Raw genomic sequence first — 121896 nt, forward strand, 5'->3', positions numbered from 1 at the left:
CTAAAATTTGACCCACACTGCTTGCATGCAAGCCGCGGTACCCAGGAAAAAAGTTGTGTTGAATTCGCCCAAACTTGCGCGAAACGTGTTCGGTTTTCACTCGCATTTTTCACCCCTTTCCGTAAGTCCCCGCGCTTTGGTGTCTTCAGAGCTTTTGTTCGTCTCGACGAGACGCGTCTTTTCTTCTTTGACACCAACTCTCCAGGACCTTCAGAAAGGGTCGAAAAATCGACCCAAAGTTTTGGGGTGATCGAGTTAGAAACGCCAAATGACTCGTTATACCCCCTAGAACAATCCCCTAGAACATCATACCCACCTCAGAAGTCGTTTTCCTACCTAAAAATGCACCCCCAGAAGTTACCCCAAAAAGTCCGAAAAACCCCCGGAAAATGATCGCCTCACTAAAATTTGACCCACACTGCTTGCATGCAAGCCGCGGTACCCAGGAAAAAAGTTGTGTTGAATTCGCCCAAACTTGCGCGAAACGTGTTCGGTTTTCACTCGCATTTTTCACCCCTTTCCGTAAGTCCCCGCGCTTTGGTGTCTTCAGAGCTTTTGTTCGTCTCGACGAGACGCGTCTTTTCTTCTTTGACACCAACTCTCCAGGACCTTCAGAAAGGGTCGAAAAATCGACCCAAAGTTTTGGGGTGATCGAGTTAGAAACGCCAAATGACTCGTTATACCCCCTAGAACAATCCCCTAGAACATCATACCCACCTCAGAAGTCGTTTTCCTACCTAAAAATGCACCCCCAGAAGTTACCCCAAAAAGTCCGAAAAACCCCCGGAAAATGATCGCCTCACTAAAATTTGACCCACACTGCTTGCATGCAAGCCGCGGTACCCAGGAAAAAAGTTGTGTTGAATTCGCCCAAACTTGCGCGAAACGTGTTCGGTTTTCACTCGCATTTTTCACCCCTTTCCGTAAGTCCCCGCGCTTTGGTGTCTTCAGAGCTTTTGTTCGTCTCGACGAGACGCGTCTTTTCTTCTTTGACACCAACTCTCCAGGACCTTCAGAAAGGGTCGAAAAATCGACCCAAAGTTTTGGGGTGATCGAGTTAGAAACGCCAAATGACTCGTTATACCCCCTAGAACAATCCCCTAGAACATCATACCCACCTCAGAAGTCGTTTTCCTACCTAAAAATGCACCCCCAGAAGTTACCCCAAAAAGTCCGAAAAACCCCCGGAAAATGATCGCCTCACTAAAATTTGACCCACACTGCTTGCATGCAAGCCGCGGTACCCAGGAAAAAAGTTGTGTTGAATTCGCCCAAACTTGCGCGAAACGTGTTCGGTTTTCACTCGCATTTTTCACCCCTTTCCGTAAGTCCCCGCGCTTTGGTGTCTTCAGAGCTTTTGTTCGTCTCGACGAGACGCGTCTTTTCTTCTTTGACACCAACTCTCCAGGACCTTCAGAAAGGGTCGAAAAATCGACCCAAAGTTTTGGGGTGATCGAGTTAGAAACGCCAAATGACTCGTTATACCCCCTAGAACAATCCCCTAGAACATCATACCCACCTCAGAAGTCGTTTTCCTACCTAAAAATGCACCCCCAGAAGTTACCCCAAAAAGTCCGAAAAACCCCCGGAAAATGATCGCCTCACTAAAATTTGACCCACACTGCTTGCATGCAAGCCGCGGTACCCAGGAAAAAAGTTGTGTTGAATTCGCCCAAACTTGCGCGAAACGTGTTCGGTTTTCACTCGCATTTTTCACCCCTTTCCGTAAGTCCCCGCGCTTTGGTGTCTTCAGAGCTTTTGTTCGTCTCGACGAGACGCGTCTTTTCTTCTTTGACACCAACTCTCCAGGACCTTCAGAAAGGGTCGAAAAATCGACCCAAAGTTTTGGGGTGATCGAGTTAGAAACGCCAAATGACTCGTTATACCCCCTAGAACAATCCCCTAGAACATCATACCCACCTCAGAAGTCGTTTTCCTACCTAAAAATGCACCCCCAGAAGTTACCCCAAAAAGTCCGAAAAACCCCCGGAAAATGATCGCCTCACTAAAATTTGACCCACACTGCTTGCATGCAAGCCGCGGTACCCAGGAAAAAAGTTGTGTTGAATTCGCCCAAACTTGCGCGAAACGTGTTCGGTTTTCACTCGCATTTTTCACCCCTTTCCGTAAGTCCCCGCGCTTTGGTGTCTTCAGAGCTTTTGTTCGTCTCGACGAGACGCGTCTTTTCTTCTTTGACACCAACTCTCCAGGACCTTCAGAAAGGGTCGAAAAATCGACCCAAAGTTTTGGGGTGATCGAGTTAGAAACGCCAAATGACTCGTTATACCCCCTAGAACAATCCCCTAGAACATCATACCCACCTCAGAAGTCGTTTTCCTACCTAAAAATGCACCCCCAGAAGTTACCCCAAAAAGTCCGAAAAACCCCCGGAAAATGATCGCCTCACTAAAATTTGACCCACACTGCTTGCATGCAAGCCGCGGTACCCAGGAAAAAAGTTGTGTTGAATTCGCCCAAACTTGCGCGAAACGTGTTCGGTTTTCACTCGCATTTTTCACCCCTTTCCGTAAGTCCCCGCGCTTTGGTGTCTTCAGAGCTTTTGTTCGTCTCGACGAGACGCGTCTTTTCTTCTTTGACACCAACTCTCCAGGACCTTCAGAACACCCCGAAAAATCGACCCAAAGTTTTGGGGTGATCGAGTTAGAAACGCCAAATGACTCGTTATACCCCCTAGAACAATCCCCTAGAACATCATACCCACCTCAGAAGTCGTTTTCCTACCTAAAAATGCACCCCCAGAAGTTACCCCAAAAAGTCCGAAAAACCCCCGGAAAATGATCGCCTCACTAAAATTTGACCCACACTGCTTGCATGCAAGCCGCGGTACCCAGGAAAAAATGTGTTGAATTCGCCCAAACTTGCGCGAAACGTGTTCGGTTTTCACTCGCATTTTTCACCCCTTTCCGTAAGTCCCCGCGCTTTGGTGTCTTCAGAGCTTTTGTTCGTCTCGACGAGACGCGTCTTTTCTTCTTTGACACCAACTCTCCAGGACCTTCAGAAAGGGTCGAAAAATCGACCCAAAGTTTTGGGGTGATCGAGTTAGAAACGCCAAATGACTCGTTATACCCCCTAGAACAATCCCCTAGAACATCATACCCACCTCAGAAGTCGTTTTCCTACCTAAAAATGCACCCCCAAAAGTTACCCCAAAAAGTCCGAAAAACCCCCGGAAAATGATCGCCTCACTAAAATTTGACCCACACTGCTTGCATGCAAGCCGCGGTACCCAGGAAAAAATGTGTTGAATTCGCCCAAACTTGCGCGAAACGTGTTCGGTTTTCACTCGCATTTTTCACCCCTTTCCGTAAGTCCCCGCGCTTTGGTGTCTTCAGAGCTTTTGTTCGTCTCGACGAGACGCGTCTTTTCTTCTTTGACACCAACTCTCCAGGACCTTCAGAAAGGGTCGAAAAATCGACCCAAAGTTTTGGGGTGATCGAGTTAGAAACGCCAAATGACTCGTTATACCCCCTAGAACAATCCCCTAGAACATCATACCCACCTCAGAAGTCGTTTTCCTACCTAAAAATGCACCCCCAGAAGTTACCCCAAAAAGTCCGAAAAACCCCCGGAAAATGATCGCCTCACTAAAATTTGACCCACACTGCTTGCATGCAAGCCGCGGTACCCAGGAAAAAATGTGTTGAATTCGCCCAAACTTGCGCGAAACGTGTTCGGTTTTCACTCGCATTTTTCACCCCTTTCCGTAAGTCCCCGCGCTTTGGTGTCTTCAGAGCTTTTGTTCGTCTCGACGAGACGCGTCTTTTCTTCTTTGACACCAACTCTCCAGGACCTTCAGAAAGGGTCGAAAAATCGACCCAAAGTTTTGGGGTGATCGAGTTAGAAACGCCAAATGACTCGTTATACCCCCTAGAACAATCCCCTAGAACATCATACCCACCTCAGAAGTCGTTTTCCTACCTAAAAATGCACCCCCAGAAGTTACCCCAAAAAGTCCGAAAAACCCCCGGAAAATGATCGCCTCACTAAAATTTGACCCACACTGCTTGCATGCAAGCCGCGGTACCCAGGAAAAAATGTGTTGAATTCGCCCAAACTTGCGCGAAACGTGTTCGGTTTTCACTCGCATTTTTCACCCCTTTCCGTAAGTCCCCGCGCTTTGGTGTCTTCAGAGCTTTTGTTCGTCTCGACGAGACGCGTCTTTTCTTCTTTGACACCAACTCTCCAGGACCTTCAGAACACCCCGAAAAATCGACCCAAAGTTTTGGGGTGATCGAGATAGAAACGCCAAATGACTCGTTATACCCCCTAGAACAATCCCCTAGAACATCATACCCACCTCAGAAGTCGTTTTCCTACCTAAAAATGCACCCCCAGAAGTTACCCCAAAAAGTCCGAAAAACCCCCGGAAAATGATCGCCTCACTAAAATTTGACCCACACTGCTTGCATGCAAGCCGCGGTACCCAGGAAAAAATGTGTTGAATTCGCCCAAACTTGCGCGAAACGTGTTCGGTTTTCACTCCCATTTTTCACCCCTTTCCGTAAGTCCCCGCGCTTTGGTGTCTTCAGAGCTTTTGTTCGTCTCGACGAGACGCGTCTTTTCTTCTTTGACACCAACTCTCCAGGACCTTCAGAACACCCCGAAAAATCGACCCAAAGTTTTGGGGTGATCGAGATAGAAACGCCAAATGACTCGTTATACCCCCTAGAACAATCCCCTAGAACATCATACCCACCTCAGAAGTCGTTTTCCTACCTAAAAATGCACCCCCAAAAGTTACCCCAAAAAGTCCGAAAAACCCCCGGAAAATGATCGCCTCACTAAAATTTGACCCACACTGCTTGCATGCAAGCCGCGGTACCCAGGAAAAAATGTGTTGAATTCGCCCAAACTTGCGCGAAACGTGTTCGGTTTTCACTCGCATTTTTCACCCCTTTCCGTAAGTCCCCGCGCTTTGGTGTCTTCAGAGCTTTTGTTCGTCTCGACGAGACGCGTCTTTTCTTCTTTGACACCAACTCTCCAGGACCTTCAGAAAGGGTCGAAAAATCGACCCAAAGTTTTGGGGTGATCGAGTTAGAAACGCCAAATGACTCGTTATACCCCCTAGAACAATCCCCTAGAACATCATACCCACCTCAGAAGTCGTTTTCCTACCTAAAAATGCACCCCCAGAAGTTACCCCAAAAAGTCCGAAAAACCCCCGGAAAATGATCGCCTCACTAAAATTTGACCCACACTGCTTGCATGCAAGCCGCGGTACCCAGGAAAAAATGTGTTGAATTCGCCCAAACTTGCGCGAAACGTGTTCGGTTTTCACTCGCATTTTTCACCCCTTTCCGTAAGTCCCCGCGCTTTGGTGTCTTCAGAGCTTTTGTTCGTCTCGACGAGACGCGTCTTTTCTTCTTTGACACCAACTCTCCAGGACCTTCAGAAAGGGTCGAAAAATCGACCCAAAGTTTTGGGGTGATCGAGTTAGAAACGCCAAATGACTCGTTATACCCCCTAGAACAATCCCCTAGAACATCATACCCACCTCAGAAGTCGTTTTCCTACCTAAAAATGCACCCCCAGAAGTTACCCCAAAAAGTCCGAAAAACCCCCGGAAAATGATCGCCTCACTAAAATTTGACCCACACTGCTTGCATGCAAGCCGCGGTACCCAGGAAAAAAGTTGTGTTGAATTCGCCCAAACTTGCGCGAAACGTGTTCGGTTTTCACTCGCATTTTTCACCCCTTTCCGTAAGTCCCCGCGCTTTGGTGTCTTCAGAGCTTTTGTTCGTCTCGACGAGACGCGTCTTTTCTTCTTTGACACCAACTCTCCAGGACCTTCAGAAAGGGTCGAAAAATCGACCCAAAGTTTTGGGGTGATCGAGTTAGAAACGCCAAATGACTCGTTATACCCCTAGAACAATCCCCTAGAACATCATACCCACCTCAGAAGTCGTTTTCCTACCTAAAAATGCACCCCCAGAAGTTACCCCAAAAAGTCCGAAAAACCCCCGGAAAATGATCGCCTCACTAAAATTTGACCCACACTGCTTGCATGCAAGCCGCGGTACCCAGGAAAAAAGTTGTGTTGAATTCGCCCAAACTTGCGCGAAACGTGTTCGGTTTTCACTCGCATTTTTCACCCCTTTCCGTAAGTCCCCGCGCTTTGGTGTCTTCAGAGCTTTTGTTCGTCTCGACGAGACGCGTCTTTTCTTCTTTGACACCAACTCTCCAGGACCTTCAGAAAGGGTCGAAAAATCGACCCAAAGTTTTGGGGTGATCGAGTTAGAAACGCCAAATGACTCGTTATACCCCCTAGAACAATCCCCTAGAACATCATACCCACCTCAGAAGTCGTTTTCCTACCTAAAAATGCACCCCCAGAAGTTACCCCAAAAAGTCCGAAAAACCCCCGGAAAATGATCGCCTCACTAAAATTTGACCCACACTGCTTGCATGCAAGCCGCGGTACCCAGGAAAAAAGTTGTGTTGAATTCGCCCAAACTTGCGCGAAACGTGTTCGGTTTTCACTCGCATTTTTCACCCCTTTCCGTAAGTCCCCGCGCTTTGGTGTCTTCAGAGCTTTTGTTCGTCTCGACGAGACGCGTCTTTTCTTCTTTGACACCAACTCTCCAGGACCTTCAGAAAGGGTCGAAAAATCGACCCAAAGTTTTGGGGTGATCGAGTTAGAAACGCCAAATGACTCGTTATACCCCCTAGAACAATCCCCTAGAACATCATACCCACCTCAGAAGTCGTTTTCCTACCTAAAAATGCACCCCCAGAAGTTACCCCAAAAAGTCCGAAAAACCCCCGGAAAATGATCGCCTCACTAAAATTTGACCCACACTGCTTGCATGCAAGCCGCGGTACCCAGGAAAAAATGTGTTGAATTCGCCCAAACTTGCGCGAAACGTGTTCGGTTTTCACTCGCATTTTTCACCCCTTTCCGTAAGTCCCCGCGCTTTGGTGTCTTCAGAGCTTTTGTTCGTCTCGACGAGACGCGTCTTTTCTTCTTTGACACCAACTCTCCAGGACCTTCAGAAAGGGTCGAAAAATCGACCCAAAGTTTTGGGGTGATCGAGTTAGAAACGCCAAATGACTCGTTATACCCCCTAGAACAATCCCCTAGAACATCATACCCACCTCAGAAGTCGTTTTCCTACCTAAAAATGCACCCCCAGAAGTTACCCCAAAAAGTCCGAAAAACCCCCGGAAAATGATCGCCTCACTAAAATTTGACCCACACTGCTTGCATGCAAGCCGCGGTACCCAGGAAAAAATGTGTTGAATTCGCCCAAACTTGCGCGAAACGTGTTCGGTTTTCACTCGCATTTTTCACCCCTTTCCGTAAGTCCCCGCGCTTTGGTGTCTTCAGAGCTTTTGTTCGTCTCGACGAGACGCGTCTTTTCTTCTTTGACACCAACTCTCCAGGACCTTCAGAACACCCCGAAAAATCGACCCAAAGTTTTGGGGTGATCGAGATAGAAACGCCAAATGACTCGTTATACCCCCTAGAACAATCCCCTAGAACATCATACCCACCTCAGAAGTCGTTTTCCTACCTAAAAATGCACCCCCAGAAGTTACCCCAAAAAGTCCGAAAAACCCCCGGAAAATGATCGCCTCACTAAAATTTGACCCACACTGCTTGCATGCAAGCCGCGGTACCCAGGAAAAAATGTGTTGAATTCGCCCAAACTTGCGCGAAACGTGTTCGGTTTTCACTCCCATTTTTCACCCCTTTCCGTAAGTCCCCGCGCTTTGGTGTCTTCAGAGCTTTTGTTCGTCTCGACGAGACGCGTCTTTTCTTCTTTGACACCAACTCTCCAGGACCTTCAGAACACCCCGAAAAATCGACCCAAAGTTTTGGGGTGATCGAGATAGAAACGCCAAATGACTCGTTATACCCCCTAGAACAATCCCCTAGAACATCATACCCACCTCAGAAGTCGTTTTCCTACCTAAAAATGCACCCCCAGAAGTTACCCCAAAAAGTCCGAAAAACCCCCGGAAAATGATCGCCTCACTAAAATTTGACCCACACTGCTTGCATGCAAGCCGCGGTACCCAGGAAAAAATGTGTTGAATTCGCCCAAACTTGCGCGAAACGTGTTCGGTTTTCACTCCCATTTTTCACCCCTTTCCGTAAGTCCCCGCGCTTTGGTGTCTTCAGAGCTTTTGTTCGTCTCGACGAGACGCGTCTTTTCTTCTTTGACACCAACTCTCCAGGACCTTCAGAACACCCCGAAAAATCGACCCAAAGTTTTGGGGTGATCGAGATAGAAACGCCAAATGACTCGTTATACCCCCTAGAACAATCCCCTAGAACATCATACCCACCTCAGAAGTCGTTTTCCTACCTAAAAATGCACCCCCAAAAGTTACCCCAAAAAGTCCGAAAAACCCCCGGAAAATGATCGCCTCACTAAAATTTGACACACACTGCTTGCATGCAAGCTGCCGCACCCAGGAAAAAATGTGTTGAATTCGCCCAAACTTGCGCGAAACGTGTTCGGTTTTCACTCCCATTTTTCACCCCTTTCCGTAAGTCCCCGCGCTTTGGTGTCTTCAGAGCTTTTGTTCGTCTCGACGAGACGCGTCTTTTCTTCTTTGACACCAACTCTCCAGGACCTTCAGAACACCCCGAAAAATCGACCCAAAGTTTTGGGGTGATCGAGATAGAAACGCCAAATGACTCGTTATACCCCCTAGAACAATCCCCTAGAACATCATACCCACCTCAGAAGTCGTTTTCCTACCTAAAAATGCACCCCCAAAAGTTACCCCAAAAAGTCCGAAAAACCCCCGGAAAATGATCGCCTCACTAAAATTTGACCCACACTGCTTGCATGCAAGCCGCGGTACCCAGGAAAAAAGTGTGTTGAATTCGCCCAACGTGCGCGAAACGTGTTCGGTTTTCACTCCCATTTTTCACCCCTTTCCGTAAGTCCCCGCGCTTTGGTGTCTTCAGAGCTTTTGTTCGTCTCGACGAGACGCGTCTTTTCTTCTTTGACACCAACTCTCCAGGACCTTCAGAACACCCCGAAAAATCGACCCCAAGTTTTGGGGTGATCGAGTTTATAACGCCAAATGACTCGTTATACCCCCTAGAACAATCCCCTAGAACATCATACCCACCTCAGAAGTCGATTTCCTACCTAAAACTGCACCCCCCAAAGTTACCCCAAAAAGTCCGAAAAACTACCGGAAAATGATCGCCTCACTAAAATTTGACACTCCCTACTCAACGCTCTGACCCCCTACTGCTTGCATGCAAGCCGCGGTACCCAGGAAAAAATGTGTTGAATTCGCCCAAACTTGCGCGAAACGTGTTCGGTTTTCACTCCCATTTTTCACCCCTTTCCGTAAGTCCCCGCGCTTTGGTGTCTTCAGAGCTTTTGTTCGTCTCGACGAGACGCGTCTTTTCTTCTTTGACACCAACTCTCCAGGACCTTCAGAACACCCCGAAAAATCGACCCAAAGTTTTGGGGTGATCGAGATAGAAACGCCAAATGACTCGTTATACCCCCTAGAACAATCCCCTAGAACATCATACCCACCTCAGAAGTCGTTTTCCTACCTAAAAATGCACCCCCACAAGTTACCCCAAAAAGTCCGAAAAACTACCGGAAAATGATCGCCTCACTAAAATTTGACACTCCCTACTCAACGCTCTGACCCCCTACTGCTTGCATGCAAGCCGCGGTACCCAGGAAAAAATGTGTTGAATTCGCCCAAACTTGCGCGAAACGTGTTCGGTTTTCACTCCCATTTTTCACCCCTTTCCGTAAGTCCCCGCGCTTTGGTGTCTTCAGAGCTTTTGTTCGTCTCGACGAGACGCGTCTTTTCTTCTTTGACACCAACTCTCCAGGACCTTCAGAACACCCCGAAAAATCGACCCAAAGTTTTGGGGTGATCGAGATAGAAACGCCAAATGACTCGTTATACCCCCTAGAACAATCCCCTAGAACATCATACCCACCTCAGAAGTCGTTTTCCTACCTAAAAATGCACCCCCAAAAGTTACCCCAAAAAGTCCGAAAAACTACCGGAAAATGATCGCCTCACTAAAATTTGACACTCACTGCTTGCATGCAAGCCGCGGTACCCAGGAAAAAATGTGTTGAATTCGCCCAAACTTGCGCGAAACGTGTTCGGTTTTCACTCCCATTTTTCACCCCTTTCCGTAAGTCCCCGCGCTTTGGTGTCTTCAGAGCTTTTGTTCGTCTCGACGAGACGCGTCTTTTCTTCTTTGACACCAACTCTCCAGGACCTTCAGAACACCCCGAAAAATCGACCCAAAGTTTTGGGGTGATCGAGATAGAAACGCCAAATGACTCGTTATACCCCCTAGAACAATCCCCTAGAACATCATACCCACCTCAGAAGTCGATTTCCTACCTAAAAATGCACCCCAGAAGTTACCCCAAAAAGTCCGAAAAACTACCGGAAAATGATCGCCTCACTAAAATTTGACCCCCCCCCCGACACTCCCTACTCAACGCTCTGATCCCCCCCAACACCCCCTACTGACCCCCCCCGTACCCCACACTGCTTGCATGCAAGCCGCGGTACCCAGGAAAAAATGTGTTGAATTCGCCCAAACTTGCGCGAAACGTGTTCGGTTTTCACTCCCATTTTTCACCCCTTTCCGTAAGTCCCCGCGCTTTGGTGTCTTCAGAGCTTTTGTTCGTCTCGACGAGACGCGTCTTTTCTTCTTTGACACCAACTCTCCAGGACCTTCAGAACACCCCGAAAAATCGACCCAAAGTTTTGGGGTGATCGAGATAGAAACGCCAAATGACTCGTTATACCCCCTAGAACAATCCACTAGAACATCATACCCACCTCAGAAGTCGATTTCCTACCTAAAAAATCACCCCCAGAAGTTACCCCAAAAAGTCCGAAAAACTACCGGAAAATGATCGCCTCACTAAAATTTGACACTCACTGCTTGCATGCAAGCCGCGGTACCCAGGAAAAAATGTGTTGAATTCGCCCAAACTTGCGCGAAACGTGTTCGGTTTTCACTCCCATTTTTCACCCCTTTCCGTAAGTCCCCGCGCTTTGGTGTCTTCAGAGCTTTTGTTCGTCTCGACGAGACGCGTCTTTTCTTCTTTGACACCAACTCTCCAGGACCTTCAGAACACCCCGAAAAATCGACCCAAAGTTTTGGGGTGATCGAGATAGAAACGCCAAATGACTCGTTATACCCCCTAGAACAATCCCCTAGAACATCATACCCACCTCAGAAGTCGTTTTCCTACCTAAAAATGCACCCCCAAAAGTTACCCCAAAAAGTCCGAAAAACCCCCGGAAAATGATCGCCTCACTAAAATTTGACCCACACTGCTTGCATGCAAGCCGCGGTACCCAGGAAAAAAGTTGTGTTGAATTCGCCCAAACTTGCGCGAAACGTGTTCGGTTTTCACTCGCATTTTTCACCCCTTTCCGTAAGTCCCCGCGCTTTGGTGTCTTCAGAGCTTTTGTTCGTCTCGACGAGACGCGTCTTTTCTTCTTTGACACCAACTCTCCAGGACCTTCAGAAAGGGTCGAAAAATCGACCCAAAGTTTTGGGGTGATCGAGTTAGAAACGCCAAATGACTCGTTATACCCCCTAGAACAATCCCCTAGAACATCATACCCACCTCAGAAGTCGTTTTCCTACCTAAAAATGCACGCCCAGAAGTTACCCCAAAAAGTCCGAAAAACCCCGGAAAATGATCGCCTCACTAAAATTTGACCCACACTGCTTGCATGCAAGCCGCGGTACCCAGGAAAAAAGTTGTGTTGAATTCGCCCAAACTTGCGCGAAACGTGTTCGGTTTTCACTCGCATTTTTCACCCCTTTCCGTAAGTCCCGCGCTTTGGTGTCTTCAGAGCTTTTGTTCGTCTCGACGAGACGCGTCTTTTCTTCTTTGACACCAACTCTCCAGGACCTTCAGAAAGGGTCGAAAAATCGACCCAAAGTTTTGGGGTGATCGAGTTAGAAACGCCAAATGACTCGTTATACCCCCTAGAACAATCCCCTAGAACATCATACCCACCTCAGAAGTCGTTTTCCTACCTAAAAATGCACCCCCAAAAGTTACCCCAAAAAGTCCGAAAAACCCCCGGAAAATGATCGCCTCACTAAAATTTGACCCACACTGCTTGCATGCAAGCCGCGGTACCCAGGAAAAAAGTTGTGTTGAATTCGCCCAAACTTGCGCGAAACGTGTTCGGTTTTCACTCGCATTTTTCACCCCTTTCCGTAAGTCCCCGCGCTTTGGTGTCTTCAGAGCTTTTGTTCGTCTCGACGAGACGCGTCTTTTCTTCTTTGACACCAAATCTCCAGGACCTTCAGAAAGGGTCGAAAAATCGACCCAAAGTTTTGGGGTGATCGAGTTAGAAACGCCAAATGACTCGTTATACCCCCTAGAACAATCCCCTAGAACATCATACCCACCTCAGAAGTCGTTTTCCTACCTAAAAATGAACCCCAGAAGTTACCCCAAAAAGTCCGAAAAACCCCCGGAAAATGATCGCCTCACTAAAATTTGACCCACACTGCTTGCATGCAAGCCGCGGTACCCAGGAAAAAAGTTGTGTTGAATTCGCCCAAACTTGCGCGAAACGTGTTCGGTTTTCACTCGCATTTTTCACCCCTTTCCGTAAGTCCCCGCGCTTTGGTGTCTTCAGAGCTTTTGTTCGTCTCGACGAGACGCGTCTTTTCTTCTTTGACACCAACTCTCCAGGACCTTCAGAAAGGGTCGAAAAATCGACCCAAAGTTTTGGGGTGATCGAGTTAGAAACGCCAAATGACTCGTTATACCCCCTAGAACAATCCCCTAGAACATCATACCCACCTCAGAAGTCGTTTTCCTACCTAAAAATGCACCCCCAGAAGTTACCCCAAAAAGTCCGAAAAACCCCCGGAAAATGATCGCCTCACTAAAATTTGACCCACACTGCTTGCATGCAAGCCGCGGTACCCAGGAAAAAAGTTGTGTTGAATTCGCCCAAACTTGCGCGAAACGTGTTCGGTTTTCACTCGCATTTTTCACCCCTTTCCGTAAGTCCCCGCGCTTTGGTGTCTTCAGAGCTTTTGTTCGTCTCGACGAGACGCGTCTTTTCTTCTTTGACACCAACTCTCCAGGACCTTCAGAAAGGGTCGAAAAATCGACCCAAAGTTTTGGGGTGATCGAGTTAGAAACGCCAAATGACTCGTTATACCCCCTAGAACAATCCCCTAGAACATCATACCCACCTCAGAAGTCGTTTTCCTACCTAAAAATGCACCCCCAAAAGTTACCCCAAAAAGTCCGAAAAACTACCGGAAAATGATCGCCTCACTAAAATTTGACCCACACTGCTTGCATGCAAGCCGCGGTACCCAGGAAAAAAATGGGTTGAATTCGCCCAAACTTGCGCGAAACGTGTTCGGTTTTCACTCGCATTTTTCACCCCTTTCCGTAAGTCCCCGCGCTTTGGTGTCTTCAGAGCTTTTGTTCGTCTCGACGAGACGCGTCTTTTCTTCTTTGACACCAACTCTCCAGGACCTTCAGAAAGGGTCGAAAAATCGACCCAAAGTTTTGGGGTGATCGAGTTAGAAACGCCAAATGACTCGTTATACCCCCTAGAACAATCCCCTAGAACATCATACCCACCTCAGAAGTCGTTTTCCTACCTAAAAATGCACCCCAGAAGTTACCCCAAAAAGTCCGAAAAACCCCCGGAAAATGATCGCCTCACTAAAATTTGACCCACACTGCTTGCATGCAAGCCGCGGTACCCAGGAAAAAAGTTGTGTTGAATTCGCCCAAACTTGCGCGAAACGTGTTCGGTTTTCACTCGCATTTTTCACCCCTTTCCGTAAGTCCCCGCGCTTTGGTGTCTTCAGAGCTTTTGTTCGTCTCGACGAGACGCGTCTTTTCTTCTTTGACACCAACTCTCCAGGACCTTCAGAAAGGGTCGAAAAATCGACCCAAAGTTTTGGGGTGATCGAGTTAGAAACGCCAAATGACTCGTTATACCCCCTAGAACAATCCCCTAGAACATCATACCCACCTCAGAAGTCGTTTTCCTACCTAAAAATGCACCCCCAAAAGTTACCCCAAAAAGTCCGAAAAACCCCGGAAAATGATCGCCTCACTAAAATTTGACACTCACTGCTTGCATGCAAGCCGCGGTACCCAGGACAAAATGTGTTGAATTCGCCCAAACTTGCGCGAAACGTGTTCGGTTTTCACTCGCATTTTTCACCCCTTTCCGTAAGTCCCCGCGCTTTGGTGTCTTCAGAGCTTTTGTTCGTCTCGACGAGACGCGTCTTTTCTTCTTTGACACCAACTCTCCAGGACCTTCAGAAAGGGTCGAAAAATCGACCCAAAGTTTTGGGGTGATCGAGTTAGAAACGCCAAATGACTCGTTATACCCCCTAGAACAATCCCCTAGAACATCATACCCACCTCAGAAGTCGTTTTCCTACCTAAAAATGCACCCCCAGAAGTTACCCCAAAAAGTCCGAAAAACCCCCGGAAAATGATCGCCTCACTAAAATTTGACCCACACTGCTTGCATGCAAGCCGCGGTACCCAGGAAAAAAGTTGTGTTGAATTCGCCCAAACTTGCGCGAAACGTGTTCGGTTTTCACTCGCATTTTTCACCCCTTTCCGTAAGTCCCCGCGCTTTGGTGTCTTCAGAGCTTTTGTTCGTCTCGACGAGACGCGTCTTTTCTTCTTTGACACCAACTCTCCAGGACCTTCAGAAAGGGTCGAAAAATCGACCCAAAGTTTTGGGGTGATCGAGTTAGAAACGCCAAATGACTCGTTATACCCCCTAGAACAATCCCCTAGAACATCATACCCACCTCAGAAGTCGTTTTCCTACCTAAAAATGCACCCCCAGAAGTTACCCCAAAAAGTCCGAAAAACCCCCGGAAAATGATCGCCTCACTAAAATTTGACCCACACTGCTTGCATGCAAGCCGCGGTACCCAGGAAAAAAGTTGTGTTGAATTCGCCCAAACTTGCGCGAAACGTGTTCGGTTTTCACTCGCATTTTTCACCCCTTTCCGTAAGTCCCCGCGCTTTGGTGTCTTCAGAGCTTTTGTTCGTCTCGACGAGACGCGTCTTTTCTTCTTTGACACCAACTCTCCAGGACCTTCAGAAAGGGTCGAAAAATCGACCCAAAGTTTTGGGGTGATCGAGTTAGAAACGCCAAATGACTCGTTATACCCCCTAGAACAATCCCCTAGAACATCATACCCACCTCAGAAGTCGTTTTCCTACCTAAAAATGCACCCCCAAAAGTTACCCCAAAAAGTCCGAAAAACCCCGGAAAATGATCGCCTCACTAAAATTTGACCCACACTGCTTGCATGCAAGCCGCGGTACCCAGGAAAAAAGTTGTGTTGAATTCGCCCAAACTTGCGCGAAACGTGTTCGGTTTTCACTCGCATTTTTCACCCCTTTCCGTAAGTCCCCGCGCTTTGGTGTCTTCAGAGCTTTTGTTCGTCTCGACGAGACGCGTCTTTTCTTCTTTGACACCAACTCTCCAGGACCTTCAGAAAGGGTCGAAAAATCGACCCAAAGTTTTGGGGTGATCGAGTTAGAAACGCCAAATGACTCGTTATACCCCCTAGAACAATCCCCTAGAACATCATACCCACCTCAGAAGTCGTTTTCCTACCTAAAAATGCACCCCCAGAAGTTACCCCAAAAAGTCCGAAAAACCCCCGGAAAATGATCGCCTCACTAAAATTTGACCCACACTGCTTGCATGCAAGCCGCGGTACCCAGGAAAAAAGTTGTGTTGAATTCGCCCAAACTTGCGCGAAACGTGTTCGGTTTTCACTCGCATTTTTCACCCCTTTCCGTAAGTCCCCGCGCTTTGGTGTCTTCAGAGCTTTTGTTCGTCTCGACGAGACGCGTCTTTTCTTCTTTGACACCAACTCTCCAGGACCTTCAGAAAGGGTCGAAAAATCGACCCAAAGTTTTGGGGTGATCGAGTTAGAAACGCCAAATGACTCGTTATACCCCCTAGAACAATCCCCTAGAACATCATACCCACCTCAGAAGTCGTTTTCCTACCTAAAAATGCACCCCCAGAAGTTACCCCAAAAAGTCCGAAAAACCCCCGGAAAATGATCGCCTCACTAAAATTTGACCCACACTGCTTGCATGCAAGCCGCGGTACCCAGGAAAAAAGTTGTGTTGAATTCGCCCAAACTTGCGCGAAACGTGTTCGGTTTTCACTCGCATTTTTCACCCCTTTCCGTAAGTCCCCGCGCTTTGGTGTCTTCAGAGCTTTTGTTCGTCTCGACGAGACGCGTCTTTTCTTCTTTGACACCAACTCTCCAGGACCTTCAGAAAGGGTCGAAAAATCGACCCAAAGTTTTGGGGTGATCGAGTTAGAAACGCCAAATGACTCGTTATACCCCCTAGAACAATCCCCTAGAACATCATACCCACCTCAGAAGTCGTTTTCCTACCTAAAAATGCACCCCACAAAGTTACCCCAAAAAGTCCGAAAAACTACCGGAAAATGATCGCCTCACTAAAATTTGACCCACACTGCTTGCATGCAAGCCGCGGTACCCAGGAAAAAAGTTGTGTTGAATTCGCCCAAACTTGCGCGAAACGTGTTCGGTTTTCACTCGCATTTTTCACCCCTTTCCGTAAGTCCCCGCGCTTTGGTGTCTTCAGAGCTTTTGTTCGTCTCGACGAGACGCGTCTTTTCTTCTTTGACACCAACTCTCCAGGACCTTCAGAAAGGGTCGAAAAATCGACCCAAAGTTTTGGGGTGATCGAGTTAGAAACGCCAAATGACTCGTTATACCCCCTAGAACAATCCCTAGAACATCATACCCACCTCAGAAGTCGTTTTCCTACCTAAAAATGCACCCCAAAAGTTACCCCAAAAAGTCCGAAAAACCCCCGGAAAATGATCGCCTCACTAAAATTTGACCCACACTGCTTGCATGCAAGCCGCGGTACCCAGGAAAAAAGTTGTGTTGAATTCGCCCAAACTTGCGCGAAACGTGTTCGGTTTTCACTCGCATTTTTCACCCCTTTCCGTAAGTCCCCGCGCTTTGGTGTCTTCAGAGCTTTTGTTCGTCTCGACGAGACGCGTCTTTTCTTCTTTGACACCAACTCTCCAGGACCTTCAGAACACCCCGAAAAATCGACCCAAAGTTTTGGGGTGATCGAGATAGAAACGCCAAATGACTCGTTATACCCCCTAGAACAATCCCCTAGAACATCATACCCACCTCAGAAGTCGTTTTCCTACCTAAAAATGCACCCCCAGAAGTTACCCCAAAAAGTCCGAAAAACCCCCGGAAAATGATCGCCTCACTAAAATTTGACACACACTGCTTGCATGCAAGCCGCGGTACCCAGGAAAAAATGTGTTGAATTCGCCCAAACTTGCGCGAAACGTGTTCGGTTTTCACTCCCATTTTTCACCCCTTTCCGTAAGTCCCCGCGCTTTGGTGTCTTCAGAGCTTTTGTTCGTCTCGACGAGACGCGTCTTTTCTTCTTTGACACCAACTCTCCAGGACCTTCAGAACACCCCGAAAAATCGACCCAAAGTTTTGGGGTGATCGAGTTAGAAACGCCAAATGACTCGTTATACCCCCTAGAACAATCCCCTAGAACATCATACCCACCTCAGAAGTCGTTTTCCTACCTAAAAATGCACCCCCAGAAGTTACCCCAAAAAGTCCGAAAAACCCCCGGAAAATGATCGCCTCACTAAAATTTGACCCACACTGCTTGCATGCAAGCCGCGGTACCCAGGAAAAAAGTTGTGTTGAATTCGCCCAAACTTGCGCGAAACGTGTTCGGTTTTCACTCGCATTTTTCACCCCTTTCCGTAAGTCCCCGCGCTTTGGTGTCTTCAGAGCTTTTGTTCGTCTCGACGAGACGCGTCTTTTCTTCTTTGACACCAACTCTCCAGGACCTTCAGAAAGGGTCGAAAAATCGACCCAAAGTTTTGGGGTGATCGAGTTAGAAACGCCAAATGACTCGTTATACCCCCTAGAACAATCCCCTAGAACATCATACCCACCTCAGAAGTCGTTTTCCTACCTAAAAATGCACCCCCAGAAGTTACCCCAAAAAGTCCGAAAAACCCCCGGAAAATGATCGCCTCACTAAAATTTGACCCACACTGCTTGCATGCAAGCCGCGGTACCCAGGAAAAAAGTTGTGTTGAATTCGCCCAAACTTGCGCGAAACGTGTTCGGTTTTCACTCGCATTTTTCACCCCTTTCCGTAAGTCCCCGCGCTTTGGTGTCTTCAGAGCTTTTGTTCGTCTCGACGAGACGCGTCTTTTCTTCTTTGACACCAACTCTCCAGGACCTTCAGAAAGGGTCGAAAAATCGACCCAAAGTTTTGGGGTGATCGAGTTAGAAACGCCAAATGACTCGTTATACCCCCTAGAACAATCCCCTAGAACATCATACCCACCTCAGAAGTCGTTTTCCTACCTAAAAATGCACCCCCAGAAGTTACCCCAAAAAGTCCGAAAAACCCCCGGAAAATGATCGCCTCACTAAAATTTGACCCACACTGCTTGCATGCAAGCCGCGGTACCCAGGAAAAAAGTTGTGTTGAATTCGCCCAAACTTGCGCGAAACGTGTTCGGTTTTCACTCGCATTTTTCACCCCTTTCCGTAAGTCCCCGCGCTTTGGTGTCTTCAGAGCTTTTGTTCGTCTCGACGAGACGCGTCTTTTCTTCTTTGACACCAACTCTCCAGGACCTTCAGAAAGGGTCGAAAAATCGACCCAAAGTTTTGGGGTGATCGAGTTAGAAACGCCAAATGACTCGTTATACCCCTAGAACAATCCCCTAGAACATCATACCCACCTCAGAAGTCGTTTTCCTACCTAAAAATGCACCCCCAGAAGTTACCCCAAAAAGTCCGAAAAACCCCCGGAAAATGATCGCCTCACTAAAATTTGACCCACACTGCTTGCATGCAAGCCGCGGTACCCAGGAAAAAAGTTGTGTTGAATTCGCCCAAACTTGCGCGAAACGTGTTCGGTTTTCACTCGCATTTTTCACCCCTTTCCGTAAGTCCCCGCGCTTTGGTGTCTTCAGAGCTTTTGTTCGTCTCGACGAGACGCGTCTTTTCTTCTTTGACACCAACTCTCCAGGACCTTCAGAACACCCCGAAAAATCGACCCAAAGTTTTGGGGTGATCGAGTTAGAAACGCCAAATGACTCGTTATACCCCCTAGAACAATCCCCTAGAACATCATACCCACCTCAGAAGTCGTTTTCCTACCTAAAAATGCACCCCCAGAAGTTACCCCAAAAAGTCCGAAAAACCCCCGGAAAATGATCGCCTCACTAAAATTTGACCCACACTGCTTGCATGCAAGCCGCGGTACCCAGGAAAAAAGTTGTGTTGAATTCGCCCAAACTTGCGCGAAACGTGTTCGGTTTTCACTCGCATTTTTCACCCCTTTCCGTAAGTCCCCGCGCTTTGGTGTCTTCAGAGCTTTTGTTCGTCTCGACGAGACGCGTCTTTTCTTCTTTGACACCAACTCTCCAGGACCTTCAGAAAGGGTCGAAAAATCGACCCAAAGTTTTGGGGTGATCGAGTTAGAAACGCCAAATGACTCGTTATACCCCCTAGAACAATCCCCTAGAACATCATACCCACCTCAGAAGTCGTTTTCCTACCTAAAAATGCACCCCCAGAAGTTACCCCAAAAAGTCCGAAAAACCCCCGGAAAATGATCGCCTCACTAAAATTTGACCCACACTGCTTGCATGCAAGCCGCGGTACCCAGGAAAAAAGTTGTGTTGAATTCGCCCAAACTTGCGCGAAACGTGTTCGGTTTTCACTCGCATTTTTCACCCCTTTCCGTAAGTCCCCGCGCTTTGGTGTCTTCAGAGCTTTTGTTCGTCTCGACGAGACGCGTCTTTTCTTCTTTGACACCAACTCTCCAGGACCTTCAGAAAGGGTCGAAAAATCGACCCAAAGTTTTGGGGTGATCGAGTTAGAAACGCCAAATGACTCGTTATACCCCCTAGAACAATCCCCTAGAACATCATACCCACCTCAGAAGTCGTTTTCCTACCTAAAAATGCACCCCCAGAAGTTACCCCAAAAAGTCCGAAAAACCCCCGGAAAATGATCGCCTCACTAAAATTTGACCCACACTGCTTGCATGCAAGCCGCGGTACCCAGGAAAAAAGTTGTGTTGAATTCGCCCAAACTTGCGCGAAACGTGTTCGGTTTTCACTCGCATTTTTCACCCCTTTCCGTAAGTCCCCGCGCTTTGGTGTCTTCAGAGCTTTTGTTCGTCTCGACGAGACGCGTCTTTTCTTCTTTGACACCAACTCTCCAGGACCTTCAGAAAGGGTCGAAAAATCGACCCAAAGTTTTGGGGTGATCGAGTTAGAAACGCCAAATGACTCGTTATACCCCCTAGAACAATCCCCTAGAACATCATACCCACCTCAGAAGTCGTTTTCCTACCTAAAAATGCACCCCCAGAAGTTACCCCAAAAAGTCCGAAAAACCCCCGGAAAATGATCGCCTCACTAAAATTTGACCCACACTGCTTGCATGCAAGCCGCGGTACCCAGGAAAAAATGTGTTGAATTCGCCCAAACTTGCGCGAAACGTGTTCGGTTTTCACTCGCATTTTTCACCCCTTTCCGTAAGTCCCCGCGCTTTGGTGTCTTCAGAGCTTTTGTTCGTCTCGACGAGACGCGTCTTTTCTTCTTTGACACCAACTCTCCAGGACCTTCAGAAAGGGTCGAAAAATCGACCCAAAGTTTTGGGGTGATCGAGTTAGAAACGCCAAATGACTCGTTATACCCCCTAGAACAATCCCCTAGAACATCATACCCACCTCAGAAGTCGTTTTCCTACCTAAAAATGCACCCCCAGAAGTTACCCCAAAAAGTCCGAAAAACCCCCGGAAAATGATCGCCTCACTAAAATTTGACCCACACTGCTTGCATGCAAGCCGCGGTACCCAGGAAAAAATGTGTTGAATTCGCCCAAACTTGCGCGAAACGTGTTCGGTTTTCACTCGCATTTTTCACCCCTTTCCGTAAGTCCCCGCGCTTTGGTGTCTTCAGAGCTTTTGTTCGTCTCGACGAGACGCGTCTTTTCTTCTTTGACACCAACTCTCCAGGACCTTCAGAAAGGGTCGAAAAATCGACCCAAAGTTTTGGGGTGATCGAGTTAGAAACGCCAAATGACTCGTTATACCCCCTAGAACAATCCCCTAGAACATCATACCCACCTCAGAAGTCGTTTTCCTACCTAAAAATGCACCCCCAGAAGTTACCCCAAAAAGTCCGAAAAACCCCCGGAAAATGATCGCCTCACTAAAATTTGACCCACACTGCTTGCATGCAAGCCGCGGTACCCAGGAAAAAAGTTGTGTTGAATTCGCCCAAACTTGCGCGAAACGTGTTCGGTTTTCACTCGCATTTTTCACCCCTTTCCGTAAGTCCCCGCGCTTTGGTGTCTTCAGAGCTTTTGTTCGTCTCGACGAGACGCGTCTTTTCTTCTTTGACACCAACTCTCCAGGACCTTCAGAAAGGGTCGAAAAATCGACCCAAAGTTTTGGGGTGATCGAGTTAGAAACGCCAAATGACTCGTTATACCCCCTAGAACAATCCCCTAGAACATCATACCCACCTCAGAAGTCGTTTTCCTACCTAAAAATGCACCCCCAAAAGTTACCCCAAAAAGTCCGAAAAAACCCCGGAAAATGATCGCCTCACTAAAATTTGACCCACACTGCTTGCATGCAAGCCGCGGTACCCAGGAAAAAAGTTGTGTTGAATTCGCCCAAACTTGCGCGAAACGTGTTCGGTTTTCACTCGCATTTTTCACCCCTTTCCGTAAGTCCCCGCGCTTTGGTGTCTTCAGAGCTTTTGTTCGTCTCGACGAGACGCGTCTTTTCTTCTTTGACACCAACTCTCCAGGACCTTCAGAAAGGGTCGAAAAATCGACCCAAAGTTTTGGGGTGATCGAGTTAGAAACGCCAAATGACTCGTTATACCCCCTAGAACAATCCCCTAGAACATCATACCCACCTCAGAAGTCGTTTTCCTACCTAAAAATGCACCCCCAGAAGTTACCCCAAAAAGTCCGAAAAACCCCCGGAAAATGATCGCCTCACTAAAATTTGACCCACACTGCTTGCATGCAAGCCGCGGTACCCAGGAAAAAATGTGTTGAATTCGCCCAAACTTGCGCGAAACGTGTTCGGTTTTCACTCGCATTTTTCACCCCTTTCCGTAAGTCCCCGCGCTTTGGTGTCTTCAGAGCTTTTGTTCGTCTCGACGAGACGCGTCTTTTCTTCTTTGACACCAACTCTCCAGGACCTTCAGAAAGGGTCGAAAAATCGACCCAAAGTTTTGGGGTGATCGAGTTAGAAACGCCAAATGACTCGTTATACCCCCTAGAACAATCCCCTAGAACATCATACCCACCTCAGAAGTCGTTTTCCTACCTAAAAATGCACCCCCAGAAGTTACCCCAAAAAGTCCGAAAAACCCCCGGAAAATGATCGCCTCACTAAAATTTGACCCACACTGCTTGCATGCAAGCCGCGGTACCCAGGAAAAAAGTTGTGTTGAATTCGCCCAAACTTGCGCGAAACGTGTTCGGTTTTCACTCGCATTTTTCACCCCTTTCCGTAAGTCCCCGCGCTTTGGTGTCTTCAGAGCTTTTGTTCGTCTCGACGAGACGCGTCTTTTCTTCTTTGACACCAACTCTCCAGGACCTTCAGAAAGGGTCGAAAAATCGACCCAAAGTTTTGGGGTGATCGAGTTAGAAACGCCAAATGACTCGTTATACCCCCTAGAACAATCCCCTAGAACATCATACCCACCTCAGAAGTCGTTTTCCTACCTAAAAATGCACCCCCAGAAGTTACCCCAAAAAGTCCGAAAAACCCCCGGAAAATGATCGCCTCACTAAAATTTGACCCACACTGCTTGCATGCAAGCCGCGGTACCCAGGAAAAAAGTTGTGTTGAATTCGCCCAAACTTGCGCGAAACGTGTTCGGTTTTCACTCGCATTTTTCACCCCTTTCCGTAAGTCCCCGCGCTTTGGTGTCTTCAGAGCTTTTGTTCGTCTCGACGAGACGCGTCTTTTCTTCTTTGACACCAACTCTCCAGGACCTTCAGAAAGGGTCGAAAAATCGACCCAAAGTTTTGGGGTGATCGAGTTAGAAACGCCAAATGACTCGTTATACCCCCTAGAACAATCCCCTAGAACATCATACCCACCTCAGAAGTCGTTTTCCTACCTAAAAATGCACCCCCAGAAGTTACCCAAAAAGTCCGAAAAACCCCGGAAAATGATCGCCTCACTAAAATTTGACCCACACTGCTTGCATGCAAGCCGCGGTACCCAGGAAAAAAGTTGTGTTGAATTCGCCCAAACTTGCGCGAAACGTGTTCGGTTTTCACTCGCATTTTTCACCCCTTTCCGTAAGTCCCCGCGCTTTGGTGTCTTCAGAGCTTTTGTTCGTCTCGACGAGACGCGTCTTTTCTTCTTTGACACCAACTCTCCAGGACCTTCAGAAAGGGTCGAAAAATCGACCCAAAGTTTTGGGGTGATCGAGTTAGAAACGCCAAATGACTCGTTATACCCCCTAGAACAATCCCCTAGAACATCATACCCACCTCAGAAGTCGTTTTCCTACCTAAAAATGCACCCCAAAAGTTACCCCAAAAAGTCCGAAAAACCCCCGGAAAATGATCGCCTCACTAAAATTTGACCCACACTGCTTGCATGCAAGCCGCGGTACCCAGGAAAAAAGTTGTGTTGAATTCGCCCAAACTTGCGCGAAACGTGTTCGGTTTTCACTCGCATTTTTCACCCCTTTCCGTAAGTCCCCGCGCTTTGGTGTCTTCAGAGCTTTTGTTCGTCTCGACGAGACGCGTCTTTTCTTCTTTGACACCAACTCTCCAGGACCTTCAGAAAGGGTCGAAAAATCGACCCAAAGTTTTGGGGTGATCGAGTTAGAAACGCCAAATGACTCGTTATACCCCCTAGAACAATCCCTAGAACATCATACCCACCTCAGAAGTCGTTTTCCTACCTAAAAATGCACCCCCAAAAGTTACCCCAAAAAGTCCGAAAAACCCCCGGAAAATGATCGCCTCACTAAAATTTGACCCACACTGCTTGCATGCAAGCCGCGGTACCCAGGAAAAAAGTTGTGTTGAATTCGCCCAAACTTGCGCGAAACGTGTTCGGTTTTCACTCGCATTTTTCACCCCTTTCCGTAAGTCCCCGCGCTTTGGTGTCTTCAGAGCTTTTGTTCGTCTCGACGAGACGCGTCTTTTCTTCTTTGACACCAACTCTCCAGGACCTTCAGAAAGGGTCGAAAAATCGACCCAAAGTTTTGGGGTGATCGAGTTAGAAACGCCAAATGACTCGTTATACCCCCTAGAACAATCCCCTAGAACATCATACCCACCTCAGAAGTCGTTTTCCTACCTAAAAATGCACCCCCAAAAGTTACCCCAAAAAGTCCGAAAAACCCCCGGAAAATGATCGCCTCACTAAAATTTGACCCACACTGCTTGCATGCAAGCCGCGGTACCCAGGAAAAAAGTTGTGTTGAATTCGCCCAAACTTGCGCGAAACGTGTTCGGTTTTCACTCGCATTTTTCACCCCTTTCCGTAAGTCCCCGCGCTTTGGTGTCTTCAGAGCTTTTGTTCGTCTCGACGAGACGCGTCTTTTCTTCTTTGACACCAACTCTCCAGGACCTTCAGAACACCCCGAAAAATCGACCCAAAGTTTTGGGGTGATCGAGATAGAAACGCCAAATGACTCGTTATACCCCCTAGAACAATCCCCTAGAACATCATACCCACCTCAGAAGTCGTTTTCCTACCTAAAAATGCACCCCAGAAGTTACCCCAAAAAGTCCGAAAAACTACCGGAAAATGATCGCCTCACTAAAATTTGACACTCCATAATCAAATCTCTGACCCCCTACTGCTTGCATGCAAGCCGCGGTACCCAGGAAAAAATGTGTTGAATTCGCCCAAACTTGCGCGAAACGTGTTCGGTTTTCACTCGCATTTTTCACCCCTTTCCGTAAGTCCCCGCGCTTTGGTGTCTTCAGAGCTTTTGTTCGTCTCGACGAGACGCGTCTTTTCTTCTTTGACACCAACTCTCCAGGACCTTCAGAACACCCCGAAAAATCGACCCAAAGTTTTGGGGTGATCGAGATAGAAACGCCAAATGACTCGTTATACCCCCTAGAACAATCCCCTAGAACATCATACCCACCTCAGAAGTCGTTTTCCTACCTAAAAATGCACCCCCCACAGTTACCCCAAAAAGTCCGAAAAACCCCCGGAAAATGATCGCCTCACTAAAATTTGACCCACACTGCTTGCATGCAAGCCGCGGTACCCAGGAAAAAAGTTGTGTTGAATTCGCCCAAACTTGCGCGAAACGTGTTCGGTTTTCACTCGCATTTTTCACCCCTTTCCGTAAGTCCCCGCGCTTTGGTGTCTTCAGAGCTTTTGTTCGTCTCGACGAGACGCGTCTTTTCTTCTTTGACACCAACTCTCCAGGACCTTCAGAAAGGGTCGAAAAATCGACCCAAAGTTTTGGGGTGATCGAGTTAGAAACGCCAAATGACTCGTTATACCCCCTAGAACAATCCCCTAGAACATCATACCCACCTCAGAAGTCGTTTTCCTACCTAAAAATGCACCCCCAGAAGTTACCCCAAAAAGTCCGAAAAACCCCCGGAAAATGATCGCCTCACTAAAATTTGACCCACACTGCTTGCATGCAAGCCGCGGTACCCAGGAAAAAAGTTGTGTTGAATTCGCCCAAACTTGCGCGAAACGTGTTCGGTTTTCACTCGCATTTTTCACCCCTTTCCGTAAGTCCCCGCGCTTTGGTGTCTTCAGAGCTTTTGTTCGTCTCGACGAGACGCGTCTTTTCTTCTTTGACACCAACTCTCCAGGACCTTCAGAAAGGGTCGAAAAATCGACCCAAAGTTTTGGGGTGATCGAGTTAGAAACGCCAAATGACTCGTTATACCCCCTAGAACAATCCCCTAGAACATCATACCCACCTCAGAAGTCGTTTTCCTACCTAAAAATGCACCCCCAGAAGTTACCCCAAAAAGTCCGAAAAACCCCCGGAAAATGATCGCCTCACTAAAATTTGACCCACACTGCTTGCATGCAAGCCGCGGTACCCAGGAAAAAAGTTGTGTTGAATTCGCCCAAACTTGCGCGAAACGTGTTCGGTTTTCACTCGCATTTTTCACCCCTTTCCGTAAGTCCCCGCGCTTTGGTGTCTTCAGAGCTTTTGTTCGTCTCGACGAGACGCGTCTTTTCTTCTTTGACACCAACTCTCCAGGACCTTCAGAAAGGGTCGAAAAATCGACCCAAAGTTTTGGGGTGATCGAGTTAGAAACGCCAAATGACTCGTTATACCCCCTAGAACAATCCCCTAGAACATCATACCCACCTCAGAAGTCGTTTTCCTACCTAAAAATGCACCCCCAGAAGTTACCCCAAAAAGTCCGAAAAACCCCCGGAAAATGATCGCCTCACTAAAATTTGACCCACACTGCTTGCATGCAAGCCGCGGTACCCAGGAAAAAAGTTGTGTTGAATTCGCCCAAACTTGCGCGAAACGTGTTCGGTTTTCACTCGCATTTTTCACCCCTTTCCGTAAGTCCCCGCGCTTTGGTGTCTTCAGAGCTTTTGTTCGTCTCGACGAGACGCGTCTTTTCTTCTTTGACACCAACTCTCCAGGACCTTCAGAAAGGGTCGAAAAATCGACCCAAAGTTTTGGGGTGATCGAGTTAGAAACGCCAAATGACTCGTTATACCCCCTAGAACAATCCCCTAGAACATCATACCCACCTCAGAAGTCGTTTTCCTACCTAAAAATGCACCCCCAGAAGTTACCCCAAAAAGTCCGAAAAACCCCCGGAAAATGATCGCCTCACTAAAATTTGACCCACACTGCTTGCATGCAAGCCGCGGTACCCAGGAAAAAATGTGTTGAATTCGCCCAAACTTGCGCGAAACGTGTTCGGTTTTCACTCGCATTTTTCACCCCTTTCCGTAAGTCCCCGCGCTTTGGTGTCTTCAGAGCTTTTGTTCGTCTCGACGAGACGCGTCTTTTCTTCTTTGACACCAACTCTCCAGGACCTTCAGAAAGGGTCGAAAAATCGACCCAAAGTTTTGGGGTGATCGAGTTAGAAACGCCAAATGACTCGTTATACCCCCTAGAACAATCCCCTAGAACATCATACCCACCTCAGAAGTCGTTTTCCTACCTAAAAATGCACCCCCAGAAGTTACCCCAAAAAGTCCGAAAAACCCCCGGAAAATGATCGCCTCACTAAAATTTGACCCACACTGCTTGCATGCAAGCCGCGGTACCCAGGAAAAAAGTTGTGTTGAATTCGCCCAAACTTGCGCGAAACGTGTTCGGTTTTCACTCGCATTTTTCACCCCTTTCCGTAAGTCCCCGCGCTTTGGTGTCTTCAGAGCTTTTGTTCGTCTCGACGAGACGCGTCTTTTCTTCTTTGACACCAACTCTCCAGGACCTTCAGAACACCCCGAAAAATCGACCCAAAGTTTTGGGGTGATCGAGATAGAAACGCCAAATGACTCGTTATACCCCCTAGAACAATCCCCTAGAACATCATACCCACCTCAGAAGTCGTTTTCCTACCTAAAAATGCACCCCCAGAAGTTACCCCAAAAAGTCCGAAAAACCCCCGGAAAATGATCGCCTCACTAAAATTTGACCCACACTGCTTGCATGCAAGCCGCGGTACCCAGGAAAAAATGTGTTGAATTCGCCCAAACTTGCGCGAAACGTGTTCGGTTTTCACTCCCATTTTTCACCCCTTTCCGTAAGTCCCCGCGCTTTGGTGTCTTCAGAGCTTTTGTTCGTCTCGACGAGACGCGTCTTTTCTTCTTTGACACCAACTCTCCAGGACCTTCAGAAAGGGTCGAAAAATCGACCCAAAGTTTTGGGGTGATCGAGTTAGAAACGCCAAATGACTCGTTATACCCCCTAGAACAATCCCCTAGAACATCATACCCACCTCAGAAGTCGTTTTCCTACCTAAAAATGCACCCCCAGAAGTTACCCCAAAAAGTCCGAAAAACCCCCGGAAAATGATCGCCTCACTAAAATTTGACCCACACTGCTTGCATGCAAGCCGCGGTACCCAGGAAAAAAGTTGTGTTGAATTCGCCCAAACTTGCGCGAAACGTGTTCGGTTTTCACTCGCATTTTTCACCCCTTTCCGTAAGTCCCCGCGCTTTGGTGTCTTCAGAGCTTTTGTTCGTCTCGACGAGACGCGTCTTTTCTTCTTTGACACCAACTCTCCAGGACCTTCAGAAAGGGTCGAAAAATCGACCCAAAGTTTTGGGGTGATCGAGTTAGAAACGCCAAATGACTCGTTATACCCCCTAGAACAATCCCCTAGAACATCATACCCACCTCAGAAGTCGTTTTCCTACCTAAAAATGCACCCCCAGAAGTTACCCCAAAAAGTCCGAAAAACCCCCGGAAAATGATCGCCTCACTAAAATTTGACCCACACTGCTTGCATGCAAGCCGCGGTACCCAGGAAAAAAGTTGTGTTGAATTCGCCCAAACTTGCGCGAAACGTGTTCGGTTTTCACTCGCATTTTTCACCCCTTTCCGTAAGTCCCCGCGCTTTGGTGTCTTCAGAGCTTTTGTTCGTCTCGACGAGACGCGTCTTTTCTTCTTTGACACCAACTCTCCAGGACCTTCAGAAAGGGTCGAAAAATCGACCCAAAGTTTTGGGGTGATCGAGTTAGAAACGCCAAATGACTCGTTATACCCCCTAGAACAATCCCCTAGAACATCATACCCACCTCAGAAGTCGTTTTCCTACCTAAAAATGCACCCCCAGAAGTTACCCCAAAAAGTCCGAAAAACCCCCGGAAAATGATCGCCTCACTAAAATTTGACCCACACTGCTTGCATGCAAGCCGCGGTACCCAGGAAAAAATGTGTTGAATTCGCCCAAACTTGCGCGAAACGTGTTCGGTTTTCACTCGCATTTTTCACCCCTTTCCGTAAGTCCCCGCGCTTTGGTGTCTTCAGAGCTTTTGTTCGTCTCGACGAGACGCGTCTTTTCTTCTTTGACACCAACTCTCCAGGACCTTCAGAACACCCCGAAAAATCGACCCAAAGTTTTGGGGTGATCGAGTTAGAAACGCCAAATGACTCGTTATACCCCCTAGAACAATCCCCTAGAACATCATACCCACCTCAGAAGTCGTTTTCCTACCTAAAAATGCACCCCCAGAAGTTACCCCAAAAAGTCCGAAAAACCCCCGGAAAATGATCGCCTCACTAAAATTTGACCCACACTGCTTGCATGCAAGCCGCGGTACCCAGGAAAAATTGTGTTGAATTCGCCCAAACTTGCGCGAAACGTGTTCGGTTTTCACTCGCATTTTTCACCCCTTTCCGTAAGTCCCCGCGCTTTGGTGTCTTCAGAGCTTTTGTTCGTCTCGACGAGACGCGTCTTTTCTTCTTTGACACCAACTCTCCAGGACCTTCAGAAAGGGTCGAAAAATCGACCCAAAGTTTTGGGGTGATCGAGTTAGAAACGCCAAATGACTCGTTATACCCCCTAGAACAATCCCCTAGAACATCATACCCACCTCAGAAGTCGTTTTCCTACCTAAAAATGCACCCCCAAAAGTTACCCCAAAAAGTCCGAAAAACCCCCGGAAAATGATCGCCTCACTAAAATTTGACCCACACTGCTTGCATGCAAGCCGCGGTACCCAGGAAAAAATGTGTTGAATTCGCCCAAACTTGCGCGAAACGTGTTCGGTTTTCACTCGCATTTTTCACCCCTTTCCGTAAGTCCCCGCGCTTTGGTGTCTTCAGAGCTTTTGTTCGTCTCGACGAGACGCGTCTTTTCTTCTTTGACACCAACTCTCCAGGACCTTCAGAAAGGGTCGAAAAATCGACCCAAAGTTTTGGGGTGATCGAGTTAGAAACGCCAAATGACTCGTTATACCCCCTAGAACAATCCCCTAGAACATCATACCCACCTCAGAAGTCGTTTTCCTACCTAAAAATGCACCCCCAAAAGTTACCCCAAAAAGTCCGAAAAACCCCCGGAAAATGATCGCCTCACTAAAATTTGACCCACACTGCTTGCATGCAAGCCGCGGTACCCAGGAAAAAATGTGTTGAATTCGCCCAAACTTGCGCGAAACGTGTTCGGTTTTCACTCGCATTTTTCACCCCTTTCCGTAAGTCCCCGCGCTTTGGTGTCTTCAGAGCTTTTGTTCGTCTCGACGAGACGCGTCTTTTCTTCTTTGACACCAACTCTCCAGGACCTTCAGAACACCCCGAAAAATCGACCCAAAGTTTTGGGGTGATCGAGATAGAAACGCCAAATGACTCGTTATACCCCCTAGAACAATCCCCTAGAACATCATACCCACCTCAGAAGTCGTTTTCCTACCTAAAAATGCACCCCCAAAAGTTACCCCAAAAAGTCCGAAAAACCCCCGGAAAATGATCGCCTCACTAAAATTTGACCCCCCCCGACACTCCCTACTCAACGCTCTGACCCCCCCCAACACCCCCTACTGACCCCCCCGTACCCCACACTGCTTGCATGCAAGCCGCGGTACCCAGGAAAAAATGTGTTGAATTCGCCCAAACTTGCGCGAAACGTGTTCGGTTTTCACTCGCATTTTTCACCCCTTTCCGTAAGTCCCCGCGCTTTGGTGTCTTCAGAGCTTTTGTTCGTCTCGACGAGACGCGTCTTTTCTTCTTTGACACCAACTCTCCAGGACCTTCAGAACACCCCGAAAAATCGACCCAAAGTTTTGGGGTGATCGAGATAGAAACGCCAAATGACTCGTTATACCCCCTAGAACAATCCCCTAGAACATCATACCCACCTCAGAAGTCGTTTTCCTACCTAAAAATGCACCCCCAGAAGTTACCCCAAAAAGTCCGAAAAACCCCCGGAAAATGATCGCCTCACTAAAATTTGACACTCACTGCTTGCATGCAAGCCGCGGTACCCAGGAAAAAATGTGTTGAATTCGCCCAAACTTGCGCGAAACGTGTTCGGTTTTCACTCCCATTTTTCACCCCTTTCCGTAAGTCCCCGCGCTTTGGTGTCTTCAGAGCTTTTGTTCGTCTCGACGAGACGCGTCTTTTCTTCTTTGACACCAACTCTCCAGGACCTTCAGAACACCCCGAAAAATCGACCCAAAGTTTTGGGGTGATCGAGATAGAAACGCCAAATGACTCGTTATACCCCCTAGAACAATCCCCTAGAACATCATACCCACCTCAGAAGTCGATTTCCTACCTAAAAAATCACCCCCCAACATCACCCCAAAAAGTCCGAAAAACTACCGGAAAATGATCGCCTCACTAAAATTTGACACTCCCTACTCAACGCTCTGACCCCCTACTGCTTGCATGCAAGCCGCGGTACCCAGGACAATAGGTGTTGAATTCGCCCAAACTTGCGCGAAACGTGTTCGGTTTTCACTCGCATTTTTCACCCCTTTCCGTAAGTCCCCGCGCTTTGGTGTCTTCAGAGCTTTTGTTCGTCTCGACGAGACGCGTCTTTTCTTCTTTGACACCAACTCTCCAGGACCTTCAGAACACCCCGAAAAATCGACCCAAAGTTTTGGGGTGATCGAGATAGAAACGCCAAATGACTCGTTATACCCCCTAGAACAATCCCCTAGAACATCATACCCACCTCAGAAGTCGATTTCCTACCTAAAAAATCACCCCCCAACATCACCCCAAAAAGTCCGAAAAACTACCGGAAAATGATCGCCTCACTAAAATTTGACACTCCCTACTCAACGCTCTGACCCCCTACTGCTTGCATGCAAGCCGCGGTACCCAGGAAAAAATGTGTTGAATTCGCCCAAACTTGCGCGAAACGTGTTCGGTTTTCACTCCCATTTTTCACCCCTTTCCGTAAGTCCCCGCGCTTTGGTGTCTTCAGAGCTTTTGTTCGTCTCGACGAGACGCGTCTTTTCTTCTTTGACACCAACTCTCCAGGACCTTCAGAACACCCCGAAAAATCGACCCCAAGTTTTGGGGTGATCGAGTTTATAACGCCAAATGACTCGTTATACCCCCTAGAACAATCCCCTAGAACATCATACCCACCTCAGAAGTCGATTTCCTACCTAAAAAATCACCCCCCAACATCACCCCAAAAAGTCCGAAAAACTACCGGAAAATGATCGCCTCACTAAAATTTGACACTCCCTACTCAACGCTCTGACCCCCTACTGCTTGCATGCAAGCCGCGGTACCCAGGAAAAAATGTGTTGAATTCGCCCAAACTTGCGCGAAACGTGTTCGGTTTTCACTCCCATTTTTCACCCCTTTCCGTAAGTCCCCGCGCTTTGGTGTCTTCAGAGCTTTTGTTCGTCTCGACGAGACGCGTCTTTTCTTCTTTGACACCAACTCTCCAGGACCTTCAGAACACCCCGAAAAATCGACCCCAAGTTTTGGGGTGATCGAGTTTATAACGCCAAATGACTCGTTATACCCCCTAGAACAATCCCCTAGAACATCATACCCACCTCAGAAGTCGATTTCCTACCTAAAAAATCACCCCCCAACATCACCCCAAAAAGTCCGAAAAACTACCGGAAAATGATCGCCTCACTAAAATTTGACACTCCCTACTCAACGCTCTGACCCCCTACTGCTTGCATGCAAGCCGCGGTACCCAGGAAAAAATGTGTTGAATTCGCCCAAACTTGCGCGAAACGTGTTCGGTTTTCACTCCCATTTTTCACCCCTTTCCGTAAGTCCCCGCGCTTTGGTGTCTTCAGAGCTTTTGTTCGTCTCGACGAGACGCGTCTTTTCTTCTTTGACACCAACTCTCCAGGACCTTCAGAACACCCCGAAAAATCGACCCCAAGTTTTGGGGTGATCGAGTTTATAACGCCAAATGACTCGTTATACCCCCTAGAACAATCCCCTAGAACATCATACCCACCTCAGAAGTCGATTTCCTACCTAAAAAATCACCCCCCAACATCACCCCAAAAAGTCCGAAAAACTACCGGAAAATGATCGCCTCACTAAAATTTGACACTCCCTACTCAACGCTCTGACCCCCTACTGCTTGCATGCAAGCCGCGGTACCCAGGAAAAAATGTGTTGAATTCGCCCAAACTTGCGCGAAACGTGTTCGGTTTTCACTCCCATTTTTCACCCCTTTCCGTAAGTCCCCGCGCTTTGGTGTCTTCAGAGCTTTTGTTCGTCTCGACGAGACGCGTCTTTTCTTCTTTGACACCAACTCTCCAGGACCTTCAGAACACCCCGAAAAATCGACCCCAAGTTTTGGGGTGATCGAGTTTATAACGCCAAATGACTCGTTATACCCCCTAGAACAATCCCCTAGAACATCATACCCACCTCAGAAGTCGATTTCCTACCTAAAAAATCACCCCCCAACATCACCCCAAAAAGTCCGAAAAACTACCGGAAAATGATCGCCTCACTAAAATTTGACACTCCCTACTCAACGCTCTGACCCCCTACTGCTTGCATGCAAGCCGCGGTACCCAGGAAAAAATGTGTTGAATTCGCCCAAACTTGCGCGAAACGTGTTCGGTTTTCACTCCCATTTTTCACCCCTTTCCGTAAGTCCCCGCGCTTTGGTGTCTTCAGAGCTTTTGTTCGTCTCGACGAGACGCGTCTTTTCTTCTTTGACACCAACTCTCCAGGACCTTCAGAACACCCCGAAAAATCGACCCCAAGTTTTGGGGTGATCGAGTTTATAACGCCAAATGACTCGTTATACCCCCTAGAACAATCCCCTAGAACATCATACCCACCTCAGAAGTCGATTTCCTACCTAAAAAATCACCCCCCAACATCACCCCAAAAAGTCCGAAAAACTACCGGAAAATGATCGCCTCACTAAAATTTGACACTCCCTACTCAACGCTCTGACCCCCTACTGCTTGCATGCAAGCCGCGGTACCCAGGAAAAAATGTGTTGAATTCGCCCAAACTTGCGCGAAACGTGTTCGGTTTTCACTCCCATTTTTCACCCCTTTCCGTAAGTCCCCGCGCTTTGGTGTCTTCAGAGCTTTTGTTCGTCTCGACGAGACGCGTCTTTTCTTCTTTGACACCAACTCTCCAGGACCTTCAGAACACCCCGAAAAATCGACCCCAAGTTTTGGGGTGATCGAGTTTATAACGCCAAATGACTCGTTATACCCCCTAGAACAATCCCCTAGAACATCATACCCACCTCAGAAGTCGATTTCCTACCTAAAAAATCACCCCCCAACATCACCCCAAAAAGTCCGAAAAACTACCGGAAAATGATCGCCTCACTAAAATTTGACACTCCCTACTCAACGCTCTGACCCCCTACTGCTTGCATGCAAGCCGCGGTACCCAGGAAAAAATGTGTTGAATTCGCCCAAACTTGCGCGAAACGTGTTCGGTTTTCACTCCCATTTTTCACCCCTTTCCGTAAGTCCCCGCGCTTTGGTGTCTTCAGAGCTTTTGTTCGTCTCGACGAGACGCGTCTTTTCTTCTTTGACACCAACTCTCCAGGACCTTCAGAACACCCCGAAAAATCGACCCCAAGTTTTGGGGTGATCGAGTTTATAACGCCAAATGACTCGTTATACCCCCTAGAACAATCCCCTAGAACATCATACCCACCTCAGAAGTCGATTTCCTACCTAAAAAATCACCCCCCAACATCACCCCAAAAAGTCCGAAAAACTACCGGAAAATGATCGCCTCACTAAAATTTGACACTCCCTACTCAACGCTCTGACCCCCTACTGCTTGCATGCAAGCCGCGGTACCCAGGAAAAAATGTGTTGAATTCGCCCAAACTTGCGCGAAACGTGTTCGGTTTTCACTCCCATTTTTCACCCCTTTCCGTAAGTCCCCGCGCTTTGGTGTCTTCAGAGCTTTTGTTCGTCTCGACGAGACGCGTCTTTTCTTCTTTGACACCAACTCTCCAGGACCTTCAGAACACCCCGAAAAATCGACCCCAAGTTTTGGGGTGATCGAGTTTATAACGCCAAATGACTCGTTATACCCCCTAGAACAATCCCCTAGAACATCATACCCACCTCAGAAGTCGATTTCCTACCTAAAAAATCACCCCCCAACATCACCCCAAAAAGTCCGAAAAACTACCGGAAAATGATCGCCTCACTAAAATTTGACACTCCCTACTCAACGCTCTGACCCCCTACTGCTTGCATGCAAGCCGCGGTACCCAGGAAAAAATGTGTTGAATTCGCCCAAACTTGCGCGAAACGTGTTCGGTTTTCACTCCCATTTTTCACCCCTTTCCGTAAGTCCCCGCGCTTTGGTGTCTTCAGAGCTTTTGTTCGTCTCGACGAGACGCGTCTTTTCTTCTTTGACACCAACTCTCCAGGACCTTCAGAACACCCCGAAAAATCGACCCCAAGTTTTGGGGTGATCGAGTTTATAACGCCAAATGACTCGTTATACCCCCTAGAACAATCCCCTAGAACATCATACCCACCTCAGAAGTCGATTTCCTACCTAAAAAATCACCCCCCAACATCACCCCAAAAAGTCCGAAAAACTACCGGAAAATGATCGCCTCACTAAAATTTGACACTCCCTACTCAACGCTCTGACCCCCTACTGCTTGCATGCAAGCCGCGGTACCCAGGAAAAAATGTGTTGAATTCGCCCAAACTTGCGCGAAACGTGTTCGGTTTTCACTCCCATTTTTCACCCCTTTCCGTAAGTCCCCGCGCTTTGGTGTCTTCAGAGCTTTTGTTCGTCTCGACGAGACGCGTCTTTTCTTCTTTGACACCAACTCTCCAGGACCTTCAGAACACCCCGAAAAATCGACCCCAAGTTTTGGGGTGATCGAGTTTATAACGCCAAATGACTCGTTATACCCCCTAGAACAATCCCCTAGAACATCATACCCACCTCAGAAGTCGATTTCCTACCTAAAAAATCACCCCCCAACATCACCCCAAAAAGTCCGAAAAACTACCGGAAAATGATCGCCTCACTAAAATTTGACACTCCCTACTCAACGCTCTGACCCCCTACTGCTTGCATGCAAGCCGCGGTACCCAGGAAAAAATGTGTTGAATTCGCCCAAACTTGCGCGAAACGTGTTCGGTTTTCACTCCCATTTTTCACCCCTTTCCGTAAGTCCCCGCGCTTTGGTGTCTTCAGAGCTTTTGTTCGTCTCGACGAGACGCGTCTTTTCTTCTTTGACACCAACTCTCCAGGACCTTCAGAACACCCCGAAAAATCGACCCCAAGTTTTGGGGTGATCGAGTTTATAACGCCAAATGACTCGTTATACCCCCTAGAACAATCCCCTAGAACATCATACCCACCTCAGAAGTCGATTTCCTACCTAAAAAATCACCCCCCAACATCACCCCAAAAAGTCCGAAAAACTACCGGAAAATGATCGCCTCACTAAAATTTGACACTCCCTACTCAACGCTCTGACCCCCTACTGCTTGCATGCAAGCCGCGGTACCCAGGAAAAAATGTGTTGAATTCGCCCAAACTTGCGCGAAACGTGTTCGGTTTTCACTCCCATTTTTCACCCCTTTCCGTAAGTCCCCGCGCTTTGGTGTCTTCAGAGCTTTTGTTCGTCTCGACGAGACGCGTCTTTTCTTCTTTGACACCAACTCTCCAGGACCTTCAGAACACCCCGAAAAATCGACCCCAAGTTTTGGGGTGATCGAGTTTATAACGCCAAATGACTCGTTATACCCCCTAGAACAATCCCCTAGAACATCATACCCACCTCAGAAGTCGATTTCCTACCTAAAAAATCACCCCCCAACATCACCCCAAAAAGTCCGAAAAACTACCGGAAAATGATCGCCTCACTAAAATTTGACACTCCCTACTCAACGCTCTGACCCCCTACTGCTTGCATGCAAGCCGCGGTACCCAGGAAAAAATGTGTTGAATTCGCCCAAACTTGCGCGAAACGTGTTCGCGTAAGTCCCCGCGCTTTGGGGTCTTCAGAGCTTTTGTTCGTCTCGACGAGACGCGTCTTTTCTTCTTTGACACCAACTCTCCAGGACCTTCAGAACACCCCGAAAAATCGACCCCAAGTTTTGGGGTGATCGAGTTTATAACGCCAAATGACTCGTTATACCCCCTAGAACAATCCCCTAGAACATCATACCCACCTCAGAAGTCGATTTCCTACCTAAAAAATCACCCCCCAACATCACCCCAAAAAGTCCGAAAAACTACCGGAAAATGATCGCCTCACTAAAATTTGACACTCCCTACTCAACGCTCTGACCCCCTACTGCTTGCATGCAAGCCGCGGTACCCAGGAAAAAATGTGTTGAATTCGCCCAAACTTGCGCGAAACGTGTTCGGTTTTTCTTTCCCATTTTTGACCCACTTCCGTAAGTCCCCGCGCTTTGGGGTCTTCAGAGCTTTTGTTCGTCTCGACGAGACGCAACTTTTCTTCTTTGACACCAACTCTCCAGGACCTTCAGAACACCCCGAAAAATCGACCCCAAGTTTTGGGGTGATCGAGTTTATAACGCCAAATGACTCGTTATACCCCCTAGAACAATCCCCTAGAACATCATACCCACCTCAGAAGTCGATTTCCTACCTAAAAAATCACCCCCCAACATCACCCCAAAAAGTCCGAAAAACTACCGGAAAATGATCGCCTCACTAAAATTTGACACTCCCTACTCAACGCTCTGACCCCCTACTGCTTGCATGCAAGCCGCGGTACCCAGGAAAAAATGTGTTGAATTCGCCCAAACTTGCGCGAAACGTGTTCGGTTTTTCTTTCCCATTTTTGACCCACTTCCGTAAGTCCCCGCGCTTTGGGGTCTTCAGAGCTTTTGTTCGTCTCGACGAGACGCAACTTTTCTTCTTTGACACCAACTCTCCAGGACCTTCAGAAAGGGTCGAAAAATCGACCCAAAGTTTTGGGGTGATCGAGTTAGAAACGCCAAATGACTCGTTATACCCCCTAGAACAATCCCCTAGAACATCATACCCACCTCAGAAGTCGTTTTCCTACCTAAAAATTCACTACTCTCTCAGAACTCGATATTCTTATTGACCCCTCTCTCCATTCCTCTTCCCAGACGAGGTACAGAGAGAAAAAAAGAACAACTTTAACAAGTTGCAAGTTGGTAAGTTGAGCGCAAATGCTAGCGCATTAGGCAAATTATACCCTTTTAGTTAGTGCACGGATCGGTGTACTAGCATTGCATATTCCAGTGACATTTGGGTTTCAATATTTCAAAAAGGCTTTTGAGAATTGATTTTTTTCAATACATACAACTTTTTTTATGGCCTTATGTAATGTTAGTCTTAAGCACATTTCGTAGCATGGCTGCCAGCTAAAATATCTGCAAATTTTGTCAAACTGTTATATTCATGATATAACAGTTTTAAGATTTCCACCAAAGCTATACATAGTAGAATTTCAGGCGCATTGAAAGATGGAGAGAGATTTCATGTTCGTGTGCACGAAATGTTTCAACCACACGAGAGAAATTAGAGAGCGTCGATGAAGAGCAATAGCTATGTTGAGGTTTATTTGCTAACGAACAATATGAGATGTTTTGCTGTTTTCGTTCGTTCTAAAGTCGTTGGAGGGGGGGGGGGGGGGGAGTGTGAGTTTTGTAACAGCCCATGTTAGTCCCTAGGTGGTGAGGAAGGGGGAGGGGGTCTGAAATCCCGAAAATCTGAGGACGTAGTTGTTGTTGAAAATTCATTTATTTCTGGCAGCTTTAATTTTCTTGCTCTGGACGTAATATTTGAACAAACCCTTATGCTCAAATTTCTAAAGGCAGGAACAAATTTTATCAGCACTCTGTGGCGCGTTGCGAGGGCCATGCGTAGAGGTTCCGTTCCGAACGAGAGTGTGGAAAAATCGGACAAGTGGATATTGGATTTCGCCAAGAAGGTGTGCCCGGACTCGGTGCCGACACAACCATCATTCGACGTTGTTGATGGGAGCGATTCTAATCCTCCCTTCTCGATGGTAGAGCTCTCCATAGCACTATTGACGGGCAACAACACTGCTCCTGGTCCGGACAAGATCAAGTTCAGCTTGCTGAAAAATCTTCCGGACGTCGCCAAGCAGCGTCTGTTGAATCTGTTCAACAAGTTCGTGGAGCAGAACATAATTCCACACGAATGGCGACAGGTCCGGGTGGTTGCCATTCAAAAGCCCGGTAAGCCGGCATCCGACCACAACTCGTATCGTCCAATCAGCTTGCTGTCGTGTCTACGCAAGTTGCTGGAGAAGATGATCCTCGACCGCCTCGAACCATGGATGGAACGAGAGCACTTGCTGTCTGACACGCAGTATGGCTTCCGGAGAGGCAAGGGAACAAGCGACTGTCTAGCCTTGCTGGCCACAGGGATCGACATAGCCCGTGGTAAAAAACAGCAAATGGCTTCTGTCTTCCTAGACATCAAGGGTGCATTCGATTCAGTCTCCATCGATGTGTTGGGAGTAAAGCTGCGGCGGAGCGGTCTCAATCCGACGATGTGCAACTTCCTCATCAACCTGTTGTCAGAAAAACACATGCACTTTGTGCAAGGTGATCTGGCAATCACCCGGATAAGTTACATGGGTTTGGCACAAGGCTCACGCCTTAGTCCATCCATGTATAACTTCTACGTCAGCGATATCGATGATTGCTTGACCGGAGACTGCACCCTTATACAGTACGCAGATGACGCAGTGGTTTCAATCGCTGCCAAGAAGGAAGTCGATCTGCTAGAACCCTTGCAAGATACCCTGAACAACTTGGCCCATTGGGCAGTTGGAAAGGGTATTGAATTCTCTCCGGAGAAGACGGAACTGGTCGTTTTTACGGGGAAGCATGAACCGCCGCAGCTCAATCTTTCTCTCTCGGGAAAGACTATCGAGCAGTCGGACCACTTCATGTACATGGGAACCATCTTTGATCAGAAGGGAACATGGGGGAAGCACATTAACTACCTGAAGCAAAAGTGCCTGCAAAGAACTAATTTTCTGCGCAGCGTCTCTGGCAACCGGTGGGGTGCTCATCCTTCTGACCTGCTTCGACTGTACAAGACAACGATACTCTCGGTGCTGGAATATGGCAGTTTCTGCTTCCAGTCAGCTGCGAAATCACGCTTGTTGGTTCTCCAGCGGATACAGTACCGAAGTCTTCGCATTGTCTTGGGATGCATGCACTCAACTCACAACATGACCCTCGAGGTCTTGGCGGGAGTGTTGCCTCTGCGAACTCGTTACTACGAACTGTCTTACCGGTTCCTGATCCGGTGTGATTACAGGAATAAACTGGTAATTGACAACTTTGAAACGTTGCTGAACCTTCACGTTGAGTCTCGGCGCATGCTTCTATATTATGACTTTATGTCATCGTGGGAGTGGAGCCCGAGCACAACGGTACAGCGCACGCCTCCGTTAACCAGCAGCACCCTGATTGGCTTCGACACGTCCATGAAAGCCGATACTCGCGGTATCCCAAACCATCTTCTGCGGGGAGTTGTACCGTCGATCTTCGCATCAAAGTACAACCATGTTCCTCCAAACAACAGATTCTTCACCGATGGCTCCAAGCTCGACGGCTGTACGGGCTTCGGTGTTTATCATGAATCTTATCAGCTGTTCTTTAAGCTGAAGGACCCGAGTTCGGTTTATGTCGCAGAGTTAGCCGCGGTTTACTGCGCACTGCGAATCATCGAGACCATGCCACCTGACCACTACTTCATCTTCACCGATAGCTTTAGCTCTGTTGAGGCTATCCGGACTCTGAAGCCGACCAGGGAGTCTACGTTTTTCCTCACGGAAATACGCAAGACTTTAAACAACCTGGCGGCTCAGTCCTTCAGCATCACGGTGGTATGGGTCCGCGCTCATTGCTCGATTCCGGGTAATGAGAAAGCGGACTTGCTCGCCAAGAAGGGTGCTGAGAGTGGAAACATTTTTGAAAGGCCAATTAGCCTACAAGAATGCTACGGTTTTCCGAGGCAGCGTGCGCTTCTGGATTGGCAAAATCAATGGGACGACGACACCAAGGGACGTTGGATGTATTCCATACGACCTAAGGTGCAAAGAAAAGCCTGGTTCAAGGGAATGGACTTGACGCGTGGATTCATCAGAACGATGTCCCGCCTTATGTCGAACCATTACTCGTCCAAGGCTCATCTTTACCGTATCAACATGAGTGATACGAACTTATGCGACTGTGGGCAGGGTTATCAGGACATCGACCATCTCGTATGGGCGTGTCCAGATCACCAGGCTCACAGAATTAAGTTGAAAGATACCCTCAGGGCCCGAGGAAGACCACCAGAAATCCCGATGCGAGACGCGTTATCTCAACTAGACCTTGATGTTCTCTATCCTATCTATCAGTTCCTCGTAGATTCCAAAATATCCATTTAGTTTTCTTCCAGTTAGTTTTCCTTCAGTTAGTTTTCCTTCTGTTAGTATAACTCGCCTTCACACAAAGCCGTCGTTTCTGGTTTGCACCGGAAGCAAAGCAAGAACGCCCCAGCAGCTGGACACCGAGTTGCGGCTGAGGACAAAACGCAAAGGCCAGCAGAGCCAACCAAGACCCCTACACAATCCCCCTTCCCTTCCCACGCCTTGTCTTTAACATCAATCCCTTCCCTACTAACCCCGAGTAGGCCGCGGGTAATCGGCTCCCCTCCCACTAACATTTACACACAAGATCCTCTGTAATTATTAAGTCAATTGTAATTACAAAAGCCGACTCGGTCCTAACCAGGTCCCAGTACCGAAAAGGACCTAATAAAAATAATTTTATGAAAAAAAAAAAAAAAAAAACAAATTTTATCAAAAAACTTCAGAATGTCAATGAAAATGTAAGTGCCATTAGCTGAAATCAATTAAAAATGCATTCCCATTAAAAAAAATAAAATTAATAATTTCAAAACAACTGAACTAATGTAAAATGGATTTTAAAACACTTTTTTTCATTGAAATGTTGAAACTATGGCTTGTTATTTGATTTTTTGTATTTTTTAAAACCACTAGCTCACGTTCCTGTTTGTTTGAGTTACGATTTACGTATCATTGGAAGCCACCATGCTAACAAATTTTGGTGCTCCGGGACCCTCTCCATCATGGGACATTGTATTTCCACATATGTCCAGGACACTATTTGCCGTTCCACACGTTGTTTTATTCACACAAATTATGCAAATAAATTCAATGTGATATTAAATTTAATATTACGATGCTTAATCACAGAAAAAGTGTATCGCAGCAAAACCACAATTAGAAAAAAAAGGAGTTAATGAGAAAAAATAATCATCATAAATATTGCACAATTCTCACTAACTTGGACTTCGCACTTATAAATTGCTACCGATCCTTCTTGTACCGATCGCACTATTGCGACTTTTCAAACTGTCATGGGAATTTCAAAAGTTCCTTTAAAATTTAGTCGGTGGTCTACCACCGAAGCGAGAGGAGCTCGCAAACGCCACAAGGTGGTGCCTTCCCTAAAAACCACTTAGCCTTCCTCACATAACGTTAAAAAATCAAGAGTTCCGCTAAATGTAGGGGAAATATTCCCATTTTAATCACTCTAAGCCGTTTCCAACTTATTGCATGAGTTTTAGCCAGCTATAACAAAATTGCTATGCTATATGAATTATGACGTTTTTTTGAAAATCTGTAGCAAGAGGAGAGATTTTCTAGGTTTTAAAAATGTAATTCTAATACAAACAGTTGTCCAGAAAAAGAGGCGTAATTGAAGTTGAAAAAAGATTAAACCAATTGTCCAAGGTTGAATATTACATCTTTTATGATGTAATTTTACCTCAATTAAGACCAGCGGAATTGGTTCCGGTATTTTTTGGGGCGCGCAAAACGACAACACACAACCCATCAAAACTTTTCTCTAAATCAATTTTGCACTTTGCTCGGCTAGCCAAACTGGTTAAAAAGATGGCTGACGTTAAACAAAGCCTGCTGCGATCGATGGTTGTGGAAGTCTCTAAAATAGTGATTCATTTGCTGTAAAATTACATGTCTTTTGACGGTCCAACTATTTGCATCATATATCACTGAATATTACATCAAATCAACCAGAGCGGTCAATGTAAAATCACAAGGCTTCAATTTAGACGATTCTGGTTATGATTACGTTTCATCAGATGTACAATTAGGTTAAATAATCCGATACGTTCTTTTTATGTCGGTTGAGTTTATGATTACATCAGGTGTAATATTCCCAATTTTTTAGTGTGTACTGTAAACTCTAGTAGAGTTCGCTATTCCTTCACAGATGGCGACATGCGCGGTTCTTGCAGTTGCTACGAAACATCATCGCTTTCATTCGGAACCATTTCTGCTACATTGCAAAACAAAATCAGTATTTTGACAGAAGTGTTCTCGCGCGGACGGGAATGAGCAACGATTAACAAAACAGAAGTGTACAGGCAGGCAGTTGAAGATTTGATTACTTAACTTAACAAGTAATGATGAGTGATTCAAATACTATTAATTAATCTTCAAAAACTGTATGTTTGTTGCATAAGTTATGGGCATTTCTCGCAAATGAAACCCGTGCCATTGCCGCGGTTAAGGTTATATTATTGTGAGTGACGTCACGGTTGTCGTGAAAATCATACGATACTCTGTTCTGCGCGCTGATTGGTCAATCTGGTGGTGTGGTTCTCTTTCCATTCCGCCACTTGCGGTTCATCTATCGTTACTTGCGTTCACTGTAACTGCGGCGCCTAGTTTCATCATCATCAAAAGTTTAAATGAATGAGTTCGCAGTGATTTGGTAAAATAATAAATATGAGCAGCTCAGTGAAGGGGTGGGAAAGCATCCCACCGGGCGACACTATCGCCATGGACCTAGGCGAAAACGTGCTCAGAGGAGATGAGCTGGATATCAACGATATCGCGGACATGTGTAAGTAGAACGGGAAAGTTTATCGGAGTTAGTTATTTAGTCGAAAAGTTTGTCTTTCTAGATCAACTAAACGAGGAAAAGTTGATTAACATAATGGGAGAGGACTTTCTCAGCCAGTACAGCTGGGAGGACAATGTCGTAATGTCCCCCGACTCGACTACATCGTCCGTGATCACTGAGACGGCAACATCGTCGTTCGATATCAAACAGGAAGATACTAGCTTGCTACAGAATGGACAACCACAGCAGTTTTACAACAATTTGGTGTCACGCGATCCTATGATATCTGTTAGCAGTAATGTCAATGTCAAACAAGAACCAATATTACATCATCAGCAACCTACAAGTGCGAGTCCACCGATTGTTCTTACCCAGCAAAATGCTACCGCACCTACAATTTTGCTCCAGAACACACGTGCCCCAACTGGCTACTCTTACATCAAAACTGTTACTCCCGCTCCTGCCACGATTCCACAGAATATTTTACCGGCAAATATGCGAGTACAAAATCTGTTGACAACGGCAGCAAAAACTTCTTCAACGACGACTGTTCCTTTGATGCAACAGGTGTTTGCCTTCCAAAGTGGAGATAAGCCAGTCATGCTTCAAGCTAATCCAGCAAACACGCCAAATATTCATACAATTTTAACAACCGGAATTCCGCTTGTGTTGGACTCCACATCGGCGGTTTCGCCCGTAGTGGAAAATGCGTCCAAGTTACAGATTAATCGTCTGCCTCTGCCAATGCACCAGTCCGGTCAACCGGCGCCGCAACCCAAGGTAAAGGAGGTCAAACGGTCAGCACATAACGCTATCGAGAGACGTTACCGAACTTCCATCAACAGCTGTATTGTGGAGCTGAAGAATATTGTCGTTGGCGTCGATGCCAAATTGAACAAATCTGCCATCCTGAGAAAAGCCATTGACCACATCAGACACTTGCAGAAGCAGAACAATAACCTGAAGCAGGAAAACATGTACCTGAAAATGAAGGTGACCAACCGCAAAAACTCGCTCAAAGACCTGCTGGTTGGCAATGTACACGACGAAATGGTACAGAGTGGACCAATTACGCCTCCAAGAAGCGATGAATCGTCCAATCCGTCACTGTCGCCTTCGCACACTTCGGACTCAAACTCGATGCCGCCATCTCCTTACGGATCAGCAGAAGACTCCATGAACGAGGAAGAAATTGTTTCAAATGTACGAGGCATGACTGCTCACTCACGGCTGACGCTTTGCATGTTTATGCTGGCAGTGTTGGTTATTAATCCCTTTGGAAGCTTTATTTCGACGAAATTTGACGATCAAGATTCGCTTGATCCCGTTACAAGTCGTCGGATTTTGGCCGTTGATGAAACGATTTTTTCGTGGAGCAGCCTTTTGTCTTTGATTTTCGTTTGCACGCTGAACGTTGCACTGGTGGCATTTGCTTTGGTGAAGATGCTCGTACATGGAGATCCGGTTCTATCGCCTCGCTCGAAATCATTTACCGACTATTGGAAACATAAGAAACAGTCAGATTTGGACTTTGAACGTGGAAACACGGCAGTGTCACTGCAAGAAGCTAAACGATGTCTAGCATCGTTTGGGTTGACTCTTCCCAGGAGTCGATTTGAAACGGCGACCGCAACTTGTTGGCAATTTGTGCGAATGTTTCTTCACAGGATCTACATAGGTCGCTGGCTTTCACGTCGAACCGGGGGTCTGTTTAAACCAGCAGCACAACGAATGGACGCGTTGAATTCGGCCAAGGAATTGGCTTTACTGTTTCACCGTTTAAATCAACTATCGCTGGTTTCGGACCAACCCGAAGCGAACGGCCTCATGATGTCTTTGTATGCTGTCAATATGGCAGAAACTGCTGCATCGGTCATTTCCCCGGAGGACACTATCGAAATATACATTACGGCTGCATTGCGCGTTAAAAAGAGCTACCCAAGATTCATGCAGTACTTTTGCCGTTACTATTTGGCTAAAGCCAGGCAAGTGGCAAGTGGGTGCGATCAGGCCTCCGGCAAGTTTAGCTGGGCGTTTACGTCGTATGGATTTCGATTCCTCACGAACCATGCGGTGCGATTCGAAGAACATTCGGATTTTATGTTCACAATGCTAGCAAACCGAGCGGATCCACTTGAATACATGATGAGAGATTACCGGGAAAATTTGCTTCAAAAATCTATCCAGTGCCTGGTTGGATCGGGACAAATTAGTAGAAAACATGCGAGTGCTGCCTTCTTGCAAAAATCTCAACCAAGCTCAGGGGAAGAAAAGACCATAACACCAAAAGACGATCAATCGGACAACGGAAAGCCCTCGACATCGGCCAGCTATCCGTATTCGGGGTGCCAAATCAGCAACGTGCTTCATTTTACCGAACTGCTCAACAACTGCCTCAGCGTGGAACGTGCCCCAACAACTTTCGACAAGTGTGTGCTGGGTGAAAATTGCTGCCAAGATCGGCTTGCCCACTGGTGGTCCAGCTTGTTGAGCATCGCTGCCCATTGGCTGCTCGGTGAAGACTCCGAAGCTGAGAGATTGTACCCACACATTGAAAACATACCCCCGGAAATGTCCAAGAGTGAAGATACTCTGCCAAAGGCACTGTTTGCAGCCTTTAATGCCAAGAGATCTCTGTTGTAAGTTGCTATTGCCGAATAAATGAAACGTGTCCAAAGGCTCCGTCGGTTTCTTCTCCGCGCAGCTCGAAAATCAAACCAAAAAATATTTCGTCAACAAAAATCTGCATGAAAACCTTAGGGGTTTGCAAAACAGCAACGAAAAACTGCATGAAATCTGCCTAACTGCCTGAAAATCAGCAGTTTTTCCTCACAGCTACTCGAAATCCTTGATGTTTTGTTTCAGAAACATTAGTTTTTAGGCTGGCGCGGAGAAGAACAAGATGCCCCGTCGCCGGCGAGATGGCCATTTTTCTTTGAATCGACAATATACAGTGATTGTGCTCAAATTTTAAAAATTGTTAAAATTTGTTTTCTTTTTTAGAAACAAACCACATTATGATTCTGTGCAAGTTTTCAAAAGCTGTAATCTTGGCAGCCAATACCTGGAAGACAGCCTTACGACCAACATTTGCAAAAGTCCAGTTAGGTTGAATATGGTAAGAATCGCTGAAATCAAACGTTGTGTTATACTAGGAACTCCAAATGCCCTCCACGTGGGTGCATTGTAGTTGCATTGCACGTTTTGCGTTCGAAAAGTCCAGTGCAGTACTTCTGCAATGCAAACCAGGTGGAATTGGGGCACAATCGTCTGTGTGTCTAATAAGCGAAGAACTATGCGTGCTTTTGATTGCAAAAATAATGCTAATGTGTTTTCTTCGTAATCAGCTCGCTCAACTGCTGACGTGCGATTGGCTGCTGGAGGCTCGAACCTCTCTTTGGGAATCAGACAACGAAAAATTCCAAAGCCAGTGCGGAGAGTACGTGCCAGTTTCCGGTGCAGTTTTAGCAAAGTTCCAGAAGGATCTAAACTCGCTGCGCATTGTGACCAACCAAATACCGGTAATTTGCGTGCCGCCAATTTCCCCGATCCAATATTTACTGATTCTCTTCAAACCCTAGAACGCCCAATCCCGGGTCTTTCTGTACGAGGCCGTGTGTCGGTTGATGGCCGGGGCCGCCCCGGGACCGACGCAGCAACTGCTGGGCCACAGTTTGCGCCAGCGGTACGCCCGAGCATCGATCATCTGCAGTGGCAAGGATCGAAGCTCGCAGCAGCTGGTTGGGGGCCGTGAAAGGGCAGCGGCACTGTACGTCGCCTGCAAGCACCTTCCGGCTCCGTGTTTGTCCGCACCCGGGGAACGGACCAGTATGCTGCAGGAGGCGGCCAAAACGCTGGAGAAGATTGGCGACAAGAAACGACTGCAGGAGTGCTACCAACTGATGCGGTCACTGGGCAGTGGAACTGTGACAAACTAGAATTTAAGGAGAGAGATTGTTAATTAGTTATTTATTACTGTTGTACTCGGCTGAAAATCATTAAAAATGTGCCTTATTAATTGCCTTATTAATTGTATCTCCACTCTAATTCCTCCACACAGAATTGTGTTGTTGTGTGAACACGCCTTGCTCAAACTCAACCCACTGCAAAAAATCATCTCAAACTTTACGCAGTAGGTCTGATTAGATAAGAGAAATTTGAGCCTCTGTAGAAAAGTTCTTCAAACAAGTCAAACACCAGCCTCTTAGTAATGGAAAATACTTCCTTCTTTATTGGCTTCTGGTTAAATATCTAGTACTATACATGCTTCTACACTTAATCCAATTATAACTTTATTAAATTTACAGTGTTTAATTTTTGCTGTGCTTTTTTTTGTTTAAAACCTTTTCTTGCGTGGTTTTTTTACCTTCCTCGAAATAGCAGAAAAACAGACGATTATATGTAGAATAAGTAAATATATAATAAGAAGAATTCAATTTAATTGCAACATAAAGTTAGTAGTTTATTTGATCTTTGACAGTTTTGCTTTCTGCTTCTTCTTGTTAAACAATGATTTTTTTTTAATTCTGTAGATTTTATGACTCAACATCTATTGCATCAATCGTGTCATTTTTCTGGTTAGTGACGTGTGTACAGAGTTTTACATTACAACATCCCGCAAGCTAAAGATTTAATGAAAACTTGGTTTACGAGAATTTGATAACAGTTCCGTTTATGGATGTCCGTAAAAGAATTACATGAATGCTGGTGTGTGTGTAAGTATTCTAAATAGTAAAGTGTGAAATCTTCAAACAAAAATCTATGTAGATTGTGTGTGTGTTCTATTTCATATCTGTACAAGGTTGATGAAGGAACACTCAAAAAGTAATAACAGTTCTAACAGTTACAAACATACAATAAAGATTTAGATTTTCTGTCATACAACATTTTAGTAGTCTGCTAGAATTGGACTTTGCAAAGCTATCCCAAAATGACGGAGTCAAATTATAGCTAATTTCCGACAAAAAAATACAATCTCAAGTTTCTGTCACAAATGCTATGGAAACATTAAAAAAAACAGACGCCTCCTTGGATTATTATCCTAATGAAGATGCTTGGTGTCATAGTATTTATGACCGAAAACTGAATTTCGACTGACTGACAGACAGCTCTGGTTAGCCCAATTTTAACAGACAATGAGCTGTGTTATGCGTTTTTATTTCTGCTGATTTGTTGTTCGATTGATGAACTTTTGGTAAATAATGTTGACGAATTAGGTTGATTTTTTTGCCATCTATATATAACATAAGGAAACACAAACATTTTTTTAATGACCAGAATAAGAATATTGAAATATTTTTTTTCCAAATGTATATCGTGAAAATTGCTTTAAAAAAATCTTTTTCGTTGATTGTTTTATACCAAAATAGATGAGAATATCTGAATATTTGTAATAGTTCTTCTCTTTCAAGAGAATTGATCCATTCGTATAAATACAATCACCCTCACTTTCTTCGTCGTATTTTCTCATGATGTTTAAGGTACCTTAAAGAAAAAAGAAATGTTATAAAGTTGATTGCGCTTTCCAGATTAATAAATCTCACCTCCGAAGTAGAACCTTGTTTCTACAGGTATTTTCGATAATTTCTTAGGTCCGTATTTCCTCCAAAGCCTGCTCCGTTTTCACCGTTTTCCCCAAAATCCACCGCAGCTGCCACCGAGTCAAACGAAGGTGGTTCTGCTAAACTCTCGTTCAAGCTATCTTCCAGTCCCTTGTCCGCTGAAACCGTGGTCGATTCCTTGGCGTTTCGTTTCCGGCCTCGTTTGGTGCCACTGCTAGCCGCGGATCGCCCTTTGCGTGATGAAGAACCACCGGGAGATCCGGCTGCGTCAAAGTCCGCTGAGGCAGCAGAAGCAGCAGTAGCTGTTTGGTTTGACCTCGATCGCCTTCCCGCACCGGAGGATCGCTTGCTTTTCTTACCCTTTCGTTTGTATCCGTTGACGTTGTAATCGTAATCCGAATCTCCACCTTCCCCATCATCCAGGTCATCATCGTTCAACGCCATCTCGTCATAGTACCAATCCTTAGGCAAAGGTTCTTCTTTGGACTGAACAGCAGAGTTCTGGTGACTATCTTTACTGTCCGTGTCGCCTGTGGCACCCATGGACGATTCCTCCAGCAGGGTTGCGTTAAAATCGGACTGTTCGCTGGCAATTTCGCCTGGTTCGCGTACAACTGCAGCTGGTACTGAAATCCCTACTGATACGTTTGTTGATCCTCCTCCGGCCGCCTTTAGATTGCTAAAGGGTCGCAAATTTTGCAATTTGGTCAAATATTGCCTCTTTGATTTTCGCCACCGTGAGGCCGGATATGTGTACAGCTGACCCTCTCGATGTCCGGGCATTCGTTTGCAATGGGCCACATACAAACTACGGTTGTGATTCTGGGCTACACCGGTTTGAGAATCGAAAAATGGTAACCGCATCCGGCGATCGACGCAAAGCCGGGTGTTGAACGATGCACTCAGCTCAAGAGTTTCTCGATACGATGAATCCCGCATAAACTTTTCAATTTTCTGCAAGTTCGGCATAGACACGATCTGAATATCCACTCCACCCGATGAGGCCATCCTTAGTCCAGGCAACCAGAACCTCCAAAACACGACCAAACACTACGAACGAATCGATGATCTTACGTATATTCCGTAAGTTGATCAAATCAAAGCAATCGCAGGAATTCCAAGTTTGCCTACGTCTCCTCGTCCGCGGGGCGATTATCGCCAATGGTGACGGCAATGGCCACTGCGATAGAGGTTTCTATTTTTTTCGCAGTCAAACTTTGTCTTCCCTCTCACTCGTTCCTACTTGCGTTAGACCGATCTGACGAGGTAGTCCAGTCGAAGCAGGCAGTGTGTTGCATTCACCGGGAACGAAGAGAGATGGAGAGAAAGAGAGAAGTGGGTGCTGCACCGATGAGGAGGAGAAAGTGAACAAGTCGCAGCGGTATCGTTCAAAACATAGAGCTGGATTTTTTTTCCTCTTTTTTTCACATGGATTCGATGGTGCTTGTGCAAAGTCGGCGCCACCTTGGATCAGCGGGTTATCGATGTCCACTTAAAGTCCAGTGAGATTGCCCCGAGTCCAATTTTCCGAGCAATATGGACTTTGTTATCGTAAGAATCGATGGGTAAATATTATATGTTGTGATTTTATTTTCTCTTTTAGATATTTTCGTTCCGAGGGATTCACCACACAACTACCTAATGCCACCCTGTACACCTAGTGAAAAATGGCTGGAGAGCCATCGGTCGGTTGAGGGTAGAAATATTTGACAGCTGGATGACGTATATGTACGCTGAAAAGAGATGGCAATTCCGGGGGTGGCACACACAAAATATCATATGTTAGCAGAGAGAGGAGACAATGTCATAAGGGAAAATGCAACACTAGCGATACCTGGACGGCCGATACGGATAGCTTTCGGAGCGCCGCTTTATGAAATTGACAGCGACGCTAAAATATTAAAATTTAATATGACCGATACAAATAAAGCTAAAATTATTATTTTTTAAATAATTTGATAAATTGCCAAATCTTGCTTGCTTACCTATTTAGCTTTTAATTGCTTGGTTACACTTGAAAACACAGCTCAACATTTTGTTTGGGGATCCTCGATGTTGTACTATTGGACAGAATTATATTTAAGTTAATTTTTGGTCAAAAAATAGCAGCTCAATTTTTGGGATGAAGTGTTATGTAATTATTCTCTCTCTATCTCCTTTTCTTGCAATGAATCAATTGAGGTGCTTGGTTTTTTTAAATGCAAATGATTGAAAAAAGTTATTATGTCGATTGAAACAGCATCCGAGAGCCAATTCTACCATACCAGGATGAAAAGTTATTGATAGAGGCTTTCAAAATATTGAGCTGTGAAATCGATCGCAAACGAATGTCATAGAGCTGATAAGTTAACATCAAGTGCTCGAAGCAATACACAAAATACGAATTTAACAAAAATATCTGATTATATCTTTTTTTTTATTAGGTCCAATAAAAAAATATATTATAACTGTCAAGTAAGATACTTTCTGTCAAGATAGGCCGCAAAGTTAATTTTTTAAAGTTGCTTTGTGGTCGTACGAAGGGTCATTGTAATCAGAAAAATAAGCTTTATCGTTGTGAACAATAATATCATACATCTTAGCTAAAATTTAGAACCCAAATGCGTTGTGGAACTACTTACTTTTCCTGTCATGACGAAACGGCCTACTCTCGATCGCCACTTTGATGGCAAATAACATTCTAGCGACGTTTCACTGAAAAATAAAACAATCTACGGAATTGCAAAAAAAAAAAGCTATACTCAGCTCGTTGATAAACTTGGTTTTTAGCACGAGTTATCCAACGAGGTTTATCGTGCTGAAACAATTTTCTTTTTGCAATTTGCTGCATATACTATTGGTCAGCTCTCTGGCTGTCGATCTTCTTGATATCAATATTGATCCATCTGTCAATAAATTTTCCAGTCGCTTCAAAAATTCGTTCTATAATTTGATACGTCCCGCTCTCGACGGCGGTCCCTTCAATATCGACACAGCGAGAGTCCACTGTATTTTTAGGGAAGTTTGATTGGTTTCGCTTCGCTAGGAGACGGTGATTTTAGCGGATTGCAGACTGGATTTCGCATGTAACGTGATGATTGTCTAATCCCAAGTTGCATAGGAATTGATAATTGGGAAGTTTGATTGGTTTCTGAACAATGTTTGTTTGTAGAATTAGAACGATATTTTTCGCAGCTTAGCGATCTATTATATCAAGTCTGGACAATTAATCTGTGTTTCAATCTGTATTTAAAATTATTGTCATCTAATAATAATATTCCATATTTGTTGTAACTCAAAACATGTGTACCAAAAATAAACTCAAAATTCACCGCCACGAAAGAACAAAATGTAACGCCATCACGCCAAATACCCCAGACGATGTCCAAATCACGGAAGTGCCTGCCGTGAAAATCGGTTCACCTAACCAATCACGAAATAGTCACGTACTTTGGGGGTGTTGTTTGCCCGTCCAAATGTAGTCCAACAGAGAGTGAGAGAACATTTTTGATTGCCGTCCGTCTGAGCATTATTGGCCGGAATCGGTGAATGTATGCTTGTTTGCTTTCTGCACCCATAGTGAGTTACAGGATAGAAAGACGAATAGTTTAATTTTAGTCCGAAGCAGGATAACACTTTTGTTCAGAAAAATAAAGCGATAAAAAATTTTTGTTGGTAAGTATATTTGAATGAATAGATATTTTACGGTTAAAAAAAATAGCTAAATTATGTAGAGCTGTGTAATTGCAGACATATTAGTAGTTCTACCTACCGCGGTACCAACGATTCCGATTTTACTCTTGAAGCGCAGACGAACGGAACAAGTTTGCATATAAGCTTGAATTGGTGAAGCAGTAGAAGACTGTTGGAAAGGAGCTAAAACAAATATTTCCCACTGAACTGAGAGCATACACTCGCAAGGGATGGAGAGGCTGATAAGTTCAAAAGGCCATGGCGATAATCTTATCACAGCATTAGAGACTGAGGTGAAAGTCGTATCTTGGAGGGTAGAGAGGTATCTTGGTAGAGAGTTGCGTCAAAATTACGTGATTGGGCAACAGAAGGTGCGGTTACTGAAAATAATAATATATTTATTCTACTTTTTACCATTTCTAGACAGAACAATGTTGTGAGATCCAAGTGACCTATGGGCCAAACAAGTTTTTTTTCTACAGTGCACAGTGGTCCAGAACGCAAAATTAAGTGGAAAATGGATTTTCCAAAAAATGGTGAAGTTTTGGAGCTTTGGTGTCTTCAGAAGAGTTGTTGCAAATGGAAAGGGCAACTTTTGATTTGGTTCAAAAATAGGGTGGTTCACGATTAGGGTGATTTTGAAAATCTAACTTTTCAGGAATATTTTTGGGAATTTTTTCGTCTTCTAGAAAGTTGTTAGGCTTGCCAATTCATGCAACTTTGTCGAAGACACCAAAATTTTATCTCGTAATCTACGCCTTCTACGACCAAATTTATAGAAAGCATCTGAGCAAACCTTCAAAAATCAGTTTTTTGAGCGTGGCAATTCAGGGTTAAGTTTTAGAGATTCAGGGTTAAGTTTTTTGTCAACAAATCGATTTTTGGTCATATTTTGGGTTTCCATGTAAAATTATCATTTAAACCCAAATTATGACCAAAAATCGATTTGTTAACAATTTGACTCAATTCTGAGGGCAGATTCAGATTCAGCGGGCAAAATTACATGGAAAAACATGTATTTGGAAATTTTTCCAATTTCGTTAGGGTGGTCCCATATGGTTTTCCCTTGAAAATTAGACTTTTTCAAATGAAGATATTTCGAGTTTAAAGAAAAACACCCCTGCGATTTTTTCAGTGTTTGTAGTGCTGGATCTCCTCTTTCAAATGCAACCTGGTGCTTAAAATTTGGCTTGCGCCTTTTCGAGATATTTAAGTTTTAAATTTGCATCTTTTTTACCTTAAAATGGCTGTAACTTTTGACCCTTAAGTCCAAATTGACATGTCAAATAAGAAAAATGTTCGTTTTTTAAAGTTCTAAAAGTGCTCCGAACATCACTTTTCTCTAAAGAAGAGTTGAACCAGCCTCCGGCTGAAAAACTCTATAATAAAGAATAAAAAAAAAAAAAAAAAAAAAAAACTTTTCTCTAAAACTTAACCCTGAATTGCCACGTTCAAAAAACTGAATTTTGAAGGTTTGCTCAGATGCTTTCTATAAATTTGGTCGTACAAGGCGTAGTTTACAAGATAAAATTTTGGTGTCTTCGACAAAGTTGCATGAATTGGCAAGCCTAACAACTTTCTAGAAGACGAAAAAATTCCCAAAAATATTCCTGAATAGTTAGATTTTTAAAATCACCCTAATCGTGAACCACCCTAATTTTCAACAAAATCAAAAGCTGCCCCTTTCCATTTGCAACAACTCTTCTGAAGACACCAAAGCTCCAAACTTCACCATTTTTTGGAAAATCCATTTTCCACTTAATTTTGCGTTCTGGACCACTGTGCAGTGGTTTGAGTCGCAAAAGTGTTATAATGAGTGATCTAAAATTGCCTGAGACGAGAATGGACTCGATTATCCGAAGGTTTGTATGGGAAATAATCGAAATTTTTTTTTGTAGGTTTGTGTGGGAAATAATCAAAAAAAACATTTTTCTTTTTACATAAAATTTGAGCTCTGCAACCACATTTTAGTCAAATTTCAATGGTTGATTGCCAATTAAATCAAAGAAATGCATTATTCAATTTTTCATCACCGTCATTTTGGCCGCCATCTTGAATTAAAAAATTCTAAATCACTTTAGAGTTGTGTGTGTGTGGGCCAATCCAATACCCGCTAACCGGTAGCGAAATTATGGGAATGTATAATTTGTATCAGACTGTGTATATGCCGTCGAATGCTGATACAGCTTATCTCAGTCCCGGGTATTAGGTGGTGACAGCCCTCGCACTGCTTACAACGACCCATTTCAGAATGACAGAGCTCCTTGCGGTCCAATTCCGAGGTCGCTGGGCATTGTTCGGCCCCGCCTAAACATAGAAGCAAGCATCTGAAGGAAACTCGATCTATATTTAGACTTCCAATCCCATCAGGCAAATCAGGGACCAGCACGTATTTAATATGAGAATATGGCATGTTTCAACACTACAGATCAATTCACTGCTAGAGTGTAAACCTTCTGATGGCCCGACTGCTCAGCGTCCCACCAGACCACCAATCCAAAGGTGTGAGTTCGAATCCCACCTGATTCATTTTAATTTTTATTCATATTCAAATTCCTGATTCCAAATTTCAAAGGTACCGACCGGGATTTGATCCCTGAACCTTCTGCTTGGGAGACAGAAGCCGTAACCAATAAGCCACGGAGCCGGTTGAATGGGACGTTGTTCTCTGTATGGCTTTTTGCGAGATGAGCAGAGGACAACAATCATCTAACGTTTCCACTTTACCCGGGCTAACGACCGGCAGTTCCAGTTCACGATGATTTCCCTTCATATGTTAAAAACCACTTATGATTTTGGCACATATTCCGTTTGTCAGTGTTTCCTGTCTTTACTGGAGGGAAAAATCTACGTGGAATCAGCTGTGCAGACCTCATGTATGACAGGAATGCAGGTTGAGCGACTCCCACGAGCATTCTAAATCACTTTAGAGTAGTTTAGGGGTAAATACTTAAGGGGTTACATACATGTAGAAAATCACAAAATTTTATATTACAGAATATTTGTTAAATCCACTCAAAAGATGATTATTAATCACTCCTGAAAGTTTCATGAAGATATTTCATGATTAAACTGAGTAAGAGACGATTTAAGCTCAAAATTTTGCCATGCGCAAAGCGGGCTGTCAAACTTTGTTGGCATTTTTCTCTAAACCCCGAGTTGATTTACGGGTACCACGATATCTCGAGATGGGATGGACCAAATTGGCTGAAATTTGAGGTGAAGACTCTCAAGATGTGCTCCGTGTGCATGACGAAGCCCAATTTTTAAAATTAGCTATTTAAAAAAATACAAAAATCAAAAACTAACGGATTTTTTTTATGAAAATACAAACATATTTTTTTTGAAGAATACAAACATATTTTTATCTTTTTTTTTAAATAAACTTTTTGAAAATCGGGCTTCGTCATGCACACAGGACTGGTTGAACGGGCCTTCACCAAAATTTTGAGCCGATTTGGTCAAGACAGTGTTGAGATATCGTGGCACCCGTTTTTTGAAACTGCTAACTTGAAATTGCTATATCTCGGCAATGATGCAACCAAATATCTTCAAATTTGTTTTGTTAGTAGGTGAAAATGTATATTTTAATGCCCTGAAAAAAGAATTTAAAAAAAGTTGAAGTGTGTGCTCATACTAACCTCTGACTTTTTTTGCCGATATACACCTTAAGCTCGACAATCAAAAATATGACAACGAAAAAAAAAAATTTGTTCGATTTTCCGAAGTGAAATTTTGCCAAGGCTTTCGGATAACCGAGTCTGGATTGTAATAAAAAATTGCATAATGAGTTGAAGTGAATTCTGAATTCATTTTCATTACCGAGCTTTCGAGAAGGATTTATTTAATCATGTTTAATTTTTTTATGTTTTAAGAAGCTAATAAGGGCATTTTTAGAGTCAGGAAAATAGACCTTTTAGACGGAATATATCAAGAACGAAATTTTCCTCAGAATTTTGTTCAAATATTTAAAACAAAAAACGTTTTCTAATTTCTATCACAAGAGGGTAGAAAAAAACAACCTTTCACATTTGAAAAAAGCATAACTTAGCCAACATTACTATCTCCTTTCAACCTGTTGAAATTAATTTCCCTTCTGCCTCCCCTCATACGAGATAAAAAATAGCCACACAAAATGAGGATTTTCCCTCCTGCTACTCCTCCAACAAACGAAAATTAAAACAGGCAACCGGACATTTCCAGTGCACCCTCAAAGCATAAATTTTGCACCTCACCTCAACTACACAATCACACAACAATGCAAGGGTCGTGGTGTGCATGAATGCTTTTGTTGCCAACGAGTTTTCGTGAGATGAAAATTATCATTCTGTATTGGGGAGGATGAGTTGGGGGGGAACAAGAAGCACCCCCTTCCTGCGTCCTTTTTGCAATCAATCGTTTTCGTGATGACAGACCACATGTTGGGTTTGCTGCTGCTGGGATCATCATGCCGTCATCCTGGCGTAATTATGGGTCATGGGTGCATTTTAATTAGACTCTTCGTCGTATCACGAGATTCCCCTCGGAGCGGGTTGTCCACTTCATCAATTTACAATTAACAATTGTGTCAATTGCATTATACCATTATTGGCCACTGCCGCTGAGTCTGAGCCTCGGACGACCGGCAGGATCATGTCAGGCTGGTTGATTTGAGTTAATTAATTCCATCAGATTTCGACTGGGTCAGTTCTTTATGTGGTGATTTTTTTTGTTTTCAAGCACATTTCTTTCAAACTTATCTAATTTTTCATCAAGTTTTGTTATTGAACACGTAACCCACGAACCCTGAAGAAGAGCAAACAATTCACAGAACAACTCGTTATTTTCGAGTCCTTTCCACTAGTGCGTCCATCCCGGGAATTCTCGGGACAAAAATCCCGGGATTTTTCCAAAACCGGGAATTCCCGAATCCCGGGATTTTTCATATTTTGTCCCGGGAATTCCCGAAATTGAAAACATATCAAATTTTGGTCTAGAAATTCAGATTTGGTTGTCGAAATTAGTAATCGATAAGCATTTTAAAGCATTAAAATTTGTATTCGGCATATAACAGCATTGATTTGGCAGGGAAAATTGTTCAAATTTTTGTTTACAGATCCTCAAAATGCTTTGCGCCTTAGATATTTGTCTACTAAATTTTATTTATTTAAAAAAAGACTTATTACTATATTCACCTATATTTATGACTTTAAACTTGAAAAAAGCATAATATTTTGAAAATTATTTAACTTTTCATCATAAACCGGCATCTGAAGCAAATCAGGACAAAAGTAACGAATTAAGACAGCTGGTTAAGCTAATTTGTTTTTGAATATTGTTCTGATTGTTTTGATTGATTTCGATTACAACAGGAACAGATCAAAACAATCAGTACACCGACTTCCAAATTTATTGCTCTAAAATCTCCTGTACCTATTCAGACTGCAGTCTCGATTATCCCCAGTTGGTAGTTGGTTGGTAGTGACTTAAAGATAATTTTTAAATTATGTTTTTAAATATAAAACATAAAATTCTAAACTTATCCAATGTGTTACATTGTCTGGTATAATTTTATTTCTTGTTGTTTTAGACACATTCAATGAAAATGTATAAGCTTTTGAAGTTATATTAGATAAATAAAAAAATAAAAGAAAGATGTTCAAAATTCTGGTTTAATTAAATTCCAAAGCACATCAAAGAACACATTTTTTTATTGTGTTTTAAACTATCTAAAGACTACTGTCCTTGTTCAGATTGAAGTGTAGCTTATCACCATTAACAGTTTTGAGCTAATTCTATGATTTAAGCTAGAAAAACGTAACAAATATAATAAAAACATAGATTTTATGACTGCTGCAAAAATTTCCCGGGATCCCGGGATTCAAACAATATTTTTCCCGTTTCCCGGGAAACTCAAAATCCGGAAAAAATTGGACGCTCTACTTTCCACGTATGTGTGTTCGCATACAGGAAAAACGAACCATGACCAGAACTAGGAGGAACTCGTCCGAGCGTGATTTTCAGTTGTTGTTGTTGTTGTTGTCTGTGCCCGAGGTAGGTGATGCAAAGTTTTCAAATCATCAAATCAAACATTGCTCCGCTCGTCCACTATCGTTTCCCCACAGCTTGAAACGGTCACTGTCTGGGAGTAACGACAAAAAAAATGCGTTTATTTACAGAAATAAAGAGATTTGCAACTTGCCGCGTTTCAGAGAGACGAAAGTTTGTGTAGTTTAAAAAACTTAATTGCTTTTTTTTTTGCATTTCCTGCAAATTTTTGGCATCAAATTTCGAGAGATTGGGCAGTGAAAATGAACCAAATCAAATTTAAGTTTTTCGAAATACTTCAGATCAAACATGAATATGATTCAAGAAACAAGAGTAATAACAAGAACACATTTTTTTTAGTTAGGGGAAGGTGGGGCAAGACGACCATATGGGGCAAAAGGAACAATCGCTCGTACGGCCGTAATTTTTACAATTTTGATTATTTCCAGTATGAGGAAATGTTGCTAGCAATGCAATTAGCTGATTCTACTACCACATAACCGCCAAAACGACGTAAACGCCACGGAGCATAAGATTTAATGAAGTTTTTTTACAAACCTTTATTTTCTTATAATATTTGGAAAGTACAAAATAAGACTTTGGGTTCGTTTTAAGCAGACGTGCATCGGCACTCCATAGCACTTCACCACATTTTGAGATGATGACCTTCCCAAACCGGCAGAGTGAATCTTTGCGCACTGTGCAACACAAGAAGCTTTAGTTCGATGCTTATAATTATCGTTTTTCACTATACAATGTGGCTTACCAACAAATTAATAGTGATTTGAATAACACAAATCACGGGTCCCCCACAGACCGTTATTATAAAAAAAAAATTCCACCCAAACCAATGATTGGACATGGTTCCTGGGACCATTCTGCACCTCTGGGCCCAGTTTCAAAATTTTTGCCGGCAGAAATTTCGAATACGGTCAGTTTTAGTGTTTCGAGTAGAAATTAAGGGGAAATCACATGTAAAATGCGTAGAAAAAGATCAAAGTTTCAATGTTTTAACTCCAAAACATTACTGGTCATGGTTTTAAATTGTATTAACATGTAGTAGAATGATATAAAAACGATTTACACAACGGTTTCCAGCAAGGCCGCAGACTGGCAAGTAATTAATAATTACTTTGATTTGTTGCTGGTAATTAAGTAATTTTTTAATTACTTAGTAATTCATGGTAATTAGAGTAATTTAAAGTAATTAATTGGTAATTAAATTAATTTTTGAGTAATTAAAGCAATTGATTTTTATTTAACAAAAAATATTAGAAAATTATTTTATTAATTTCAAATAAGAGTGAAACAAAAAGATTAAAAAATACTGGTTCTGTATTCACCATAGTTCTCTCCTAAAACTCTCCTAAAATTTATTTTTATCATGTTGTTTATCGAAGCTGATTAACAACAAAAGGCAACGCCATTATATATTACCCAGTGAAACATGTTTTGTGAATCCGAAATCTATTCATTTTTATTAAATATTTATAAAAATATATTTTCATTTTGCAAGAACTACATTAGAATTTTTTAATTTTTTATGCTTTTCCTTCTAATAGGCAGTCAAAATTATTTGAAGTTTATGTGGATCAAATATTTAAAAGCAAAATGTACTTATTACCATTAATAAAAACTAAGTTTTAATGTGATAGCCATTTAAAAACCAATAAAAATATTGTTTTTATATTTTTTCATAATCTGCAGAAATTGATAGTCCTGTAATATCTCTCTAGAGCTAAGCTATTTTCCCGAAAAATTTCCAAATATTTCTGAGACAAATGTTTCAATGTTAAAAATCAAACTCAGTGAAATTAAAATCGACTAATATTCAGATGCAGAAATTAAATCCAATGTAAATGTCACATTTCACATTATCCGTATTTTCAGTAACGGATTTTTTTTATTTGCCTGAAAAAAAACATGCAAAGTTATGTCAAACCAATGTTTGAAAAACATTTTAAAACTTAAGGGGTTACATACATGTAAATCGGTAAAAATGTCAGGGGGAAGTTTGAGCACACACTTAAACTTTTTTCAAAATCTGTTTTCAGGCCATTAAAATATACATTTTCATCTATTAACAAAACAAATTTGAAGACATTTGGTTGTGTCATTGTCGAGTTATACCTATTTGAAGTTAGCAGTTTCAAAAAACGGGTGCTCAACATTGCTTCGACCAAATCGGCTCAAAATTTTTGTGAAGTTTCGTTCAACCGGTCCCGTGTGCATGACGAAGGCCGATTTTCAAATAGTTTATTATAAAAAGAGATAAAAATATCTTTCTGATTGTCATATAAAAAAACACCAGTTTTGATTTTTGTATTTTTTGAAAATTCAAAATTTCAAAATCGGGCTTCGTCATGCACACGAGATATGTCTCTGGAGTGTTAAGAGAAAAACGCTTACAAAGTTTAACAGTTTGCTATGCGTATGGCAAAATTCTGAGCTTATATCGTCTCTAACTGAGTTAATCCATGAAATATCTCATTAAACTTTCAGGAGTTATTGAAATTCATCTTTCAAGAGGATTTAATCAATTTTCTGTAATGTGAAATTTTGTGATTTTCTACATGTATGTAACCGCTTAACGTTATTTTGATGAATTTCACAATTTTCATGAAGAGCCGCTTCAAATATTTGGAGCCTAACATTTCAAAAGGGCACAAAACTTTTGTAAACAATAGTGTATCCCTTTCACTCAAATGACAGTTTGCATAAGGTGTGAGAGGGCTACACTCTTGTTTACAAAAGTTTTGTGCCCTAATGAAATGGAAAGCACGATTTGTCAATGTTTATGTTTGGCTCAAAAAATCAGGGGGCCTTTTTTAAACAACTTCTATATTTTAATGGCATTTGAATTGCAATAAACTGAAAGCAATTTTAAATTATTAATTAATTATATTAAAATTCATATATTAAAGTAAAACAATACAGTAGTTTTTGAGCTTTTATGACAAACACAACTTCAAAAAACGTAAGTCAACTTAAATAATCTTCTTTTGCACTTGATTGATAAGGGTTCGGATGACTGAAACGTGAAATATAATGGAATTTCGAATCAGATAATGAAAAGGTTAAATTGGCCATAAAACAAATATTACTGTTCATATCAATTGAGCTACTTATTTTTCACATGAAAATGGTATAATTAAATACTAATGTCAATTTTATAATAAAATAAAACAATTCCTAATTTCAAACCAATTAACTCGCTGTGAGATATTATGTAAACATCACCCATAGTTTCAGCGCCCTCTAGTGGGGGTATATTTGACGTTTGATCGCCTATAGTTATTTTCAATAAAAATTTTACGCGAAATTCACAATATCCAGATTGGTACAAAAAAATAAACAGCATTATTTTTGAAAGAGCTATCGAATGAGCTATTTATAAATAATTTAGTATAGTACCGTAGAAATGAATACTTAAATTTAAATTAAATGTTTTTATCGTAGTGAAAAGTAATTAAGTAATTAATCATTTTGGACCAGTAATTTGAGTAATTAATTGGCAGACTGGCAAGTAATAAACGCTTCTGGAAACCCTTGGATTTACAGCACTGACTTAGCCGGATTAAGCCGAAGTTAAGTGACTTAAGTATATTATTTACAAGTTTATACCTTAATATTTAAAAAAAACTCATACATCAAGGAATTTAAAGTTAAGGAAAACTAGATAGCACAAAAATAACTTAAAATGGGGTGACTTTGAGCCAAGGGGTGTCATTGTACCAATAAATGCATTAAGATAAGCTTTGATAAGCTTGAATTTTATGTTAATTTATTTATTTGTAGACGGATTAATTTGGTCTTTTTATGTTCCCACAAAGGAATTTGATGATATTGCTACGCAAACCTGCTTATTCTGTTTGAATAAAGCCTGTTTATTTGAAATTTAATTAATTAAATAAATTTAAAATCACCAGGAATCCTCCAAATTCGAAAATGATGTTCACATTTTTCAGTTCTAAATCAATTCCTACTGAAATGAAATAAAACAATCAAAATATTAGGGAAACAAATTTTTTTGACGTGGCAAGTTTGTGACATAGCAATTAGAATAAAATTGTTCTTTTTTGTTTTAAATCGTTTACAAATTTCAAACTTACGAATGAAATCCGGAGACAACTCCAGCTATCATTTAGCTCATATATTTTTGTTGTCCTGAGTAATGATTATACTTAGCAAAAGTTTAATGGCACAACTTCCCACAGGATTAATATTTCAAACCAACCAATTATTTTTCAACATTGCAGTTATCGTCATAAAAAAAATATAACTTTTCATAATTGGATAAAATAATGTTGATACACTCATAGTTAGGATTCAATAAAACATATTATTGATCATCAAGAACGTTCACTAATAATGTATTCATCAAAACAAATCCTACTTCTGGCCAATGTGAAAACACAATCAATCTTTTAACAAGCTTGGCATATCTTATGAAAATATGAAAATAGTACAGTTAAATATCAAATCAAATCAAATTGTTCGCTCTACAACATTACCAGCCAAACTGGGGTGAGATGCAACCACGTTTAACACTCTAACACCGAACCCGATATAGTCAAGTATGTACAGGCGAAGTAAGTTTTCAATGTGACTTGTGTCCTAAAACTCTTGTCGGGGTCAAACGGTAAGGCTTATGAAACTAAAGCTTTTATTTTTTTAGTGAACTTTTTATGACAGAGGACATAATCTAAGAACAATATTTGCAACGATTATACTTTGCAATTCAAGCTTATCGAGCTTGGTGTTAAGCTATCTGGCTATTATAAAATCGTAAAATTTGGTACAATGTCACCCCTTGGCTCAAAGTCACCCCATTTTAAGTTATTTTTGTGCTATCTAGTTTTCCTTAACTTTAAATTCCTTGATGTAGGAGTTTTTTTTAAATATTAAGGTATAAACTTGTAAATAATATACTTAAGTCACTTAACTTCGGCTTAATCCGGCTAAGTCAGTGCTGTAAATCGTTTTTATATCATTCTGCTACATGTTAATACAATTTAAAACCATGACCAGTAATGTTTTGGAGTTAAAACATTGAAACTTTGATCTTTTCCTACGCATTTTACATGTGATTTCCCCTTAATTTCTACTCGAAACACTAAAACTGACCGTATTCGAAATTTCTGCCGGCAAAAATTTTGAAACTGGGCCCAGAGGTGCAGAATGGTCCCAGGAACCATGTCCAATCATTGGTTTGGGTGGAATTTTTTTTTTATAATAACGGTCTGTGGGGGACCCGTGCAAATATTTCAAGTGCTAAATGTGCTATTTAGAACTCAAATAGCACTTCATCGCTAAAACTAGCGAATAAGTGAAGATAAAGGTTTTGGTCCTTCAGCAACTCATAGTGCAATGAAATAAACATACTTTCTGTACAAAACAAATTGATGTGGTGCCTTTTCCAAGCCATGGCCTTGGAAAAACTGTCAAGTGCTATTGAGTGCCGATGCACGTCTGGTTTTAAGGCTCATTTTATCAAAATGCAATTTTTCCTAGATCAGTAGTGTCCCTACCAATGACTTGCACCTATTATAAAGTATGATTTAACTTTTGGTTATATTTGTTGAGAGCTTTTAAAAAAAATTGTTCAGGTGGGGCAAGTGTACCATATGGATTTTTAGTATGGAAAAAAATACGAATTGCTGCAACAACATATTTTATTGGGAAATAAATACATAAAAGTACTTAAAAACTGATAAACAATTGTTAAAAAAAAATGTCCATACAAAATATAGTGATATTATGAAAATTTCCCTTTTTTTCATCTAAGTAATAATCTTTTTCGTAAAAACGATCAAATTTTTAGTAAAATAATATTCTTTAATTAAAAATAAAAGAAACGTTTCAAATACATCCTAATCTGATGTATCTAAGTGATAACAGTTCAATTGTCAGCAAATTAACATGTTTTTTCATGCATTGTTCCTCTTGCCCCAACGGGTTGTTCGTCTTGCCCCACTAGTTGAGTAGAACGTACGGAAAATCAAAAAATTTTAAAATCAATTTTTTACATTAAAAAACAGGATTTTTTGAAAACTTGTTCTATCAAAGTCTTAGTCAAGACCTGGAATAAGATGATTATTATAAAATCCGACAGATTTTTAACGTTTTTAATGGGTTACAACGATCATTTCCTTAGCTTGTTACACTTGCCCCACTTTCCCCTATTTGCTTTCCCTAGCGAAAGCCTTACGATAAGGAACAAAACAATCACTTAGAAAGGATTATCCTGCTTATCCTTTTGCGTGGCGATGTTACTGGAATGTGTGGAAGCATCTTCTTTACTATTTTTTTTCCTTTTCCCGGAATGAGAACGATGCATGACAGCAGCGAAATCTCCACATAAATGGTGCAAAAACGACGTGGCGATAAAAGGATTACGGATTCCTCAATGAAAGAGGTGTCTAATCTGATGTAAACAACGAGATCAGTAAGTAGACGATAACGAGCCTCGCACTATTATAATTGTGATTTAGGACTTTCTTGAAAAATATGCTCTTAACTGTGTGGTGCTAATTACTTGAATATTATGTTTTCTTGTTAACTATTTTCGATATACAAATCAACACTATAATAATATTTTAAACATGATTGGGTACTAAAGCCCTATGTCAATTTTTATTAACAACGGTAAAAAACACGATCAAAAACCATTTCTGATCACTTTTTTTTCATTTTAATGCAAAAAAAATAATGACTAGACAACATTTTTTCGATGGATCAACTATGGTCCCTTTGGAACGAGCTGTCAAGTAGGAACTTTTCTGTCAAGAAGGACCACGACGTTAATTTTTCAAAATTGATTTAAAAATCAATTTTAAACTCTTTTTGGTAGTACAAAAAGTCGTTGTACTCAGAAAAATAAGCTTTATTGTTGTAAACAATAATAGATTGCCTTCATTTTAGGACCCAACTACTATTAAAATCCAAAATTGACCGTCTTTGGTGAAGACACCTACTCGCTTCCCAAGGTACAGAGTTTCAAATCTAGAGTTTTTTGAAAGGTCAGATAAACCAAATTCAATGACTCACGGCGGTTTCAAAAACAATCAAAAAGAAAAAAAAAGAAATTTGAGTAAAGCTTTGGTCTGTTCGAAAAAGTTTAAAAGCATTAAATTTCCTACGAGAATCTCACTTTTCAGAATATTTGAATGAAAACAGCGGAATCTGCTAATGAAATCGTTGAAAAAATATGTTTCCCAAACATTTTTTTTATTTTTCCATACAAACTACAACTTCGAGTATCACTGGGAAAATGTTGATAAATGTTGGCAATGTTTGGCACAGAGGCTTAAAATAGGCCATGAAATAATATTCAGCTCGTGGAGCAATTTCAAAAATTGCATTGTCCTAACAAAATTTAGCTAAACAATAGAAAAACAATCCAACGTTTATGGCAAAAAAATTCTACATGAATGTGTTCTTCTAAAAAATACTATTTATCAGTTATATTTTTTATGAGGACCGCTTATCAAAGATTCTGTCAACAGACGTGCAGACATCATCTGAAGGCATTTTAAAATGCTTCTTTTTTGCAAATGGAGGCATAAGAGCACTTAGGAGTCTATTTTTTATGATTATTAAATAGTTTACGGAACCTTTGAAATTGAAAGCTCACACAAAAATTGTAATAAATTATCGCTTAGGAAAAATCACGAAAAAAAATCCTTCATATTTTTGAACAGAAAACTAAGTTATGATTCGCTCACTGCTCGATCATCGACCCGTGGGGTTTAAATTTATTTCAAGGCAGTACAACCCAATGCACTTCGAGTGTCTATTTGGGCTAGTCGAATGAAAGGCTCCACATTTATCCTGTTTTCTCAAGCTCATAAGCGCATCATACACAAACTCGCACCGAGCGAGATATAAATGACACCGGGAAGTACAACAAAAAAAAAAAACAAGAAAAATGAAATATTACTCCATCTTCCGGAGTTTGAGCCCAACACCGGCAAAAAGATTTTCTGTCTGTTCTGCTGAAAACCCTGAATTTGTTCAGAAAATCGATGCCAGTTTTGGAACGTAGGGGAAATGTGCCTAGAATTTTCTCAATTTTAACGCTATTTTATTGGTTTGAAAACTTTAGTGGAAAATAAAAATGAAAAAAATCAATATGTAAAAAAGACAGTTTTTCCATACTAAATCCCATACAAAATTAAAATGCAATGCGCAAAGTGTGGATGCAACTAATCGCTCCCAAATTTTAGGGGGTTGTTTTCAGGCCCAAAAAAGGCATAAAAAATTCTGTTCTGGTTTGATTTGATCATTTTTGAATTTTTCCATATAATGACGAGCCAGTCTAATAGGCACATTTCCCCTAGTACCTGTTTCTGCTCACCCGTTATGTATCATTTTGTGAACCCCGAACAAATATCTATACTCGATTCATCCTCTTTCAAAAACGGTGAACTGGAATGGACCTATGCTGCGAAAAATGTGGCATCGTCGTCGTCGTCGTTTTGCTGAACCAAAGGAATTGCTGGCTCGGGGCGGCGGAGTTCTTTCGTTCCTTCGAGAATCTCGAGATAAAGGTTATGTCGTTGGCGTGTGTGTGTGTGCGCCGGATCCTGCTTCCTTAACTCATCAATTTTGGAACCCGTTGGCGTTCCAGTTTTGGAATGTTGCTACTCGTTGCTCATCCGACTAGATCTTAATGGCTTTGATTATGAAACGCAGCTTAAAATGTTATCGATCTAAGCTTTCAATTTGGGTTTTTGGTAATTTCATTACATCAACTGATACTGTTATTTATGCACTTAGTAAAAAAGAGATTGTAGGGGGAGAGGGGGTAATATGCACCCCCTAAGAGAAAACTGTGATTTCTCAACCATTACAGCATTACTGTGAAAGAATTTTGTTTGATGTTCTAAAACAACTATTATTCTTCATCATCCATGTGAAAAATGTCTTAAAAAACCTCAAAATTGTTCGAAAATATCCAATTCCTAAAAACATTTTTGATTCATTTCAAACAACCATGCGGGGCAATATGCACCACAACATTGAGGCAAAATGCACTACAACAACGGGGCAATACGTACGGGGTAAAAGCAATTTTCACTAGTCACCACTAGATTACACCGCTGTTTTTACAAAGGAGCTTCACAGCGGAGCATTTTGCCCCGATCACGCTTATTGCAGAAAATTTAATTAAAAATGCATTTTTTGATGTTTTTAGACTCATCTATCTATAGAAAAGTGAAGATTATGGCAAAAACTATATACCTCAACAATTACAATAACAATATATGCTTTTTATATTGTCCAAAAATCATAATGAAAGTTCAATGAAAATTAGATGAAAACACAACCTTTTAATGTTTTGCAAATAACTTAAGCTGTTTTTATACTACGATGCTGAAATTTTTCCAGCATGGTTTAGCAATGTTCAGCTTCCAATTCCTATGAATTTTTCCCCGGAAAATACTTCCAAATACCGAGAAAAGCAGGGGGTGCATTTTGCCCCGGGGTGTATATTACCCCCTCTCCCCCTAAAATTACATCTGGAGATGGTAACAGATTTTGTGTTAATACATCAAGAACTAATGACATTTTCAGCAGTTCCCGTTGAATTTCAAACTTTTTTAAATTAAACAAGCCTTACCCGACAACCTTTATTCTGACTTTATTTTCGTTTCCAACAAGGGAAATGCGTAATAATACCTTTCTCTGGTATCAATACCAAATTTTGGTATTCATGGACCCTTTAAAATTTGTCTTAAGGATTATGCAAGAGCAAAATGTGCTATCATACCAATTTTAGGTATTGTTTTGATATTGTAAAATTGCAGAATTTGTCAATGGTCGAACACCACATTTTGGTATTCTTTTGGTATTACAGTATTTTATCAAATTCCTCTGAAACTATGGGAAAATTTTGACCAATTTTGACAAAATAATTAATTTTGCGCTAAAATGATGTCTCAAAGCGAATGCTTTCATTGAAAACCGGAAATTTCAAACTTGATTTCAAACATTTTTGATATACCCGCTAAAGAAATGACTTGAAATTGTGAAAAAAATTCTAAGTCAGGATGCCACATTTTGGTATTATTTTGGTATTTAAAGGTTTCATCAAATTCCTCTGAAACTATGGGAATTTTTTTTATAAATTTTGATGAGATAATTAATTTTGCGCTAAAATGACTTGAAACCCAAAAATGTTAAAGCTGATTTTCAATTTTTTTATATACCCACTAAGATTAAAAAAAAAAACGTTGAAATTTCTCTAAGTTGGGATAACCAAATACTTTAAAAAACGAGTAAATCGACAGATTATTGAATTTTGGTGAATTTCAATCCAGTTTCATTTTAATAACACTTATTTTTCAATCTTGTTATTTTTCAGAATCTTCAAGAACTTCAAGCACAGGCCGTTCATCAATGACAAATGCATTCGATGTGGTGAAGAATATCACTAAGAACAACATGGAATCATCAGGTGAGTAGATTTGGCTGTTGCATATGGATCATTTCCGTTTTTTCACTAACTGCAACTGCTGCACTAAAAATGGTATGAAAATACCAAATTTTGGTATTTCTTGTGCAAATACCAGCGACCAAAATGTGCTCTTGGTTGCCCAGTAATAGATGGTAAAATACCATGAAATCATACCAAAATCATGTATGTGGAAGACCACAGGAATACCAAAATCTGATTTTCCAAGGGCGCGGGAATACCTAAAAATAAAACCATGGCAATACCAAGTTTTGGTATTCAAGCAATGTTCAAAAATCCAGAAGACCTCAACTTGGTATTGAAATGGTTTTATTTTGTGGTATTATTTTACCTTTGGAATAACATGGATTGGTATTGTTGTGCCCTTCCACATACAAGACTTTGGTATGATTTCATGGTATTTTACCATCTATTACTGGGCAACCAAGGGCACATTTTGGTCCCTGTTATTTGCCCAAGTAATACCAAAATTTGGTATTCCCGTGTTATTTACCCCTGCTCGGGTTGTTGAAGTTTTTTTGCATTTTTACTTATTCCGCCTCCTGTGATCCAAATTTGATTTTGCGCAACTTTTTTCATGCAATTTACCGATGCTCCGGAATCAGTTCCTTGGGCTTATACGAACCCAACGCAACAAAAAGCACCTCGATCCGACGCTCCGTATTGAACTGATTCGCGTTCGAACAAAACCGTCGAATTTTTTTATATATATAGAAGATTGCTAAAAAAATAGGAAAAAAATAATTTTTCAACCTGTCAAATTTCAACTTTTTTTTCTGTGCACGCACGATTGAAACCAAGCATACCTTACATTACATTGTATTTAATGCATTGCCAGACCTAATTATGGTAAAAACATGAAAACACGTGCGTCTAATTTGAGTGAACCAGTGTTTCTAAATATCATTACATCTTACATCTAAAGCATTCTTTATGGTAGATTGTACCCCTAGAATGATTCTTTTTGTCTTCCTGCTGAAGGAATTACTTTCAAATTGCCTTTTTATTGCCAACAAGAATCAATGCTATAAAGCGCGACTCCCCTATGCGATCAAACGCTCAATCCTGTCGAACCCACCCAACAATGCAGACCGTTAAAAGTTTGCCGTACTGTCTAACGTTCGTGCTCGGCGTCGTCGGGGTGACCCTGGAGGACACCTTGGTGGAGGTGTTCCGCCGGTACACCATTCCGATACAGTACCACCACAGTCCACTGCTGATTGAGCACTTTTCGTTTGACGAAGAGACGCAACGCCTGCAGAAGGATTTAATCGGACGGATTTTGACCCGTGTTGCGGACGCAGTGTTGCTAGTTCGATTCGATGTGCGGGGCCAGGCGTCCAAAAGCAACTTAATTTTCCTCGATGGGAGTGACGACTCTTTGGCACGGTTTATTCACGGCTGGAACCGGCAACGGTACGATCGGGGAGGTTATTACTGTGTCGTGGTTTATGGGAGCGATGGTGGAGTTGGTGGTCGTGAACTGACCAGGAAGATATTGGACGCCATGTGGAAGCTGAGAATGTTGTACGTCGTTGTGCTGACTGCTGACGATCGTGGAATGAATCCGGAAATGACCACTTTTTGGCCATACGGACGGGCTCACTGCGGAGGTGTTAGTCCGATTGTGGTAAATTTCAATTCGAAGGAGTTGATAGCAGATCGGTTGGCCAATTTCTTCGGATGTCCTTTGCGAGTGGGAACTTTTGAAAATCAACCCTTCATACGGTTGAACTGGGACCGGTACGGCAAGACGCAGCTGTTTGGATTTGAAGGATTGTTGGTGAACGTGTTGGCTAAAAAACTAAACTTTTCGATCGAAGTGGTTACGCCTCCGGGAAACGATCAGTGGGGATATCCGAGAAAGGGTGGTAAAAGTACTGGGCTGATGAAACTCATGGTTGATGAAACAGTCGACTTTGGAATCAGTTCGTTGGGATACACTGAGGACAGAAGTGCGATTTTACTACCGGGAATTCAGCATTACACCTCATACGTAGTATTTGCCGTCCCTTCAGGAAGACCGTATTCTTCGTTTGAAAAACTGTTCCTGCCCTTCGACGAGTACTCCTGGCTGGCCGTTTTTGTGACTTTGGTAGTGGCGACTGCAATCATTCTAATTATCAACACCCAGCCAATATCTGTCAAAAATTTCATCTACGGACACGGCATTTGGGGACCTCTGACCAACATGATCAACATACTATTCGGTGGCCCACTGGACAAAGCACCCAAAGGAACGTTCGCCCGAACGTTGGTCGCGATGTGGCTCATGTTTACGCTGGTGATCCGAACCGCTTACCAAGGATCTCTCTACAAATATCTCCAGGTGCCGAAAAATTTCTCAGCACCACTGACGATGGACGCCCTGGACAAGTCTGGATTGCATTACTACATGATTGATTTGGCATCTGAATTCTTCGTTGATTACCCCAACGTGCTTGCAAGGTACAATCGTAATTTTATTTGATTCGATTCAATTCCCCAAAAGAACACTAATCAACCCCCTTCCAGAACGCACTTTCTCCCCCACGAGCGGCCACTCTCCGATTGGATCAACAAAATCGGCCGAGGCGAACTCGTCGGCGTTGTCCTGTGCCTGGTTGATCACGTGGCCTATCACAACAAGCAATTCCCCACGGACGAGTTCGTCTGGGCCACCAAAGAGTACGTCGTGGGCTTTCCGATGGCGGCGTTCTACCCGATGCAAACGTTCCTGCGCGAAACGTTCGACCGCGAGATTCAGCTGATCGACTCGTCCGGGCTGATTCAGCACTGGGTGGGCCAGAGTGCCGATTACGACTTTAGTCACGATCGGCGCGGAACGGCGGTGACAAAGGCGCTCAGCTTCGGCAACATGTTGGGGGCGTTTCAGATTCTGGGTGTTTTGGAGCTGGGGGCAGTTTGCATGTTTCTGCTGGAGCTGTTGGCCCAGAAATGGCACTTGCTGCGACGTTTCGTCGACTGGATGGAGGAGGACAATCCCGTGCGGAGTGCGAAAATCATAATCGTGAAGCCTAGTTTAATTGTGTTGGAGACAGTTTTGGCTACACCCAAACTTGAGCAGCCAACTCCTCTGTGAAATGTGACGACCAAATGTGCAGTTATTCAATAAATCAAAAGCTTGCGGACCAGTTGTGGGAAATGATACTGTTTTTTTTAAATTTCAGGAATTTTTTGGGCATTTTTTCATTAAAATATTATTGAAAACAAAAAAACGACAGTATTCCAACAGTTTTATTCATTTGTTTTATGTATTTAACAAACATTGAAATCTGGTTAAGCCGGTGCAAATATGTTTTGTAAGAAGTTTATATTCCACGATTTGAACAAAGTTTAAACTGCAAACCTAATTGTGCTTTCATTGAAATTTTAAAAGTAAAAAGAACATTTTCAGGGGGGCGACATAAACTTTGACCTCAATAAAATTTATTTTCAGGTTTTTGTTCAAAATATTCCTGAAAATCAGAGAACAAAAAAATATTTACAGAATTTGAAATTTTCATTTTTAAATCTTGTAAAATCCTTTGTAAACTATTTTGAATACATTAATCGATCAATCAATCAATCAATCACATTGTAGGGAACAGTTTGCTGAACAAGTGACCTGAAAAATGTATCAGTTTTGGTTCGTAAAATAAAAAGGTACAGGTGGTTATGTTCTACATGACCAATATGACAAAGAACTTTGTACAAAACTCTGAAAAATCATTCTATTTTTATTTATATTTTTTAATTCTTTGCCAATTTATTTTATCTTGAATAATTAATTCTAATTAAAAATTTTCAATCATTGGCACCTCCATGTGTGTGTGAGCAATAAAATTACCGCCCTGGATCCGTCTCTGACGGATGCTCGGTAAACACTAAAACTGTTCAGTTCGCATGAAACGTGGCAACATGGTGCAAATTTTGCCTCGTCTCCTGCTTTCTTGAACTGTGTGGAAAATTCCACGCAACAGTGCCTTGTTGCGTTACAGACCCCTTCCCCAGTGCCAAGCATGCAACATTTTCGTAACGCGCGACATTTTTCGTTTTTCTGGATTGACACCTCACCAGAATAGAGCCCTTAGGACAAAGTTCTTTGTCAAAAGTGACTTTCTCCAAAATGTCTTGATTTAATTCCCTTTTAAATGATGAAGTCCGCCTTCAAAGAGCGCCCCCCGACGAAATTTTTCGGTATACTCAGCAAAATGTCGCGAAAGAGCCCTTCTTTCATTTTGCTAAAAACAGACATGCCGAATTTTTTATTCAAAATGTTCTCGGAATCACTTTAATCTTTTTACAAATGTAGAATTTTTGGGACCACAGACGAAAAAGCTTTAGAAAAAAAGTATTTCCATAAATTCAATGAAATTTTGCCTTCTTTTTTTGAAAATTTGGCTTAAATTTTGAAGTCTTTTTTCAATTCGTTTGATTATCATGAAAATATGATGTTTAATTCAAAAAAACACTCTAAAGCAATGAAAATTAATGAAACATTTCAAATCGCTAAATACCCATATTGCAAATCATGAAAATATTAGTATTTTCATGAAATACGATATTTTGTGAAAATTTGAGTATTTAATTTAAAAAAACTCTAAAACAGTGAACATGCATGCACAAATTTCGAATCGTTTAAAACCCATATTTCAAATAATGAAAATAATAATATGAGTACTATCAAATAAATACGGTGTTTTGTAAATAATTAAGTATCTCATACACAAAAATTTAAATAAAAGTGAAAAAGCATAAAAAATACGCAAAAAATTAGGGAACATCCACAAACCACGTGGATACTTTTTTTGGAATTCTCAACCCCCTCCCCTCCTCGAGGACAATTGTCCATACAAAAAAAAATCTTTTTGTATGGAGCGTGTAAAATCGCTAACACCCCCTTCCCCCCCCCCTCAAGTGTCAACGTGGTTTATGGATGATCCTATATGAAAATTTTAGTATTTTTTAAAAAAAATACGGAATTTTGTGAGAATGTGAGTATTTTTCAAATTATGATATTTGAGTATTTGCAAAGAATACTGTATTTTGTCATTATTTAAAAGTATCAAAGCATAAATACTTACTACATTTTCAAAAAATAAATTCCAAGTAAAGTGAATTTTCCCATGACCCATGAAGGGTATCGGGGCCGCATTTACAAAGTGAATTCAGTGCAGAACGCAATCTGTACTGTAGAGATAACATCGCATTGCAGCAATCATTGGTTTGGGCGTAAGAGTATATATCAAAAATAAATGTCTACTATAAAAGTGGTTTGGTTTTAAAATTCTTGAAACAAAAAATATAGTTTAGGTTGACCATTATCCAATCTTGATAAATCGTTCTGTCATTCCTTTCATCAGTTCATAATTGCACCATTGCAGACAAATGAGGAATCAGATAGGGGTCATTCCATCTGAAGCGGAACAGCATTTGAAAATTACCCTCTCCGATCCTGCTCAAATTTGGCAGGGCTGTTGGTACTATCAAAACATGCAAGAATCCTGAATTTCATCCAAATCGGACCACTCCCTCCATTTTTATACCCTCCCAAAAAATCGACTTTTTGGCGATTTTGGAGCGAACCTCCTAGTCTCAAACGACGAAAGCTCATAAAACAACAAATCTTAGAAGGTCGGTCTAAGCCTCAATTTTGAAGGAAATTGGACGTTGAATCCATTTCAGTGATAAAAATTTTGATTAATTTATTTTTTCTACCTGTATTGCGCAATTGAAAACTTTAAACGGCCGTATCTCAAAACACCCCAACTTATTTTTTTGATTTGACCTCACCATCGTATTTCTTGGACAATTTTACATAAGAATCACTTATCGACAGAAATAAATATGTTTCGTTCCAGAGATATCGAATTTCAAAGTTTTGAGTATTTGAGATTACCTACATCAGCTTCATTCGCCGCATCTACTAGAAGCACACAGGCGGACTGATCAATAACTGCTACCTGATATTCTGGGAGATGATTACTCTTTGGGGGACCACTGCACAAACTTCCCAAAGGAACGTTTCCTTTGGCTCTGCTCATGTTATGGTTGACCTTCACCTTGGTTATCCGGACAGCATACCAAGGGTCACTCTACAAGTACTTGCAAGTACCGAAGAACTTTTCCGCTCCATTGACCATGGATGCGATTGACAAGTCGGGTTTGCAACCCAACGTTCTTGCGAGGTAAATTAAATTGCAAAACACAACCCAACAAGTGATCCTCTCCCATTTCAGAACTCAATATCTACCATTCGACGTATCTCTGTCGGACGCAATCGATCAAGTTGGCCGAGACGTGCTGAGCGGAGTCGTTCTTTGCACGGTTGATCACGTGGCCTACCACAACAAGTACTCCCCAGCGGAGGAGTTCGTTTGGGCTACCAGAGAGTACGTGCTGGGAGTTTCGATGGCCGTGATCATCAGATCATCGATTCGACGGGATTGCTGCGACACTGGGCTGGCCAGAGTGCGGATTATGACTTTACGAGTGATCGTCGGTTTAAAGTGTAGGTTGATTTTGCGACTTGTGGATTGGCTGCAGGGGTGAGCGTGAATTAGAAATGTATGTCATCAAATGCTGACGTAATTTGATGTGTCAATTACCATGATAATGTAGCCTTGTGTAGTTAATAAATCTTGGAATGGAAACAATGGTATCTAGTTATGATGACATATCCATTACAGTTTGTAATTGATAGCTTTTATAAGCAACTACTGTAGTTAAAATCGGTTTTACTCTCAGCAATACCCTCTTTGACCGTCGAAACGCGCCACGATGCAGATCTACTTCATAAGCTTCTGTCTAGTGGTAATTTCCGGCACTCAGCTGGAAGAAACCATCGTAGAGTTGTTCCGAAGATACACGCCTCCAATTCAGCGTTGCCACAACCCTCTATTGATTGAGTACTTTTCTTACAACAAAGAAGCTCGATACCTGCAGCAAGATCTGATCGGTCGACTGTTGAACCAACTCGATGGCGATATGCCGCTGGTCCAGTTCAACGTACGCGGAAAACCGTCCGTGAACAATCTGATCTTCGTCGATGGGTACGAGTCATTTCGGTGGTTTGTCACGCGCTGGAATCGTCAGCGGTACGACAGAAGCGGATACTACTGGATCGTGCACCTGCAGTCCTTTGGCGAAGATCACGACGTTGTTGAGCGGATTCTGGAAGCCACGTGGGAGCTGCAGATTCTGTACGCGGTGGTGATCGTGGCCGATTATCAGGAGGAAAACGTTGAGCTTTTTACGTTTTGGCCTTACGCCGATACCCACTGTGGGGATGTGAATCCAGTAAAAGTCAATTGGAGATCGGTGGATTTGCTAGCAGACCGATTGGAGAACTTCCACGGTTGTGTGCTCAAAGTTGGTGCCTTCGAGAATAGACCTTTTGTTCAGCTTGACTGGGACAAGCTAGGTAATACGTATATGATGGGATTTGAGGGATTGCTGGTGAATGTATTGGCTAAGAAGTTGAACTTTACCGTAGAAGTCGTCGTACCACCGGGGAATGGTCAGTGGGGATATTTGAAAAAGGGTGGTAGAAGTTCGGGCCTCATGAAGCTTCTAATGGAAAATGCAGTGAACTTTGGAATTTGCTCCATTGGATTCACCGAGGAGAGATCCAGTATGCTGTCACCGGGGATTCATCACCACACAACATACATCGTATTTGCTGTTCCATCCGGAAGACCGTACTCTTCTTTCGAGAAACTGTTTTTGCCATTTTCGTGGGACACGTGGTACGTCCTGTTTGCAACTTTGTCAGCAGCTTTGGTGATCATCATCAGCATCAACACAAGGTCGAAATCTGTAAAAAACTTTGTGTATGGTTCGGGAATTCGTGATCCCGTGACCAATTTTATCAATTTACTACTCGGTGGACCACAAGATAAAGCTCCCAGGGGTACATTTGCCCGAACGTTGGTCGCTTTGTGGTTGATCTTCACGATGGTAATCCGGACAGCATACCAGGGATCACTGTACAAGTATCTCCAGGTGCCGAAGAACTTCTCTGTCCCGCGGACCATGGATGCGATCGACAAGTCGGGCTTGGACTACTACATGCTCGAACTGGCCGCCGAGTTCTTTTCAAACTACCCGGAAGTGCTCGCAAGGTAGACCAAAAAGCACTATAATTGTCCTAATCATTAAACAAAATAATCAATTTCAGAACGAAATTCCTGCCCCACGACAAACCTCTCCTGCACGCGATCACCAGAATCGGCCGAGGTGAGCTGAACGGAGTCGTGCTGGTGCTGGTTGATCATGTGGCCTACCACAACAAGTACTTCCCGGCGGACGAATTTGTGCAGGTCACCAGCGAGTACGTGATTGGTTTCCCGATGGCGGCGGTCTATCCGAAGCAAACCTTCCTGCGCGACACCATCAATCGGGAGATTCAAATGATCGACTCGTCCGGACTGGTGCAGCACTGGGTGGAACAGGGCGGGGACTATGACTTTGAAAGTGATCGTCGCGGAGCAGCGGTGACGGTGGCACTCAGCATCGGCAATCTGATTGGGGCTTTTCAAATCTTGGTCGTGCTGGAGCTGGGAGCTGTGCTGATGTTTCTACTTGAAGTTGGAACAAAGTGGTGTCGGGTGATGAAACGATTCGTTGATTGGATGGAGGAAGACAAAAGCGAACATGATTCGGAGGTTCTTTTTGTGAAAAAGCACAATGTTTTGAAAGAATAAAAAAAAACAATTTGGTAATTTTACAGCAAGTAAAATCAATTAATTGTCTCGTAAAACCAACATTTGCTTGTCTCAAATTGAACCTCTTGCCTTCGATGACATGGTCGATTTCAATTCAAAGAATTTCAAACGGCACCAGTGAGAAATTTGCTCTCTCTCACACAGCTTGCTATGGTTGAGGAGAGAGCTTTCACTGAGAGCGAAAGCGGAAGAGAGTGCTATAAAAAGCTGCAGTATTGTATGGCGTTGGGGCAAAATTTAACTGTTGGATTGCCACGGATATTTCAGCACAATATATGGAAAATGCTAAAACTTTTTTTGTATAAACTAAAAATAAACTCATTATCTTTTTGCGACAAATTAATCTATTTATGATTGGAAGAAATCCTTTAAAATTGAAAGATGGTGAGAAAGCAAATGCACACACACACAACAATCGACTACAACTTCACCCTAACGATGCCGTTCGTTCAGTGCTGATTGAGCTTCCAGTGAGAAAGGATGCCCAACGCGATGCTGTCGTGCCGAAAATTGGTGCTGGAAAGTTACGACACGGAATGTTGGGGCAGGTTCGAAGCTTGAGGAGTATGAAATGAAACTTGGTCCCTGGAGAGATACGATCTTTATCTCGACAGTGTTTGGGTTGTTAAACAATTGCAGTGTTCTAGAAAACTTTGAGGAATTGACTGAAACTAAGTTTTCTGATCTGATCTAAAATAAAATATCGAAATTTTCGATGCAGATTATATTATTTTTGCCTCATGATTTAAAATTAAAAGGAAAAAAACTCATTACATTTTTTTTTAAATACCTAGGAGATTCGAGTTATTTTAATCATTTCAGCTTGTGAGGCAAGGAAATTAAGAAATTATTTTCCTTTAGTGTCACGTTCAAAGTTTGTGAATAGAATTCATAGTTTATTGGATTTGATAAAAATAAGAACTTTCTGTAATTTTAACATAACGTTCCGTGAAATTTGGTGTTTTGAAATTAATTTTTGAGCGTGAACAATTACTGAGTTCGTTTAAACATACAGTCCGGACTCAATTATTCGAAGGCCTTGGAAAAAAATTTCGCTGACATGTTTTTGGTTGTCGAGCTTAATTATCACCCCTTTACAGTCCAGACTCGATTATCCGAAGGTTTGTATGGTACTTCGAATAATCGAATTGTCACAAAAAAAATATTTTTCGTATTTTTTTATTTTCTTACTTTTAACATCAAATTTGAGTTTTGCGACCCCATTTTAGTCAACTTTGAATATTTGATTGCCTTTTAAATTCAAAAAAGCATTTTTTCAATGTTTCAGCACCGCCATCTTGGGTTCAAAAATTCTAAATCATTTTAGAGTAGTTATTATATTAAAGCTCAAAAATCAAAAATTGGACAACAAATTTTTTTTTTCGTGATTCGATTATCCCGAGCAGGGGTAAATAACACGGGAATACCAAATTTTGGCATTACTTGGGCAAATAACAGAGACCAAAATGCCCTCTTGGTTGCCCAGTAATAGATGGTAAAATACCATGAAATCATACCAAAGACTTGTATGTGGAAGACCACAGGAATACCAAACCATGTTATTCCAAGGGTAAAATAATACCACAAAATAAAACCATTTCAATACCAAGTTGAGGTCTTCTAGATTTTTGAACATTGCTTGAATACCAAAACTTGGTATTTCCATGGTTTTATTTTTAGGTATTCCCGCCCTTGGAAAATCCGATTTTGGTATTCCTGTGGTCTTTCACATGCATGATTTTGTTTTGATTTCATGGTATTTTACCATCTATTACTGGGCAATCAAGAGCACATTTTGGTTGCTGGTATTTGCACAAGTAATACCAAAATTTTGTATTTTCCTACCATTTTTAGTGCCGCAGTTGCAGTTAGTGAAAAAACGGAAATTATCCATATGCAACAGCCAAATCTACTCACCTGATGATTCCATGTTGTTCTTAGTGATCTGTCGATTGACTCGTTTTTCAAAGTATTTGGTTATCCCGACTTAGAGAAATTTCAACGATTAAAAAAAATCTTAGTGGGTATATAAAAAAACGAAAATCAGCTTTAACATTTTTGGGTTTTAAGTCATTTTAGCGCAAAATTAGTTATCTCGTCAAAATTTATAAAAAAAATTCCCATAGTTTCAGAGGAATTAGCTGAAACCTTTCAATATCAAAATAATACCAAAATGTGCTATCCTGACTTGAAAATTTTCCACAATTTCAAGTCATTTCTTTAAGGGGTATATCAAAAAAAAATAAAATCAAGTTTGAAATTTCCGGTTTTCAATGAAGGCATTCGCTTTGAGACATCATTTTAGCGCAAAATGCAGAGGAATTTGATAAAATACTGTAATACCAAAAGAATACCAAAATTTGGTGTTCGACCATTGAAAAATTCTGCAATTTTGCAATATCAAAACAATACCTCAAATTGGTATGATACCACATTTTGCTTTTGCATAATCCTTAAGACAAATTTAAAAGGGTCCAGGAATACCAAAATTAGGTATTGATACCAGAGAAAGGTATTATTACGCTTTTCCCTGGTTATTTACCCATGCTCGGGTTATCCTAATCAAATTTAATCAAACACAAGCGCAGCCAGCCCGAACAAAGCATCCTGGAAGATCTTGAAGTTAGATTACGACCCAAGTTCTTTCTTGTCATTATTGATGATTGTAGTAATTTCGAGATCACTCGAAATGTTTTACACTCATTAAAGCGGCCAGGCCTACTGCGTTGCATTTGCCGCAGAGAGGATTCTGTGAACGGATTACATTTTACAGAATGTACAGGGGAGGAAGAATGCGTGGACATACCGTACCAAACGCTCCGATTTTTTTTCGTGATTCGTGGCCTTTGGATAATCGAGTCTGGACTGTACTACTCTAAAGTGTTAAAGAATCCAAGATGACGGCCAAAACGGCGAAATGACGAAATATTGAAAAAAAAAATACATTTTGAAAATTAACAGGCCATCAACTATTCAAATTTGACAAAAATGGAGTCGCAGCACTCGAATTTGGTGTTAGAAGAAAGAAAAGAAAAAAAAAACACAAAAAGTTTTTTTTTTGTTTATGACTTGATTATCCGATGTCCCAGACAAACCATCGGATAATCGGACTTCGGATAATCGAACTTCGGATAATCGGACTGACTTCGGGTAATCGAGTTTGAATTGTATTTAGAGTTTTTGTTAAATTCAGAAGCAAAATAGCATTTTTTATGAGTTATAAAATGTGAGTAATTCTCTGAGATTTCGGTCATTCGATTTTTTTTGTATTTTTTAATCCGGCTGAAACTTTTTTGGTGCCTTCGGTATGCCCAAAGAAGCCATTTTGCATCATTAGTTTGTCCATATAATTTTCCATACAAATGTGGCAGCTGTCCATAGAAAAATGATATGTGAAAATTCTAAAATCGGTATCTTTTGAAGGAAATTTTTGATCGATTTGGTGTCTTCGACAAAGTTGTAGGTATGGATATGGACTACACTGAAAAAAAAAATGATACACGGTAAAAAAAATTTGGTAATTTTTAATTTCACTTTTTGTCACTAAAACTTGATTTGCAAAAAACACCATTTTTGATATGTTTTAGGGGACATAAAATGCCAACTTTTCAAAAATTTCCAGAATGGGCAAAAAATCTTTGACCGAGTTATGATTTTTTGAATCAATACAATTTTTTTCAAAAAATCGAAATATTGGTCGCAAAAATTTTTCAATTTCATTTTTCGATGTAAAATTGAATTTGCAATCAAAAATGACTTTAGTGAAATTTTTATAAAGTGCACCGTTTTCAAGTTATAGCCATTTTTAGGCAACTTTTTTCAAAATAGTCGCAGTTGATGATTTTTTAAAAATGGTGCCCATGTTTGCCCACTTTTGAAAAAAATATTTTTGAAAAGCTGAGAAAATTCTCTATATTTTGCTTTTTCGGACTTTGTTGATACGATCCTTAGTTGCTGAGATATTGAAAAAACCAACAGTTTTTTCTCCATACCATTTTTTAAATTTTATATGGCAACAAAAATTTCACTTAGAATAAAAAAAGAACAGCACGATTTGGAGAAAACAAAATCATCTGATTTGATAAAACTTTCTCCCCTCGGAATTTCATCTGTTTTCACACGTGGATTCTAATTCTGTTATTGTTTTTCTTTTATCTCCTTTCCTAGGATAGCCTAGTCCCAACGGAACATTCAGTGTTGACTCTTGACTATCATTTTAAAATGATCAACGGTGGTTTCTCTTGGCGCCGCACAATTTTCAGACTTTTTCAAAACATCAGCCCCCGATGACGCCCACAGCCCAGATAATTCTGTAACAAAACCGAAACAACAACAACCGAAATCCGGAGTTTTCTGGGAGAGGTCCTTCCCCCCACCCCCGCCGGTAATGATGATCGTGATAACAGCCGTTATTAATCCCAGCGGAAGAAGGTTGAGTGGAGCTGGGACCGGATGTGGGTGGTTGAGAGGGGGAGACGACCGACAAAACTTTATCGTCGTCGGTCGGCGGGAAAACTGCGAACTTCCGGGGCGCCTCATGTGGCCGATGATAAGCGAGTCTGGCCGAAAATTGTTCCTATTCATGAGATTGCACTGGGGTCGGGGTCGGAGTTTGGATCGAGAGCTATTAGCGAAAGACTGCTGTCTGAAGTGGAGTAAAAAAAAACGACGACGACGACGACGGTGATGATGCCTCGGGGGGTTGTTTAGGCGAGATTTTGGACCCCTCGTCGTCTCCCTTCCCTAGAAATACACGGAATAAACACTTCCGTGGTCACGCCGGCGGGATGGGCCGCAAAGTTAAAGTTTGACCCGTGGGGGGAAAATGTGAAGCGTAAATTGTTTTCGTTTTTTGGGTAAGGTGAAAACTTTGTGATTTTCCGGAGCAGGGAGGGATGATTGAATTAGTTGCCAAAATGGATTAAATTTTGGCAGTTCACGTTAACGAAGGCAATCAAAACAGATCACTGTGCTGTGGTTTTGTAAATTCAATTTAGCTCTTTTATTGCATTAAATTAAATCTCCCTTTTGGGAAATTATACCGATATTTTTTATTGGTGATTTGTAAAATTCACTTAAGTGTAAGCAATTGAGAAAAGTGACGATTTAATCGCATTTACTTAACCCATTATCACGAAAACGTCAACCCTCGTGCAATATTAATAACTCTGTGCTTAACACCGCGTAATGAATCCAGCACCACCAACTGAAACAAACGGGCAAATGACTGCAAAGCTTACCGTTTAAGCGTTGAATGAAAAATGTGCTGTTTAAGTAAGTTGCAACAATTCTCGACTCGTTTTCATCCCAACAAACCAACCGACCGACGACGACGAGGGCACACCATCTGTCTCCATCAGTTTGAGATTCGCACTCTTCCTTTGCTACTTTTGTGAAGGAGTTTTGCTCAAAAAAGGTGAAGAAGCAAAAAGGGGTGAAGTCATAATTTATAGCCCCTTAAATAGTTGGGTAATTAAATTAAACAGTCGGTGTCTTTGGCGGCTATTTCTACCAAATGATGATAAATTGGTGGGATTTTATGAGTGGGGGGTGAAACATGAAGCGCCTCCACCGAAGAAGCGAGCTCGTCTATCTTCCGTGTTTGTTAAGGTGAAGAAGCGAACCAAAGCCATTGTTGCACGGAGACCATCGTTAACTTTGAAAGAAAATTCTCTCTAATGACGAACCTTGCTTCGTCGACTCGAGAACAAAATTTATATCATACACGCGGGAAAGGTGTGCAGCGGGTCGGTGTGTGTTGTTACTTGTTGTTATTATATTTTATTTTTCTTCGCCTCCCCTCTCGTGATAAAAGGCTCCTTCAACGACAATTGCCGGAATGTCGATTTCCATTTCGAGTACCTGCCTTCGCTTTTCCGCCAGAAGCAAATATTGTGCGGTGTCTTGTTGTTTGCATATACCTCCATCGGATGGTCGTTATCTCAAGACGATGATGATGATGATTGTTATTGTTGCTAATGTCGTTTGAATCATATCCAAAGTTGGGACAAGTGTTAACATGGGAAATTCCAAATATTTCCAAATGGACCTCCAAAAATGCTCTGAAGTGATCTTGGGAAATGTAATACAAGCTGGTCAATATTGCGGTGATTGAGTTTTGAGCATTTTATTGCACTTGCGTTTTGAACTAAATTTAGTTTTATTAGATTCGACTTCAGTAATGAGACATTACAAAAATCGTAAAAACTAAGTGAAGTGATGTGTAATTGATCACTTTACATAAGATCATGCTGTTTTGACACAGCCTGCGATTGTGACAAGTAGCCAAAGGAAATTTTTGTAAGAGGTCGTTTTGTCCCTCTCATTAGGTGCTGAACTCAAATTTGATAGCATGAATCATTTTATAATATATAAGTTATAATCACATAGAGTTTATCATATAGAGGCCTATAATATCTCACGAAGCAGTTGTTCAGCATTTTCTCAAGTTCTGGACACATGGACCCATGCACCAACAGTCAACAAAGTCTGATATTTTTTTTTTAATAAAGCAGTTTCGGCGTGTTTTCAAACTTAAATAATATGGCTTAGCTAGTTCATATGAAAAAATAATGGTTATTTTTTTCTTGTTCGTGTAAAACTTAACTTCAGTTTTATAAATGATCATTTTTATAAAATTGTTATTTTACAAAACCACACCTTGCAAAGGTGTACAAATATCCGTTTTCTTTTAAAAACGCGATTCGGTACAAATTCATCGGATAATCCGATTTGGTCCGGAACCAGTTTGACCGCGTCTGGGACACGTTTGCAATGGTCAACGGACGAAGCTACCTTTGTTTAGCAACAGCCCAATTTGTTTTGCTCTCAAATAAACTTGCATAATTTAATATAATTATTTGTTTTTTTCTCACAATGAACGATTCTTCATAAATAGGAAGTTCCGATTGTATACAAACTTTTCCCAGCTACACTATTTCATCCTTTTTCAGGACAAATTAAATCCTCTTCCAACTGATTTTCCTTGGATTGACATAATGTTTATGTAGTAGCTACAAAACGCTGGAATGCAGCTCAAATAACCATTGTGAGAAGCAAACGGTTGGGAGGATGTTGATTTTGATCTGAGCAGCATCATTAAACTTGCAAAAAAACGTTTAAAATAGTGCATTTTCAGCAAACAAGTGCAACCTTTCATTCAAATTCGCGAGAATTTTTTTTTCTGTTTACAACCTGCATCCTATTTTCCAGTGAACTGTGCAAATGTCCTGGATGACAGGATGACAGCAAGGATGACAGTGGTCGAGATTTTCTGCAGACAATCGAAAGGTGCTGCAGACTTTTGCTCGCAAATAGCCTAACTTTAGGTGGCGCAAGCTCGGGTTAAGTGTATAACAGAAAATGATGGAAGGATCGCCGGACTGTGGTGGAGGTGGGGAAAAATGAGAGAGCCGCTCAAAAGAGAAGATTCACAAAATTGAGCAAACGATCAACGCCGGCTCACTTTTTGAAATTCTGTTCTTCCAAAAGAACCATGCAAAGGCTGAGAGATTTTCAACTTAAGTTTTGTAAATCAGCAAAAATAAAAAAAATCGTCAATTATCCTGCTCTTTGACCAATTAAAACTGTTTTTTCAGCACTCACTAGAATTCATGTAATAAATATAAAATCAAAAATATTTGTAATTAAACTTTGAATTATTTAACTATAAAATGGTATGCTTCTAAAAAGAATCTTTGAACATGTCGAAACTTGAATAAATATAATGAAGAAAAAGTTTCAAAAATATATTTTATCCCTCTTTGACCTGAGTGAAACTTTGTTTTGATGGGTAAATTTGGTCCATTTTTCAATATCCCTCAAATGCAATAAAAAATGATTTTTTAAAATTATAATTCGATCCGATTTGATGGTGTACTAATTTATTTTAAAAATAAACTGCTTGATCTTCAAAAATATCTTCAACCCTTAGATATTTGTCAACACTTATTTGAAAATTTAAGGCACCTTAACTGAATAACTAACATATTACTGCGGGCGTTAATAATTAGAGTTCACGCGCGGTGATACGACCGCAAGATAATGGTCGCATGACAGCCGCATGACAACCGCAGAACAAATTTTTGGCTGTTGTCAAAGGTTGCCTTGAGTTTTCAGCTGACTTTTTGGAAAACATTCAAAACAAACCAAGTTGACAGCCAAATCAACGCAGAATTTCAGTTCAACTTGCTGATTTTCACACTGCGGCAGTTAGGCGGCAATTATCTCCTGTCACTCACAGCGATGGAGAAACGTGATTTTATCTCGCAATAAGCAATAATCTTCTATCAATCATCACGCATTGTTGACGTTTGAGTAACGTAAACCGGGGTGACTTTGATAGGATTTCAATTTGTTTTTGGAATATTTTCCAACAGGTACGGGGTTTTCTCCAGATTATTACTTTTAAAACGTGTACTGGGGTAGGCCTCACAAAGTCCATGCACTATTTTGGAAAAAAAGTTTTTTCAATAGTGTTTAGAAAAAAAAAGTTACGTTAAAAATTCTTAGTTTAAATTCCGGGGTGACTTTGATAGTAATAGTTTTTCTTGTTAAAATCATATTTAAGATGATCAAACTTTATTTGTACGTTAAATGTACCATTACTGAAGTAGGGGAAATATACCCATTCTAATCACTCTAAGCCGTTCGACCAATTTTCATCACTTTTGCAGTTTTCCGCTATTAAATCAACATTTTCAGATGTATCAACGAAGAAGAGTTGCTTGCTCACTTTTATTTGAACTATTTATTACTTTGGAACAGTCAAAAACACTTTATGAAAGCAGTAATTCATGATCAAAGTGCTGATAGGCCGATAATAGAAATAGGCTGAGAAAGGGTATATAGTTCCCCTAGCTGATATAGTTTATAAAAAAAAATAGTTGACTAAGATAATAAGCTTTGTAACAATATACATATACTTTTTTGTTAAAATTGCTGAAAAGTCCGAATTTTGCCTGAAATTTGTTAAAACTAGTTTTGTTTATACAATTATCGATTATACAATACTCCAAAGAGAAGCTTATGTTGGTGCTCTTTCACTCACTTCTCATCAAGCGTCCATGGCGCGTTGATAGCGTGTCGGTTCAATAACCAAACAAGTTGGTGGTTTAATCCTCGTTCTGTTAAGGGTTTTTTTGTGAAATACAACCAAAAAGCCGTCGGTAATGTCGAAAATTGTCGGTAACGGGCAAAAATGTCATACCCCTATATCGCAAAAAATGCATGAGGACAGTTTTCATGCAGATTTTGATATACTTTCATGCCGCCAGGCATCACAATCATGCGACCGCCGTTTGTGTGTAGGATTACGAAAGAAATTAGAAGATTTTAAGTTGATTTCAGGCATTATTAAAATATTAAAAAAAAATCCTGAGTTCCATGAACATTTTCACGACATTTGTTGATTTGGTTAAATGGTCCCCGTGGAAATTTTAACGATTATTTATATTGAAATTGTATTAAAGATTATATTATTGCTTCATGATTTTTTAGTTAAACTTTCAAGAAGATTTTTATTGAGTTTTTAATGTTTTGGCTAGTCAACACCTTGTTTTATTACACTCAAAAAAATGAGTTCGCGTAAACGTGAACAGCGTTCATGCCACCGGGAACCAGGAAGAAAACTGGTTAACTTTTATAGTGCATTGCACCATGAAAGTGAACAGTTTTCTTCCTGGTTCCCGTTGGTATGAACGCTGTTCACGTTTACGCGAACTCATTTTTTTGAGTGTACCATTAGTTTGCAGTGCCTACTATAAGTCAGTTTTTCATAATTCATCTTCGAAATCTTCGTTTTAGTTATATTCCGTAGAAATGTCATGTCGAACAATACATTTAGAAAAAATCACTGAAGAAAATTTTACAGCTGATTGAAAAATATTAAGAATTAAAATATGAAAAGCACTTTGTAAAATTCGAACAAAAAAAATAATTAAAGGTCATTTTTTCCGTTTTTTACGTTCCGTGAAATGTTGTGCTTTGGAATAATGGTCCCCGCGAAAATGGCATTTTATGAGCGTGAAAAATCACTAAGCCTACAAAAATATCATTAAATCGTGATCCTACACGGAGAAAAAAGAGTTCCCAAAATCGTGAACAAGCGTTCATGAAAATGGGAACCACGAACAAAGTGTTCAAATCCCATGGTACGATTTTGAAAAACGTACCATGGCATTTGAACACTTTGTTCGTGGTTCCCATTTTCATTTACGCTTGTTCACTATTTTGGGAACTCTTTTTTCTCCGTGTATTTGCCATCATCTGTTTTCTCAACACAAGGAAAAGCTTCCTTCGCGGTGGCAATTTCATTAGCGACCAATCCCATTTCACCGCACCTTTTCGATGCAACCCGGAAGTACAAAAAATCAATTAGTGTAGTATTATTGATCAGGTCTGACCTGCTCCCGCAGTTAGCCGGCCCAGAATGTCACCGCCAGTTGAAACACACAAGTCTGGCGGGGAAGGGCAAAAAAAACCAACAAGTCAAACAATATGGGGATTGGGAAAAGGGGTGGGGTTCACGAGCCCTGCCCAGAAGTCAATATTGATAGTCAATTAATTATACAATTTGCACACCGTTTTGCAGCACAAACACACAGCCACACTTACACCGACGCCGCGACGGGTTGAGGGGGAGGGTAAAAGTACTCCGTTTTGTATCACATCATTGGCAGCTATTAAACGGTCGTAAATAATTCATTGGCCGGTGTTTCCCGCTCTCTCTGGCTTGCTTCAGGTTTGGGCTGGGGAGGCTTTTGAAGCCGGATTCTGCTTGCCCCCATTGTGGGGGGAAAATCGGGTTGGAAACGGCGCAAATCGCGCGCGAAATGGCTTGTAAACAAAACAATTTAATGCAAATGGATAGTTCTCACCTGGGTCCTGTTGAAGCCTTGCGAGTTAATGGAGTGGCAATTGACTGGAAATCACTTTGCTCAGCTGTTGCTTAAGACGCGATTATGATATAGAATTGATTTATTACTGCTAATAATTGAAGCAGTCAAGCATTGTCACCCGAGCAGGGGTAAATAACACGGAAAACCCAAATTTTGGTATTACTTGGGCAAATAACAGGGACCAAAATGTGCCCTTGGTTGCCCAGTAATAGATGGTAAAATACCATGAAATCATACCAAAGTCTTGTATGTGGAAGGGCACAACAATACCAAACCATGTTATTCCAAGGGTAAAATAATACCTCAAAATAAAACCATTTCAATACCAAGTTGAAGGCTTCTGGATTTTTGAACATGGCTTTAATAACAAAAGTTGGTATTACCATGGTTTTATTTTCAGGTATTCCCGCGCCCTTGGAAAATCAGATTTTGGTATTCCTGTGGTCTTCCACATACATGATTTTGGTATGATTTCATGGTATTTTACCATCTTTTACTTGGCAACCAAGAGCACATTTTGGTCGCTGGAATTTGCACAAGAAATACCAAAATTTGGTATTTTCATACCATTTTTAGTGCAACAGTTGCAGTTAGTGAAAAAACGGAAATGATCCATATGCAACAGCCAAATCTACTCACCTGATGATTCCATGTTGTTCTTAGTGATATTCTTCACCACACCGAATGCCTTTGTCATTGATGAACGGCCTGTGCTTGAAGTTCTTGAAGATTCTGAAAAATAACAAGATTGAAAAATAAGTGTTACTAAAATGAAACTGGATTGAAATTCAATAAAATTCAATAATCTGTCGAGTAACTCGTTTTGCAAAGTATTTGGTTATCCCGACTTAGAGAAATTTCAACGATTTAAAAAATAAATCTTAGTGGGTATATAAAAAAAATTGAGAATCTACTTTAACATTTTTGGGTTTCAAACTTAAATTAAATTAAATGACTTGTCATTTAAGCGCAAAATTAATTACAGTGGACTCTCTGGCTGTCGATCTTCTCGATATCAATATTGCTCCAGCTGTCAATAATTTTTTCAGTCCCTTCGAATAGATTGCTTTGATTTTTTCGTTCTATAATTTGATAACTCTCGTTCTCGACGGTCCCTTCAATATCGACAACGAGAGAGTCCACTGTATCTCGTTAAAATTTAAAAAAAAAAATCCCATAGTTTCAGAGGAATTAGCTGAAACCTTTCAATATCAAAATAATACCAAAATGTGCCATCCTGACTTGAAAATTTTCCACAATTTCAAGTCATTTCTTTAGGGGGTATATCAAAAAAATCTTAAAAAATCCAGTTTGAAATTTCCGGTTTTCAATAAAAGCATTTGCTTTGAGACATCATTTTAGCGCAAAATTAATTATTTTGTCAAAATTGGTCAAAATTTTCCCATAGTTTCAGAGGAATTTGATAAAACACTTTAATACCAAAATGGCTTAAAAATTTTACACAATTTCAAGTCATTTCTTTAGGGGGTATATCAAAAATCTTTAAAATCAAGTTTGAAATTTCCGGTTTTCAATAAAAGCATTCGCTTTGAGACATCATTTTAGCGCAAAATTAATTATTTTGTCAAAATTGGTCAAAATTTTCCCATAGTTTCAGAGGAATTTGATAAAACACTTTAATACCAAAATGACTTAAAATTTTTCCACAATTTCAAGTCATTTCTTTAGGGGGTATATCAAAAATCTTTAAAATCAAGTTTGAAATTTCCGGTTTTCAATAAAAGCATTCGCTTTGAGACATCATTTTAGCGCAAAATTAATTATTTTGTCAAAATTGGTCAAAATTTTCCCATAGTTTCAGAGGAATTTGATAAAACACTTTAATACCAAAATGACTTAAAAATTTTCCACAATTTCAAGTCATTTCTTTAGGGGGTATATCAAAAATCTTTAAAATCAAGTTTGAAATTTCCGGTTTTCAATAAAAGCATTCGCTTTGAGACATCATTTTAGCGCAAAATTAATTATTTTGTCAAAATTGGTCAAAATTTTCCCATAGTTTCAGAGGAATTTGATAAAACACTTTAATACCAAAATGACTTAAAATTTTTCCACAATTTCAAGTCATTTCTTTAGGGGGTATATCAAAAATCTTTAAAATCAAGTTTGAAATTTCCGGTTTTCAATAAAAGCATTCGCTTTGAGACATCATTTTAGCGCAAAATTAATTATTTTGTCAAAATTGGTCAAAATTTTCCCATAGTTTCAGAGGAATTTGATAAAACACTTTAATACCAAAATGACTTAAAAATTTTCCACAATTTCAAGTCATTTCTTTAGGGGGTATATCAAAAATCTTTAAAATCAAGTTTGAAATTTCCGGTTTTCAATAAAAGCATTCGCTTTGAGACATCATTTTAGCGCAAAATTAATTATTTTGTCAAAATTGGTCAAAATTTTCCCATAGTTTCAGAGGAATTTGATAAAACACTTTGATACCAAAATAATACCAAAATAATACCAAAATGGCTTAAAAATTTTACACAATTTCAAGTCATTTCTTTAGGGGGTATATCAAAAATCTTTAAAATCAAGTTTGAAATTTCCGGTTTTCAATAAAAGCATTTGCTTTGAGACATCATTTTAGCGCAAAATTAATTATTTTGTCAAAATTGGTCAAAATTTTCCCATAGTTTCAGAGGAATTTGATAAAACACTTTAATACCAAAATGACTTAAAATTTTTCCACAATTTCAAGTCATTTCTTTAGGGGGTATATCAAAAATCTTTAAAATCAAGTTTGAAATTTCCGGTTTTCAATAAAAGCATTCGCTTTGAGACATCATTTTAGCGCAAAATTAATTATTTTGTCAAAATTGGTCAAAATTTTCCCATAGTTTCAGAGGAATTTGATAAAACACTTTAATACCAAAATGACTTAAATTTTTTTTCACAATTTCAAGTCATTTCTTTAGGGGGTATATCAAAAATCTTTAAAATCAAGTTTGAAATTTCCGGTTTTCAATAAAAGCATTCGCTTTGAGACATCATTTTAGCGCAAAATTAATTATGTTGTCAAAATTGGTCAAAATTTTCCCATAGTTTCAGAGGAATTTGATAAAACACTTTAATACCAAAATGACTTAAAATTTTTCCACAATTTCAAGTCATTTCTTTATGGGGTATTTCAAAAATGTTTAAAATCAAGTTTGAAATTTCCGGTTTTCAATAAAAGCATTCGCTTTGAGACATCATTTTAGCGCAAAATTAATTATTTTGTCAAAATTGGTCAAAATTTTCCCATAGTTTCAGAGGAATTTGATAAAATACTGTAATACCAAAAGAATACCAAAATGTGGTGTTCGACCATTGACAAATTCTGCAATTTTACAATATCAAAACAATACCTTAAATTGGTATGATACCAAATTTTGCTCTTGCATAATCTTTAAGACAAATTTTAAAGGGTCCAGGTATACCAAAATTTGGTATTGATACCAGAGAAAGGTATTATTTTCCCTTGTTATTTACCCATGCTCGGGTTGTCAATAAATATCACTACTTTCAAATTCAAGAATCAACAGACTTCCAAAACTAAAACACAAGAGAGTAATCATTACTCAAACTGAAACTGCAACTTAATCACACGGTCAGACACCTTCACCCCCACCCAACCAGTTGAGCTTCTTGGCGCAAAAAGGGCAAAACTTTAGCGTGTTCAAGTGCAAGCGACCGGAAGTAAACTAGTTAGTCTTTGGAGCTTTCTTTCTCGTCTGAAAAGCTCACTCTGATGGAAGCTTATTTGCATAAGGTTTTTCTGCTGCGTTTAATTTAATTAATTAAGTTCCTCCGCGAAGAAAGCTGCAGTGAATTCCATTTTACAACGAGATTTTACTCGCAACCGAGAAAAAATCGGAAAATTCTTAAAGCAACGGAGAGCGGGTGGAGTCAAAAGTAAATAAAACTCTTCCGAAAGTTGACTAATTGTTAGGAACGAATCTTTGCGAAACTTTGCCGGAGATCAACCTGAACCTTGACTGACCAAACTTTGCATTTCACTACAGGGGGGAAAATGGTTCAACTATGGAGACACATTTCAGCACAAACACACACACATCACTCAAGAAGGGGAAAAGTACTTAAACTTTCCCGCCCAAGAAAACTTATTTATATTTATTCCAAACCACAGCCTTCTTCGGTTTTTGCCTACCTCTACCTCTTGTGCACTGTTGTGATTTGCATTCGAACGACGACAATTCCGTACTTCCTCTTGCAAGGGAAAGCAACCTACGGCAAGTGCCACTTTCGCGGTTAGCTTTTCCATTTTGCATTTTAATTATTTAATTTTGCTTCCATCTGCTTGCCTATCTCTCTCGCACACACCATCTTGCCGAAAAACTTAACAATTGCCAACCCATCCTCTTCACGTTCGTTCGACTCTAGCCAAAAGGGGAGCGCCACAGCAGCAAAACTTTAAATTGAGATTGATCTGTTTTGTTACCGCAAATTCCCATTTGAATTCAATTTCGTTTTGCATGATCGTACACCCCACCACGTGGAGCGATTGGTGGTTGGGGGTTTTCATGGTTTTTCTTGCAGGTAATCTATGCTTCTTTGCCAATTATAATAACTATAGTTGTACGAAGCTTGAAATACTTTCGACAATTTTACAACATTTTTCTCCAAAAAAATAACGCAGATCAAAAAGGCACAAAGGTCGACGAATACATTTCCACCATCAGATGGGGGTGTGCATTTATCGTTATGATGCCTTAATTAACTCAATTCAACATTTATTACGCAATAATCCGCTGCACTCACCTCCGGACAATAATCTATTTAAACACGTTCAAAAATTCCTCGAAAAAGCCAGACGACACGGAGGAAAAAAATCCTGCTCTCCAACACTTTCCAGCTGACTGTCATTTCGTGCACGCACACATATTTTGGTGTGATGCATGTCGGGAAGACATAAAATTTAATTAAAAACTTTTTAATTACATCCACCATATCCGACAACGGCACCAACAACAACAACATCAACAAAGTTGAGCGAGGATGAAATGATGCGATTTTTACTTTGTGGCCTCGTTTTTTTTTGAAGAGCTTCCCACAAGTTTTGGGTTGGGATTATTTTATTTACTCTTTGTTGGCTGTTTTTTTCTGAGGTAATCAACACTCTGAATGTGTGACTTTATGATTGTTTCAGGTTCATTTAGGGATAATATGCGTTTGGAAGAATTTTTGGTGCGATGTTCTACGAAGGTTTTTGAGCTGAAATTTGAAATATTTGGTTTACACATAATGGCAATACAGTGGACGCTCTCGTTGTCGATATTGAAGGGACCGTCGAGACACTGAAATTAAAAAGAAGTACCAAATTCCTAAATTCTAGGAATTTTGCTTTTTTCCTTATTTAGTAATCGGGTTTTTTGGATTACTTAATAAGGAAAGGAGGCAAAATTCAAAATCAAATTATAGAACGAAAATCAAAGCATGCTATTTGAAGGGACTGAAAAGTTCATTGAGAGTAGGAGCAATATCGATATCGAGAAGTCGCCTGTAGCTGTTTTAAAAAACCAATTAAAATGTTGGTGATTTGAACTAGGATAATCAACTAAGGCTGTTGCAAATATTTTTTTGAAGTTTATGTCCCTCGACTCTGACCAAAGTCGTGCAGGGCAAAAAAATAAAAAAAAAGGTCTAAGCAACTGCCTAAATAGTGTTTTTCAAGAAATTGTATTATTTTACTGAGACTCGTGAAATTCTATTACAAGGTATGATGCACTCTACAGTGAAATAAAAAAAAGTACCAAATTCCTAAATTCTAGGAATTTTGCCTCCTTTTCTTATTAAGTAATCAAAAAAACCCAATTACTAAATAAGGAAAGGAGCCAAAATTCCTAGAATTTAGGAATTTGGTACTTTTTTTTATTTCAGTGTATGAATATGGACAATTATCAACGTTCCTAAGAATAAAACGAAAATACTTATTTTTAAATTTTCGTAAATTTTGTTTTGTGAAACTCAAAAAGAAATCTTTTGAGTACAAAATCTGGTTCCAAAGATTTGGAAAAATATCAAAAATGTGATTAAAAAACGAAATTACATTTGCAATCGAAAAGTACTTTACAGAATTTTTGATAATGTGCCCGTTTTAGAGTGCACCTTATGCTTAATTTTTTTTTAAAAATTTAACATTTTTTTGTTTTCAACAAAAATACTCTATGATGGAAAGCCCCCCTGGGAGGATATTTTTGAAGAGCTTAGAAAATTTCCCAAAATTTTCAATCTGAGACTTTGAAATCTGAGAATAAGTTAAAAATTTGCCTGTAATTTTCAACTGTGAAATTTACTGATTTTTTCAATAAAAATAATTTTACGTTTTATGTCTTTACCGACCTGCAGTCCAAAAATTCTAAATTTTCAAAAAGTCTTAAAGCGACCTTTTTGATTGAAAAAAAAAATAAACGATTTACAAGGTACGATGTTTATTTTTAATTTACAATCAACTGTACGATTTTTTTTATATTATGTAGCAATAATTATTTTTTGTCCCCAGAATTTTAGGAATTTTTTAAGGGGAGTGGGTAAAAACTTGAAATAAAATTGGCAATAGCCTCAATAAGGTACATATTATGTTTAACAACATACTTTAATGAACGTTCTTACTCGTCTCATTATCATCAAACTTCTAAACTAAATAGCATAGAACGCACAATGAAAATGGACCGCGCACTGCAAAATCTCCAAAGCAGCCAAAATTCTGTTAGAACGACTCTCTACCCAACGCATTCGCCGAATACATTCAAAGATCTTTTACGGCGAACGAGTATCAGTGTGCGACGCTCAAACTGTGCTACATGAACGAGCACCGAGCGCCACTCCCAGCAACGCAAACCGGGAATGAAAACAAAATGGCGGTCGAGTCGCCACCAGAAAAAAAAATGCTTCGCTCTCTCTCTTTTCGCGTTCTCTCTCTTTTTGTATGCGCCTGAATACATGTACGCTTAAAGAGAGAGAGCGAAGCATTTTTCTGGCGGTGACTCGACCACCATTTTGTTCTCTTTTCCTGTATGCGCTCTTTCTGGGAGTGGCGATCGGTGCCATTAGAGACCATTGGATGTATTCGGCAAATGCGTTGATTGGAAAGTCGTTCTAATAGAATTTTGGCTGCTTTGGAGGTTTTTCAGTGCGCGGTCCATTTTCTTTGTGCGTTCTATTTTCTGCGATTTAGTTTGTTGATTATGAGTAGGCTTAGTGATTTTTTCCGCACAAATTTGCAAATTTCACGGGAACCTTAATTTTAAACCATCAAATTTCACGGAAATTTCGTGGAACGTGAAAAACGTTAAAATAACTCTGAAAATCTTATGTTGAAATTACAATAATATCTTCATTTCCAAAACACGTAGTTTATGACTTTTATATATATACCGTCATCAGGGGTGACATTGGGTCTGGGTGGTGAGATTGGGTCATACAAATTTCAGCTTTTTTGTATGACCAAATCTCACCCCCTCAGACCCAATGTCACCCCTGATGATGGTATATATATTTTGAAATTAAATGTAGGTCATTTGTATTCTCATTAATTGAACTGATTTTTAAATATTCGTTTAATATAATATAATTAACATTCAATTTAGTATCATATTGCAGTAACATTTTACATCTAGCCAAAATGATCAAATTAACTTAAATTTTCTACTTTTTCCAAAAGATTTTTTTCATCTCATTTTTCAAAACTGTATGTAAAATCAAAATCGGAACAAAAACTAAAATAGTGGTACATTTTTTTTAAATTTCCACGGGAATTATCTACTCAAATATTTAATATCGTGCAAATTTAATAGGACTCAGAAAAAACTGTAATGCTCTCGAAACATGATTTTAAAAGTCAATAATACTATTATTGTAATCTTGAATAAACCAAACTTGAATCTCAAAAATTTATTTTAAATGTATACCTTTAAAATATAAAAAAGAAGTCACATTGTCATTAACGCAAATGGAAGTATTACTAATTATATTTTATTTTCAAATATGGATACTCTAAATAGCATTTTTCTGAATATTTTTCTCTAAGCCAATGGAATTCAATTTGGCATTCTATATTCTGATTGAATATTTATACTGAATGATATTTCTACATGAATGTTTCCCTTTAATTGCTTTCTAAATTTATCACAATTTACTTGTTCAGTCAACTTTAACAAGTTTTGGCAGAAAAAGCCAACATTTATGAAAATTAAAACTTTTTGGATAGAGAATTACTGCAATAAAAGGATTGATGCTTCATATAAATTGATGATTCCGAAAAATACGTTTTACTGATTTTTGTTAACATCATTTAAGTATTCAGCAGCATTCACTTCTCAGTAAATGTGAAAACATGTTTTTGCTAATGTATGTTTTGCCAACAACTCTTCAAATGTTTCAAATCACGCTTTTCAGTTTATTAAAATTTATTTAATAAGGCTTTATGGATGAATTTATTATGTTTATTTCAAAGAATTGATTTGAGAAAATTGATAAATTTCATGGGATTTCCGAAAATCTTCTAATTTCACTGATTTCACGCTGTCCGCGAAAACGTGAAAATTTACTAACCCTTATTATGAGACAAATAGGAACGTACGTACAAACATATCATAGAACATATGTACATTTTTTGGGGGTTCAAAAATAATTGTTGCTTAAAACAAACCTAATTTATTTATTTTTTTCAACATTTTTTTTTATCAAAGAGGGCACTTCCAAACTTTTTGAAAATTTTAAATTTTTGAACCATAGATCGGAATATTTTTTTTTTTAATTTTTTTTAATTAAATTTAACAATATTTAGCAAATTTTCGATTAAAGCACAACTGCAATAATATATATACAATTTTGTACTACTTTTTGTTTCAACATATTGAAAGCTAGTGTTTACTATGTTGAAGGATGTTTCATTTGATCAAATACTCAGTCCAGACTCGATTTTCTGAAGTTCGATTTTCCGCAGGTTTGTATGGGACTTCGGATAATTAAATCATGTTTTCGTGTTTTTTTTTAATTTTTTATCTTTTAACATCAAATTTGAGTTCGATTTGAAATGTTAAAAATGAAACATTGTTTACATTTTTCAATTTTAATAAAAAAAACTCAATTTCAAGTCCAACTTTCAAAGTGTGGCTCTGGTTAAGATACTATATTCCAAGCTATGCTTTTACAATGTTGAAGCAAACAGTATTGCAAAATGCTTCACTTTTTATTACAGTTGTGCTTTTACCGAAAATTTGTAAAATATCATTGAATTTATGAAAAAAAAAACTAATTTTCAGAAAGTGTTATATTTTCTTCAATTCTGTTGTTCAATTTATTTTAAATTTCCAAAGAGATTCGAATTGCCGATTTTTATTAGAAAAAAATAATTTCGCCATTATTAATTTTAACTCGGTTTTTTTTGCAATAATTTGTTTAAGCCCCCAGATTTAAGAAATTAAGAAATATGGCTCTAGAAAATGGAAAATTTGCACGACATTCCTATTCGTCTCCTAATCATCAAACTTCCAAACAAAATCGTAGTAAATAGAGCGCACAATGAAAATGGACCGCGTACTGAAAGATCTCTCAAGCAGCCCAAATTCTGACTTAAGTCCCACCCATCGCAACCGCCGAATACATTCAAAGGTCTCTTACGGCGCACGAGTGTAAGTGTGCGACGCTTAAACTGTGAGCAAAGCTGACACACCCCCAGCAACGCAAACCGGGAATGAAAACAAAATGGCGGTCGAGTCGCCGCCAGAAAGAAAAAGCTTCGCTCTCCCTCTCTTTCCTTCTCTCTCTCTCTGTTACGTTATTTCCTCTCTCTGAAAGCTTAGCTTTCTGTCTGCGCCTGAATGCATGCAAAATGAAGGGTTGCCAAATTGTAAAGCAAGCTGTGAAATATTTCCGGCCCAGAACTGTTATACTGTTTTGAATTAACCTGTTTTCTTCTTGCATGTGCCGAACCCGAGTTGAATTGTTAATTTGATTTTGGTTATCCGCGGTGGATTTTCTGGAAATAAGTCGTTGGCGTCGAACTGTCAAAAATTGATCGCGGTGGATATTTTTCTACCACAGTTTTTTGTGTGATCAATGTGGTAGCTGCATTGGTGGATTTTTGACAGTTCGGATTGTTTCAACAAAATCCACCTCGGTGAACCAAAATCTAATTAAAAATACAATTCCGGGCAAATGGACCGAGCCACGTAGCCCAGTGGTAACGCTTCCGCCTCGTAAGCGGTAGATCGGGGTTCAAATCCCAGCTCGGACCAACACAACTGGTGATCTTTTCCCTTCTGGAATCGATTACTAAGTAAAGGGAAGGTAGTGTATCGTCACAAACTGGACCTTATCACGACACCTTAGGGAGGCGACCTATGGAATGTTAACATTAACCTTAACATGTTAACATTCAGTTGAGAATGAAACTGCCACTGAATCCGCTTTGTAAATGCCGGCCCCGATACTCTTCACGGGTGTTCCCCTCAGGAACTGGGAAAGATTTACTTTTTTTTTTATATAAAATTAACGATTGCAAAAAACGAACAAAATTGATAACACATAAAAAACTGAAACAAGGCTTTTTAAATCTGTTTTTTTTTATCTTTTCTTTAACAGCTAGCACGTGAAACTGGTGCATTTTTTTTTAATTTTACAACGAAAATAAAATCAACTTTGTCGAAGTTCGCAATCAATTCAAAAATCCTTTCTCAAGAAATTGATTTTTAAATAATGCTCATTTTTTTATTTGAGAACTGTCCAACCAAATTTGTATGAAGACTTGTATGAGAGAAAAATACACAGTAGTCCAGATCGGAAAATAAATTGAACAGTTTTGGAGATGCTGTCTTCAAAAGAGTTGTTGTAAATGAGTAGAGGCAAAAATTGCCATATTAAAGAAATATATTCTAAGCTTTAAAAAATATAACAAATCTATTTAACTATTTATTCTGTTTCAGTTTAAACCATTTCGAAATTGAAAAACTAATTTCAACTTATCAACAAAGTTGCATCAGTGCAACAATCATTACGATAATAATGGTACCATTGCAAGTCCATTTGCACAGCCACGTGGACAGATAATGGTTGCCGATGGTTATCATTCATTAGCATGTACCGATGGGGGGGTTGATGCTTTTTGTCGTATTGTCGCGTTCTTTAATAGAAATGGTATCGATTTATCATTTCTGTAAATAACTGAAACCACACTTTAAACAACTTTTACGCAAAAACGTTTCAAATTTCCCACCGGCACTGAGCGTCGTAACCATAGCACCCGGAAAAGCCTACTAAGGATGCCTCCTCCTGCAGGTTGCAAGAGAGTGCACACATTTCAGTCATGTCAGCATTGCCGAGTTGGAATGTATGAAGTTTCAACTGCCTTACAAAAAGCCACATAATTAATCGAGCTTGATGTGTCTGCCTCGCCCCAGCCTGTCGGGGAGGGAGAGGCTTATGTTTATTTATTCGATCATTTGTTTATCTAAACGCGCCGACGAGGATATGCCTTCCGTCCGGTACCGACCGACTTCGGCACTGTTCTAAAACAATTTCATGAATGAACCCCCGGAGCCGCCTACTACGACCATGCTACAACACTATGTCGGGGGTCGCCGGGACATTAACATGGGATAAAGGAAGCTGCTGCCGGAATGTTGGACGGGGAGCGTGTTTGTTTGGCATGTGGCCAAGTGTGCGTGTGTGTATTTGTACTGGAAAACAGATTCACACCATGACAACACCGGAATGTATGAATTTTCCGCAAACCACGTGCCCCACGCCAGGTAATGTTTTCCAGCAAACGCGCCAACGCCGAGCAAGATTCGAATCTTTGACTGCCAACGCCATGTCGGATCTAGTAGTCGGCGGAGAGTGAGTGAGTGCGTGTAATCGCAGTAATCCGTTTCGCAAATGTTTATCGGATTATGCGCCCGGCCTGGTTTGTTTGAGGGCAGTGGGGTAAAGTTGGGCCATGAAATGAAGAGTTGAGGTTTAAATTAAATTCGTTGCCATTACACCCCATACTCGTATTGATTTAACACGCAACAGCAAATCGTTTCCAGACATCACTTTTCAATTAAAACTGACAAGTGGTCGGTGAGTTTATCCCAAACGGGTGTAATTGAAACAGACTTTATTTAATTTAGAGGAAACTTAGTGATTTTAGTTTTCCTTAAATCAGCCAACTTCGAAATTTGAAGAGGGCAAGGTTAAGAAACGCACTACAAACATCTTCTTAAGAGGAGCAGTTAAATATTTGACTAGGATCAATGGGATATACCTTTTTGCTGTCAAACCAGCACAATTAAGGCTTCCTGTGATGTTTGACTTTCTTGCCACTTTTAGGTGCCAATTCAGGATGCCTTGACTCGCACGGTTTCGAAAGGCAAAGGCTACTTTGATTTGTTTGCGTTTAATTAAATCTTGCTAGCGTGTTCAAAAATGCTATCAACCAAAAAACGACACATCATAAATTTAAAGCTAAACGACAGTGTCACTTTAGTAGACTTCAACAAAACTACAGACTACAGATAACGACCGTTAAAAAGTTGAATTATGAGTTTTCACTCTCCGTTATTTTCCCTCTTCTCGAAGAACACAATACCGGAGCAAACTTTGGGGGGAAAATCCGCACCGCAGCGATAAACATGTCTGCACGTACGCTAGACAATCAATTCGCCGGAAATCGTGTGCAATCGGTCATAAATGTTTTCCCTGGGTGGGCGATTGCAGATGGGTAGGGCAAGCGCCTACTGTGATCACCTTAATTTGAAAATGTTACAGAAATTTTTAGTTTCTTATGGAATGAAACGGGGTTTCATCTTAAAATTCGACCGATAGGGTGGTAAATTACCCTTAAATCTGGAACGATAAAGGACGTTCTCTAGTCCAGGATGTGGCGTCTTTTCACTTATCTTCAGTTTGGGATCGTGTTGTTTCTTCATTCTAAGGTTATTGCCAGTTACTGTAACCCTTAGTTGTGAAGAAATTGTTTTAAAAACATGTTTTTGGAATTCGCTTTTTCTTGCATTTTACATCATTGGTTTGTACGTACAAGTCTACTTACAATTTTGAGAATTGTTTATAAAAAATAAGTTTAAATCGAATAAAAAATATTTATTATCCGAAAGGGAAGAGGGACTTCAGAAAATCGAATCATGAACATATTTATTTCTATTTTCTCACTATTAACATCAAATTAGAGTTCTGCAACCCTATTTTAGTAAAATTTGAATGGTTGATTGCTTATTACATTTTTTCAATATTTCCTCACCGCCATTTTTGGCCGCCATCTTGGATCTAAAAATTCTAAATCACTTTAGAGCAGTGTTGAAATCATCTTCAAGCTCAATAATGAAAAATAAGACAACGTTAAAAAAAAAATGTCGTGATTCGATTCGATTATCCGAAGTGAAATTTTACCGAGCCCTTCGGATAACTGAGTCTGGACTGTAATGAAAAACACTTGAAGGACTCGAACTCAGACTGCGCTCTGGCAAAAAGCGACTATGCGGTGGGGGATATTTCTGGGGGGCACGGGCGCCGTCAGCCTTGGGCTGGTTACAGCACTCCCATGCCCGATTATTTACTGTGCGCGTTAACGCACTGCACCACACAGACGCTCAAGTAGAGATGGGAAAAAACTCGCTTTGGTTGTGCTTTTGCAAAAGTCGAGCTCGAACCTGACAAGCAAAGTTCGTGTCTGGGCGAGCGTCGGATGAAAACTTTTCGAGCGGTCGATTCGGAGAGAGCCCGTTCTCGGAGAGAGGAGAGAACGATAGAGAAGAGAGCGCGACTCGAAAGACGTAAACAAACAAAATAGGGACGTGGCGTTACATCGTGCTGCCACCTGGTTTTTTTAAGCGCAAGAGTGTAAAAGTGCTGAGTGATCGTTTAAAAATAGACGGCGTCCTATCTCGCCCTGCAAAATAGGGAGATGGCGTCGCTATTTTTAGACCACGTTTTCCACTTTTGCTCATCGAAACCGACTACTTTATCGACTTCATTTTGCTGGGCGAGATAGGACGCCTACTATTTTTAGACGATGACTCAGCACTTTTACACTCTTGCGCTTAAAAAAACCAGGTGGCAGCACGATGTAACGCCACGTCCCTATGAAGTCGGTTTCGATGAGAAAAAGTGGAAAACGTGGTCTATAAATAGCGACGCCATCCCCCTATTCACACTGGTTGGGAAGAAGCGATAATGATAAATTTCTTAGTTTATTTTAGCTTTTTCCAAAGTTTTCGAAAAATCGAATAAAGATTTTTTTTGTTTTGATTTTGTTTTAATTTTTTTAACGTCGAATACGAGTGCTTCGACTCCACTTTAGTAAAATTTAAGTGATTGTTTGCTTTTTATACAACCAAATACCTTTTCTAAATATTTCATCTCCGCCATTTTTGCCACCATCTTGGATTTAAAAATTCTTTTTAACTTTAGAGTAGTGTTGAAGTCTTATTTATGCTCCACAATTCAAAATAGAGAAATGAAAAACCCTGATTCAATTACCCGAAGTGAATTTTTATCAAGACCTTCGGATAATCGAGTCTGGACTGCAATTAAAAATATTAGAAAACTTTTAGTCAAAAGATTAAAATTGGTATAGGGAGCGTTCTTTTATTACGTAACGCAACAAAATTGATTTATCAACCCCCTCCTTGTAACAAAATTTTCATACAAATTTAAAAAATTTTGTATCGAGCGTAACACGGCATTTGCCACCGAACTGCGTTACGTAATAAAAGAACGCTCTCAATGTTGTACCAAGGGTTAACTACGTCTGGAATGTCCCCCCGACGGGATTCAGACCGTAACTGGAATACAAGCACAAATGGACTAACTGGCTCTCCCGCTTTGACCGGCGGTAGGCACAATCGATAAAAGTTTTTATTGGCTGGAAATTGATTTAGTTTTGCTCGTGTGCTAGGGCTGAAAGTGCTGGTTACGGGGGAGAAGAGACTGTTTTGTTGAGAAAACTCGATTGATACTTCAGTTTGTTTTTGAAAAGGGATTTTTTTTCTCGTAGATTTACTTGTAGATTTAACTTTTGGAGTTTTTTTAAATTGCTCAAAAAGAAAATAATTCTAAAAAAAAAACAAAATAAAAATCTGCTAAATTATTGGCTGAAATTTTCGATCTCATCCAATATTTTAGTCAAATTTAAATAACCAAACTAAGACTCACTCACACAACAAAGGAAAAGTTTATTTTGGAAGGTTGCAATTTTTTTTGAACACGTTTAATATTACCAATTTCTCGATGTAGTTTTACCTCAATTTATAAAGAATAAAGAAGTAAATTTACACACTTTTAGAGAAAGCATTTAAATTTTTTCTGATTCAAAATATGTCAACATAACAGAAGATGGGATATTACTATATTTTTTCACTGGGTAAGCTAAGTTTAAGAGAAAAAAAATCATTTCTACTTTTTTGAAATTTCTTGTTTAGGAAAAAAGCCTTGAAAAAAAAGAAAACAAAAATACTAAAGTTACTAAAATTACTAAATAACTAAAATCACAAAATTTCCTAAAATTACTAAAATCACAAAATTTTCTAAAATTGAGCAATTCTCTACAAAACCGGCCGATTTCGACCATTTTTATTTTTTGTATTTTTTGATTTGGCTCAAACTTTGTGGGGGCCTTCCCTATGACCAAAGAAGCCATTTTGCATCATTAGTTTGTCCATATAAATTTCCATACAAATTTGGCAGCTGTTCATACAAAAATGGTACGTAAATATTCGAAAATCTGTAACTTTTGAAGGAATTTTTTGATCAATTTGGTGTCTTCGGCAAAGTTGTAGGTATTGTTAAGGACTATTTAGAAAAAAATAGGTACACGGAAAAAAAAATTTCCCGATTTTTTTATTAACTTTTTTTCACAAAAACTCTAATTCCCAAAATACGTATTTTTTGATTTTCGAGATTTTTTGATATGTTTTAGGGGACAAAAATCCGCAACTTTTGAGCTATAGAGAAACATGGTCAAAAAATCTGCCGCCGAGTTATGATTTTTTGAAAAACTGGTGATTTTTGGAAAAAATCGAAATTTCATACATAAAATTTTTTTGACCTCATTTTTTTATGCAAAATTGAATTTGCAATCGAAAATTACTTTACAGATTTTTCAATAAAGGGCCCCGTTTTCAAGATATAGCCACCGAAAGTTTGATTTCAGCGAAATATTTGCAGTTTTTCAATTTTTAAAAATAGTGACCATGAGTGACCATTTCTAAAAATATTTTTTTTGAAAAGTTCAGAAAATTTGCTATAAAATTGTCTAAGAGACATTGAAGATTGGACCTCTGGTTGCTGAGATACAGCGGCTTAAAGAAAAAGAAACACGAAAATTGAAGTTTTCTAAGTCTCACCCAAACAGCCCACCATTTGCTAATGACGATATCTCAGCAATTAATGGTCCGATTTTCAATGTTAATACATGAAACATTCGTGAAATTTTCCGATCTTTTCGAAAAAAAATATTTTGAAAAAAATTAAATCAAGACTAACATTTTAAAAGGGCAAAACATTGAATATTATGCCCATTAAAAATGCTAGTATTGATTTAATTTTTTTCAAAATATTTTTTTCGAAAAGATCGGAAAATTTCACGAATGTTTCATGTATTAACGTTGAAAATCGGACCATTAATTGCTGAGATATCGTCATTAGAAAATGGTGGGCTGTTTGGGTGAGACTTAGAAAACTTCAATTTTCGTGTTTCTTTTTCTTTAAGCCGCTGTATCTCAGCAACCAGAGGTCCAATCTTCAATGTCTCTTAGACAATTTTATAGCAAATTTTCTGAACTTTTCAAAAAAAATATTTTTAGAAATGGTCACTCATGGTCACTATTTTTAAAAATTGAAAAACTGCAAATATTTCGCTGAAATCAAACTTTCGGTGGCTATATCTTGAAAACGGGGCCCTTTATCGAAAAATCTGTAAAGTAATTTTCGATTGCAAATTCAATTTTGCATAAAAAATGAGGTCAAAAAAATTTTATGTATGAAATTTCAATTTTTTCCAAAAATCACCAGTTTTTCAAAAAATCATAACTCGGTGGCAGATTTTTTGACCATGTTTCTCTATAGCTCAAAAGTTGCGGATTTTTGTCCCCTAAAACATATCAAAAAATCTCGAAAATCAAAAAATACGTATTTTGGGAATTTGAGTTTTTGTGAAAAAAAGTTAATAAAAAAATCGGGAAATTTTTTTTTCCGTGTACCTATTTTTTTCTAAATAGTCCTTAACAATACCTACAACTTTGCCGAAGACTCCAAATTGATCAAAAAATTCCTTCAAAAGTTACAGATTTTCGAATATATACGCACCATTTTTGTATGAACAGCTGTCAAATTTGTATGGAAATTTATATGGACAAACTAATGATGCAAAATGGCTTCTTTGGTCATAGGTATGGCCCCCACAAAGTTTGAGCCAAATCAAAAAATACAAATAAAATCCATTTCCGGTTTTGGTAGAGAATTGCTCAATTACTAAAATTACTAGAAAGAAAAGAAAACAAAAATACTAAAGTTACTAAAATTACTAGAAAAAAAAGAAAACAAAAATACTAAAGTTACTAAAATTACTAAATTGCTAAAATCACAAAATTTCCTAAAATTACTTAAATCACAAAATTTCCTAAAATTACTAAAATTACTAAAATTTCTTAAATTAATCAAATTACTAAAACTACTAAAATTACTAAAATTACTAAAATTACTAAAATTACAAAAATTACAAAAATTACAAAAATTACAAAAATTACAAAAATTACAAAAATTACAAAAATTACAAAAATTACAAAAATTACTAAAATTACTAAAATTACTAAAATTACTTAAATTACTAAAATTACTTAAATTACTACAATTAATAAGCATAAGCATAGGTGCCCACCCGCAGTTGCTACTCCGTTATTGACCAGGACCTCCAGAAGTTACATCCACGAGCCGTGGAAGATAAGTGGGAGCTATCTTTCCTCGCTTCGCAACTTCTCAAAGGCCCCTATCATGCTGATCAATACCGGCGCCGGCCACGACCAGTGGTAGGGTCACGGGGAAGTGGATGGGAATGTTAGTCCGATACTTGAGTGATAGAGACCGCCCAATCGACTGCTTCTCCGACAAAGTATCACATGAGTTTTGAGGGGGTTAGTAGATGGGTATGAGGTCAGGATTCACGAGTGGCAGTGATGTGACCATGAGCATTTTGTTTATCGGTTGAAATTTTAAATCTTAGGCAGCCGGCTGCGGAAAGATAAATAATTGATTATTTAAAAAGTTTGTTTTAATCGAACGCGTGCCAACCGAGCGGTAGTGCTATGGGCTGGACTTATCAGTATATTTTTACTGTTGGTACAATTAAGATAACGCGAGCAAATGTCAAAAATAGTAGATGAGTTAATACTAAAGCTGCCAGTTGGAATAAATTATTAAGATCAACGAATATAAACGAAAAGAAAACAGGACACCACGTAACCGATTGTAATGAAATTAAAACAATAACTTAAACGAACTTAACCGGCGGCGTGCCTTCCTATCAACGATGATAAAAGAAGGACTTATAAATTTAAAATATAAAAAGACTCCAAAAAATACGTTGCATAGTAACCGCGAAGTCCCGCTACTCACAATCGAATCCGAAAGATAGCTATCTAGAATTTTAAATATAATATTAATTCGACCGCGATCCTCCAGAAATTCTTCGTCGGCGTGCCTTCCGATCAACGGTGATGTAAGAAGGGCTTTATTCATTAAAATGATTTTATATCATAAGCCTTAAAACATATTCGTCGGCGTGCCTTCCGATCATCGATGATATAGAAAGGACTTAATCCAGCAATACGACTTGCTTGTCTCGAAAAAGAAAAAAAAAGAATTCGGATCGTTTCTATCGAAAACTATGTAAAGAGAACAAAAATAAACTCATTGGCCAACGAACGCGCGAACTAAAAATAAAGAAACAAGAAGAAGAAGAAGACCAATCACCCCATGCACACAAACAGCGACACAAAAGAGATGAAAACAACACGAATCAGAAGAAATCCAATCACCCCATGTACACAAATAGTGACACAAAAGAGATGGAAAATAACACGAAAAAACAAGACTGAGCGTCCACACAGGCACCGCACTACTGATGCCATTATTTAATTATAATGACCAATCACCCCATGCACTCGAACAGCGACATAAAAGAGACGGAAAATAACACGAAAAAACAGGACTGCGCGTCCACACAGGCACCGCACTACTGATGCCATTATTTAATTATAATGACCAATCACCCCATGCACTCGAACAGCGACATAAAAGAGACGGAAAATAACACGAAAAAACAGGACTGCGCGTCCACACAGGCACCGCACTACTGATGCCATTATTTAATTATAATGACCAATCACCCCATGCACTCGAACAGCGACATAAAAGAGACGGAAAATAACACGAAAAAACAGGACTGCGCGTCCACACAGGCACCGCACTACTGATGCCATTATTTAATTATAATGACCAATCACCCCATGCACTCGAACAGCGACATAAAAGAGACGGAAAATAACACGAAAAAACAGGACTGCGCGTCCACACAGGCACCGCACTACTGATGCCATTATTTAATTATAATGACCAATCACCCCATGCACTCGAACAGCGACATAAAAGAGACGGAAAATAACACGAAAAAACAGGACTGCGCGTCCACACAGGCACCGCACTACTGATGCCATTATTTAATTATAATGACCAATCACCCCATGCACTCGAACAGCGACATAAAAGAGACGGAAAATAACACGAAAAAACAGGACTGCGCGTCCACACAGGCACCGCACTACTGATGCCATTATTTAATTATAATGACCAATCACCCCATGCACTCGAACAGCGACATAAAAGAGACGGAAAATAACACGAAAAAACAGGACTGCGCGTCCACACAGGCACCGCACTACTGATGCCATTATTTAATTATAATGACCAATCACCCCATGCACTCGAACAGCGACATAAAAGAGACGGAAAATAACACGAAAAAACAGGACTGCGCGTCCACACAGGCACCGCACTACTGATGCCATTATTTAATTATAATGACCAATCACCCCATGCACTCGAACAGCGACATAAAAGAGACGGAAAATAACACGAAAAAACAGGACTGCGCGTCCACACAGGCACCGCACTACTGATGCCATTATTTAATTATAATGACCAATCACCCCATGCACTCGAACAGCGACATAAAAGAGACGGAAAATAACACGAAAAAACAGGACTGCGCGTCCACACAGGCACCGCACTACTGATGCCATTATTTAATTATAATGACCAATCACCCCATGCACTCGAACAGCGACATAAAAGAGACGGAAAATAACACGAAAAAACAGGACTGCGCGTCCACACAGGCACCGCACTACTGATGCCATTATTTAATTATAATGACCAATCACCCCATGCACTCGAACAGCGACATAAAAGAGACGGAAAATAACACGAAAAAACAGGACTGCGCGTCCACACAGGCACCGCACTACTGATGCCATTATTTAATTATAATGACCAATCACCCCATGCACTCGAACAGCGACATAAAAGAGACGGAAAATAACACGAAAAAACAGGACTGCGCGTCCACACAGGCACCGCACTACTGATGCCATTATTTAATTATAATGACCAATCACCCCATGCACTCGAACAGCGACATAAAAGAGACGGAAAATAACACGAAAAAACAGGACTGCGCGTCCACACAGGCACCGCACTACTGATGCCATTATTTAATTATAATGACCAATCACCCCATGAACTCGAACAGCGACATAAAAGAGACGGAAAATAACACGAAAAAACAGGACTGCGCGTCCACACAGGCACCGCACTACTGATCACTTAAATTACTACAATTACTACAATTACTAAAATTACTAAAATTACTAAAATTACTAAAATTACTAAAATTACTAAAATTACTAAAATTACTAAAATTACTAAAATTACAAAAATTACTAAAATTACTAAAATTACTAAAATTACTAAAATTACAAAAATTACTAAAATTACAAAAATTACAAAAATTACTAAAATTACAAAAATTACAAAAATTACTAAAATTATTACAATTACAAAAATTACAAAAATTACAAAAATTACAAAAATTACAAAAATTTCTAAAATTGCTTAAATTACTAAAATTACTTAAATTACTAAAATTACTAAAATTACTAAAATTACTAAAATTACTAAAATTACTAAAATTACTAAAATTACTAAAATTACTAAAATTACTAAAATTACTAAAATTACTAAAATTACTAAAATTACTAAAATTACTAAAATTACTAAAATTACAAAAATTACAAAAATTACAAAAATTACAAAAATTACAAAAATTACAAAAATTACAAAAATTACAAAAATTACAAAAATTACAAAAATTACAAAAATTACAAAAATTACAAAAATTACAAAAATTACAAAAATTACAAAAATTACAAAAATTACAAAAATTACAAAAATTACAAAAATTACAAAAATTACAAAAATTACAAAAATTACAAAAATTACAAAAATTACTAAAATTACTAAAATTACTAAAATTACTAAAATTACTAAAATTACTAAAATTACTAAAATTACTAAAATTACTAAAATTACTAAAATTACTAAAATTACTAAAATTACTAAAATTACTAAAATTACTAAAATTACTAAAATTACTAAAATTACTAAAATTACTAAAATTACTAAAATTACTAAAATTACTAAAATTACTAAAATTACTAAAATTACTAAAATTACTAAAATTACTAAAATTACTAAAATTACTAAAATTACTAAAATTACTAAAATTACTACAATTACTAAAATTACAAAAAATACTTAAAATTACTAAAATTACTAAAATTACTAAAATTACTAAAATTACTAAAATTACTAAAATTACTAAAATTTCTATAATTTCTAAAATTTCTAAAATTTCTAAAATTTCTGAAATTACTAAAATTACCAAAATTACTAAAGTTACTAAAATTACAAAAAAAATACTTAAAATATTCAACATACTAAACAAATTTAAAACACTAAAATACTATAGGAATCAGTTTCGGAGTCCAGCACAATATTACGACTTACAATTTTTTGTTGAAAAAAGGTTTCAAAAATATAGAAGAAGCATACAAATCAATCAAAAAAGGTAAAATTAAAAAAACATCAAAAATGGTTTAGGATTTGAAGATTAAGACGTTTTTTGAAAGAAAAATACAGGGGGGAGCGCGAATCGTGTCGGTGTGTGTGTAGTAGGGAGCTAGAGAACTACTCCGAGACCACTGTAAACGATATTGGTGAAAGTTCAAGACGCCGGGAGGATAGTATCTGCTCGGGGGTCCGGCATAAAGCCAATAACATCGCGGAAGAGGGTCGGGAAGGGTGACAATTCCATCGGTTCGGTTTAGTATACTTTTCATCCAAAACTGGGGGTGGTTCCGAAAATATAAACAAAATTTAAGTGGAAGGGTAATAAATGAGGGTATTGAGATTGAAAAAAGATATGGTATATGTTGAGGACGTTATTAATGATAAAATGTTTATTTATAGGTTAAGGATAATGATAAGGGGGTGTAGATAGTGTATAGAGCTGTATTTAATGTTGATAAAATGGATAGTTTTGTTTGTGTATGTGGTGAAGGAGATTGAATTGTGGTTTATGGGTTGGGGGGGGGGAAGGTAAGAGTGTATTGGTAAGATGGGAATGTTGGATGGGGAATTTGTGGAGGAGAGTGAGTTTTGGGTTTGGGTTAATATTATTTTTATATATTATATATTTAAGTGAAGGGGTGGGGGGGGGGGTTGAATTTGATAAGAGTTAATTTGGGTATATTGGTTGGAATATGAGAGGAGGAGTAGGGGGGTATAAGTGTTTTAAGAGGCTTGTGTTTGGGGGGAGATGGTGGGGGGATGATAATATATTGGAGTGGAGGGTAGGGTGGGGTTTGGGGGTTTTTGGGGAGATAAAAGAGATAAGGGATATTAGGGGGGTGTTGGGATATATATTTAGGGATGGGGGAGAGATGTAAGGGGGGGTAATATTTTTTTCGTATTTTTTTTGTGTGTGCAATTTTTGCTATCCCCCTTTGGGTATGTTGTGCAAAAGATTCACGTTTTTTTCTCTCTCTTTGTAGTGTTTGCTGTACATTCTTTTTTTACTCTATGGTGTAGAGTTCAATTTAATTAACTTTGCAAGATATATCAGTGACAACGTCGAGGAAATGTAATTTGGCATTGTCAGCAAGAGTTGTTACAAACAGCAAAAGAAAAACATAATTTACTTGATTTAAATTTTGTAACATTAATGACAAGCCGTGTTTCTTCAGTGTACAAGCAAAACTACGAGGGGTGTTCCACAATATTCGTTTCACATGTGTTTCGTCAGATGCAGCAGTGCAGCCAGACTCCGGAACTGAGAGCGAGGCGTAATGAAATCGTTCAAATGAAATTCACAAAATTTGAATAACAAATGGCGGGGGAGTAATTTACACATCCATCCCGAAGCGCCCACCCCCTCCCACTTCTCCACATTGACGTTGATGATGCAAATTGAGTAGGAATTTGGAATGCGAGGGGTTCATCGATTGGAGATTAATTTCAAAATAAAAACGCTTCAATGAATCGAGAAATTCTTGAATAGGTATTTAGATTGATTTAATTAAAAAAATATATTTTTTTTCAAAATTCCTCGCATTGAGGCACCCCTCGCGAGCAGACATCCCGAAGGAGCAGGACCATCCCGGAGTCTCTTTATGGCGACAGACAAATCAGAAACAGCAGCACACATCATGTAAAACACTTAACCGTTTGCCGCTCCGACACTCTGCCGGTGTGTGTTGTGCGGACTTTATCCACGGAACGTGTTTATGTCCGTTGCTGTTTGAGTGTTTAGTACGGTTAGTGCTAACTTGCCTCATTGACAAAATTGACAAAATTGACAAAATTGACAAAATTGACAAAATTGACAAAATTGACAAAATTGACAAAATTGACAAAATTGACAAAATTGACAAAATTGACAAAATTGACAAAATTGACAAAATTGACAAAATTGACAAAATTGACAAAATTGACAAAATTGTCAAAATTGACAAAATTGACAAAATTGACAAAATTTACAAAATTGACAAAATTGACAAAATTGACAAAATTGACAAAATTGACAAAATTGACAAAATTGACAAAATTGACAAAATTGACAAAATTGACAAAATTGACAAAATTGACAAAATTGACAAAATTGACAAAATTGACAAAATTGACAAAATTGACAAAATTGACAAAATTGACAAAATTGACAAAATTGACAAAATTGACAAAATTGACAAAATTGACAAAATTGACAAAATTGACAAAATTGACAAAATTGACAAAATTGACAAAATTGACAAAATTGACAAAATTGACAAAATTGACAAAATTGACAAAATTGACAAAATTGACAAAATTGACAAAATTGACAAAATTGACAAAATTGACAAAATTGACAAAATTGACAAAATTGACAAAATTGACAAAATTGACAAAATTGACAAAATTGACAAAATTGACAAAATTGACAAAATTGACAAAATTGACAAAATTGACAAAATTGACAAAATTGACAAAATTGACAAAATTGACAAAATTGACAAAATTGACAAAATTGACAAAATTGACAAAATTGACAAAATTGACAAAATTGACAAAATTGACAAAATTGACAAAATTGACAAAATTGACAAAATTGACAAAATTGACAAAATTGACAAAATTGACAAAATTGACAAAATTGACAAAATTGACAAAATTGACAAAATTGACAAAATTGACAAAATTGACAAAATTGACAAAATTGACAAAATTGACAAAATTGACAAAATTGACAAAATTGACAAAATTGACAAAATTGACAAAATTGACAAAATTGACAAAATTGACAAAATTGACAAAATTGACAAAATTGACAAAATTGACAAAATTGACAAAATTGACAAAATTGACAAAATTGACAAAATTGACAAAATTGACAAAATTGACAAAATTGACAAAATTGACAAAATTGACAAAATTGACAAAATTGACAAAATTGACAAAATTGACAAAATTGACAAAATTGACAAAATTGACAAAATTGACAAAATTGACAAAATTGACAAAATTGACAAAATTGACAAAATTGACAAAATTGACAAAATTGACAAAATTGACAAAATTGACAAAATTGACAAAATTGACAAAATTGACAAAATTGACAAAATTGACAAAATTGACAAAATTGACAAAATTGACAAAATTGACAAAATTGACAAAATTGACAAAATTGACAAAATTGACAAAATTGACAAAATTGACAAAATTGACAAAATTGACAAAATTGACAAAATTGACAAAATTGACAAAATTGACAAAATTGACAAAATTGACAAAATTGACAAAATTGACAAAATTGACAAAATTGACAAAATTGACAAAATTGACAAAATTGACAAAATTGACAAAATTGACAAAATTGACAAAATTGACAAAATTGACAAAATTGACAAAATTGACAAAATTGCCAAAATTGCCAAAATTGCCAAAATTGACCAAATTGACAAAATCGACAAAATTGACCAAATTGACAAAATTGACAAAATTGACAAAATTGACAAAATTGACAAAATTGACAAAATTGACAAAATTGACAAAATTGACAAAATTGACAAAATTGACAAAATTGACAAAATTGACAAAATTGACAAAATTGACAAAATTGACAAAATTGACAAAATTGACAAAATTGACAAAATTGACAAAATTGACAAAATTGACAACATTGACAACATTGACAAAATTGACAAAATTAATTTTCTGTAATTATTATTTTTTTGGCAACACTGTTTAGTACATCCTAAACGATCGACTATAGCGCACTCTGCCTAATGCCGCAAAGGTCTTCATCGAAATCATTCCACGACACCTTTGTCTCTGTATATGTATGCGTCGTCGTCGTCGTCTGTACAACGCACTTCTGTAGGGGATGTAAAATGTTCCCGCGGGGCATGACTCTTCCGAGAGCCTTTCGTTGCGAAACACACGTGCCACGGCACTGGGACTTTCAACACCAAAGTTGGATGCTGATGAGGATGAGGTTTACCTTTACCATGCACGTCATATGAAAGTTTCGAGTGCGTGATAATTATCAATCTGTTTGCTAATTGCTGGTTTAATTAGTTTTTTAAATAAATAACTGGCAACCCTACCCGTTTTTCGGTTCGTTGAATTACGAAAAACGATTCCCAAAGCGGGTGTAGGAAGGTTTCTAACGCGCTCTCGCCCATGTGGGAACATTTATTTGCATGTCAAAAGGCGTTCCAGCTCTCCGCACTCGACTGAGGAGATGCAGACTGGACTCGGGACTCTCTGTGGCACACGCAACGCCTGCTCTGCCGGAATAATAATCAGATCAGTTTCATGAAATTTACATTTCTCGATTAAATTTTCAAAAGGTCCTATCTGCATAGGAAACCCATGAGGGATAGGTTGTTTTGAAAATTTAATCTAGATTTCAGCACACTGAGTGCTAGAACAGAGCCTACTATTCGTTTGAAGAGGGCCCCCGTTCTGGCTGTGTTTGGAGAGGAGCCCACCTTCCAGCGCACACTTGGATAATCGATTGCAAACGTGTCATTTTGTGGATTATGTATACGAGATGAGTGTTAAACGGGCATCCGACTTTTCCTCCCCAGAGGGACCTATCGTCATCACTCAGCTGTGCCTCAGCAGTGGTCAACTTCTAGGTGAAAAGGGCTGGAAAGCGGGGAAATGATCACAAATTGAATTTTCCGCAAAACCGAACCGAACTGGTGGAGCCAGGACTCGGAGTCGGTTTCCTCGATTAGCTGCAGGGTCGGGGTCTCCGGTCAGTTGAGTGCTCGTTTCATAAATTTGAATGTTAAATTGGCGCAGCTCGTTCGGTGCCGGCGTCGGGCTAAAAGTTCTTCGTTTAACCCCGGAGGATCGACTTGAAAACTTTAAAGCGATTTTCGGGTTCTTGCTCCACAGTTGCTACAGTACCTTTCCTCTTTTTTTTTATTACTTTCAAAGTGGCTCAACAGATTCTGGCTTCTTATATTTACCTCTGGCTAGCTCATAAAAATTGAACGAGGACGTGCTCACTCGGAAACATATTTAATATTTCCGCTTCCGCGCCCTGTTTGGAGTCAACAGTGCGGATCATATTATTATGAATATTTTATATTCTTTTTGACATTTTTCAACTATTTCCAATTTTGTAAATTTTCGCAATTTTTGCCTTTTTTGTCAATTTTTGTAAATTTTTGTAAATTTCAGCAATTTTTGCATTTTTTTTCAATTATTGCATTTTTTGCACTTTTGCAACTTTTGCAATTTTTGCAATTTTTGCAATTTTTGCAATTTTTGCAATTTTTGCAATTTTTGCAATTTTTGCAATTTTTGCAATTTTTGCAATTTTTGCAATTTTTGCAATTTTGTCAATTTTGTCAATTTTGTCAATTTTGTCAATTTTGTCAATTTTGTCAATTTTGTCAATTTTGTCAATTTTGTCAATTTTGTCAATTTTGTCAATTTTGTCAATTTTGTCAATTTTGTCAATTTTGTCAATTTTGTCAATTTTGTCAATTTTGTCAATTTTGTCAATTTTGTCAATTTTGTCAATTTTGTCAATTTTGTCAATTTTGTCAATTTTGTCAATTTTGTCAATTTTGTCAATTTTGTCAATTTTGTCAATTTTGACAATTTTGTCAATTTTGTCAATTTTGTCAATTTTGTCAATTTTGTCAATTTTGTCAATTTTGTCAATTTTGTCAATTTTGTCAATTTTGTCAATTTTGTCAATTTTGTCAATTTTGTCAATTTTGTCAATTTTGTCAATTTTGACAATTTTGTCAATTTTGACAATTTTGTCAATTTTGTCAATTTTGTCAATTTTGTCAATTTTGTCAATTTTGTCAATTTTGTCAATTTTGTCAATTTTGTCAATTTTGTCAATTTTGTCAATTTTGTCAATTTTGTCAATTTTGTCAATTTTGTCAATTTTGTCAATTTTGTCAATTTTGTCAATTTTGTCAATTTTGTCAATTTTGTCAATTTTGTCAATTTTGTCAATTTTGTCAATTTTGTCAATTTTGTCAATTTTGTCAATTTTGTCAATTTTGTCAATTTTGTCAATTTTGTCAATTTTGTCAATTTTGTCAATTTTGTCAATTTTGTCAATTTTGTCAATTTTGTCAATTTTGTCAATTTTGTCAATTTTGTCAATTTTGTCAATTTTGTCAATTTTGTCAATTTTGTCAATTTTGTCAATTTTGACAATTTTGTCAATTTTGTCAATTTTGTCAATTTTGTCAATTTTGTCAATTTTGTCAATTTTGTCAATTTTGTCAATTTTGTCAATTTTGACAATTTTGACAATTTTGTCAATTTTGTCAATTTTGTCAATTTTGTCAATTTTGTCAATTTTGACAATTTTGTCAATTTTGTCAATTTTGTCAATTTTGTCAATTTTGTCAATTTTGTCAATTTTGTCAATTTTGTCAATTTTGTCAATTTTGTCAATTTTGTCAATTTTGTCAATTTTGTCAATTTTGTCAATTTTGTCAATTTTGTCAATTTTGTCAATTTTGTCAATTTTGTCAATTTTGTCAATTTTGTCAATTTTGTCAATTTTGTCAATTTTGTCAATTTTGTCAATTTTGTCAATTTTGTCAATTTTGTCAATTTTGTCAATTTTGTCAATTTTGTCAATTTTGTCAATTTTGTCAATTTTGTCAATTTTGTCAATTTTGTCAATTTTGTCAATTTTGTCAATTTTGTCAATTTTGTCAATTTTGTCAATTTTGTCAATTTTGTCAATTTTGTCAATTTTGTCAATTTTGTCAATTTTGTCAATTTTGTCAATTTTGTCAATTTTGTCAATTTTGTCAATTTTGTCAATTTTGTCAATTTTGTCAATTTTGTCAATTTTGTCAATTTTGTCAATTTTGTCAATTTTGTCAATTTTGTCAATTTTTTCAATTTTTATGTATAATCCTTAATTTTTCGAGCTGCACTGTTCAGGTGCACCGCATAAGAGACCGCTGCACGGTGTCTTAGAACTGTTAAAGTACAAGGCTCATATGGAAGATGGTGTGCCTTCTAGTCTGCACAAAAAAACGCTCACTGAAGTCAGTTAGGTCCAATGAAAAGACATGAACTTAAGGTAACCAAATAAGAGCATACACATATGTTTCAGGGAAGTCTAGTAGAAAAAGTTTGGGCAAGAATAAATCTTGCAAAGTGTTTTTTGCATGAGTTTAAAACATAAATACAGTGCACATTGTGCAATTCTAATGATTATAAATCATCTCCGAGCTACAGAGTGTAATTTAATGTGAAATATTACGATTAATTCAACGTAGTAGAGTTCCTAAAAACCGGTCTATTTTAAGCTACCATTCAAGCATGAAATATGAAGCTCAACAAATCTTACCCAATAGAGGAGAAAAGCAACTCGCGACAAAATTTTGAGGCTAGGAATTTTGACAGGTATGAGTTTCATAAAGTATTCGCCTCCTTTTCTCTCCCACAGAAAAACTGGGAACGAGGTAGCTGTCAAACTAGGCCAAAATGTTAAAGTCACTCACAAAATGAACTTTGAGTGATTTGAGTTCATTTCTGACGTCACGATTTTCTCCCCTATTCTCACTGATATCACTTTACCTGTGCCATTGATCAATTACAACCATTTTCATCCCCCTCCCTCGCTATTAGTCAAAATTGTGACGTTTATTTATAGAAAACAAAGAGATATCGCTGCGACTAACAGCCCCAAAAGGTCAGAAATTCAATCCGCTCCCTCCGGGGATCTCCCCGGTACAACCGATCCATCAATATCGATGATAATTTCTTGATTGATTTATTTCCATTCAGTGCGCCTGCCAGAACCAGATCCAAGACAGCCAAGCATCCAATCAACCGTACGACCACATCCCAGCAGGCGAGTTAGGGGAAATTCCTCCGGTGGTGGAAATCATGGTTTCCTTCGCTCAACGCCGGGAACGCCACTCGACAGTGATTCAATTAGGGACCTATGGCAAAGCACAGCAGGCGACGCCGACGACCGCCTCAAGATATCCCATGTCTACTGGGATGGGTTGCTCTCGCTCGCTGTGTGATGGCTCAAAGGCTGAGAAAACAATACCCAAAGATGAATCATCGTCGGCGTTGAACGGGGGGTGAGGCTGGCCACGAAAACCGCAAGAAGTGGTTCGACTTTCGATGGTTCTTAACCGCGCGGAATGATGACTGTCATAAATTTAGGCCCCATCTCTTGAGCATTTTGAGGAAGTCATTCTTGGGTGAAAGCGCCGATGGCTTTTCCCGGAAAGCGGAAAGTGACAAATTGAGGTACACTTAATGGGCTTTGGATTATTGGAAGGTGGCTTGGGAATCCAACTGTCAAAATTGGCCAAACTTTGTTTTTCATTAAACACACAATTTAATTAAAAGTTATCATTGAATAACCAAACAACCGGGAAAACTGTTGCAGCCACAACAAAAACTTGATACTTTCCTTATTGCCAAATTTCACCCACTCCAAAAAATACATAAAAAATACAAAGCAGAAAACCAACTTTCCACGATACAGCAGTGCTGCCATCCTCCGGGGAAATGAAATGCATGCTGCATGAAAAAAAAAGCACGAATCGCAGTAGTCCGACTAAAGTTCGAGGTTGCTGAGGTTAGGATCAAAAGCCAACGAGATGACTTTTCGGGGTTATTCCCCGACTTTTTGCTATTGTTTCACTTGGCCGCTTCCTTTCTTATGCAAATATTTTCTTTTCGTTATTTTTCTTCTGTTCTGTTGCTTTCTTGGCTGGGGTGTCGGGAAAATCTTCTGCGTCCCCAAGCACCAACTATCAGAAGTTGTTCAGGATTTGGCGATGTTCGGGTGGTGTGAAAACGCCCGGAAAACTAGTTTGTGTTTAAATAATAAATTTGATTTCATAACAGTTTTTATAGCAATTTTTTAACATTTTTAAAGGGATTTCGGAATAAATTATGACTATTGCACTGTTTGTTTTGTCTCCAGGCTGGATATTTTTGCTGCAGTTGCGTCATTTATGACGACTTCTAGACGGCTTAAATATTGTTCCGTAAAAAATATAGTTTCATTCGTTTCGTGAATCATCCATCACATTTCACCCAATTGCGCAATTCTCGAGCTAGAATCGGATTGTCGCCAGCTTCGCTGCGTTAGATTGCCAGCGACAATAAAAACAAGGATGTTATTTCGACTGTTTTGCAGACTTCCAGGCGCCGCGACAGTTTGGCGCCGCCAGCTGCGATTGGATCGGTGCCACGGTTACTGGCTTTTATGGAAGCTAGAACCATGATATTTTTCAAATTTCTTTTAAGAACTCTTTGAATTTCGAGATATAATATCAATAAATATATAATCGTTTTAGCTGCTCGGTTTTTTTTTCAGCTATATATTTAAATCCACAAGCCACATCATGAGGAAAATAGGTAAAACAGTAAAGAATAAATCCGAACCATCTGTCTCAACGGCTTGAAAGAAAACCTCATCAGCCAAATGGCGTTCAATCATTACACTGAAGACGACCCCCGCCCAAGGGCGTGTGTCTTCTTGGCCTGCCCCACAAAGCTGTCGATCCCTTTTCAGCGAGTTTAATCAAATTCATGAGCATAAAAAAAGTACAATAATGATGATGATGATGCACTTAAGTGATTTTTTTCCTGGCCTGAAAAGCTGCTACAAAACGAGATAGAGATTGTGACTCTACTTTATCGAAGAGACAGAGAGGAAACTCCACGACGTTCGGGTGCCCGATGGTCATTAATCTTGCTGAGCCACGTACTAGAATACTGGTGACAAGGAGCAAAGGGAAAAGGGAAAGAAAGCATGCTCGAAAGTGCTCGACGACACAAGATTATCCTCCACTTTTTGTCCGGATTTCCCACCGCCCCGACCTCGCTCCTATCGTAATGCGCAACCGAACCATGAATGGCGAATAAGTTTATTTTTATGCAAAACGATTTGCGGGTTCAAGAGTCCTTTTTTGTCCGTCTTTGCTTGAGTGCCCCATCATCTAATGACATTGTTAGTCCATGAAATGATAAACAGCGTGCTCCCGTGAAGAACATTGAGTGGTTTTATTTTTAATAGAAATCATTGCGATTGTTAGTTTATCTTGATGGCAATGAGAAATACATATTAAAGGACCGGCGAATTTATTGTTTTCTTTTTTCAAAGTTTTTAATTTACAAATCCAATCCTGCAACAACATGATTGTAAGAAATGCCTTAAGAAGTTACATACATGTAAATCGGCAAAAATGTCAGAGTTTGGTTTAAGCACATACTTAAACTTTTTTCAAAATCTGTTTTCAGGGCATTAAACTATACATTTTCATCTATTAACAAAACAAATTTGAAGACATTTGGTTGGATCATTGCCGAGATATACACTGAAATAAAAAAATAGTACCCAATTCCTTTATTCTAGGAATTTTGCCTCTTTTCCTTATTTAGTAATCGGGT

General features: G+C 40.2%; 4 protein-coding genes across 4 annotated transcripts; 3 read left to right on the forward strand and 1 right to left on the reverse strand.

Moving 5' to 3' along the window:
* The first annotated feature begins 43398 nt into the window (after positions 1-43398).
* Positions 43399-47967, forward strand: LOC120422531 (sterol regulatory element-binding protein 1-like). The gene is made up of 5 exons (XM_039585992.2): positions 43399-43949; positions 44011-46588; positions 46953-47067; positions 47297-47470; positions 47531-47967. The coding sequence occupies exons 1-5, from the start codon at positions 43832-43834 to the stop codon at positions 47885-47887; spliced, it is 3342 nt and encodes a 1113-aa protein (XP_039441926.1). The 5' UTR covers positions 43399-43831; the 3' UTR covers positions 47888-47967.
* Positions 47968-48151: 184 nt separating this feature from the next.
* LOC120422536 (zinc finger protein ubi-d4 A) lies at positions 48152-51119 on the reverse strand. Its single transcript, XM_039586000.2, has 2 exons — positions 49493-51119; positions 48152-49433 (listed from the first exon to the last, which is right to left on the reverse strand). The coding sequence occupies exon 1, from the start codon at positions 50516-50518 to the stop codon at positions 49514-49516; it is 1005 nt and encodes a 334-aa protein (XP_039441934.1). The 5' UTR covers positions 50519-51119; the 3' UTR covers positions 48152-49433; positions 49493-49513.
* A 19654-nt stretch (positions 51120-70773) lies between these two features.
* Positions 70774-72785, forward strand: LOC120422525 (uncharacterized). The gene is made up of 2 exons (XM_039585983.1): positions 70774-72137; positions 72204-72785. Exons 1-2 carry the CDS (start codon positions 70774-70776, stop codon positions 72769-72771), a joined length of 1932 nt encoding a protein of 643 aa, XP_039441917.1. The 3' UTR covers positions 72772-72785.
* A 3027-nt stretch (positions 72786-75812) lies between these two features.
* Positions 75813-119571, forward strand: LOC120422524 (uncharacterized). Its single transcript, XM_039585982.2, has 5 exons — positions 75813-75859; positions 75911-76142; positions 76458-77794; positions 77851-78337; positions 119263-119571. The coding sequence occupies exons 1-5, from the start codon at positions 75813-75815 to the stop codon at positions 119569-119571; spliced, it is 2412 nt and encodes an 803-aa protein (XP_039441916.2).
* The last annotated feature ends 2325 nt before the right edge of the window (positions 119572-121896 follow it).

Source organism: Culex pipiens, chromosome 1, assembly GCF_016801865.2.
Source record: "Culex pipiens pallens isolate TS chromosome 1, TS_CPP_V2, whole genome shotgun sequence".
NCBI lineage: Eukaryota > Metazoa > Arthropoda > Insecta > Diptera > Culicidae > Culex > Culex pipiens.

Excerpts from the sequence above, each read along its gene's own strand:
- LOC120422525 (XM_039585983.1), top strand. The coding sequence starts at position 70,774 with ATGCAGACCGTTAAAAGTTTGCCGTACTGTCTAACGTTCGTGCTCGGC. Across the intron at positions 72,138-72,203 it reads TACCCCAACGTGCTTGCAAG|AACGCACTTTCTCCCCCACG; the intron begins GTACAATCGTAA and ends ACCCCCTTCCAG.
- LOC120422531 (XM_039585992.2), top strand. The coding sequence starts at position 43,832 with ATGAGCAGCTCAGTGAAGGGGTGGGAAAGCATCCCACCGGGCGACACT. Across the intron at positions 43,950-44,010 it reads CAACGATATCGCGGACATGT|ATCAACTAAACGAGGAAAAG; the intron begins GTAAGTAGAACG and ends TTGTCTTTCTAG. Across the intron at positions 46,589-46,952 it reads AATGCCAAGAGATCTCTGTT|AAACAAACCACATTATGATT; the intron begins GTAAGTTGCTAT and ends TTTCTTTTTTAG.
- LOC120422524 (XM_039585982.2), top strand. The coding sequence starts at position 75,813 with ATGGATGCGATTGACAAGTCGGGTTTGCAACCCAACGTTCTTGCGAG. Across the intron at positions 76,143-76,457 it reads GCGACACTGGGCTGGCCAGA|ATCTACTTCATAAGCTTCTG; the intron begins GTGCGGATTATG and ends GCCACGATGCAG. Across the intron at positions 78,338-119,262 it reads AAAGCGAACATGATTCGGAG|TGCGCCTGCCAGAACCAGAT; the intron begins GTTCTTTTTGTG and ends ATTTCCATTCAG.
- LOC120422536 (XM_039586000.2), bottom strand. The coding sequence starts at position 50,518 with ATGGCCTCATCGGGTGGAGTGGATATTCAGATCGTGTCTATGCCGAAC.